This window comes from Myripristis murdjan, chromosome 22 (assembly GCF_902150065.1).
Source record: "Myripristis murdjan chromosome 22, fMyrMur1.1, whole genome shotgun sequence".
Classification (NCBI taxonomy): Eukaryota; Metazoa; Chordata; class Actinopteri; order Holocentriformes; family Holocentridae; genus Myripristis; species Myripristis murdjan.
The window spans coordinates 29,064,771-29,200,688 of record NC_044001.1 but is presented as its reverse complement, the minus strand read 5'-3'; the positions used below and the strand labels follow the sequence as shown (position 1 = coordinate 29,200,688).

At 39.8% G+C, this 135,918-nt stretch overlaps 2 protein-coding genes across 2 annotated transcripts; both read right to left on the bottom strand.

Annotated features, from left to right (window-relative positions):
- Nucleotides 1–16,301: 16,301 nt before the first annotated feature.
- Nucleotides 16,302–75,672, bottom strand: syne3 (spectrin repeat containing, nuclear envelope family member 3). The gene is made up of 18 exons (XM_030044520.1): nt 75,581–75,672; nt 70,199–70,356; nt 68,295–68,467; nt 65,666–65,975; nt 62,173–62,328; nt 60,915–61,274; nt 56,244–56,380; nt 49,515–49,689; nt 45,144–45,326; nt 43,053–43,196; nt 42,816–42,950; nt 36,730–36,891; nt 33,981–34,153; nt 31,832–32,447; nt 30,168–30,311; nt 27,850–28,035; nt 26,979–27,029; nt 16,302–21,069 (listed from the first exon to the last, which is right to left on the bottom strand). Exons 2-18 carry the CDS (start codon nt 70,340–70,342, stop codon nt 20,887–20,889), a joined length of 3,432 nt encoding a protein of 1,143 aa, XP_029900380.1. The 5' UTR covers nt 70,343–70,356; nt 75,581–75,672; the 3' UTR covers nt 16,302–20,886.
- Nucleotides 75,673–89,281: 13,609 nt separating this feature from the next.
- gabrr2a (gamma-aminobutyric acid type A receptor subunit rho2a) lies at nt 89,282–133,729 on the bottom strand. Its single transcript, XM_030044947.1, has 9 exons — nt 133,474–133,729; nt 131,583–131,689; nt 115,035–115,102; nt 111,997–112,220; nt 98,247–98,329; nt 96,435–96,575; nt 93,833–93,985; nt 91,018–91,226; nt 89,282–89,776 (listed from the first exon to the last, which is right to left on the bottom strand). Exons 1-9 carry the CDS (start codon nt 133,593–133,595, stop codon nt 89,441–89,443), a joined length of 1,443 nt encoding a protein of 480 aa, XP_029900807.1. The 5' UTR covers nt 133,596–133,729; the 3' UTR covers nt 89,282–89,440.
- Between the last annotated feature and the right edge of the window lie 2,189 nt (nt 133,730–135,918).

Genomic DNA, 135,918 nt, shown 5'->3' with positions numbered 1-135,918 from the left:
GCCTGGAGTTAGTGCTCTACGTCGCCCCCTGGAGGTAGAAACACATTCTTGTAGGTGGAACATTCCCCTATGTTGCCTTCATATGTATATATTTTATGAGTGATTAATATAAAATAGAGCTGCAGGTGTTTGTTCTGGTGTTAAGCTGTTTCATTTTTTTTTTTTATTTAAGTGTTGCAAAATGTGCCATATATAATATAATATAGCCAAGCGCACCTTTCAGTGGTGTAACATATACTGTATGTAGACTGATGGATATTTTGAGAAGCCAAAGAAAGAAAGAGGCTGTCATTACAGCATTTGGTGTATTACAGCTTTTCTAACCATTATATAAATAAGTTCTTATCCATGAAGATCCTTTTGCTGTGGGCCATTTTGTATAAATTGGAGGACAGCTTGTTTCTTCTTGGACAAACTCTAGTTTACCTGGATTCTTCAGTGAGGACTGGAAACCACATGTCTCGACTAGAGTGTGGACATGGTTTGGATAAAAATTAAGAAATTATGTTCAGGTTCAGGTCGGGTTCAGTCACATCTGCGTCTTTTTAGTGAAACTCTAGTGTAAAATAAATAAAAATGATGGACCTGCTGTCTCTTCTGGGCAACTTCCTGTATCGTGCCGCTGAAGGCAACATGTAGGCTATTTCAGGCGGTAAATGTAACCTAGAGATGGAGGACAAGTAAATCTCAGGCTCAGGTCACATTTGGACAAATATCTGTGGCCTGATCCACAGTCCAGTCTGGACCCTTCATGGATCTCTGAGTGGTCTTCCTCTTCAGTGGATGTACAAATAAGGCTAATTTAGTAAGTAATAGTCAGTAGAAACGTGTCAAAATATGGGACAAGCCAACAGTGCAGCTATATGTGAGCAAAAATAGAAGCTGGCGAGCACATCTCTGATGTAACTGCATCACACTCACGCATAATAACTCATGGTTTTAGAAGTTCTCATTAACTGTCATTTTTTCATTGCCTTGACCTCTAATCTAATCACATACTGCTTTTTTCCCAGCTGACCCTGCGGCTGTGTGTAAGTCTGTAATTGCTTGTGGAGAATGTAAAGAATGCCACAGAAGAGCGGAAGCCACATCCAGAGCTCTCAGTCTCATTAGGCGTGTTGGAGGGTTGAGGGCCAGAGCGAGCACAGTGCTGGTTAAGAGGCAGGTGACCAGAGTTTTGGGAGCAAATCCAGGGACATTTGTGATTTGCTGACAACTGTTAAAAACAGCAGACATATTCACTAATCTGATGCAGATGCAGTTTCCCTGATCTGACGTTTAAATATACAGTACAGGCCAAAAGTTTGGACACACCTTCTCATTCAATGCGTTTTCTTTATTTTCATGACTATTTACATTGTAGATTCTCACTGAAGGCATCAAAACTATGAATGAACACATGTGGAGTTATGTACTTAACAAAAAAAGGTGAAATAACTGAAAACATGTTTTATATTCTAGTTTCTTCAAAATAGCCACCCTTTGCTCTGATTACTGCTTTGCACACTCTTGGCATTCTCTCGATGAGCTTCAAGAGGTAGTCACCTGAAATGGTTTTCACTTCACAGGTGTGCCTTATCAGGGTTAATTAGTGGAATTTCTTGCTTTATCAATGGGGTTGGGACCATCAGTTGTGTTGTGCAGAAGTCAGGTTACTACACAGCCGACAGCCCTATTGGACAACTGTTAAAATTCATATTATGGCAAGAACCAATCAGCTAACTAAAGAAGAACGAGTGGCCATCATTACTTTAAGAAATGAAGGTCACATTTGATTTGAATTGTTGTTGCGCTGCAGCTGCAGTGTAAACTAGCAGGAGCAGTAAGGACTTCCGTGCCATCAGCTGGTTACTAACTATCAGCATGTTATCTGCACCCGGACATCTTATCTGGATAAGGAAAAGGACATGCCAATGCAAGACTGTGATGTACACAACTAAGTGGTGACAGATGTGTCACCACCTCAGGTGTTCATGGCATCATTTCGGGTAGAACCGTCTCCTCAGTGGGTAAATATGTTATCACTGTGGTAAGAGACGTCACAGTGAGTGGAAATACGATGATCGCAGTGGCAGAAATGTCATAGAGAGGAGAGAGGGACGAGCCCTTCAAAGTACAATTCTAAATGCTCAAGGAAAAGTAGTTCCAAGTGCAATAACAGCTGCTGTGTTAGTTTTTACTGTCCTCTCCCCACCTATTTGTCTGCTTTGCCAAAAATATGATCCAATTGCAGAGAGCCAGAATCGATATGAATACCAGGTGTATATGAAACTTGCCCCTCCTGCAACCATAAAAACTCGTCCAAATGAATTCAGCAGAATTTAAGGCAATTAAGAGGTGGAATTTGATTTTGCTGAAATGACGTAATGCAGCTGTTTTTGAGATTTCATAACTGTTTCTTGTTCCTTTGGACATAAAGGCACACAAAATACAGAGACGGAGAGGAGGCGGAATGAAACACAAGGATGAACTGTCAATCCACTGAATCATAAGCACTAATTTGAGAGAGAAAGGCAGCGAGTGGACGAGCAAGGTAGAGGGGCAATCTGTATCTTCCTCATCTGTGTGTGAGTCATGCAACAGTGTGGAGGCGTCTGTTTTCTGCAGCTCAGCTGTCGCCGCCTCTTCCCAAGAACGTTTCCATGGGAAGCAGAGATGAGGTTAGTGTTTTTTTTTCTGTCTGAGAAACATGAGGCTCGCAGGACAGAGGTTCAAGAAATCAAAGCTCAAAAGAAAAAAAAAAAGAGCTCCCAGTCTTTGCCTGCGGGGCGTTTAGCCGATCAGTAGCCGCCAGATGACACATGGCAGGGTTGTCTATATTTAACTGTATCTGGGTCTGAGTCCAGGCGCACTCGCTTATTTTCTGTTTCAGTTTCTCTCAGAACTGGAGAAGTCAAGTCGACTGCTGGATGTGTGTGCTGGAGATGAAGCCATTCAGATTATGATTATAGTGAGGAAAAACTCTTCCATATTCAACCAAAACAAAGTCATACACATGTGATCCTTTACTGCCTGTCTCACTGCACCGTCAGGCTGACACTGAGTGGGTTTGCTCACAGTCACTTGATTTCTTTCAAAAACATGAGAAAAAAGCTCCTGAGCAAATTAGCAAGAAATTTGTCAAAAATCACAAGAGCATTATCAAAAAATTAGCAATCAAAAACAGTAACAATATACAAGAAAATGACAAAATAGCAAAAATTAAATATATAAAGCAAAAAAAAAACTACAAGAAGATCATGATAAGAATTAACTATTTTTTTAAAAAAAAAAGACAAGAAAATGACTAGATTTTTTTTTTTTTAAAAATGTATTTACTACACAATTAGCAAAGAATAACAATAAAACTAACAAATCAAATAATCTGAAAATTACTCAAAAACAAAACTGTATAATAATGACCAAAACAATAATTGTAATATTAATGTTGTTATTATTATTATAAACTTGCCACATACATTTGAGTTTCTGTGGGTGGCGTTATTTTCTTTGTCTGTTCAGCTATGATCCTAACTACTCTGTGTTTTTTTTATTCTACCGAAAATTATCAGAAAATTACAAAGACCAAAAACATTAAAAATACAAAAGAAATCCAATTAACACAACTAATAATAGATATTTAAGTAAATAAATAACAAGAGGACTGCCAGCAGAAAGCCGCCGCGGGCTGTTGGTTCCACACCGTTAAAGTGGTATTCCCTGTGATCCTTCTTTGTTTTAGTTTTCCTTTTTTTTCTTCGTATTTGGTGCTCGGTGCTCAGCTAGAATACATGAAATAAGATGAACGAAAGTGTTTGTTTATCTTTCATAATTTACATCTTTCCTGTCATATAATGCAACATTATCAAGAGGTGACATTAGCTAGGAAGTGGCTGGATGCTAACGTCAGCTGTTGTCTCTTGGTAGCTAACAGGTGATCAAATCTGTTGTTCGTGGTGAAGCCATGACGTTTTGTCAGATTCCCTCCGTTTATAACAGACACAACCTGCAACACAACAGTCCAACATGATTAGAGAATTTAAGCTTCCCACCCTGAGTGTGATGTCAGAATATGGTCTATTAGTAACACTGTTTTCCCACAATGCATTGTCTTGACTACTAACAGGCAACACTAAGTGAAACGTTCATAAAAAAATAAAATAAATAAAGTGAAACATTAAATCATAGTTGATGGTTGAGATACATGTGTTTTGGTATTTGTGCTCTCGATGTTTTTGAAATTTGAGGTGAGAAGGAAGCAGGTGGGATACAGCAACATTTACTGACATGTTGCAGCTTTTCCTGTTAGTAAAAACAGTGCAGTGTGCAGTGTTCACTGCTCAGTGTTCACTGCTCAGTGTTCACTGCTCAGTGTTCACTGCTCAGTGTTCAGTGTGCAGTGTGCAGTGTTTAGTGTGCAGTGTGCGGTGTTTAGTGTTTAGTGTGCAGTGTTTAGTGTGCAGTGTGCAGTGTGCAGTGTTTAGTATTTAGTGTGCAATGTTTAGTGTGCAGTGTGCGGTGTTTAGTGTTTAGTGTGCAGTGTGCAGTGTTTAGTGTGCAGTGTGCGGTGTTTAGTGTTTAGTGTGCAGTGTGCAGTGTTTAGTGTGCGGTGTGCGGTGTTTAGTGTGCAGTGTGCGGTGTTTAGTGTTTAGTGTGCAGTATGCAGTGTGCAGTGTTTAGTGTTTAGTGTGCAGTGCTCAGTGTGCAGTGTTTAGTGTGCAGTGCTCAGTGTGCAGTGTTTAGTGTGCAGTGTGCGATGTTTAGTGTTTAGTGTGCAGTGTGCAGTGTACAGTGTACAGTGTGCAGTGTGCAGTGTTCAGTGTGCAGTGTTTAGTGTTTAGTGTGCGGTGTTTAGTGTTTAGTGTGCAGTGTGCAGTGTTTAGTGTTTAGTGTGCGGTGTTTAGTGTGCAGTGTGCAGTGTTTAGTGTACAGTGTTTAGTGTGCAGTGTGTGGTGTTTAGTGTTTAGTGTGCAGTGTTTAGTGTGCAGTGTGCGGTGTTTAGTGTTTAGTGTGCAGTGTGCGGTGTTTAGTGTTTAGTGTGCAGTGTTTAGTGTTTAGTGTGCGGTGTTTAGTGTGCAGTGTGTGGTGTTTAGTGTTTAGTGTGCAGTGTTTAGTGTGCAGTGTGCGGTGTTTAGTGTTTAGTGTGCAGTGTGCGGTGTTTAGTGTTTAGTGTGCAGTATGCAGTGTGCAGTGTTTAGTGTTTAGTGTGCAGTGTTTAGTGTGCAGTGCTCAGTGTGCAGTGTTTAGTGTGCAGTGTGCGATGTTTAGTGTTTAGTGTTTAGTGTGCAGTGTGCATTGTGCGGTGTTTAGTGTTTAGTGTGCAGTGTTTAGTGTGCAGTATGCAGTGTTTAGTGTTTAGTGTTTAGTGTGTGGTGTGCAGTGTTCAGTCTGCAGCGTTCAGTGTGCAGTGTTTAGTGTGCAGTGCTCAGTGTGCAGTGTTTAGTGTGTAGTGTACAGTGTTTAGTGTGCAGTGTGCAGTGTTTAATGTGCAGTGTTCAGTCTACAGTGATCAGTGTGTAGTGTTTAGTGTTCAGTGCTCAGTGCTCAGTGTGCAGTGTTCAGTGCTGCATGTCGCACAGCAGATGAAAACACCTTCATGAGCTAGGCTGAATCACTACTGATGATGAACATTAGCAAAAAAGGACATTTATGTTTTATGAAAACGTCATGGTAAAGATGAATAAACTAGTGCAGGAAGCCACAAACTAGCAGCTCGCGGACAGAAATAGGTTCACTCAGCACACAACAAGCCGTCCTCACACCCCCACCTACACACACTCAAACACACACCATCACACACACACACACAAATTCCTACCCTTCCTATCACAGTCACAGAGACCATCTCCCCGTCCATCTGTTGTGTGATTGCCTGGATACAGAAGTCTGAAGTCAGCCAGCAGCAACAAACTCTCCACACACACACACACACACACACACACACACACACACACACACACACACACACACACACACACACACACACAGCCCTCAGTGAGTCTTCCAGCTATCACCATGCACTCAGATCCACACAGTTAAAGGAAAGGCAAATCCACACTTAACTGCACAAACATAAAGCTCATTCAGTTTGCCTTGTCATGCAGACAGTGCAGCTTCAGTGCGTATTAATGTATGGCAGAGAGGGGCTCCATCTGAACTGAACAATAGTAACAACATGTGTGGGCATATAGAGAGAAGGATAAAACATAACATTTTTTTTTTTGTTTTTAAATGACAATATTAAGTTGTTATTATTGTAGCATTTTTCTGGAACAACTTCATATAAAACCCTAGCAAAGAGAAAATGTGATCTTTAAAAAAATGTGATCATTAAAAAAGAGCCAATGGAATTAAATGAAATAATGGACAAAAATAATAAAAGGGCAATTAAAATTCAGTCATATGAGACTGTGATGTAAAGCGTGACTCCTGGGGCGCTCTGGTATCTCACTGGATAAGAGTGTGTGCCATGTGTTAAGGCTGAGTCCTGATCGCAGCGTCCTGGGTTTGAATCTGACCTCAGGCCATTTGCTGCATGTCATCCCTCTCTCTCCCCTGGCTTTCCTGTCTCTTTATACTGTGACTGTCAAATAAAGCAGAAACGCCAAAAAAAAAAAAAAAAAAAGAAAAAGAAAAAAATCTTTGAAAAAAAAAAGCATTACACCTGAGCCCTCTGACCTCTTGTCGTCTTCTCCTCATTTCATTGCGTATGCAGACGAGCTGATTTCTTGAGGCAGTTCATTTCACTTTAAAATAAGCATCTGCTCAGCTGGGACCCAAAAATTGTGAGACCTGGGTTTTAATTAGATAAAAAAAACAATGGGGTTTGTTCACAAAATGTGCTCGAGCCACACAGTGCAGTCTGCTGGGAATCAAAGCCGTAAAAAGTTCTCATTCATTATACAAGAACCAGAACATTCAATGTTCAAAAATCCCCCAGTTTTAAGTCCTCATTACTAAACATCAAACTCAAAATAACTAATAAATAAATCTGGCCTGAACATCAGATTAACTCTTTTTATTTTTCAGTCGTTCCAGTTGCAGCCTCATATTTTAATGGAGGAAACAGAGTTTGTCTGCAGCGCCGAGCTTTACAGTTGGAATATCTTCACTATATTATTTTAGGCTTTTGCATAATTAAATTAATTATTATACACAATTGTTTCATTATCATTGACAGTACAAACACTTATTCATGTGTTTGGGACATCTCAGTGACTTGTTCATGTCCCCTGCCTAAGGACCAAGTCATGGTGGTGTAGGGTTATGGTCACTCATTTTAGTTCCTTCATGACTAATTGGCCAATCAGAGCCAAGTTCTGCTGACACTCTTAGTTTGTAAAACGTTCCATTGGCACCGATTAATCGGCCAAACTGATTAATTGGTCGACCTGTACTATATACATATTCTATGCTAAAGTATTAACATGGAGCACTGAAGCTAACAATCACAGCAGACCTGTTAATGTGTATACATTGCACATTTACACATGCAATTTTGCTATATTAACATTATAGTTTATATTTAGCCTATACTGTATAGTTAACATGGCATTGAAATCGTGGTGTATTATTGTAATGTGCACTAATTTTTAGCTACTGGCCATAATTTTCCCCATATTTCCCACTCACACACTCTACAAACATGTTGTATTGAGAAGCTGCATATATGACCTATCATTTATCATTATCATTTTGTCTGCAGTTATACTTTATTTAGTCAGCAAAGTTATCTGATCTTGATAATTGCTCTGTCACATTCATTCATTTTCCCCGTTGAAAGTGTGTAATGTGTGTAACACCCATTTGCTATTGTTTTTATATTGTTTTAAAGCCATAAGAGTCCCTCAGTGAGATCTAATCTAACGTTGTCTCACACAGCCTTGGGAGTAGCTGCAGATGTCACTGGAGGCTGAAGCTCTCCTCCAGTGTCTCAGTACACTGGAAGCAGGATCACTGTCATTACAGTCACCATAAACCATAACCCCCTGAGGGCTGTAACCTGAGACATGGGAGTCACTGTATGTGTGTGTGTGTGTGTGTGAGTGAGTGAGTGAGAGAGAGAGAGAGAGAGAGAGAGAGAGAGAGAGAGCAAGAGAGAACAGAGGGGGCGGAGGTGGAGGTTCATGTCAGTGTTGGGCAGTTCTATGGCAGCTCAAACTGCCAAACTGCTCGCTTATAAATCAGCCAAGTTTTTCGAGTTTAGAGATTTATGATTTATTTATGATATTTATGGTGTTAGGGTTTATTAAAGTCACAGTATTCATTGAGATAGCAAAAATCTAAATATACAAAATCAGTATTTGCTGTATGCTATGCTATTTGCTGCCCCTACCCCTACATTTATATTTCAGTCAGTAAAATTAATAAAACTTTTGCCTTTTTTTTTTTAAACATTCTAGTGGGAAGCTGAAAGACTTTGATCCAATTTGTGGAACGAAAAAAAAAAAAAAACTAAATTAAATTAGGCTAGATTAGATTAAAAATAGAAGCTAAAATTGCCACTACCAAGACCAACAGTCATATTTCGGTAATGACATAATGGATTTAGCTGTGACAAAACACAACGTTCATGTCTCCCAAGACAGCGAACAAAAACAGTGGACTGTGGTGGTTTGTGAATGTGATGAGTTTGTGTAGGCCGAGTGCAAACACAGACACATGCTGCTGATATGAAACACACAGGGAGAGCTCTTTATGAAGAAAAGATATGTGAGGACGGGGACAACACACTGTTCCAAACATCAAACATGAGGAGTGAGAGATTGGGAGAGCTGCTCTGCCTCCAGCATAAAGAAAAAGTCATGGTGAAAGAAAACTTGAAAACAACCTGGTGCTCCTCCAGGATGAAGGAAGACACAAGACAACAGGAATGAGCATCAGGCGGCCGTGTGGCTGAGGTCCATGATGTGAGCAGCCAATCATATTATACACTTGAACAATAGATTATGAATCAAGACACTATTGCTATCATGCGACTGCCATTACCACTCTCACACCACTATACTATTATTATTATTATTATTATTATTATTATCATCATCACACCATTATTAGTTAAATTTAACATATTGTCACCATAGTATTGTATGCCATTTATTATTCCATTCTACACTATGTTAACACATTAACACAAGAAAAAAGGGAAGGGAAAAGAAGAGGGGAAAAAAAGTATTTACACACACACACACACACCCACACACTCCCTCTCTCTCTCTCACACACACACACTCACACACACACCCCTTTATGCTACTACTGTTTTACGTTTTGGTCTTGTCTGTATTTGTATTGTATTTGTACTCACCATCACTGTTCATTGTTTTGTTTTGTTGTAAATAAATATAATTTAAAAAAATAAAAAAATAATAAAATAATAAAAAAAGATCTGAGCCACTCTGACTGGGAGGCAAGAAAACATCCTTTATTCAACAAGGAATACAGAGCAGTGTGTCTCGCTGACATCGTCTGCCTCACACTGTCAAAAGCACGCAGACACGCAAAATTTCACTGCTTCTTCCATTATGGACTCCATCCACCCATCACAAGGCAGTGTGACAGTCATTTTTATTGTCTTATATATAAAATATGTTTGAAAATAGGTCAAAATGAGGTGATGATATTCCTGGGGAAAACTGAACCGAGTTTACGTAAAATATCATACTTTCTGAGTCCAAAATCTATCTATTAAAGGAAAGGACAACTAAAGTCATTTTTTTGGGTGATGATTTTCATATTAACTTCAAGTCAATTTGCCAGCAACATATTTTCAATCTATCGATCTAAAAAGATATATATCTATTTATCATTTTTTAAAAATAAGATACACGAGGATAAAAATACAGTGACACATGGAGGAGCTCCAGATGAACCCAGATCTGCCTGCATCAGCTGTCATTTTTAATAAAACACAAAACTGCATCCGCATGAACCTGCTTGCATAATGTTGGGTGGAATGAAGTATCTGGGAAAATGAGCTGATTTTGCACCAAATACTCTTCTGTTTGGTACTTTATACTGTTATTATTTTGATCTTCTCAGTCTGCATGATGAGTCGATGTTTGAGGAGAAGAGAATTCAGTTTTTTTATTTTTGCAAAACCAAATTTGAGCCGGTTTCAGTAGAATCAGCGTGTTGAAGAAGCAACATCAAGCGTTTCCTCTTACGAGCTCGGCTGCTTACTTCCCACTGGCAGAAGCTGAACTACATCAACACTGCAAAAAGTCAAAATCTTACCAAGATTATTTGTCTTATTTCAAGTAAAAATGTCTTATTTCTAGTCAAAATATCTCATTACACTTAAAATAAGACATGATCAGATCAGAAATAACTTGTCTTTGGACAATTTTCACTTGTTTCATGTGAAAATCTACTTGAAACAAGAAACAAATTTTGCCAATGAAACAAGCAAATTTTTACTTGTTCACTTGTGTCACAAATAAATTTTTACTTGTTCACTTGTGTCACAAGTAAAAATTTGCTTGTTTCATTGGCAAAATTTGTTTCTTGTTTCAAGCTAATTTTCACTTATTTCAAGTAGATTTTCACTTGAAACAAGTGAAAATTGTCTAAAAACAAGTTATTTCTGATCTGATCATGTCTTATTTTAAGTGTAATGAGATATTTTGACTAGAAATAAGACATTTTTACTTGAAATAAGACAAATAATCTTGGTAAGATTTTGACTTTTTGCAGTGAAGCCTTCAGATACATGAAGTTTGTTAGCTAAAGTCACTTAAAGACAGAGTAAAAGCCCCGTCATCAGTACTAGGTTTGTGAGGATGGGTACAGCTTTGTGTACGCAGAACGATATTCAAACTCAAAGTCCCTATTACCAGGCTTAGAGCAGGAGCTGCAGTCTCCTGGAGCACATCCCTCCCCACTGCTGCCCACCCAGGCTCTGCTGCTATATCGAGCAGATCGCTTCCATTTCCACCTGTCAGAGCATTAGAACAAATTCGAGCAGCATAATACAATCAGAGCTGCTTGCGTACAGGCTGCCTTATTATCCCACTGAATGCCAGCTTTTTCCCCCTTGTTTACTTTGCAGTCAGTGGACAACTGGATGAATCTGGTTAGTCTAATTGGTTACATGATGGCGGGACAGTTCCGCTAGGTAACGAGTTATCTGTTTCCGGTCTTTTGATGGATTGGAGCCTCTCCTCGAGCTGCTTATTAAGCGTGAGTTTTATGGGCCGTTTTATGGCAGTGATCCATGTGCTGTCCAACCTTTCTTTCCACTACAAAACATGAGAGGCCATAACAGGAAGCAACAGTCTGATTTCCACTATGTGGCCCAATGGGGCTTAGCTGACATTTATTCCTTGTTTTGTGTAGCTCAGTTCTCCTTGGAAGATGAGATTCAGTTTTTAGGAACTTGCTTAGACAAGAAACCATGAATCAGCTAATTTTTACTGCTTTGGATCACATGTTATGAGCATATTGAGTTTGGCCTGGCGAGCCCCTCTTTGGTCCTCTTGGACAAGTGGATTTAATGAACAATGAGGGCAATGAAGAAAATATGATTACAAATTACTGGGAAGAAATCGTGAAAGGGATAGGTCACCTATTTTGAAAAATGTAATATTATTTCCCTTCCCCCCTGCTGTTGTGTAGGACAGTGGTGGCTCTATCTTCCTCTCATTGTTACTGAGTGCTGGATACTGGCTGGATGCTCCAAATGCTAACTGTTAGCCTCCTGCCACTGAGGTGGACTTCCCCCCAGCTAACACTGTTAAAAATAACCGACTTAATAGCAGGAAAAATACAGTTATAAACAGTAATTTCAGCAAAATTATTGTCTGTGTGCAGTTGGTAGTCATATGTGCATTTTAGTTTTGAAAAACAACACTACACTGATGTCAAACCTCATTGGAGTGGATTAAGATTAAGAATACCAAATGTTCCTACATGAATCTGTCTGTCTGCAAGTGACGCCCATGATTGAAATGCACAAAATCTCGGTAGATGTTGAGGCAACTGTATTTGGTTAGCTGACTGTACACACACAGGCTAAGTTGTAATCCCATCTAGTTAGCTGTCTGGTGTATGTGTTTGCATGAATATACCTGCAGATGTGTAGGAATGTCACGGGACAGAATATGCAGTTTATTCAGCAGCAGTATTCATCACCAGCATATGACAGGAAAGGCAGGGGAGACGGGATGACACGCAGCAAAGGACCTGGGCTGCATTCAAACCCAGGCCACTGTGGCTTAGCCTTAGTATTATATGGTACGCGCTCTACCAGGTGAACTACTTTGTTTACTTGTACTTAGGCAAGCTAGTTAGGTAGCCAGGGGGGCTGAAGCTGAGCCAAGCCAAACAGAAGTCATTAAAAACAGTGATAACACAGTCAAGACTGAAAGGTTCCTATTAAACTACGGTCTCAGGAGCCAGTAGAGGATGCAGTGGGATTGGGACAAGATGCTCCCCACTGGCTCCCAGGACTGGACCCCACACAGCGCCTGCTGATGGGCTCTACTTTCCTGCAGGGAGGTGAACAGCAGAAAGACAGTTAGGTGGCTACAGTGATCAGACTGACAGACGGTGCACAGTGTGGCCTCTCGATCATGCTTGATCTGGTGGAATTTCATGCTGGTGCAGGTACACGCGAATAGGTAGAAACTGTCCAGTTTCAGTGATTCAAGCAGCTGCAGCGAGGGATCCAGCCTGAGCCCGGCTTGCCGGGTCTTGTTAAGGTCTGAGCGTCTCTGCAGAAAAATAGATGTGAGTGAAAGTCAGTGTGGGAAAGCAGGGGATTACAGCTTTTAAGGGGATTTAGTGATCGCACTGCATTGTGCCACCACCGGTAAATCAAGCTGAGATGCGGGATGTGAGGGCACGTGGAGACCATGACGGATGGCCCATCTGGTGATTGTGTGTGTGGGCGTGCTTGTGTGTTCACACATGAACATACATATAGAAATAAATCTGTGAATATCAACAGATGATGCATTATAAATAACAAGGCTTGATTCTTGCTAAAAAAAGATGCCACTCTTCTATAATTCACGAGGTATTACTTAAGCCCGAATAGCAAATCACATACGCAGCTCATTCAGAAAGAGCTGCGCGTCTCCTTTCAGCCGGCGTTTTCTCACCACATGGACAGTATATGAGCGCTGAAGCTGCCATCATAGCAGTTTCTCTTGTTATTCAATAGATGTGGTGGATCACCTTACTTTGTAGAGCTGCTGATAATTATCATGACATTTAATGGAGGGCTTTTGAGTCCAAAAATAGTCAAAATGCTGTTTCAGAGAATAAACGTATTTTAGAAACACTGATTGCTGGTGTAAAATGAGCGCACACAAAAAGGGATGGGCATTTAACACTGGAACCTGAGCAACTTTACTTGAATTCTTTCAAAAACATTATATATTTAACATTAAATAATATTAAAGAAGATGACAAATAGGGCATAACAAAAATACTCCAAAAAAGCTAAATAAAGTAAGTAAATAAATTTAAAAAATCCAAGAAAATTCACAGTAAATATACCAGGAAATCCAGTGGTTATTTTTTGTTCATAGGTGAAATAAAACCTGTCAAAATAAAAGACCAATTGATTATGGGGTACTAGGTTTCAAAGAGTTTTTTTTTTTTTTATATATAATTTTTTTTTTTTTTTTTTTTTTTTAGAGATTTGTGGGATGACATGTCCTCACACTCCCAGGCTGCTTTGAAACACAACAAACTGAGCCACCAAAAATACACCAGAAGTCAGAATTTAATTATTTTCACAAATCACGTAGGAGTACAAACACTGCTGATGAGAAAATCTGAAAGTGAAGTCCTTGAGATCCCGTGTTTTCATTTTTGGTGCTGAAATCTCATTACCTCAGTGTTTCTGCAGGGCACTTCCCAGGGATCGCCTGCCAGTCTTCATTTTCTTTGGATTTTTAGTTGAAGAAGCTTGACTTTCTGTAGGTGGCGCTCTTTTCTTTAATGGCCCAGAAACTGGAAGCTATGACTGTTTATGCTAACTACCCCGTTCTTCTGATCATTCCAAACAAACTGGAAACAGAACAGTGTCACTTCCTGCACCCCCCAGAGGCCTGAGCTGAAATTGCACTCATACTAATTTGAACTTGTGGAAACCAAATAAAAATTTTAATTCATTCATCAATCAATTTTGTTTATATATACCTGGGTTTAGCTGTTCTGTGTTACGATTGGTTGACTGAAACTGAATGTAGTTGTTAACCACGATCAATGCGTGCAAAGGTCAAGTGGTAGTGTTATGGGTTGTGGGCCCATGTATATCTCTAACAACATATGATCTATTCAAATATCAGAACAAATTTGTATTTGGGATGTTGAAGGACCCTGGTTATGTTATGTAATATTGGATGCCATTGGTGGAAATTTTATCCTATTTATTTATTTACTTGTTGCCTCTCTCTTGTTTTTCTTTCTCCCTTCTGTTACCTGACTCATGTTTTTATTATTGGACAGTATTTATTTATTTATGCTTTCCCTTATTTTTGTGTTGACGTTATTGCTAATAGTGTTGTAATGTACAGAGGACAATATTTTTTTTTGTATGTGTTTGTTGCTGAAACTGAAAAATTATATACACTGAAAATGTATATACAATGTATATACACTGGCCCTCTTTGCTCTTGTACATGGCAAACATTTGCAAGTGTTTCATTTAGTTGTGTATCATGTGGGTACTCTGACGACATGTTTGTTTGTATAGGTGGACCAGTGGGTCTACCTATGGGGGTATGTGTACCCCTAGAGGTACGTTGGAGTACTGCAAAGGGCACGTGCGCTTTTCTGAAAATGTTAATTTTAAAAAATATGTGTATCTGCATATTTCCTAAAATAATGTAAGTAAATGTAAGTTTGATAAACTACATTTTGTGTTTCCTGAAGCTGTCAAATGTGTGTGTGTGTGTGGTTTAAATCTGCTCAACTGTTCACCAAAATCATAAACTCCTTATCAGCAAACGCAAAAGCTTCATGAGGCGGTTAAGGATATCTGATAGAACACTACGGGCCAACAGAGAATCAAAATGGACATTTCTTTCAGTGAAAATGCTGTGGATTGATTGAGAGCAGAAGCTGCTCTGTGTTACTGACAGGCTTTGGCAGAGAGGTGAGCTGGTATTTTTATTCCCAGTTGGCAGATTCTCTGCTCCAGATTGCAGCACAGCTTGGTGTGTTTGGCTGGTAGGATGTGGTAGGACGAGAGTGGGAGGCTGCTGAGAGAAGATATGGAAGTGCAAACACTCCCAAACCACGGACACATGCAAGGGGACGCGTCCGTGTCGATTACATCAGTGGTCTTCAAGGTCCAGGGCTCCTTGAGGGGCTTCCAGGGGTCCTCGGCAAAATGAGGACTTGTATCATTTCACTGTAATTTAATTCACTAGAAATTGTTTGCATGCAGAAAACGGATGAGGGATCTGTTTAACATTTTCTGTGGTAATTGTCTTGTCGGTTAAATTTAAATAATTATTTTTGAAAGGCATGAAGTGAATTCCCTAATTTTCTTGTATTTTATTTATCTCTTTAATTATTTTACAAAATGGATGGTAATTATATGGTACTTATATTGTACCTAGATTTAAATACATCAGTGGTGAACTTTGTGTACTAAAATATAAATATATCTTTGTAATAATTATAGTTTTCTTGTAATTTTTAACTTTGTTTTCCCCTAGATCTCTGGTAATTTAATCTTTGCTCATTTTTTTTTTTTTTAAATTTTCTAGAAAATGTTTTTGTATGTTTTTTCTTTAACAAATTTTATTGCAATTGTATGGTAATGTTCTTGCACTTAAATTTAAATAGATCAATGTTAAATTTCCTTAAATTTAAATATATCACCAGAGAAACTGTATAGATTTTTTTTTTTTTACCAATTTTCCCACAAATTTGATTTTTTTTTTTTTTTGTGGCTCTAATTTTCTTGTATTTTATTTTTGTATTGCTAATTTTCGTGGTCATTATTTTTTCTTTTTGTGATTGTAGTTACTTTATTAGTTTTGTGATTTGTAATTTTCATACTGTTTCTATTTGCTGCTCCAGATTCAGACGTGGGACAAAAAAAGAAATCCCAAAATCGCTCTAGGTTTTCAAATTGAACTTTTTTTAAAAAAATTACCTGGAAAAGAAGAGAGAGCACATTCACTCCTCTGACCCAGTTAACTCCTTATCTTCATCTGCTTGTGTATCAAGGAGGTGGAAACTCACAAGACCACATGCTATCACTCCCTCCCATCTTTTCAGGGAAAACATGAATCATGTATACAGTCATGAAGATCAGTCACTCTTTAACATCCTGGAGATAAAACTCAGGCACCATGTGTTTATACTGCATATTTATTTCCAGTATCAACAGAATAAAAAATAGGATTTCATATATGGGTTAAATACAAGCTCTCTTGAATCATGTGAAGCATCATTCCTTTGTTTCAAGACAGCAATAAAAAAAAAGAAAGAATGATTTTACATTTTACAAAAAGCAGTCCACTGTTGCTCTTCATGTGTGTGCGTTAAATATTCAATACCATCTGCCAAGCCGACACTGGCAATCAGGATTTATTTGCATAACAAGTTCACCAACTCTATTAAAGCAACTGTTGTCCATTGTGAATGTTATTCTTCTGTATGGATGATTATCCACACACTGGAGAGAGGGATTCTAATTTCATCCTTCAAAAGGAACCAGTTCTGCTCATATGATTCCAGTCACTGACCATTTTGCATAAGGTATGTGTGAACAGACATTGCATAGCCTTGTCTAAAGGGACACATGCAGAATAATAACAGACTAGAGCAGTGCAATAAGCATAGGTGCCGTATAATTACTGGTACAATATACAATGCAGCATTGGTTCCATTACAGGAGCATGACTACACCTTAACTTGATGTAACTGTGTAACTGTGACTATGTAACCGTTATGCAGTGCATTCTTCCTACGGGGTTTAGAAAAGCTAGATACTGAATAAATACGCCTGGTTATGGCATAGAGTACAGCTGATTAACTCGATTATACTGTGATATAAATAAGAGCTCCAAGGCCATTATTACATGTACATCTTCATTACTGTGTTGTGTATGTGGTGTGCACATCTATTTAAAGGTGCTACATGTTGCACTCTTACCCATCAATATATCATTATCAAATTAACAGTGATGTCTTGGTATAATTACTGAAAACAAATGAGACCGTGGTGATGAATGACAGCCTCTATGTCACACAAGGGGAAATACTAATGCAAGTGTTTCTCCAAATTAAAGGGATAGTTCACCCATTTTGAAAAACTTTATATCTATTATTGTTTTCTGCTATAACACAATCCAGCAGGCTTCCCTTCAAATCCCATCCAGGTGCTCAAAATGCAGTGTAGAGGCTGCTAGAGGCCAACAGTTCTCTCATTTGTTTAAGGTAATTATACTTAAAATCTCATTAACATGATTAAATGATGTTAAAAAGCTACACCTTTACATTCCCAACAGAATGTGCATTTCTTCAGCAAAAAAAAAAAAAAAAAAATCAGAAAAACGAGAACAAGCTGTCACTTCTGCTCTGTTCCCCACCACCCGCCTGTGATTCCACAACCAAAGTGATCAAGTTGAACTTACAATTAAATTCCTAACATACCAGACTATTTGTGGAGTTACTACAAACAAAGAGTCACTCTCTGAGAATTAACTTCATTTGGTCATGATTGCCATAGCAACACGTGAAGCCAAGAAACAAAAAAGCCAGGGCCAGAAAGAAGGGAGAGAGTGTTGTGTGGGTGTGTGTTTGTGAGTGAATGTGTGTTGGCAGTGCTGATGGAGCAGCTGGAGAGAGAACACAGGATAACATTATGAAATTTCAGTTTACAAAAAGATACCAGAGCAGAAGCGTTTTCCATTTTTATAACTCAGACATAAAAAAAGAGACTCAATTTGGCTTCAGCAGTGCATTGTGGTCCAAGAAAATGTAAGGTGCAAAGGTGGAGCGCTTTTCTTTGTTTTCACTGGTGGTTTAGGCCACGTGAAAGACTTATCATTATGCTCAGCCTGCAATTTATAAAGTCGGCTGAGCAGCTGAAATGACACGGTTGTGCGGAACAAAAAAAAAGGACCCACAGAAAAAAGTCGAGCATAAAGAAAATATAAACTGGTGACCACCTTGACCCGTGTGCAAACAACCGTTTAAAGTCCCCATGAAATGACCTCACGTCTTCCTCCTGTAAACCAGAGGACCTCAAATGGTGACATCATCCTGCATGACTGGGTGCAAATTTCAACCAATAAAAACTTCATAAATCTTCTCTCATCCACCTAATCCCTCCAAATGAAATTGTGCTTCTCCTGCAAACTGATATCCTGTTGGTTTCCACTTGTGAATGATCCTCCCCTGCACCATGTCCCACCCAAACTTCCTGTTTCAGCAGAGACTGCATCAAATCAAGAAAGTAAAAGTCCATTTCATGGGGTCTTTAAGAATTTGCCAGATAAAATGATTGATAAAATTTAAAAAATTTAAAGAATTAAAATAATCTAAATGAAATCTTTTGCCTTAGTTGACACATGGATGGATCAGTGAGGGACATTAACCCTTCCATTTTCTTGTCAACAGAAACAGAGCAGTTGGCATAGACACCGTACAAACAGGTATTATGTGCAAGATTAAAACAAAAATTGAACTATGTTTACCTCACATGCAAGGACAAAAGAATGAATAAAAAAGCATTCTGTAGACTATAAGGTAAACCAAAAATGAAGATTTTTGGTACGTCAAAGTACATTCTGCAAATATAAGCAAAGCGGAGCATCGGCTCATCCTTCTCAGCCATCACTCAGAGTGGGGAATTTGGTTTCCATGAGCTACTGTGTCAAAGTATTTGAGTAGGGAAGAGAGTGGGAGGGAGGACAGCTCCATCAGCAGGCTGCCCACACTCACTCACACACACACACACACACACACACACACACACACACACACACACACACACACACACACACACACACACACACACACTAGATGCTAGTGGAGTGTGAAGCAGTGATAACACTTTACTGCAAGTGCACAGCAATGCATTTCAACCAGATTAAGCCCACTAGAGCCCACAGATAAACTTTTCTTAGATAACACTCATCTCAAAATTTTTTCAATTTAACATCATAGCATTAAAGAAACACATGCCCAGTGGTTATATGCTCTGATTAAAATGGCCATGCATTGAGCTTATAATGCTGCAGTTAAGTGTTAGCGCAGCAGTCAGCCACCACTACAAGCTACAGTGTCAACAAGTCCATTCACCTCCTATGGGACTTAGTGTGGGTGTGCTTTCTATGTGCAGCAGCCACTGACCCCTCCATCAGCATGACGCTAAAACATGAGGAGAATGACTTTGGTTCAGAGGTGTTAAAGCCGTCAGACGTGTAATAGCTACATGGTGATGTGTGCTCTTTAGATCAGGGATTTGTAGTCCGCAGCCTGCTGTGCATCACGGGCATGTGTCTGATATACAGTACCGGATTTGGAAGCTGCAAAGGAATGTGGGAACTGAAGTTCAGTATTGCTGAGGTGTGACTGCGTAGTCCGGTGTCCTACATAGACGGTGCCCCATCATGGTGGAGCTTGGCGTGAAAATAACACTGGGGGTGCGTTTGGAAATGGACTCTGCTGTGGAATCAGGGAGCTCCCCTCGGGCAGGGCACATGATTATTTTGAAATGTACAAATGAGAAATCTGTTAGCCAGAGTATCAAGTTAGCAAACAGAAATATTGTTGTGATATAGATATGTGATATAGGTAGCTAAACAGCTAGATTTACTCTAGCTGGTTAGCTACCTATAGCCCTGGTATTAGTTTATTTGGATATTTTGAAATTGCTTACACAAACATGATTGATATGCCCTTGTTAATGCAAGTTGCTGCGTGTTGAATAATGCTATTTAGATTGCTAAATAACCCAGCTGCTGCATTTCACCATAATGTCATCCATTATGGGGAACATGAGGATCTGTTGCTCAACAGGCGGGGTGGGCAGTGTGGCTCTGAGTGCACAGGGCTCAGCATTTCCCAAGGGATGAGAATTTCAGGCAAAAATGCTATTCGAGATTTTAACGGGAATTATTTGACAATTTTTTGACCAGGTACTTGATGGGATATCCCTGAGCGCCACGCCTCTGCTCCTGAGTGTGAGGTAGGCACGAGTGGGTGTGTTTTTGTTTCCTTATATTTTTATCAGAGGTAACGCTGACAAAAGTTTGATAAGCATTCTTCAACAGCCATGTGGAGTAGTAGGTTTGAGGTTTCCTCAAAACATCGTAAAAAATTAGCAAATGCTTTACTGCCCTGTCCAGAGGTGAGCCCAACTGAACACAAGCTCTTGCATTACTACCAGGTGCTGGTAAAAACAAGGGAACATGTGTTATTTTTTTATCTGTCAGGGAAGACAATAGTCGCATAAACTATTGGATTTTTTTTTTTTTTTTTCACAATTTTGTGACTATTCAAAAATTTGAAAATTATGACCCAGCCCTATTCTCAATGAGAGAGCTGAGGGGGCGCACTGATATTACCAGAGTGAATTTTCAAATGCACCCTGGATCAGAGGCACTGACAGCAGGATGTATTTTTAAAATGAGATTTGTAGCTCAGTTTAGGTGGTAGTGGTGTGAGTGAGATGTTGAGGTTGTAGGGGAAAGTGGAATCTGAAGCCCAAGGGTGTATAAGAGTCCAAGTTGTGCTGTCCAGTCAAGGTTTCTGCACATGGTGGTCCGTCATAACAAGACAAGGTTAAAGAGCAGGGAAAATGGGGGACTGAAGACATGAGACCAAGTCATTCAGGCGACATCTCCAACGTTACCGACAGCTCCGCTGCAGCAGCCTCACCTTCTGCACAAAGTGAGGTGTGAAGTTCAGAGGCCCACATGAAGCTTCCTATGTGGGCGGTGGTCCGTCATAGCGGAGCATGATGTTGAAGGAGCGGGCAAAGTTGTTGGACAGGGAGCAGCTGTTGCCCTCGTCCATGAAAGGCAGCAGGAAGGCCAGCAGGAGCAGAGCGAGGAAGAGGAGCCAGAGAGGAAGGGCACATCGGCACACGCGCTGCAGCAACCCGGGCTTCTGTTGCAACGACACCAATACATGCTGTTAGCACACCACAAGTTACCACTCCTAGATGTTCCCAGATCCACATATGTCTTCTTCATGTAAGGTGCAAAAATAGTATATTAATAGTAATAGTCTTTTGTTTTTGTATACACCAGAATGGACAAAATGAATGAGAATGAATGAATGAATTTAGACAGCGGGTTTCTGCATCCTACAAACAGACTGCAAGTACTCTGCAATGAGTTCTTTAATAATAAGTAATAATAAGTAATATTCCAAGAAAAAACTTGATTTGTGAGAAAAAAACAAAACAAAACAAAAAACATAAGAAAATCATTTTGCTTCTACTCCACGATTCAGTCAGAAGGAAATCCTGGTGGTTTGAGCCCAGAATCACAATATCATCAGCAGCATCTGGACTTTGAAGAGACATTGCTGTGACTTGGGCTGATTCAGAAGAAAACAATATTGTGATTCTGGGCTTAAATCGCCAGGATTTCCTTGTTCCTAAATCCCATTGCAAAGTAGAATTTGATGAGGTGATCAGCTGCAGGCCTGAGACACGGCGAGCAGCAGCGTCAGCGGTGTGTGGGGGTTGTTCCCCCTCAAAAACAGTGCAGAGAAATATATAAAAATGCTAAAGAATGAACCTGCATGTGATTTTAGTGGAGGCAGGCATAAAAACATAAAAAAAAACTTCAATATGTATAGGGAAATATGAGCAATCACACCATAAAAGCAAAAACAGCACACCCACACAGTGAGAAACATCACAGAACACAAGCTGAGTGAACTGAAGCTCGCAGACTCTTGCCTGTTTCACTCAGCACACACTCGCTTGGACTCTTGTCATACAATGAATCAGATCTGCCACCCACATCCATCTTTAACCTTGTCACTGTATTGGGCAGGCACTTTAGAAATCTGAATTCATTGTCAAACGGTACCTGACAAATACAGGAATAAAAAAACAACGGGGCAATAATGCCTCATGACGCCCTGTGATACCTTATATTAACTTCTGACAACATACTATAGCATGTCATGTCTCATCATGGCTTATGTCGCCCCATGACCTTTTTAATGGCCAACAGTGCCTTAAAGGGACAGTTCACTCATTTTGAAACCCTAGCTCTTACATAGGACAGCAGTAGTTTCTTATTTGAGATTTGTTCTTAGCTAATAACAGAATCTACGCACACTCAAGAGCACTCTTAAGCACATTTGAATGCTGACAAGTTTGTGCAAAATAACTGTTTTCTTCAATTCTACAGTTGTACAATATGATAAGATTTAAATTACAATCAAATTTATATAATTTACAATATTTTTAACAATTATTTTCAAATAAAAATCAGTGTCAGAACTATAATTTTTTTTTTCTTTTTTCCCCATGATTGTGTGTGCACACAGCCCTGCTGTCTCGCCCTATTATAGAGACTGGCGGGGTGTTTACCTAGGCTAATTAGGGCCAATTGGAAGGCACAAAAAGTTTAAGAAAGGAAGTGGGATTCATCAATATGAGAACACAGGTGAGAAAAATTCAGCAGTTTAAGAACTTGTCATGAATCCTGCGTAGACTTTTCTTAGGATCTTTCTTCGGAAGAAATTTGAGAACAAACTTAGGAAGATATTGGTGAATGATGCCCATTGTTACTGAGTGCTGGATACTGGCTGGCTGCTCCAAATGCTAACTGTTAATCTCCTGCCATCTTAATCCAAGACAGCACCAATACATCCTGCGTAACAGCTACAGGGGAAGTGAAATAACACATTTTTTCAAAATGAATAAATTATCCATTTAAGATTCCCTAAAATGTGTTGTGATGCTGTATGATGCCTTTAAACACCTGGTGCCTTGAACACAACTTACACCAAAATTACAGTAATTTAGATTTTTTTTTTTTTTTTAAATGCTTTGATTTTGATCATCTTGTGACAGCAGCAAAACTCTTCCTGGTGCTGAGCTACATGTAAATGAACTGTGCAAAGTCAGGTGTTTCTAGGGACTCAGATAAAGTCGAAATGTAATCAAAGCTATGGGCACAAAGTCTGATCATTTCTGCAGAGCCTATGAGAGCAGCAGAGGCCTTGGAGCATGGCAGCTTAACACTTGCTAGGGGTGCAAAGATTCATTGATTCAAACAGCTTGAATCAGGCCACAGCTGGAAAAGAACTGCAGCTGAATCGATGCAGGCTTCTGTGTGAGAAAACCCTGAAATGACAGGTGTATCTTCTCTTTATTATAATGGGTGAGGAAGTTGTGTACTCAATGTAGATTTATTTTAACATTTGTCTCTGCCAGTGTTGTCAGTGCAGTCTTGAACTCTTGAGGCCAGTTAAATAAAGCATTATAGGTCTTCAGTCCAGTTTAAGAGGTTTCCTGGTGCACTGATTTTCCAGCTTTAAGCTGAAGTTGATGAAACCTACAGAGACTTTGTTAATAACTGGGTTCAGTTAATACACCAATCGCATGATGGCACTCTGTTGTGTGTTATTCATTAATGCCAATCACTTACTATTTATAGACATTTTAGTGACCAGCCACAGCACAGACACTCAATCCAGCGGTGAAACGGAGGGATTATTTTGAGATCTAATCCATGTGATTACAATAAAGCCTCTGTATGAAGTGAAATGCTGAACATACTGAACACAGTTCAAATTGAAAAAAGCACTGCTAATACAATGAGATGAAATCCCTGAGAAAATACAAGTCTGTTGGGTCTGCTGAGGAAAGTGAAAGGGAGAAGAAGGGAAAGAGAGAGGCACACAGAGAGTGTGTTTGACTAAGTGTGTGTCCTCAGGTTAATGATAGATGGAAGAGGAAGTGAAACCAGCTAATCATACCTCAGGGAAGCAAACACTAGTAGGGCAAAGGTATGTGTGTGTTAGTATAAGTGCTGACTGTTTTATTTGACTTTCTCCCTTAACTTATTGTGAATGTGTACATACTATTGGGAGATAAATAAAATTGTATTAAACTTTAAAATGAAACTAATAATAATTAGAATTGCAATAACATTCATAGTAATACTGGCAAAATCTTAGTTATCATCTTAGTTATCAGTAGTAATAAATTGTGTTAGACTAAGAATAATACTGCTGAGTGCTGGTAATTCCCAGCCTTATCTTAAATCAACACTCGCCCTCTGCTAAGCTTGCTGAATGTCATTTTGTTGACCAGATGCTGCAGGATTAAAACTTTTCAACATGTTCAAGAAGAACCCAAAAAGGAACAAAAAACACCAAAGAAATAACACAAACCAAATTTCAATGGGGATGCCAAAACTGATCTTGCTCACTAGTCACAGTCAAAGGATGAACAGGTTTGTCAGACCCAGAACACACTGTGTTTTAACTGTAAGCAGTGACAGGGGTGCTCATACTTTAGAAGTGATGCCATGTCTGGCAGCAGGCTGCGTGATGAACAATCCAGCAGGCAGCTTCATTTATTTAGCCTTCAGCACAAACTTCCATGATTTTCTTATAAGAAAAACACTGGAGGCAGATCACCTGTCTCATTCACAGGAGTTTGACAAGGGAACAAGCTTAGCACAGGACAGAGTAGATGAAAGACCAAAAAATGCACTGATGGTCTAAGATCCATTTTGGTTTCCAAGGTAATACTGTATTAACTTGTTAAGAATATCCTAGCAGTTGCTAATTTGGGGCTCTGGGCTATCTAATGTTTGAGTCCAAACTACACTGTTAAAAAGAGCTCAAATTAAATGTCTTAATGCATTGAAAAAATGAGATTAAATGATTCCAGATCCATACTAGGAAAGGAGGAGAAACTAGGAGGCATTTTTTGTAGTTGCATAAAGTCAAATTTCAGACTTTATCTAATGCTACCTAGAGTAGAATTTTAGACCAGTGTTAACAACTAGCTACTGAATGTTGTGAAATTATAGATGGGAATTAAAGGAGAGGAAAGGGGAAACCAGGAACTTGTTAAGAGACAAGTCAAACTCTGTTCAGTAAAGTAGACAGGATGCATATTGTACTACTAACGTTCTGTATTAATCTAAGAATGGACGCACGGCCCAAAGAAATCTGTTATCATTATGTAATTAACAAAATTCAACCTCTAATAAATGAATTTTAGACATTTTAATACTTAAAGCTTTAAATGCAGATTATTTAAAGTAAAACTGGGTTGGCTGTGGCAGAGTGTTGGGTTGTATAGTTACCTGCACATGACATGAGTCCACATAGTGGTGAAATATCCTCATTGGTTGCTTGGTGCTCCCCTGGGCTGCTAATCTAGAATACTGTATGTCTCTACTTTCACTTCCACAGCACAGCAAACACCTCCTAAGATATCACTTTTAGTGCATAACATAACACAAACAAAGCAGATTATGTGGTTATAAAAAAAAGCAAGTCCCAGTACCAATTTTTGAGTGTGGTTACAGTTACTTGTGAAAGTACTGTCAGCTTGTTTCATCCTGGTGCAAGGCTACTTGGCCAACGTTTCCTGCAGACACTATGTGCTGCATCTACTTTCCAGTTCAAATAGGAAAATGACAAGAAAGGAGTTGTTTAATTTCCCCAAAAAATGGGAACCAGGACTTGTTGTTTTTTATATTGGCAAAATCTGCTTTGTTCGCATTTGTTTATGCACTGAAAGTGCTGATTTGCTATGTAATTGAATGGAGAGGTAGAAATCCAGTATTGTGGATAAGCAGCCCAGGGGAGCACGGAGCAACTAATGAGGACATTTAACCACCATGTGGACTTGCAGCAGTTTTTCAAGCACCTATGTGATTCCTGAAAATGGACTACAGTCTTATTTTATCTGAAAACAAAAGCTGACAACAACAAGCAGGAGCAGAAACCACAATCTCTGAAGACCCAAAATAAATAAATAAATAAATAAATAAATGACCATGAATGTCTGGAGTGCGGCTGAGGGGTCAACAGGGTAAGGTGGGAGCATACTGCATTCTTTAATGTTCTCACCACCCACTGGCTGCTCAAGGCATGGCGGTTAGGCTTGGTGGGGTGAGGGGCTTGGTATGCTTGACTTGCTGGCAGCCCTGGTGGTCATGTCAAGTGTTTGGCTCCCTAAAGCCCAAAGACCTCTGGGAAATTTCAGTATGTGACTTGACACAGAACAGCAATTGGTGGACAAATCAAAGGCATGACATTTTAAAGTTTAAAGTAAGAATCAGTGACATTCTGTAACTCCTTCACTGTGATTCCAGCTTTTTCCGGCTTTTTTGGGTGAGAGCGCAGAGTGACGATTCATGATGTTTTCCACTGCATAAACTTTAAGTTACATCCAACCAGTTTGGTATGAACAAAAGCAAACAAACTTGTGTACTTCTGCAAAAGCAGGTTGCACATGATTTAATCTAGGTATCCACACTGGATAATGAGAGTGTAATTGTGCGATGCTTTGAAAATGCACCACTTCCCTAAAATTAGAGGCTGCAGATGGAACAACACACCAGTCCTGCTGTCTTCAAATGGCTGTAGGGATTTAATCAACCATAAGTGAACACTGTAATACATCCTACAGGCAGCTGTGGAGGACAGATACCGGTCAGAAGCTGCTCTCAATTAACCTGAGGTACACCACAGTGGGCCGGCAAATTGCACACTGCCACTAATATGCATAAAAACACGCCCAGTTGCACTATTCCACCCTGCTCTGTGCTGGCGAGCTCACTTTAGAGTAGACCACATCTGCTTAGCACCAGTATAAGACTAGTGTTGGCAACTAGCATAGAAAAAACAGCTTGTTATCACTGTTGGTCAAATACCTCAAAGTGGTAAGACATTTTAAGGGTGCTAAGGTATTCTGCAGAAGAGATGTGAGTCGTTTAATTTATATATAAACCACCATTTTTAAAAATGAACTATCTATGGTGTATTACCATGAAACAATTTGTGCCACTGACAGTTACATTTACCTTTTGCACATGTTTTACTTTGGCAGACTCTTCTTTTGGGGCTGTGACACCCTGCAGACAGAAAAAAAAAAATACCAGTCAATATACGACCATATGAAACTACATATGGTATAATGTTAAACTGTAATAGATAATCAGTCCTGACAGTGACCACAAACACTAACATGGTGTTTACTGAAGCAGGCAGTCCATGGAACATTTTAGGATAATACACAAATCACACTGAAGCCTAAAATTGACTGATCACACATTATAGGTCATTTTTAACAGTAATTTCTATTTAATGTATTTCCAAATTGTGCTTCATCAAACCTAGAAAATACCCCGGCATTTTAAATAAACTGGTCATGAAGAGAAGTGCTGCAAAGTTTTGTGACATGGCAACTCTTTCTTGCCACTGTGCTCTGTCAAGATTTTCCCCTAACATTGATATTACACTGCCACCTGATGGTGAAAGGAGAAAATTGCATAAACACCGTGGGTCACCCCATGATAAAAGGTAAGTTACGTTACAGTGCTTACTAAAGGTATAACACTTGCACAAAGAAGCAATTATGGACATTAAAAAAAAGCATTTTAGACTTAAATGTTATACTTGGCACCAATGTCCTAACTGTGTGAGTGGATTACATTGTTATTATAAGACAGTTATATTTGATAAACAACACCGTTGGAAACCTTGGTGTGAGGGATGCTGTTACTATTTTTGCTAAAACCTTTGATAAATGCACGTGTACTCCAATGGATTTGAGTCACATTTGCACTTTTGAACAAAACTAGGTTACTAATTCTCCATATACTAAACATGGGTCTTTTGAACTCTAACAAGATTAATAGTCCATTGTCTCTGCTGGCATCTGGCTATACTCACCTTGACACTGAGTCTGGCCCTGAGGTCTCCCATATCCTTCAGCTTGGACTTGTAGAGCATCCATCGGTAGCGCAGCTCTTCCAGACCCACATCCTCTACTGGGCCAGACCCAGCCTCACCGCCCTGGCTTTCCTGGAGCAAGAGCTGGAACTGCTCCTGCCCCCAACCCACTCCAGCCCTAAGAGACTAGAAAAGAGCACAGCAGAGGGATTCATCTATTATATTCCAAGGAATCTTATGCATTTGTCCAGACATTTTCAGTCTAAATTACAGGAACAGGAGCAACGTAAGACATTAAACAAATGTTTCTATTCTAATGAAATAATCGGAAAATATGGTGGTCCTATAACAAAAAAAGTATTTTGCATTGACAAAATACATTTTGTATGATTGTATAAATGGGCTATACTGTGTCAGATGTGTACATCACAGTACAGCCCATTACGTTCATTGTTCTTAATAATTTTCTTATTAACAAGAATACCTTCTGACATTTCCATCACAAGCAGCACATGTTTTGTTCACTTTATCTGAGTTTATTACCTTACGTAACAGATCAGCATCCATTTTAACCTTTCAAAATCTTGGTACAACAAAATAGACCTGGATCTTGTCCAACAACATATCACACTAATGAACTGCTATAAATCAATTCAGTCATGTAAATTTAACTAATTACTGCTGGTCGACAAAATTAATTTGAAACATGCTAAATGAGCTGGAGAGCTTGTACTTAAAAAAAAAAAATATTTGCAGATTTTATTAAATTGTGGGAACATCTAATGAATTTGTTAGCTGGAAACATCTAATGAATTTGTTAGCTATAAAAAGGGACTGACCCAACAGGTTTTGTGAAAGAACACTTGGAATAACATTCAGTGACAATGTGCTAACATTACACACTTGCTAACAATACTGCTGCAGCCAAAAGATAAAGCAGGAATTCTTCAAAGAAACAGTCCTTAATGGTTTATATCTGTAAAAATGTGCATTGCATACATTGTTCATCCCCAGGAAAACAAATGCAAATCCTACAATCCTCTGTGTGTTGACTCAGCTTAATTCTTCAGGCAAGTTTGGCAAGTTGCTCATGTCACTCTCACCCAGACACATTAATCTTAACCACTAAGGCACACTATCTACTTGCCAGCTGACTAATGGGTTCATTTGTAGCAAGGTTTAGTTGGTATGCATGCATAAAGTGTTCCTGATAGGTTTGGTTCCAGTGTTTACAACTGGGGCTTCATATTCATGCATGAGCACTGTATAATGTAAGAACATAAAATGCAATACACTCGAACTACATGTTATACTAAGTAATATTTCAGATTCTTACCCATGTATTTATATTCACTGATAAATGTGAGTGTAATACATTCACCAGCTTTGGTCAGTTAAATCGGGAGCTTCCACAGGAGTGCTCTGCTCCAAAATGAATGGAGTATATACAGACTGGAAACCTTGAGAAGCAAAACGAACCTGAAAAATTGTTATGAATGATGCAAAATACACATTTGTTTGAATTTCACTTTGAACGTGCTTTTCAGTTTTTTCAGTCACCTTGGCTTCCAAAATGCCTGAGCTACATCTTCAACCTATAGGGTGATACAATGGCAGTGCTATGGCAGAAAAAAATCCACCATTTTGGAGGCGAGTCGACTGAAAAGCGCACTGAAAGTGAAACTACAACAAATGTGTGTTGCTGTTCATCCTTCAAAACAATTTTTCATCTGTGTCACCTCAAATTTTTTTTTTTTTTAATCTATAACTAATTCATTCATTTTGAAGCAAAACACTCTGGAAGGAGTTAATGGATCAAACTTGGTGGACGTCTTACAGTCACATAGAGCACCAAATACCAATATAAGGGTAATAATCTGAACTTCACTTTAGGTTAAGATGTCAGTCCTTGTATCAAAAACATTTTGCATCCTCAACCAAAGGAGTCCCACAAAAGAATATGCAAAACCTACATGTTACATTATGGTTTAGGCTACCTTAGATAGTAACTGGGGAACTTCAAATTAATAATCTTCTAGCTAGTAATATGCTTCCACAAACAATTTTAATTGTGGGGAAATGTGACATAGAAAAAAATCAAGCTTCCCATTCAGCTGCAGTAAAAACAAGCAGTAGCAGGAGCAGTTACTTATGGATCATCAGCTGGTCTATAAAGGTTACTACAAGTATTTCAGATATGGCAGATCAACAAGAACCTGATGACCACTTGACATTAGCTGTGTCAGGTGGTGTCATTCTACAGCTATAGACTGGGTGTTTAAAACATTATCAATGGGGATCCTGGGGTGAGAACTCACCTTCACTGTGTCCCGCTGGACCTTGAGGTCTTCAGTGCTGAGCGTTGCTCCTTTGGTACTGAGGATCCCCGAGAGGAGTTCATTCTGACTATGGAGCCATGCTTCAAACTCCCTCCTCCGGGTCTCATACTGCCCTGCGTTCACCTGCAGGACCGCCCCCCACACACATACACACACACGCACACACACACACGCACGCACACACACACACACACACACACACACACACACACACACACACACACACAAAATTAGAAAACAAAGCAAGAAATCACTTAATATTTTTTTTTTTTTTATAACTGTTAAAATCTGTGATTAGGAATACAATGCTGTGAGGGTCCTGGAGCCCTATATCCACTTTCAACCAAGAGTCTTAAATGTAATTCCAGCTGTCCAACAAGTGATGGCAACCTGCTCACACAAAGACAGAGGTGTAGTCAAGCATAAGCATGTATAGGTGGCATACTAACTTTCTAATCTATTGAGAATTTCCCTATATTCATTATACATTGTGTAAACCTATAAAATTACCAAATAAATGTCAAACTCATTTTAATTTATGAACTAGAAGCACTCATTCATATGTTGATTTTCTCCATCTGCTTAATCCTTTTCAGGGTCAGAGGAGACTAAAGCGTATTTCTGAGGAAAGGCAGGGAAACACCTTGGATAGGTTGCCACATTCATATCTATGAAAAATATTCAATCTCCAGTTCAACTGACTGTCAAGTCTTTTGACTGTGGGAGGAATGTGGAACAAACATTTTCACAGACAGGGCCAGGAATTGAACATCCAATCTGCTGTCAGACAGTGCTAACACTGAGACACTGAACCAGAAAAAACACAAAATAACAGTCTGCACTGAAAATCTGCACTTCAATCACATCTTGATTACTCAATTTCAAATCCCCGGTGGTGGTGAAAAAAGGCAAAATTATAAATATTGTGTCATTGTCGAAAATATATATACTTTTTAAAGATTATTTTTTTTGCATTTCTGCTTCATTTGACAGTCACAGTATAAAGAGACAGGAAAAGCAGTGGAGAGAGGGGGGATGACATGCAGCAAGGGGCCTGAGGTCAGATTCGAACGCAGGATGCTGCAATCAGGACTCAGTCTTAACACGCTCTTATCTGGTGAGCTACCAGGGCGCCCCCACTGTCCAGATATTTATGGACCTAACTGTATGTATGATCAACAAGCTTGTCAGCCAAGAACATTTGACTAACCCTTTCATGGTCATTGCCTGTCAACAGTTCAGTTAGATCTCTGTGTCCTCTTGCTTCCCCATCGCCTTGATTTCACTTTAATAACAGTAGCTTCACAAGACAAGTGAAAAATAAGAAGTACTGCCATTCAAACTTTCCACTGCCATTCACAACTTTCCACAAACTTTCCAACCATCTCAAAATGATGGCTGGAAAAGATTTGCATCCATCTAGCTGATGATTATCAAATAGATAGCTATACTTACTAACCAACAAATCATGCATTAGTATGAAAGGCAATACATCAGCAGCAAAAAATACATGACTTTACATCTGCAAAATGATACAATCAGAGCCTCTCACTGTGCTCAGAATCTGTTGGAATAGAGCAAACCCTCACCCAAGCTGCTTGCAGTGTGAAAGCACTGTTAGAGGGAATACTGAATCATGATACCGTTTTATGTGGTGATGATGGTGCTGCTGACTGCTGCTTGGCTGGATCCCTTCTGAACAACATGAAGGCACCTCCTCCTTGGCCTAGGGTTTCTCCTGCTTCCTCTCTGCCTTCTCCGGAGTTCATTCCGCTACCCTCACCATAGTAGACCTTTACTGTTGCCCCCCGACTCTGTCCAGTCAAGTTGCTGCTGTCTTCACCTGTTGGCCTCCCATTTTTAGAGCTTCCATCAGCTCTGGAGTCTTTAGAAACCCCTGTGGAGCTCTGGCCTTTCTGGCTAATTCGGCTGTGAATATGCCCTGTCCAAGCTGAGAAGTCTACTTCTTCAATGGGATGTCCACTTTCTTCAGCTGTTTTCGACTGGCTGAGGCTATGACTTTCGTCTTCTCCAACCAGTCTGAGATGTCCTCCAGCATGGCCCTGAATCCACCCAGCTTGGCCATAACTCATCCTCTCCCCAGTGTCAACCATCAGCCTCCCTTCCTCTTCTGCTCCCCTGTCCTGGCTGTCTTCCTCCCCAAGGCCGAGATCTGCTGTTAGGGCTGCATTGTCTCCTGTCAGGCCTCTAAGTCTCCACAGGTCAGAATCTGGCTCCTCTGGAGAGGTATTCAGCAGCCTTGGAGACAAAGACAGAGATGAACTTTTGAGACGTTTCTGTGATGTATCATCTGATCACCACTGAGTCTTAGGCTGATGTTAGACAGGAAACTTTTTCATGCAACTTGGCTGTCTGCTGTCTGCAGAGTTTCAGGTTGGTTGCACTCTTTAGTTTTGTTTACTGTTGAGCTGAATCTCATGGGCAGGACCTTCGCTAAAAATGACACGCCTCTATCGGCCAATCTCAGTTGGAGTGACAGCTTGGCAAACATCTACTGTTATAATGTAATAGTATTATCACCAGGTGTATGAATCACAACAGCTACTTGATCTTTGGTGCCCACGTGGGCATTTGTGCCAAATTTGAAGAAATTCCCTCAAGGCAGTCCTGAGATTAGAATATTAGAATGGGACGAATGGATAATGCCTCAGGCCGCGACTTAAAAGGCATAAAAAACAGGTTAATAATAAAAAAGAGGTTCGATATTATTGGTCTCATTAATCTCACTGGTTGCTGCACCCAGTTTTGACTGCATTTGAAAGATTTAGTTAAGCAGTTTAGTGGAATGGACTTAATGTAATTCGCAATTCAGAAATGCGACTAATGCCGGCCTTACAACTTTTCGAGCGTTTTCACTGTTGCAGACAAATTCCCAGTATTGGCATAATATCACAAGAGTTTTGCTGGAGTTTGGGCATACTCCCGTCATCTTAATCGTCTAGTGTAAGGTGGTCATAAAACTCAGTTCGACTCAGTCTTTTTCTGGTCTTGACATTCCAATAAAGTCGAATACATTTAATGTTATCAGAAGTCTTTAGTCTCGACTCATAGTAATAGTTGAGTTCAATGACGCTAACATTGTCAACAACCAGTAGGTGCACTCTCTCAAACACCAAACAGGAAGCAGCAAACTGGGTAGATAGTAGGCTAAACATGGTGGGGACCCCGGGTGTGAACAAGTCTTGTGTGTGTTCAAGTGTGTGCATAACATTGCTGAAGGCTCTTGCCATCGTCTGGCTGTCCTGTTATGCAGCTACATCCGTAACAACCAGGACTGTTTTTTGGACTCTATACCTTCACACACCAGTAGTCAAGGTAACCCAGACAGGCAGACAGACGCTCTCTCTCTCTCACACACACACACACACACACACACACACACACACACACACACACACACACGCTCAGATCCTATAATATTCCTATAATCTTCGTCAGACAATCTCAAAAGGAATCTAGTTGTAGTCTTGCAAATGACAAATTGTCTTTAGATTTGAGAGGGTGTCAGACTTTAGTCTTTTCAAAGTCTTATCACAGTCTTCTTGTGCATGGTAGGGATAAGTTGCAAAAAAAGTTTCACATGTAACATCAATGGGATGTACTACAACCAAAATGAAAGCACTAAGCAACAGAGAAGCAACATTCTATTCTTGAGTAGCTTCTTAGGGTCATCAGCTGGTTTCACACAACAAACTGGGGCAGCAATAACCTACAACACGCCAGACACCCTTGTTAAAGAAATAATCTTTCACTATTACTCTTTCTCAGTACCTGTAGAGGTTAATACTGAGGTTGTTTAGGGCCAACCAGGACTCCTCAAGGCGCTTCAAGTCTCGGACGATATGGACCTGTCCCTCCTCTGAAGTCCTCTTCAAAACCCGCTGACCCAGGGCCTCCGTCTGCTGCAGCTGAAGTTCCTTCTCTGGAAACTCCCCTAGTGCCCTCTGTAAAGCAGGGGCAGCAATGGTAAGCATTTATACACTGTGGCCAGACATTGGTAACCACATGCCATTGGCCGTTTTACTCAAACCAATCACTACACCATGTCAAATCACTGAGTAGTTCCCCTCTTTGTCTGGCTGAAGATGAGGTAAACAATGAAATCCACTGGTTCAGTGTTTGGTTGGAATGAAAACCTGCATACTCAAGGGAGGTGATCACGCATGATTGAGAATAACTGCTCTTGGGCCATGGTTAGCCAAGAGTCTGCAGTTTGTCATTCCAACCAGAGATACAGAATTAAGTGGTGAACCTGTCTGCATTTTGTCAAGGAGATTTTTGCAGTTAAAACTGCACTTGCTAACTTTGCGTGTTTCACAGTATGAAGACTGAATTTGATTTCCCAGAGATCAAATAATATTATGCCAGTAAACTGGACACAACATACTCCAAACTGCGTTTATGAACCCAACCAGTCTTACTTTATACCACAAAATACCAAAGGGGTGAGAGAAGAGAAAAAGATCCAATATTAGTAAGTCCAGCATTCTTGGCCAAAGCGCTCACTGTATAAGACAGATATGCATTTTGCTGTTATGTTTCGTTTACCATTTTCTGAGTGTGAAAAAGTATGCATACCCTGCACCAGTAATTTGGGCAAGTACAGTAAATATAATGCAACTCAATAAGCTGGGAAGGTGAGCATTGTCTGTTGCAGCTCTACTTCATATACACTGGTAATACTGTGTATTTTTTTTTTAACTAAAATACAGCAATCTAGCCTTGCATAATCAGAAATATTTATGCACACCAGTATACACATCGAGTATGTCTTAGATTCATTGACATTGTTTAAAGCTAATTAAATGCAGAGGTGAATCTCAGCCCACGATGGTAAATGATTAGATGAGCGGATAGGTCTGCATGATAAAGAACATTTGAAGTATACAGGCTTCTGGCTCCCCTTGGTACAATCATTAAAATTCATGACTGGGGGCAATCATTAAGGTTAGTGTGAGCTGTTATCAGTTCTTGAACGGTGCCAGTTGATAAAGCCAAACCATCACAATGATGTCACAGATGATTATGCATTGCAAGAGTGGGGAATTTTGTAAAATATTTATTGATAAGTTTTATATCTTGGTCCCCTGACAGCTGCAGTCCAGGACTAATAACAGAACAAAAAAGTTTGTAATTCCTGTGGACTCTCTTCTTTATGTATTCTCTTTGCTTTGGCCTTCAGTGAAATCAATAAAGCCAAACATGCTGATTACAGAGAGAAATGTACTAACTCCTGTCATGTGGGAATCAGTATGCTTCGACTTTCTACCTTTCTAGTGATCTATATTAATCTGTCTGATTTGGGCAAAATGTCAGAGAGACTTAACTTTGTGGGTTTGATTTTTGTTAAGTGAAAGAAGGCTTAATTCTCTAATCCATTTTTCTGGCCATGCAAATAAGATTCATTTATATGTGCATAATGTGCCCTGGGAAAAATACTGACAAACTCAACTAGAAACTGAAGAATATTTCAATTTACATTTAAATATCCTTGACATTAGGCTGGGCAAATCCCAGACTAAATATTGTCTGGGATTTTGGATATCTTTTTCCCCCCCTCCATTGTACCTGTGTAATGAAGCAGAAATGCTTCATTACACAGGTACAATAGAGAAAGACAACAAAGACAGGGTAGAGAAAGAGGATGACATGCAGCAAAGGACCCAACTTAGAATTTAACCCGGGCCATTGTAACAACAAATTTAGCCTTAGTGGTAAGTGCTCTACCGGCTAAGCAACCAGGGCACCCCTGGATTTTGAATATCTTAATACCGTGATGTGGCATATGTGTTGGATGGAACTGCCTGAACTTGTTAGAGTTTTCTATTATTTGCCTTTACCTGCTTAGTTATCATATCTACAGTATTAATGATTATCAAAGATGTCTTATGTGTAAGTATCTTATAAAAACACCAATAGTCCTCCCCACACTATTGTCACAAAATTGATATCAATGTATTTGGTAGGGCTGTGAGGTCAAGGATTTTTTCTTACCACCGTGAAAAAGCAACATATCATGAACAACCATATTTCCGTAACTGACATATGGGTCCCTGATCTCACCTCTTAACATGGTGGTCTGTGTCCTGTGTCTCTACAAACTTCCATTCCGGAAATATAAAATTTTGGCAATTTCTCATATTGCAAATTGACTTTTGTCTCACTTCAGATGTCAAAAGAAGTCCTAAACCACAAATGATGACTTTAGAGGACATCAGGCTATGTTGTCATGATTCTACTGGACCATCAAACATGGTCTAATTCAAGGATGTGTATAAATGTGTGCTATGACTCCAATACCGGTATATAACAAGCGAAGCCACTAAATGTAATGAACTTTAAGAATTCTTGTCTCTAAACCCAAGTCCTACATTGACTTTAATCTTAACTCTTAATATAATGCAATCCCTCTGCAGAATTGAGGACCGACCATGCAACTGCACACATGCCTCTGCCTTTACATGGTTCTAGACACACCACACCAAACATGCAATGATGCACACACAACCACCATGCAGACCTCAGCCTCGTGCTGGCGGTTGTCAATGCTCCATTCTCCTGAGGGAATGCGGAAGGACTCCAGCTTCTGCTTCATGATCATCAGCCACTTCTCCACATTCAGCAAGCTGTCATGGAAGCTCTCATGCTCAGCAATGCTCTCCTCACTTTCATTCGCCTTCACCTGCAAAAAAACAGAAAAGAACTGACTTTGATACCTCTTAAATGATGTTTCTGACCATGTAGGTGGATTGTGGATATGGACTGATTACTTTTTTTTTTTGATATTCAGTTTTTATTCATTTTTCATAATAATAATAACAAACAAACAAGACATATCAAACAAGACAAAGACAAAGGGAAACCGGGGGATGTAAGCAGCAGTTAAAAGGATGATAGTCGAGTATACAAAAAGTCACAGAAAGGGGGGCATGGAACCCCGGCTACCCACGGTCACTCACCTACACCCTCCACCGGCAGGGGTGAGCCTGGGCCGGTAGATGTTCAGTTCCTGTACCCAGACCCACCCCTGCCGTCTAGGCATCGGCAGTGAGAGGGCAGCCAGGCGCACGCGCACACCCAGATGGCGTAATGTTCAAGTCAAGAGGCCTCTCACAAAGTCCCAGGGGCCTTGTAAGGCGGAAGGCCTTTCCCTATAGTCCAGAGAAAGGGCAGCCTGTTCCATGGCGAGGATGTCCATGAAGTCATTTCGCCAGTTCTCTATATTGAAACAGTTCTGCTTGCGTTCCTTCCAGTTAATAAGGATAGTCCTTTTAGCCACCATGAATGCGAGTGAGAGGATGTAATGTATTGTTCTTGTTGCTTGTATCCTATCCATCTCAACTCCAAGCAGGCAGGAAATTGGACAAAGTTCGATTTCAATGTTCAGCACAGAAGTGAGTTCATTTACAATGTCAGACCAGAACTTTTTGACAGCAGGGCAATTCCATAACATGTGCATGAGAGTGCCTTCCGAATCACAACCATGCCAGCACATAGTAGATACAGACGGATCAATCTTATTCATTGTTCCCGGAGTCAGGTAGGCCCTATGAATTGTTTTTAACTGAATTAATTTATATCTAACACATTTTGAAATGGTTGTACTGTTTCTAAGTGCTGTCTTCCATTGTGCTTCGGAGATAGGCAGACCCATGTCACGTTCCCATTGGCATTTGGTTTGAAAAGTCATACAAGGGTTCGCTGCAGAGAGAAGCTTATACAAAGTAGACACAATGCCTTTTCTTTTTGTGGCTGCTATTAGTTTGTTCTCCATTTCTCTGTGTGTCCCTAGTTCTATACCTCTAGACAATAATGATTTAATGATGGAGTAAATTTGATTATAAGTTAAGAAGTTTACATCAGTCAACCCATATTGTATTTTGATGTTATTGAAAGTTATAATTTCCCCATTATCTACAATTTGTCCCAACTGATTTAGGTTATGCTGTTGCCACGTCTTGTCCTTGAGAGTTTTACCACCTGCTGTAAACAAAGGATTATGCCATAGTGGACAAGAGGGTAGAGAGTATCCACTGATAGACAGGCACTTATGTAAAATAGTCACTATTTCACATGAGAACTTCAATAGTGGGTTATTAAGTCTAGATTTGGAAGGGTTGTACCATAAATTTGAAAGAGTTAAATCCCTACTGTGCTTTGATATCAATTGTTCTTCTAACCATTCACAGCTGCCGACCTCTCTGTTTCTATTATATGCCCACTGCAAGGGGTATCGTGCATTGTATGCAATATAATACTGATAAATATCTGGTAACCCTATTCCACCACTGGGCCGTGGGTTCTTTAGCTTTTTCTGACTAATCCTGGGTTTCTTATAATTCCAAAGAAATCCAGAAAATATTTTGTTGATTTCCTTAAACCAGCTAGGGGGGAACTTAAGAGGGATAGAGGACATCAAAAAGGTCAGCCTGGGTAACAAGTTCATCTTGATCACTTCCGACCTGCCCCACAGAGATAGTGGCAACACAGCCCATCTCTTGGTGTCATCCCTTATGGTCTTCAGTAAGTCTGGGGCATTTATTTCAACCAATTTATCAATAGGGGCCTGGATCTTGATTCCCAGGTATTTCATTCCTTTTGGTTTCCAGCTAAAGGGGGCAGAACCTAGGTGAGATTGAAAAGTTAAGTTGTTAAGGGGGATGGCTTCACTTTTATTGTAATTGACTCTATAACCCGAAAATTTACCAAAATTATCTATAAGGTTTAATACCTGTGGGATAGAGTAGTTTGGTTTCGATAACGTCAATAAAATGTCATCCGCAAAAAGGTTGGCCTTGTATTCATAATCACAGATTGTAATGCCATATATCTCCTTATGTGCTCTTATTGCACATGCTAAAGGTTCAAGTGCCAAGATGAAAATTAAGGGGCTCACATTACAGCCTTGGCGAGTGGAGCGATGGAGTTCAAAGGGATTGGACTTGATACCATTTGTTCTTACAGTGGCAGTTGGTTTATGGTACAGTGCCCTGATCCAGTTCATAATCACTGGGCCAAAACCGTACTTGGGAAGTACATAGAACAGGTATTTCCATTCCACTCGGTCAAAGGCCTTCTCAGCATCCAACGACACTGCTATCGCCGGATGCTGAGAGGTCTCCACCTCGCAAATGACCTGAATCAGCCTCCTCATGTTATTAGAGGCATAGCGGCCCTTTATAAACCCAGCCTGGTCAACGTGAACCAGAGAGGGAATGACCTTTTCAATTCTCATAGCGAGGACCTTGGCAAATATTTTATAGTCCGTGTTAAGGATGCTCAGTGGCCTATAATTGCCCATTTGGAGGTTGTCTTTGCCTGGCTTTGGTATCAAAGATATAGATGCTTGCCGCATGGTTAAAGGCATAGATTGCTTCGATACAATGTCATTAAATAACAGTGTCAAGAGGGGTGTAAGAGTGCCATGGAAGCACTTAAAGAATTCACTGCTATAGCCATCATCTCCACAACACTTTCCAGTAGGTAATGATTTAATAGCCTGTTGAATTTCATTTTCCAAAATTGGATTATCTAGTGAGTCTTTTTCATCACTGGATAGGGTTGGGAGTTGAATATCTTTGAGAAAGTGCTCCATTTCCTCTTCACCCACAGAACATTCTGTTTGGTATAATGCGCTGTAGAATTTAGTAAATGCTTGATTAACTTCCAGCTGATCACTAACAAGGGAGCCATTTACATTGTATATGCTTGATATTGCCTGCCGATTTTGTTGCTGTTTGAGTCTGAGTGCGAGCATCTTGCCAGCCTTATCTCCTGACTCATAATATTTACGACGGAGCTGGTATAAAGCGAATGCATTTTCCTCATGTAAGATTGCTTTAAGTTCTGTTTTAATTACATCAAGTGATTTTTTTAACACTGCATTAGTGGGGTTTGACATATGCTTAGATTCAAGGTCTTTCAGTTCATTAATTAGACTCTGCTTCTTAGCCATTTTCTCTTTTTTCTTAGCTGATGCATAACCTATGATCCAACCCCTACAGGATGCCTTATAGGCCTCCCACACAATTTGAACAGATTCAACAGATGTTAGGTTAATACTGATAAATTCTCGCGTTCTTTCCTCAATCAGAGATACAAAGTGATGTTCTTTCAGTAGAGAATTGTTAAATCTCCATTGCTTCATTTTGTTATTAGTTACATTTAGAACAAAAAGAGTGGACAGAGGAGCATGGTCTGAGATGATAATGGGGTGAATCTTGCAATCAATTACATTGCTGACCAAACATTGTGAAAATAAAATATAATCTATCCTTGAGTATGAAGAATGTGCAGATGAATAAAATGTGTATTCACGTGTGTGAGGGTTGACCATGCGCCATACATCTGTTAATGCAAGAGAGTCTTGTATTTCCTTGAGTGCTCTAGACAAGGTTCCATCTGAGGGAAGAGGACGTCCAGACCTATCCACAACAGCATTACTAACTAAATTAAGATCCCCTCCCATGAGAATGGGATAATCTGCAAATTCAGCTAGTATAAGATTCAGTTTAGACAAAAAAACGCTTTGTCCCATGTTAGGAGCATAGATGTTTGCCAAAACACATTTTTCATTTTGCAACAAACAAAACAGAATTAAGTATCTACCATCCTTATCAGCTATTTGTTTTATTAACTGAAATGACATTCTCTTAGAAATCAAAGTCGACACTCCTCTGGAGGCGCCATTGCCTGGGGCCGAAAAGACCTGGCCCACCCATCCTTGTCTCAGTTTAGCCGATTCCAATAAATTTATGTGGGTCTCTTGGATCATCGCCAGATCACATGACAAAGATTTCAAATGGGATAAGATGCTATGTCTTTTAGCTTTATTGGAAATGCCATTTACGTTCCAGCTAATCAGTTGAACACTACCCGTTAAAATATCTGTGTGCTTTGGTTAACACATCACTACTGCTGCTATATAAAGGGGTAGAAGGGGAAAACACACAAACACCACAGATGCCAAAAGGCAAAAAACAAAAAAGAAAAAAGGCAATGGATACAAACTCCATCACCAGACCGTGAGCATAACAAGAGGGCATTACTGTGCCAGCCCACTCCACTCAAACCTCAAAATTAAATGGTTACTTGCGGGGATAAAGAGTCTGCAAGCACCAGCTTTCAGTTGTAATATTCTGTGTTATGATGTTATCAGTTTACCCAACCCTTCATTTATTCCCCGCCCTTTATCCCTTTTAAGCAGGGAATTGGGGGAGAATATATACCAGTGTAAGTTGTCCATAGACAACAGAAAAAAAAAAAAAAAAAAGGAAGGGGGCTTACTATAAGCGCTGGTGCAGTTGTCAGGCCTCGCTGGTCATTACATAATTGGCCTAGAACCAGTCCTCGAAAGCTTTAGGAAGTTTCTTCTTTAGATCTTCAATAGCCTCCGATGCGTTCTTGTATATGGTTGTCTCCCCCTGGATAGTGACAATGAAGCGCGCAGGAGGCAGGATACCATAACGCACAGACTTATCCGTTTTGAGAGCCTTTCTGATGTTGTCATACTCCTTACGTTTTTTCCTAATCTCCTTTGGTAAATCCTGTTGTACCCAGAATGGTTTCCCTTTCCAGGAGAGCTGCTTTTTCTTGGACACTGACTGTATGATCCTCTGTTTGTCGTCCAGCTTCAGCATGCGTACGATGTAAGGGCGGGGAGGTTCACCTGGCTCCGGGAGGGGTCGTGGGGTGCGCCGTGCGCTCTCAACTTCAGGAGCCGGTTCGCCATCTTTGAGATCCAGAATGTAACTCATAATGCCATCCAGCATACCGGCAGTTGATTCCATACCCTCGGGCAGGCCCATGAAGAGCAGATTTTTCTTCCGAATCTCCGTCTCCATATTGTCCATTCGTGTGCGTAAAACGGCCATTTCCTTGGTCAGGGCTTTCAAATGATCGCTGTCGGCTTTGGTGTCAGTCTCGAGGTTTCCAATTCTGGTTTCGGCGTTCGAGATTCGACTGGTCAAAGCTTTTGTGTTTTTCTTCAGATCGTTAATTGAGTTGGTTACTTCAGTCATTTTAGTATTAAACAAACTTTTGAGGCTTGCAAACTCCGTCAGCAGGTGCTTTGCCCATGCAGGTGTCTCTTCGTCGCTCATGGCTTGATTGATTGCAGCACGCCGCTGATTAGTTTTCGCTATAGATCTTGTTTCACGAGAAAGTTCAGTTTTAGACATGCAACCAGATCTTATGGCTATACTTTTATCCTCTCGAATCTCGAACTTAAGATGGTTAAATGACCATTAAATTGCAGATTAGATCATTTTGAGGAGAGCGGTGTGTAGGAGCGTTCAGCACGCCATCCTCTCAGTCACGTGACCTGTTTGGTCCATTTCTGATATCAGTGTCACATGTGCAATTTTCCATATGGATATGGACTGATTACTGAATAATCATGGTATTTCATTGTAGACATTGTGCAGCAAAGTCTGGGTGGTCCCTTGTCCTTTTATATGTGCTAAATGAACAAATGACCTTGACACAAGTGAGTGTTCCATCGACAGTAGGGCGTGGCACATCACAAAACAGCTCATAACTACTAAATAGATACACATGTCATTTTACCCAAAATGCTGGAGCATTCCTTTAAGTGTCTTGTCTTACCCTGACTGCCTTGTAAAGGAGTTTCCAGTCAGCAAACAGCCTCTCAAACTGAGTTCTGTTAGTGGGACTGGATGAGACCAGGGTCTCCAGTGCTGTAATATGGGCTTCACAGTCCTCCAGGTCCTTCTGGATCACCTGAAGGAACACAAACCCAGATAACAGACCAAAATCCTGATACCCAGTAAACACTGATAAGGTTTCAGTTCAATTCAATTCAACTTCATTGTCTAAACCCACCCTGAGCTGGTCCAACTGACTCTTCTTTGCAAGGATGTCAGGCAGGAGAGCATCGACAGCAACAAATCTGTCTCGAAGGACTGTCAGCTTGGAGCGGATTGACTCGTAGGCATCTCCAAAGTCCTTGGTTCTTGAGATTAAGCCCTAAGGGTGAGAAGAACAATTTCCTCTAGTTTGTCCAAAAAATTGGCTTTTAAATAAGGACAGTATATTTTCAAATCAGTGCAGGTCCTTTTTTTTGCCAACTCATTGTCACAGAAATCAGGTGTGTACTGAAAGTTGATACCAGTGTTGTCTCACATATATTAGTGTTGTAAACTTAATCAGTAAGCATCTTGATGAGCAAAAAACTTACGCTCCGGTTTTATTTGTTGATTTAAGATCAGCTTTGGATTCCATCCTTGCCTTCTTGTCCATAAGTTAAACGATATGAGTGTCAATCCTTTTATCATCAAATGGTTTTACCCTCTTTTAACAAACAGACCTCAACAAATAAAGGCAAACAACTCTTTCTCTGTGGTTAAATATTGTAGCACAGGGGTACCTCAAGGGTGTGTGTGCTCCTGCTCTTTTCACAGCCTACACAAACGGCTGCAAAAGTAGTCATAATAACAACTATGTTACAAAATTCTCAGATGACACTATCATACTAAGTCTGCTTAAGGCTGATGACTGTCCATTGGCTTGTTACAGTAAGAGAGCCAACTTCCTCAGTTGGCTCTCTTACTGTAACAGTCGAACACTGAGGCTTGGTGCAAGAGCAGCCACCTTATCTTAAATATCACAACACTGAGGCTTGGTGCAAGAGCAGCCACCTTATCTTAAATATCACAAAACCAAAAGAAATGATCTTTGACCCCAAGGCGGTGAGAGATCATGATCCGGTGATCATAGAAAACCATGTCATTGAGCAGGTAAACTCATATAAGTACCAAGGCATCTACATAGAAAATTCTCTTAAGTGGAATGATCACATTGATTATCTATGCAGAAAACTGGGCCAAAGACTTCACTTTCTTAATAGGCTCCGGCTTTTGGTGTGAGCCCAAAGATTATGGAGACATTCTTCACTGTGCTTGGTAGTCTCATAAGATATGGTATGGGCATGTGGTTTGACTGCTTTTTATTCTTTGACAGCGTTTTTTTTTTTTTTTGTTTGTTTGTTTGTTTTGTTCTTTTTTAAATTGTATGCTTCCAATGTGCTTGTTCTTGGGCCATGCTCTGTCTTAACCTTATTGTTTTTTTATGTTATTACCATTGTGGTACTGCAACTGTGGCTGCGTCCAGCACTTTTTAGACTAAAACAAATTTCCCCTTAGGGACAGTAAAGTTAATAGAGCACTCAAAGTCCAAGTCTTTTGCCCAAAACACAGTTCCCATTCTCTCCAACCTGAGAACACCAAGAAATTTATTATTATGAAATTTCATATGATGAAACATGTAAAACCTAATATACAAGTGTTCTTGCTTTGCATTTTTAAGGTTTGTTTGCTATACCTTTGTTTGTGGGATAAAATACAGCATGGAGAACTGTTTCTGAGCTGTTCTAAATACATTTTAACAAGAAATTCAACCTCTTGAGTTAATGTCGATTTCCCCTGCTCGCATTCTTACCTATACAGTGGTATTTGATGCTCTATGAGAGTACAATACATCCACCAAGATTGGTCAGTTAACTCTTTTTTGAGTGGCAACACAAAGGTAATTTTTTGCTGTACAACAACACCTTTGTCAATGAAACATTATCAGAGCACTTTCAAGCATTCAGCTTCTGAAATGGTGAAACTACTTCCTGTCCAACTTTTTTTTTCTTTTTTCTTTTTTTTTTTTTTTAATGAGCAAAATCGTGTCATTTTCTGGTCTGTACCCACTTCATTTGTTTTGGTGCAATACCCTCCCAATGAAGCTCTCGTTCTCATTACAGAGAAGGAGTTCACAAAACCAAACCTGGAGAATTTGTCACACCTGTATGGTTAAATTCGTAAGAATCCAAGCAGTCTTTTTAAATGGATTATATTCAAATATTACAAGAAAGTTCAAATCAATGACGATGACATTTTAGGGCCATCCTTCCTTTGCTGTTCCTCCCACCTGTAGCCTGCTCTTCCTCTGCAGCAGCTGGGAGTGCAGCAGCTCCCGGTTCCTGATAGCGGCGCTCAGGTCCCCCATCAGGCCATCAGTCCTCTCAGGGTCGAACACTGAGGCAAGCAGATCCCCCTTCACCTGAAGCAGGCTGAGACGCTCCTGCAGCTGAACGCTACGCTTCAGCAACCGCTACCATGGAAGAGAAAGGTGGGTTAATGGTGCTGGGAATACATTCTGTACAATTATCGCTGGTGTGCTACATTGTCTATCCCAGTTGTGAGTATCCTGCAATAGAAATTGGAGAACAAATCATTGGAAAGCAAATCAGAGATGATGAAAAGAGAATGTTTGCCAAGAAGGCCCCCAGAAATCAAGTACAATGACAGTAAAAGTTTGGGAAAAGAGAAAAAGAAAAAGTCTAAATGATGGAATGTAATGGGGGATGCAAGGAGCCAACGGCACCCCACATTGTAGATAAATTTGTCATTTTCAAGGTTTTGTAGCCAGAAGGATATAACTGGCATTTTGGGCAAAAATGTGATCTATGTATCAAGTAAAAGCTCTTGAGGCATCCTGTAATTGTCACACGAACAGTACCACAGGGAAAAAATGTGTTTTTTACTCATTTATTCAAACTTCAGGATAAACTTAGCTGAATGTGAACTACTGTTCACATTCTATTACTTATTGCCTCAGTGAGAGGGATGAGCCTGGAATGAGGCACACAAAGCCTTCACGTAAGGTTTTATGGGAAAGAATGTCAGTCTCAAATTGTTTTTTACACAGCCTGTCTGCATATTCATTGGATCAGTTTCATGTGGTTGAGAGAAGAGAAGCCACTTTCACAGAGTCATGTCATGACCAAATACATGGTTATGACAGCATGACAGTTCTTAGTGCTCAGTGCATGATGATAACAAAAATAATTCCATGTGTGTTGTCTAGTGCTTGCACACTCAGGTGCACCTTTATAGTATATAGCACATTGGGCCAGATGGAGCAATATGTCTTAAATTTCTCTTATTTTTTAAGAGATTCACTAAATATTCTTAGCTTTCCAAAAACTGTCCACGGTGACAAATATAGGAGGACTGGACATTTAATGAAGCCCTGACAACAACAGAGTTGCAGTTCTATTCTACAAATCCTCTAAAACTAATTTATGCATATAGCTATTTTTTTTTTTTCATACAAGCTTTTTAGGCTATTATCTTAATGAACACTCAAACATCTGCATTAAAACAATTTTACTTTATTACTCTGATCCTTACAATTACTATACAACATAAAATAATCATTCACATTATGTAATGCATTTTTTATGTTCGTCAGTGTAAAAAAAATATGTTTCCTTGTGTCGGGCAAACAATTTGTGGACTGTTTTTTTCTCATCCTGTTACTTGTCTTGGTGAGCTTGCTCTCAACCACATGTAAAATTTTCTCTTACGTAAGAAAAAAGGAAGAATAACAAAACTTTGGTGAATTCCAGAAATGAATGGTTCCAAACAAAATTAGAAAAAATTGGTGGATAAGAACAAAACTGAAAAAAATGTCCCCTCCATTTTTTCAGAAGGCAGTTTTGGTCCCCTGCAGTTTTTACTGTCCAAAAACAATGTTGCCGTTGTCCATGAGAATAATACATGCCCACTCTCGTTGTCATCACAGTTCCCACTTCAGGTGCTGATTATCTTTGGTTACAGCAGGAACCAATTTTTTGAGGTTCCACACCAATTTATGTTTGGTTGAATTGCTAAGAACACTTCAAAACTGGTTCTGCTCTGGCGTATGTATGTCATTTCCAGCATCACTGCTTATGCCAATCGCATTGCTGTTAGCAATTTTGGAAACTTCATTGGAGGATAACAAATGAATACTTACAATCAAATCAAAAGAAAGGTGGTGATCATAATCCAGGAAGGCCGGATGACAAAGTTGTTCTCAGTGGGACAACTGGCAACTTTTCTACAGTGGGGATGGACTGGCCTGTTTTTAACCATTTGTCTTTTTTTCAGTGAACATACACGTCTGACAGCGATGCTAGCTAGGTTAACTGTTAAAAACACAAACTGTACGACTGTATGATGTTTAGACTGTCATGAGCAGAGTCTGCTATCATTCTGATATATTTTTCACTCTCACCCAGCAGAGAGTACAGCAGCTCAATTCTGGCAAGGAGTGACTTCCCTACAATGCTTCTCATACGAACCGCGTAGGAAAAACAATCACTATGATTACAAATGACATTTTCAAAAAATTGCTGCATACTCCTGGGGGAAGGCATACCACATTTGGGGAATAGATGGCCTAGAAAGTGATAGGGATAGACAATAAGAACCACACAGGAAAGTTGTAGTAGTGAATGTGAAAAAAACAAAAAAAAAAAACAAAACACACACACACACAAAATGGTAGAACTGAGTGTTAGTAAGAATGATCTAAAGCTCATATTCCTTTGCATTTACAGTATGTGAAACCCTCATTTTACCCCACCCATAATGTCATGAATTTCCATTTCTGCCTGTTTTATAGGCATTAGCTTGATGAAGGCGCCTTTCTCTGAGAAAGTGTTCTTCTGTTTGACGTCTACTGGCAGTAACAGCATGGGATGGCTTCCATTTCCTATGCTCCAAAGAGTATGGTAAATAGATTATGATTTGATTTCCTCAGCTTATTTAATTACTGTACCTCGCAACCTTCTGAAAATAGGGCACGTCTTCTCTTATGATCCCAGCCAAGGCAAGCCATGGACTCCATAACATGATTCATTAACAACACAGTCATACCAAGCATGTTTGGAGTGGTTTATTTGAACTCTGGAGCATTCTACTCCTTTAGTACTGTGTGTCGTTTTGAAATCAATTGAACCCAAGAGGTGTAAATTAGAAATTGCTGTACTCGTGTCCTGAATTTCATCCAATCTCATCTGGTCACCCTACCTACACTACTACCAAAATCTCTAACCTGTCAGGATGACTGGTTACCTAAACCTGCTTCAATCAATAAACTACTTGTGAGTCCATGTGATATTTGGCTAGAAGCCCTGGCAATGAGAACCTAAGCTAACCAAATACAAATATGCAACAAAGTAAATTTCTCTCACCATGATCAAGCAGGCATTACATGTCCTGTGCACAGCCATGTATTCCTTTTATAGTGCTGGTGACAGCAGGAACAGTGACCATAAATAACAAATAAACACAAAAAAAGTTTTCAGACAAGTGCCCTTAGGCTTTCATTCTTTCAATTTTGATTCAGTTTATTTATTTTGTTTGTTTTTTTTATTTGCAATTAAGGCATCCTGGCCAAATTATGTATTTAATATTTGCAGGGCGGAGCTAGGGAGCAAATCAGAAGTGTATGCAAAATGCATTGTTTGCTCAGGATGTCTTCCTTGCCAAAAAATAAATACATAAAATAAAAAAAATGAAAAAATAAAATAAAAATGGAAAGAATTAAAGACTATGTGCATCTGTCTGAAAACATTTTTGTGTGCAGTGATTTGTGAATTAGGAACGCCCCATCACTATGGTTTGGAAAACAAAGTCAAATACAAGTGTAATTTAACGTGACAGTACACATTTCAGATGAAGTACCACAGACCATGAAGGACGAAAGGCACCAACACCAACAGATCAGGCTCAAAGGTCCATGATTATCTTATTGTCTGCTGTGGGGCAAGACTGCTTTGCATCAGGGACTCAGCTGCCTTGTTTGGTCCTACAGCATACCAATCGACCTGACTGAGCTTTTGGAACCCTCCCGCATATGAAATCCACTTTGTCTTGAAATTTCTCCAAATACATTAAAATAGCCTGCATGAAAAAGAAGAATGCTTTGGATTCAATTTTTCAATTCTCAGTGTCTCTAGTAGGGATGCAACGATTAGTCACCATTGTCGACAAAAATCTATTACAAAACTAGTTGCCAACACATTTAATTGTTGCTAATTAGTTGGTTGCATCATCGCGCGTTTTTCATGCTATGCACTGACCTGACATTGTTTTCTGGAGCTGATTCCTGAGGGGTGAGCCATATTGCATCATTACTATCTCTGATAAGTTACGCAAACAGTGACTGGGAAGCAACAGGTAAACAAAAAATGTAGCAAAATGGTGGCGGCAGCAGTTTAAATCAAGACATTTTTGAATGAAAAAGTCACATGTATTGTCTTTATTGTCAGTTAGCACATGCTTAAAAGAACATTCAAATAAATCTAAAGGCTTGATAACTAAATAGGAGTCACTTAGTAATTGTGCAATTAATTATCCAGTTAGTCGACTAATCGGTTTAATAATCGATGACTAATTGACTATCAAAATAGTCATTAGTTGAAGCCCTAGTCTCTAGATGTTTTAACAGTGAGTGTGTGTGTTTTACCTCTATGCTCTGGACCAACATGGCAATGTGGGAGAAGTCTGTGACATCAGCAGAAGCTTCCAGAACTTGGGAGACATTGTGGCTCCACTGTGCGAACACCAGCAGCGGGTCCTGCAGGATTTTCCTGAGCCCCGACTCCGACTCTGAACACAGCCGCACCGCTCGGCACTTCACACTGCAACATCAGTTGACAAGGAATTTGTTTTTAAGATGATCTTTTAAGAACATTATTCTAACACATGAACAAATTCACAGAAAAAAATCTTACAGTGCCTCCAAGGTGCATGAGTCAGAAAAAACAAAAAACAAAAACAAAGTAATAAATCAGTTCAGATCCATTTCTTTATTGCCCTCTATAGAAGAATTCTGCTGCTCTTGGAGAGCCACTGACAAAGATGATGTGGATGGTTATTTCCAACTAGGCGCCTTATTTTCCTTTCTCCATCATAATGATTGACTGCGTTCATAATTTTGTCACTTCACAGTAGACTTTTTCATACATCCAGTTTGCAGAGAGAGCTGTTCTCCCATACACGCCCAGAGGGCAAAAGCATTCCCAATGCTTCAAAGTCTAAATTATCCAGTTTTGAATATCCTGGCTTTTTAACTGCTAATAAGGCCCCTCTTTTATGTATTTTAGTGTATACACCCCCAAAACAAAACAATATTGAAGAAAACATGTTCTTGTTACTATCTTGCCTGTCTATAGCAGAGTACTCATGCTTTTTGATTTTAATATCCAGCCATCCTTAACATTTTGCTTACTGACTCTCCCAACATAATTCATTCTTTTAAAAAGGTGTCACTTACGGTGATTTAGATCTCTCAATTGGTTTTACTCCTAATGATATGATTTTAGAGGATGTCTGTGTCTCTGGGCAGTCTTTTCACTGTTTCATTTTCTGCCCCCCATTTCAAAGTCATCTTGTATCCTCAACTCCCCCGAAGGTGATTTTAGACACTATAACTCCCTTTAAAGACAGAGAGGCTTAACGTAAAGCCCTGCCATGACGAAATGAGCACATACCAGCCCTAAGGAGAGAGTGGAGCAAAGCCAAACACAACTGAGAAACCAATAAATCATAAATCTATCTACATATCAGACCATTTAAGTACTGTTTTTTATTGGTTGTATTTCATTAACACAGGCTTTTTAAAGTGCTTGTCTGTCAACCATTATAACCATTAATACAGACACTGTCATAAGTACCGTGCATTACTCAAAAGAATAACTGTAATGACATTTTACTCCATTTTAAACAGTAACTTGTTACATTGCTCCATTACTCAGATATTAAGTAACTTATTCAATTATGTAATCTGTTACCCTAAATACTGAACATAGCTAATGAAAATGATTAAACTATAAATGGGCAGATCAAGAAAAAAGACAACAGGAAATCAAGGGACATAAAATCCAACTGTATTTCATAAAAGTAGGCAGGAACTATATTCTGCTCCTGAAAAATGACATCCCCTTGACACAATTGCAAATTAAAATTGGTACCTTGTACCTATTTTACCTTGAGTACTTTGTAATATTTAAAGGACCGTACCAGTGATTTTGCATGCTTAGCGTAATATCTACAAAATGTAAATACTTCATGTTTCTGCTAATCTTTTCCCAAAGCAAGCAGTCGTATTTTACAGCTCTGATACATTTTCCTACATTTTATTCAGCTGTTGGTTTTCATTCATTTCACTATGGTATGAAAATCAGAGACTTAAAACTTTCTTCACACCAGTATTCCATCACCGTAATAAAGTCGTCCATATTAGTTTTCCTAAAAGAAGCAGCACTAGTGTGTTTTGATGAATTGAAATTGGGTGTAATACTCTACCAGAAACAGTGTCTGTGGAAACATTTGCTTTCCACAGCAAATTATCTGTTCCATGGTTTATGAAGGGTGACAACTTTGTGAGCAAAAGAAGCAGAACATTATAAGTTGGGTGTTTCAACCAAAAATTCAAATTTTAAAATGGAGCCATTTTGATTATATGTTGCAAAATCTTTAGTACCCTGCATGATTTGCCAACTGTTTTTTTGCAATGTGGGAATGTGTACATTCAAAATCACAACTATGATCCTTTAAACATCATCTGTTTGAAATGATTTATTTTTAAGCTAAAACGTCTGTCGTCAGGTTTGCCACTTCAGTTTTACACTAAAGTCACACTAGAGTCGCTCAGCTTTTTTTCACTGAAAAAAAAAAGACCTAATTTCATTTACAGTGAAGATGTGATTTTATAAACACATCATATTGTAAAGAATTGCTCATATCCTGGTTAGGGTCTTATTTGAGATAAGATGTGTTTAGTAGTGAAAGATAAATAGGAGCACATTTAATTAAAGCAACACATAGGGAACAGACCTGCATCTATTGGATAATATATGGTGTGTGTCTGTGTGTATTACAGTTAGGCAATGTATGCAATTGAATATATAGGGTTATACTGGCATTTCATTGTAAAAAAAATAAAATAATAATAAATAATAAAAGTATCATAGACATTAATAATATTACACTGGTTGTCTATTTGATGGGTAAGGTGAGGATTTACATTTTCTCTAAAACGTCAGCAACAATACCCCACTCTGTACTTGGTTGGGTGGAGTGTTGTGTTGTGTAGTTCTCTGGGTGTGATATGAGTCCACATGGTGGTGAAGTCTCCTCATTAGCTGCTCTGTGCTCTCCTGGGCTGCTAATCCACAATACTGGATTTCAATGTCTCCATTCACTTTCATGATGTGACAAAACAGTTCCCCCACTAACACACTTAACAAGTTTCAGTATCCATTTTTATGAGGAAGTTAAAGTGCTTTGTTGATATTATTTTCTTATTTGAACTGGTTAGTAGACCCGGCAGGTAGTGTCTACAAGAAACGTCCACACAGCAACCTTGCACCAGGAAGAAATTACCTGAGTATTTTTACAAATAATTGTAATTACACACAAAAAAGGGGCACAGGGACTTTTTTTTTTTACATTAACATAGGCTGTTGTGTTTGTATTTGTTTATGTGGTAAAAGTGTTGTTCCCTGACCTGTTTTGCTGCTTTGAATGGAGAGACACAAATACGGTTTTCTGGATTCAGGTAACCTCTCGGGTAACTATACAACCCAACACTCTATCAAAGTTCAAATTTTGCTTTAAATATGCTGATGGTGAAAGAGTCCTGCATCTAACCTAAAAATGACTTTGAGTCAAACAAAAAGTTACCAGCAGGAGTTCAAACCTATGATGATGATTAATTTTGCTAATTATTAAGCTATGTTCTATATAATTTTATATTACCTAATAAAATTTTGTCAACTGTATTACTTTATGAGGCCTACATTTTTCCCACTAATGATCTCTGTATAAAATGGATGTGTCTGGTGAAACGGAGTGGCATTTAACAGGAGAAGAGAATGCTGAACTCCAAAATATTTTTTGCAATGCATTTTGGCAGTGATGAGCCCATGAAAAAGGAGACAGAACACACACACATAAGTGACAGTAGCAGCTGATGCAACAGGGGTTGTGAGCTTCTGGAGAAGGGACTTGAACAAAGGAAAAATTTATATTCGAAAGAAATGTCCCCGAACTTGTTGACATGCGGTGGATGCGGCTTAGTGTGCGTTGTGCATCTCTTAGCCGACACAGACCTGCCAATCTCTTGCCCCCATCTTCCTGCTCCTCGTCCTCCTCTGAGTCACGTAGCCGTGCCGTTGTCCTGGGCAGCGATGTTGTGATAACAGCTACATAATGTGTTGTCAGCTCTGACAGCTCTCATGTTCCGAGACCATATAATAACAACTGGCAAGCCTTAATCTGATGCAAGTAATTCTTTTGTGCTTAATAATGGCAATTATCACAAGCAACCACAAATTCAGTCCCCTCCCCCCCTTTTTGAGAGGAGCAAAATCCCATTCAATGTGTTTTCAGTTGATCAAAATTCCCTTCAATGTTCTTCTGTTGGTAAATTAAACTGCACTCACAGGTGTACCTAGCTGGCACTTAATTGACAGCATATGGCAAAATGAGAAAAGGAATAAAATATTGTGCTTCCCACCTGTTTAGCTGTGTTGCCTCATCCTTACAGTTATACCCTATTGTAAAGGGGACTGGCATTCCAACAGTATAACTCACAAATCCAATTGGTCTTATCACAGGGGAGAAATGATGTGATGTGACATGTTTAACCATGTTGGTCATACCAATCGATTGGTAATCCTTACAACTTGTTTCCCATTGAAAAGGGGACTAATCAGGCTTTCTAACTTCCCACACAATTACCGGTGTCACTCATTCCAGAAATGCAGGATCCTTACAAGTATCTCATTGGAAAGAGGACGAATGAGGCTTTACAACGGTATAAAGGCTGAATTATGCTTCCGCGTAGGAAGAGCGTACGGAGGTTGTGCGACTACCTCATGAAGCTCATCGAGAGAATGCCAAGAGTGTGCAAAGCAGTAATCAGAGCAAAGGGTGGCTATTTTGAAGAAACTAGAATATAAAACATGTTTTCAGTTATTTCACCTTTTTTTGTTAAGTACATAACTCCACGTGTTCATTCATAGTTTTGATGCCTTCAGTGAGAATCTACAATGTAAATAGTCATGAAAATAAAGAAAACGCATTGAATGAGAAGGTGTGTCCAAACTTTTGGCCTGTACTGTACATATATATACATATCTATCTATTTATCTATATATCTATATCTATCTATATCTATCTATATAGATAGATAGATATAGATATATAGATAGATAAATATTGTAGCATCAGGCTGTAACAAAACTGAAAAAAAAGAAAAAAAGTGAAGGGGGTCTGAATACTTTCTGAATGTACTGCTCTTTTTGACCATATTTCGGGGGACACTACAGTTGGAGCTAACGTTAACGTTTCAGAAAGGGAGCCTGTGAGCGTGTGTGTGGGCGCGCGTGCATGTGCGTGCGCACATGCACCCACTAGAATAAACTAGACTACACCACTGATCACAACCCTATTATCCTTACAACAAATCAGAAAATCTGTGATGGAGTGGCAACCCATCCAGGGTGTTTCCCTGCCTCCCAGTGAGGGCTGAGATAGACTCTTATTAGAATAAGCAGCTTGCAAATGGAAAAGGATAAATCAGAATACAATGTGCAGCTATATTTAGCTTACAAACATAATTACATATAAATATTTTTATTTCTCAACTTATTTTTATTTACTCTTTATTTTTATTGTCCTTTGACTTGAATTATGTATTGTTGTGTATTGTACTGTGTCTATGCTGTCAACAGTAATGTCCTGTAATATACAATGTGGAAAAAAGCTATTTTAAAAAAACATATAAACAAACATAGCCAGAGTTAAATCTAGTTTTACATGCTGCTTTGGGAAATGCACAGTGGCGATGAAGGAACCTTTGCAGAACCACAAATAAAGCAAAGCACTCCAAGATTAGCTGCAGTCAAGACACACAGACAGACACACAGGACCAATCACATGATCCAGGCTACGGATGGTGCAGATCATGACATTGGGATAGCAAAGAGGAGGTGTTGGTCAAATGTTTGTTAGTGGAGCAGTATAACCCAAGCCAATCCTGAATGCACTGTTATTTTGGACTAATTTCTCTTTAATATTCTTTTAATATTTTAATACTCTACTGTTACAGTTCTGCTCACAGAACTGTAACAATCCTGAAATGAATGTATTTTGAAACAATTTAACAGCACAATAAAATGAGTAAAATGTCAAGGCAGAGAAAGACTTTTTATAACGACTGTACACATCTACTAAAACTGGCTCATCCACACACACAATAGGAATACTTTTGTATTTAAAATGCAAGTATTTAAAATGCAGCCACTTTAGAACTGTCCATGACCTTTTTGGGGCACAGCTGTGTGTTACAAGATTTGTGTGTGTGTGTGTGTGTGTGTGTGCGTGTGTGTGTGTGTGTGTGTGTGTGTGTGTGTGTGTGCGTCATCATCCAGCATTTTCTTTTAAAATGAAGCCTAATGCTGCCTCTATTCTGTCTGATGTAATCACAGATATATTCTCTCACACAACAAAACTAGGGCTTATTGAGGAAAAACAACTAAGTAAAATAAAAAAAGACACTTTGAAAATGAAAATTATTTTTTAAGGCCATATATACTAAGACATAAAATTCCCAAACCATCAAAAATGGCCAACTGGTTTAATGGCAGTGGAACTTTGCAACTCACCAGTTTCTGGTTAGCACATAATGGCCATCATGGCTTAATGGCTTATGAACTGATGAAGCCACTTGGATAGGGGGTGAAATGTCTTGTAGGTCTAAGTCCAGATGACCTGATTCAATTTCCTTGAGACATAAAATGCCCAGTTAATGCCGGCTTGAAAAAAAGAGCTCTTTATTGCAACTTTTTTTCTTGTCACTTTAACAGACAGTGCCTGGTTGATCATGGAAAGACTCCTATTATTCATGAGTTATTATTTATTCGTGAGTTATTATTTATTATTTATTTTGACTCCTATTATTCATGAGTTATTATTTATTTATTTGACTTGATTCCATCTGAATCAAGTCGGGATTCAGATGGACTTCCCAAAAAACAAACAAACAAAAAAAAAAATAACAGTGGAACTATTTTCTTGTATGGTCTATGCTCTCTGTGCTAGTCCTTAGTTACAACAGTGGCTGGCAGGTGTCTGAAAAATCCCCCCTGGTGCTTTCTACTGAGTTAAATGGCTTCCTGTTGCTCACCTCTGATGCTCTTTGACAACGGCCAGAACGTCATCAGAAAGATGGCGGGAATCCTCCGAAAATCGGAAAAGTTCTTTGAGCTGAGCCTTGAGGTCTTCCACCTGGGACTCTTTGGCTGACAGGGTATTCCTCACACCCTGTGACACACAAACATAGAATACAAGAAGAAGAAGCTCAAGGTAAAACATTAGCAAATCAAATCTCCTTTTAAGGGATAGTTCACCCATTTTGAAAAGTCTGATATTATTTCACTTCCCCCAGCTATTATGTGGGACAGCAGCGGTGCTCTCTTCCTCTCATTGTTACTGAGTGCTGGATACTGGTTGGATGCTCCAAATGCTAACTATTAGCCTCCGGCCATTGAGGTGAATTTCCCTCCAGCTAACATTCTTACAAATTACTGCTTGAGATAGCACCACCACTGTGCTACGTAACAGCTACTGGGAAAGTGAAATAACATCAAATTTTTCAAAATGGTTTAACTATCCCTTTAAATGTACTACTTCAGTGAAGTGGAGCTAATTCATCAATGGAAAGTCAAAAAAGGCAAAATATTGCTGCCATCATTTAATGTTTGTGTGATTGAAGTGCCCTCGGGTCCTTGAAAACTTGATAAAACCTAATTGCAGAATTTCAAAATGACACCAGCGCCAGATTGGAAAATACCCATTCTTCATTCCATTCCTGAAAAACACTATATGTGTTTTGCATGACAACATGTTCCTAGTCAGCCCCATTGGTTTGACACTGGGGCTCTCATTTAGTAAGCAAGAAATTAAGAAATTAGATGGAAGATGCTGTATCACACGTAAACCTGACATACACACATCCAGCAAAGCTCAAACACTAAATGAGTTTGACACTGAGAGATATGCAATTTTCTACTTATCTACTGACTTGAACCTTCTAATGGCTTCTTTCCAGCAGTTGAAATGTACTCTCATGAATTACTAAATGGGCTTATCGAATCACAGAGCACGCAACAGTATTTTCTTTAAGATTAGGGGCTTCAAAGGCGCACACATCCTATAATCGTTTGATATATCTTGGCATTCCATTTCAAGTGAGTTCTGGACTGGAATCAGTCAAATACTAGTCCTAACAGAGAATTGCAACCGCAGTACAGATATACAAAAGCTGTTTACACTCCATTTCTCATGTCTTACACAATGGTGAGAACACATTCTGCTAATGAAATATGGCCACACTCAGGTGACAATCCACCTGGACTGTAGCAGCTGACAGACAGATCACTTCACCAGCTCATTTCACCGTCTTATCGCACCCCAAACAAGCGGTCACACAGATCCACAGCTACACTTCTTATCACACTGTCTGACAGTCTGCCGCATCTTTGCCCCATCTTTAACCATTTGAAACCTGCGCAAATTACCTTGATTTCTTTTAAAAACACGGAAAAAGGTGATTGAAAAAAAGAAAAACAAAACAAAACAAACAACAACAAAAAAAAAAAAAACTGAAACATTTGTACAAAATTAGCACAAAAAAATTACAAGAAACATACCAGATCTGTAGAAAAAAAACTGCCATAAAATTAAAGGGAAAAAAAAGAAGTAATGAGAAGTAATGTTGAAAAATTAAAACAAAGAAAATTCTATTTATGATTAATAAAATAATATAATTTAATGTCAGATGATGATGCTGGATCAGTGTCAGATGTCTCAAATATTTATAATTATAAATGTATATTTTAAAATTAAACCACAAGAAAATTACCATAAAATTACAATACAATTATCCCAAAAATGTGTTTCAATATTTCACAGAATTGTGTTCAATAAAACCCCACTCATGGGCTCCAGGGGGTTAACAGGAGCCCATGTCTATGGTGGCAAATCTGTTTACAAGTTTTTACACATCTCTGTATGGCTGTGCGGGTGGATGGTGGAAGGTTATCCATTCACAGCAAGCAATAACTTGCGAGACATAAAACTTTATGCATGTGGTATATGTGACAGTCTGCAGTGCCCAGATTGAAAATAATGATCTTATTGTGGCTCAACCACACCTCTTGCAGGAATTCAGTCACTCTGTCAAAGTGATCCTTGAGGCAGTCTCACTGCCAAGGCTCCAACACTGCTGTGTATGTATTGCTTGTAAATTTTAATGTGATGGACAAAAAAAAAAAAAAAATCAGTCAAAAGTCATGTTGGCAAGTGATGTTCACCTCTATCAGCCTTCAGAGGGACTAGAGGATGAGTGATATTCATGAGAGGAGGGGCGGGCGAGAGACAACTGCAAATGAAGTGTCTGTTTTGGAAAATGAAAACATGAAAAAAGCTAAAACAAAATGAAAGCATTCACCTGCCACAAACAAAGAAAGGATAAGGACAAAAAGCAGGAATTAGAAAAGGAAAAAAAAGAGGAACAATGGGAGGCAAGAGCACAAAGATATATTGTTATGTTGGAAATGAAGGGAGTTCGAAAGCAGTGTTGTGGTAGAATAGCAAAAGGATGAAGAAGCAAAAGAACATACAAAAGGCAGCGACGGAATGGAGCAAACCCGTGTCAAACAACCACAAACCACTGTTTTGTGGTTGTGTTTGATGGCAGCACCTAGCTTAAGTGTCATATCTTACATTGTGGACTATTAGTGAACTACAAGCCTGGATAAAACGACAACTCAGATGCCACAGATTGGCACGATTCATGGAATTTGCTGTGTTAAGATGTGATAATAAACTAGGCAAATGTAGGGACTCAAAAGCATAAGAGAACTCCCTACTTGCTGCAGAAGTACTTCTCTTAAACTAGTCATCTTTTAAATCTCACAAACCTTAACCTCAGGATGACAGTTTCAAGGCCACTTCATATGTATCTGAAGGGAGACTTGTGTTATTAGTGCTCCAAGTTACTGCTGTCACGGTTAGAAACAAAAACACCCTGAGACACGTTAACACTGTGGAAAACACTTTTTTGTTTGTTCAAAATCAGCAAGTCTGACAGGCTGATACCATTGATTTTTAAGGGGCTAACAATATTTATTATTCAAAAGGAATAGTGATCATGCATGCATCCCAGTGTTCGCAAACTAGCTGGCCAGCTAGCTATATTTTCTCGGCCAGTACACCCACCTTTGACTGAAAGCATAAAGTTCACACAGCTTCTCCTGGGACTGCTGAAAGACATTCTGGGAAACGCAGGCTATCAATAAGTCAACTAGAAATAGCCCAGACAGGTTGAGTGGTAGCAGCAGATACACAAAAAAAACAGACAAAATATCTCCTTGAGTGCATTGCTGTCACAAAATTAATCATATCTGCCCAATATAGAGTATCCACGCGTGGGTTTTCCCTTAAAAAGGAAAGTTCACCCATTATGAAAAAATGATCCATCCATCCATCCATCTTCTGCCGCTTATCCGGGGCCGGGTCGCAGGGGCAGCAGTCTGAGCAGAGACACCCAGACTTCCCTCTCCCCAGACACTTCCGCCAGCTCCTCGGGAGGAACCACAAGGCGTTCCCAGGCCAGCCGAGTGACATAGTCCCTCCAGCGTGTCCTGGGTCTTCCCCTGGGCCTGGACCTCCCCAGGGAGGCGTCCAGGGGGCATCCGAAACAGATGCCCGAGCCACCTCAACTGGTTCCTCTCGATGCGGAGGAGCAGCGGCTCTACTCCGAGCTCCTCCCGAGTGACCGAGCTCCTCGCCCTATCTCTAAGGGAGCGCCCGGCCACCCTGCGGAGGAAACTCATTTCAGCCGCTTGTATCCACGATCGTGTCCTTTCGGTCATTACCCAAAGCTCATGACCATAGGTGAGGGTAGGAACGCAGATTGACTGGTAAATCGAGAGCTTCGCCTTTCGGCTCAGCTCCTTCTTCACCACGACGGACTGGTACACTGACCGCATCACTGCGGAAGCTGCACCAATCCGCCTGCCAATCTCACGCTGCATCCTTCCCTCACTCGTGAACAAGACCCCGAGATACTTGAACTCCTCCACTTGAGGCAGGACTTCTCCACCAACCCGGAGAGGGCATGCCACCTTTTTACTTGATATTATTTCTAACTGCCCAAGCTGTTAAGTAGGACAATATTAGTGCTATCTTCCTCTCATTATTACTGAGTACTGGATAAAAGCTGGATGCTTAAAATGCTAACTGTTAGTCTCCTGCAAATGAAGTGGACCTCCCCCCAGCTAACTTTATGAAGTGTAACTGCCTTAATCCACTCAAATTGTTAAATACATAAAGTTTGAGTTTGATTATGTATAGCATTTGTTTTTTTACAGGCTGACTGTTTTAAAAAAAATCAACTGTAACTATAGTTAGTGCTGTTGTCTCACAGCAAGACGGCCCTGGCTACAATTCCCAGCCGGCTGGCCAGGGACCCAGCACTTTGTGCTAACGCTAGCACAAACTAGCATTTTAGTTTCAGTTTGTGTTGAAAAAGGAGGTTGCACTTCAATGAGTCCACTTCATTTGCAGGAGACTAACAGTTAGCATTTGGAGCATCCAGCCAGTATCCAAGGAGTCCCAGGTGGAAAACTTGAAGGCTCAGCTCAAACTTTTCTGATCCTCCGAGGACTCCCGTCATCTTTCTGATCCCATTCTGATCCTATTTCAAAATGGGTGTAGTGTTCCTTTAAACAAAGAGTGACCTTAATGTGGAATTTTAACACGAACAATATAAATGTTTTTTTCAGAAACCCACCGTGTATTTCCTCCACTGGCCCACCATTTGCTCCTCAGTGTGGTCGGCCCTGTCTCCAGCCTCGCGTCCCTCCTCCAGCTCGTGGTTCAGCCCCTGCAGCAGTCCCCTGAGGCGACCAATGTCTTCCCCCAGTTGGTGGCACCTGGCCACGTATTGGCTGTGGGAGTCCACGCTGGAGCGGAGGCTCTCCCCGACCTCACACAGGTTCTGCCTCAGCCTCTGCCAGCCCAGCCTCAGCTCCTCGGCCTCCTCCACTACCACCTCCGCTCCTGCTGGGGAGGTATTGGCCCGCACTGCCTCCGCCACACCCTCAATGTGCTGCAGGGTTTTCTCCTCACTGGCTACACTGTCATCCAAGCCCTGGCAGGAAGGAGGCAGGAGATGCTATACATTATTGCATGCCAAATGAGACTGCAAATCTGCGGTTACAAGAAATTCATGTGGGCCGACAGGGAGCTAAAGCAATAATGAAAATTGAAAGGGATGGTCGACCCATTTTCAAAAATTTTATATTATTTCCCTTCCCTCCTAGCTGTTCTGTAGGACAGTAGTGGTGTTATCTTCCTCTAATTGTTACTGAGTGCTGGATACTGGCTAGACGCTCCAAACACAAACTGTTAGCCTCCTGCAGTTGAGGTGGTTCCCCACAAGCGTTCTTGAAAATAATCGCCTCCATCAGAAGTTATCCAGCACTCAGTAACACTGAGAGGAACACTGGTGACACTCAGGTCTTTCTCACCATGAATGTGCAGTGGGAAATACTTAACCATTTGAAACCTACACAAATTGAATTGGTTTCCCTCAAATATACAAGGATAAAAAATGTAAACAAATAACAAGAAAATTGGAAATTAAAATGTTCAGTGTTTAAAAATAACATACTACATCATAAAAGCTTCATTTAAGCAGACATACCTGTGTCCTACGTTATTGGCTAGCCACTAAAATCTTTTTGCAGTCAGCTTAGATTTTAATTGCTCAAATACGTTATTATTTCATGGTGCCATAGCAGCACTACCCCAAAGGGATTATTAAAGCTCCTTCTTATTTGAGATGGACCTGTTGAAGACAAAACAATATGTATTGCAAGTTGCATTGCTGAGATTATTTGTTTTAACTGCAAATATCTTTTCCTACCAGTTGCACAGCTGAAAATGATGAAGACACATTTAATATGGATTTCGATATGGAGATTATGACTATAGCACTGTCAAATATCGGAAACCCAAATCAGTTTTTAGCTGACAGTGACTCTCACCTGCAAGGCTTTGAGTCTGTTCTCGGCTGTATCCTCCCTCTCCACCAGATCAGCAAGTTCCTTTGTCTTTGACAGCAGCCAGGACTGGAACTTCTGAACACAGCCTTGGTACATCTGGTGCTCCTCAGCATTCTTCTGAAGCAGCAACAGACGCTCCTGCCACAGCATGAGACAAAACCCCATGGTAACTTTAGCATCCGATTGCTCGAAATGAATGAAAATGTTTCAGTGTGCATCACAAACTTAACATTTGGATACTGGAGTCAGTCCCCTGAATGTGAATGAGAGTTTCTCTTTTTGTTGTCTCCGCTGAAATTCTTTGCTGTCTGTTAGTTCAAGCACAAGCCTCTTGAGAGTGTGTTGAAATTTTCAGACAAGAGCATAGAGACTACAGAATAATAACCACTGCAGAACATCTCAAGATCAAACAGAGCCAATTCACAGGTGGGAGACTTTTCCAGGGAAAATAATTTTATTCCTTGTATAACAGTATTTAAGTCATAACTTTCCCATTTGGAATCAACAGCACAGCTTTGCCAGCAGTTTCTGCATAATACAGGCAAAGACAAATGACTGATGTGGCTTGTTTTAATCCGCCTGACATTACAAAGAGCATGGAAAGGGAGGAGGAAGAGCAACTTCATTATGTGACTAGTGGCAGAGAAAAGCAGCTTATTTGTTGATGTTGACTGGACAAAATAGTAACTCTGCTCGATGAGTAAATGACTTCCTTCTGGAGTTTGGTAAACAGCTTATTCTGTTTTCTCCCTCTGCAGAGTCTGGATCTGATTATAGATGCACCGAAGAAATATCAGCACGGTTTTCATTAACCTCAAACTCACATACAGTTCAGTAGCTGTGGGATTTTCTCAACATCGACAAAGAGGAAAGACTAAGAACTTGCTGTGCTAACCTCCAAACAAAACAATAAGGCAGAGCTGAGGTTAAATGTAAATCAGGGCCTCACTGACTTGTTTGAGCACGCTCACATATAAACACACTTTGATTGGATACCTCACTCGAAAATGAATGCAATGCAAATCACAAACACTAACACACATATGCATGCATATACCCATCCACCCACACACGCATCATCTCTTCAGTGAAAACATTTAAGACCTTGTCGCCATTATAACACCTTTCCTCCACTTCCATTCCTTACAAACAGGGCAAAAAGAAAAATTCCACTCCACTTGGTGAACAATGGAGGAAGAAAATTCAGTTGCAGTCAACATGTTCAGGATAACAAAGGCTTCATGAAGGTCGGGGGAAGCTGAAACATGCTGATTTTATAGGCAAGCTTTCTTCATTGTTTAACAAAAATAGCTGAATTAAGCTGAACAACTTCTTGTGTCAGTTTTTGAAAATCCCTAATCTGTTTTACTTTTTACTTTACAAGCAAGTTCTATCTTTTTAATGATTTTCTTGCAGATTTGTTTCATTTGGAAGTTGATGCCAGAGATCAATACAATAGCTGGAAGAGAGTGAGGATGAAATGCAATGAAGGTCCCAGACTGGATTCAAACATGATCAAAGAGAGAATTAGTAGCCTCTAAATCAAGCCAGAGGTATTGCTACTATTTTTCAGCCCTGTTGTTTCACTGTTGCAAATAGGATGCTGCAGTTTTAAACAAAGGTTTTGATAACTGTAGTTGGAAGTGATTTTTTTCACTGGCCTTTCAGTCACTCATCTGTTTCCTGGAAAATAAAGCAGAGTTATGGAGCCTTCCATTCAACTTGGAACTGGGATAAATCCAACTTCCTACATGGAATAGTGTTAAGGAACACCAGTTAAGTTGGATTTCAAATTCAGAATTTATTAGTCGAGGAGAAGATCTGAAAGCTCAGAGTTTGCCAAAATACCAGGAATTGCCACCAGGAATTTAATTTCCAGGTTTGCCATCAGGAATTTGCCCTCAAACAGTGGACAAAGTTAAAAATACAAAAGATAAACTCAGGCAAGTTCCATGGTACCCAAGTTCACGAGTTATGACCAATCACCTGGACACATGTGTATTCAACTTCAAAACATTGTCCCTGGTTCATCATCTCAACAATGCCATATGTAACTCACAGGATCCATTTCAATCCGCTTACAAACAAGGTCGCAGTACAGAGGATGCAGTTGTCACACTGGTACACCTCAGCTCTAAACATCTTGACAAACCAAATTCATATGCTAGAGGTCTCTTCATAGATTTTTCATCCGCTTTCAACACAATAAGACCGGACTTACTTCTCACTAAAATGATTCAGTTACACATAAATCCTTTTGTTATCCGGTTTTATCACACATTTCTCACTGACAGAACTCAGTATGTAAAGATAAACATGACACTCTCCTCTCCCATCAGGACCAGAGTCGGTGCACCCCAGGGGTGCATTAGCTCACCTGTACTGTTTATTCTTTACACGACAGACTGTAAAGCCTGTGAGTCAAACCAGTTTCTTCTGAAATACTCAGATGATTCTACTCTAATATCTCTGATGTCTGACAGTAATGACCGAGACAGTATCAATGTAGCGTTGATCGGTTGGTGGGGTGGTGTGATAAAAGCCATCTGATTATCAACACTGATAAGACTGAGGAAATCATTTTTGGTTCTGCCCCTGGTGATATGACACCGCCGGTGTCTATCCATGGTACTGACGTTAAACAAGTTCCGTCGTACAAATATCTGGGGGTGATGATAGACACCACTCTATCATGGTCCTCACATATTGAGTACATTTGTAAGAGGATCCAGCAGCATATTTACTCCCTACGAAGACTTAGATCGTTCGGTGCTAGCAGTCAGATCTTGTTTCTCTTTTATACTTCTGTCGTCCAAACTGTGTTGTTGTACTGTAGCACGGCCTGGTTTAACAGCCTATCAATAACCCATAAAAACAAACTGTATAGCCAAATTAAGATCTGTGCTAAAATTACTGGTAGGCCTGTTGAGGCTGTGCTACATTCTTTCAAAGAAGCCCACACTAAGAGCATGCTTAGACTGGCAAACAGTATCTCTTCGGACCCTTTACATGTTTTAAATGGAGAATATCAACTGTTGCCATCCATGAGGCGGTTCAGAGTCCCTAAATTTAAGAAAAACAGACTAAACTCTTTTGTATATCAGTCTGTCCTGCTTTTAAACCAACATCGATGATTCAGAGGAGATGTTTGGTGTTTTGCTCTTTCTGCTCCTTGTGTCCTGTCCTGTCCATCGTTCTGTCTTGTAATGTACTGCAATGTTTTGTCTGTAACCAGTTTTGACCTGTTTGTATTGTATTGTGAACGCTGATGTCATGGAGGCAAAACAAATTTCAGTGTAAGCTGACAATAAAGTTGTATCGTATCGTATCGTATGTTTCCCGTTCTCTCCTGCCTAGTTCATTGGATTAATATTATACTGTACATTTTTATGTATTCTTTGTGTGTTTTAACTTAGTTGAAAGCGCAATAAGGCCATAAAACCAGACATGTTCTTCTTTACAGTATTCTCCTCACCTCAGCCCTTTCCCGGACGTCACTGTAGGCCTCCTGAAGTCTCTCCTGGACTTGGGGATCCACGCTAGGGTCCTGAGTGCGGTTGTGCAAGGCAGCGGCCTCATCCAGCAGCCTCTCCAGCAGCGCTGCCTGGCCATGGATGTCACTCACTACCACCCTTTGCTGGTCCACTTGCCACAGCTTTTCCTTCACCCCCAGCTGCAGCTCCACACGGGCATCCAGGCTGCGCTGCTGCCGAGTCAGCCATAGCTCAAACTCCTCATAGGCCTTCAGGTACTCACTCCAGTGTAGCCACACCCACTCAATGCGACTGAGGCACAAGGGGGGACCATGAGAAAGAGTTAGAGTTAGTCAGATATGGGACACTGTGCCACCTGAAGTATTTCTATAATATTCCTTGTAATTCAGTAGAGTCACTGGCATTGGAAAGGCACTTCCCAGATCATGCAACCACTGAAAGAAACAATGTTGGGCTGTCTGCCACAGCTAACCCGCTGCCTTACTGCATGTCGGAGGAATGCAAATGAAGATTCGTCTTGATTTTGATGACACCATTACAATTCATCTTGTGCCAGCCTTGGGGAACAATGTCAATTTAAGTGTGCCTTGTGACTACTTAGTCATGTACAGTGAGATGATCTAAATTTTGTTTTATTTCAGTATTACTTTAAATGACAATGCTTCCATTTGAATCAGATGGTGCAGTGTCAGACCATAAAAAATAGTCCAGGTTTGAAAAAAAAAAAAAAGGATCCGTTAACCTACAAGTAATGTTCCTCTTTTCAACTTCCCCTTTCAGCACAGTTTTGTCCTGGCCTGTTAGTAATAATATGATTTCTGGAGTGGAGAGAAAAGGCATTTTGTTGCAAGATACTTTCAGCCTAAACTTTTTTGTGCACAGTTGTGCACGCATGTATGATCAAGAACCTCTTGTGATTTAAAATTGTTGGAAGTCTTGTCCCTATTCTGTTCCCTCTCTTCATTCACTGTGTAGCTTACTCGACCACAGCTGCTCTCTCCTTCTCTTTCTCGTCACATAATACTGGGCCCAAAATATCAGTCCAATATATTTTTTTTAATCCTATTGTGGCAGTGTTTGCTCAGAACACGGGGGGGAAAAATCCAGGGTGGGCATTGCATTTTTTGGGCTTGTTTATCATACACACTGTTGATAAACACACAGTTTTCATATATTAATTTGTGCTCTTTTTGATATGCAGTTTCTGTGGAAAGCTATAGGTCCTCTGGCAAAAAGCCAGAAACGACTTGTGAGCCAAAGGTTCCAGACCACTGATATAATATGTGTAATAAACTGAAACAGATACAGAGAAAACAAGAAACTCGGGTTTGGGAGATTGAGAGGTATATTTTCTACACTATATTATATATGAATCATACAATAATTTAATTTGATTTAATTTGAAAAGCATTTGATGATACAAGTGGCTTCTAAGTCTCTCCCAAGTTTTGCTCAGGAGGGGAGATACAGCTTGCGGAGATCTTCACTCTACTGAGTGCACTCTTCTAATTTGACCTACATTTCACTTGTATTTGAAAGCTGAAATTGGAATTTGTCAGCTTTACCATTACAATGAGCAAATCTTATATCATTATTGCAGCAGCTATCATTAGACACCACAGGATCTTGGCTGACCAAGCGAGTTCAAAATAACTGCACCTAACTTAGAAGGTGAGCTTGCTAAATAAGTTAAAATTTGCTTTAAAAAAAATTAGTTGGCAACTTCCAGTTTATTTTAGTCTTGAATATTGCTTCAGCTAGTTTTAAATTATACAGTACATTTTACCTAAAAGTGACAGTTTGGCTGGAGGATCTATTACAGTTGTATGGAGCAGCAAGTACGACTAGGTGGATAAAAAATTACACTACTGATTGAAATAGAAACCACTGAGGAATTAAAGAGGACACAGAGCTAGCTGGTATTAGCTAGCACTAGTCAGCTAACATGGCTAGTATTAGCATAGTGGAAACAAGACAGTGATGGAAAGACAGGCCAAATACTTGACTTGACTGGGGAGAAACCTTAATTACATTTCAACTCAAAAGGCCCATACTGTAACCTCAATATGCTGAAAACGAAACCATGTGATGCCTTCTGTGATTGTTTCTCTGCTACTTGTATCTTAAATATCCGTCTCAACATATTCATATCGGATACACATTACATCCCAGGAAAAATATAGATTATCACCCGAAAACAAAACTAATTTGAAAAACGGTTTGGAACTAAGCTTGAGGATTGTGGTGTTAATGCAGCGATAATTGCCCTTATAGCTTGCTTATCAGGGGTGTGTCAATAAATAAATTCCTCTACATCTGTAGTCATTTACTCCCACAGCAATAGGAACCCCAAACTCATTCCATTGCATAATTTTTTCTTCCCCTTTGTTTTGCAACATAGCTAGATATACTGCAATTTGTTAATGTTTCAGTGTTTGGTGTGGTTGAAAACAAACTTCCACCCTGTTGAACAGTAAAGTTGGATTGGATTAAGCTGAACTGAATCAGGGAATTTCCACAGTCCTACTCTACATGAGGTAGCACATGTGCCTCAAACTACATCATTCTCTTCAACCCTCTTCAAGTGATTTGAAGTTAACGTTATGGTACCTGTGACAGTGGATGATGTAGGTGCAGGTCTCCTCCCATAGTGCCTTGAGCTCTTTGAGTTTAGAGTGGGTTTGATTCTTTAACTCTTCATCTCCACTCTGCAGAAGGACCTCTGCAGCCACCAGCACAACGTCCATCTTCACACGCCCCTCGTGCTCAGACTCATGGATTTTCTATGGGCCATTTATCACAGTACAGGAGGTAAGGCATTATATTTTTTAGTCCACATAAAACTGTATGAGCACGAACATGAACACTCACACATACAAAAAAGGGTGTGTGCCGAAAATAAATGTGCTACTTGTATTTGCATAGCATTTTCAAAATCAAATAAATCACTGTGACATTAATGCAGCAGATTTCCTGCCAATTCTGACTCAGTGGTGCTCAATATAAAATGCAGTGCAGAAGCTGCCAAACGTCTGGGTAATGGCTTCATTTGCTTATAGAACTTCTCCTCCTGTCTAAAAGTAAATGCACTGATGATTTATTGACGTAAAAATGCTACATGGAGCACTTTTAAGATTTAAGACATCAGTAGTGTCATTATTCCCCGAAAAAGGCTGAGAAAAGAGGAATCTTAGTTCCCTTTCACGACACCCTGACGCTACTTTGCATGCCCAAAAAAATGCTCTACTCCAGTTCTTCCTGATAGCCTACTTGTTATTCATACATCTGAAGTGTTTTGAGTGTTCCAGTCTTCTGATTGTTGACTATATGATGCCGATTTGCCTTAATTTTTTTTTTCTATTATCATTTGATATATCCTGTTACTTTAACAGGACATAATGTGAGTCCACATGGTGGTGAAATATTTTCATTAGTTGCTCTGTACATCCCTGGGCTGCTGACCCATAATACTCTCTCTATTCACTTCCATAACTCCTAAAATGACAGTTGTAGCACATAAACAGACAGAAACAAAGCAGATTATAACAACTTACAAAACAAGTCATGGTACGCATTTTTGAAGAAATTCGTCAGCTCTTTTCATGTTATTTTCCTATTTGACTTGGAAAGTAGATCTGGCAGATAGTGCCTGCAGGAAGCTTCTGCAAAGTAGCCTTGCACCAGGAAGGAACAACCAGACAGCACTTTTACAAATACTTGTAATTACACACACAAAAAAAGGGTATTGGGCCTTGTATTTTTCAGGCATATTCTACTTTGTTCATATGTGTTTATGTTCTAAAAGTGATATTTTGGGAGCTTTTTTTTTGCTATGGAAGAGAATGGAGATATAGAAATACAGGATTATGGGTTAGTAGCACAGTTATCCCTCACACTCTATCAAAGGTCAATTTTACTTGAATCTGTGATCTCAACATTTCCCTCAACAAGGCATTTGCAGCTTTCAAGAAAACAAATCCAAGCCATTTTAAGACCTTTTTAAGGCCTTTTTAAGGATAACTGGAACTGGATAAAAATAAATTTAACTAACCAAAACTAAAGCATTCCCAATTGAACATAGTTAATGAAACTCTGAGGAGAGCACTATAGGAAAAAGAACACCAAGAAATGTAAGTTTAACATGTTTGTCACATTGTATTAACCCTGTTCTATATCAATTGAAGCATGGTCATGCATGATCATGAGCCAATACTACAGCCAGTCCCATTCATATCTTTTGGTCAAACACACTGAGCTGCATGAGAAACAAACATAATTAAAAAATCAATCTGCATAACATATTGGCAAAAAGTAAAGCCTCTAATTAATGTATGTATAACATTTTGATGCATTTGAATAGCTTCAGTGTATATAACTAACTGTATACACTTTTAAAGGATCCACAGATCCCCTGCTCAAAGTGCAGCTGTCTCCACTACATGGAGTCTTGTGACATGGTGCTTTAGTGTGAGCAGAGGTCAGAGGTGAGGGGTCAAACAAGAAAAGGGCCTTACCTCTGTCTCCCTAAGCCGAGCCTCCAGGGCGTCCCGGGGCCCCTGGGTGTTGTCATTGGCCCTCAGCTTCTCTTGGATGGCCTGCATCCAGGACAGGGCTGCCTCCAGGCTCTCCCTGAACTCCTGCTGCTCCTGCTGTGTCATGAGGACGGCCAGGCCTGAAGGAGGAAGGCAGTGGCTCTCAATTGCAGTCTACAGTTTGTTCTTTTAACTCAGGGCTTTGCAAACTTTATCATGTACGGGACCCAAAAGTTGACTTTCAATAAGCCAAGGACCGCCATGAGTGGTTTAGTCCTCTCAGGTCATTTATAAGTCCCTAAAAAATAATCTAGTTCATCAATACTACATACTAATACTAATATATACATAATGCTACAAGTGTTTTTCCATGAAAAAAACAACAATCTTGACGAGCAAAATTGAGCAGATGTATGAATATGCAAATCCTCCCCACCTCTCTAGTGACAACCTATGAGCAGATACAAGTCAGTATAGTAAAGGTCACACATTTTAAGGGACATAAAAAGAAGAAAAATTCTGAGTAATGTTCCAGTAATCTTTTTACTAATTTGTAAATCAGTTTTTTTCCCCCATGTTTCTGGTGGAAATCAAATGGTTTTGCTCAGGTTTCAAAGGGTTAAACTGCTTCAATGTTGTACTCGAACACTGACAAATCAAGGTGAGGTTAAACCAGAAAGAAGAACATGTTGCAATGATCCCACTTACATCTTTTTTTCACCAATTTCTAGTGATTTAAATTGCAGTGAAATTAAACTATTCTTTACTTTGCTGAGGACCCCCTGGAAGACTCTTAAGTGCCTCTTAAGTCCCCAGAACCCACGTTGGAAATCACTGTTCTAAGCCATTAGCGCACCAGCTGATACCACTGATTAGTGCCTCTTCTGTGGCTGAATGAATGTTAATCAGTGAAATCAGTCTCTTTAGTGTTTTGGTGAACTGAAAACTTGAATGAGCCTTGATGGCTCATGGCTGAGAACCACAAGACCAGAAGCTGGTAATGAAACTTAGGCAAAAATGTAGGCTACCACTAATTGAAGTGAGGACCTAAAGCTGCATTAGAGAACTTTCCATGCCCGCAGCCCCAAATGGCAGCAAGAGGTAACTATCTGAACCTTAAATACCCATTAATATGTAAGCTGAGGTCACTAAACTAACCTTGTGTTCCACTTTGCAGTTTACACTGATTAGACGGCTGGATTTTTGCATAAAGTGGCTCAGTGCTGCTTTGCATAGATTTCAGATATCCTGTTGATGCTCTTATAAACCGAGTGACTTGCAAAGTGTAAAACAGAAAAAGCCCAGTTCCTAGATGACTGGCATTTACAAGAAACCATTAATAACAACGGTAACAGTGAGAGCAAGAGCACCCCGATAGGTACTGTATAACAAATGTGCTACAAGAGAGCGGATTTGAAACCGAGACTTCAAAACCTATTGACTCCCCATCTGCTGCAATGCAAACTGCGCTGCAGGCTTCGGAGTTTGCCTCCAATTAACGCTCACGCAGATGGCTCCAACTTCACTGACTTTTCCATCTTTTTAGATTTCCTTGTGTGAGAGGGTGTGCCAGAGACCTGTGCAGAGAGAGACAAGTTCTATTTATGTTGCTCCAATTCCTACTGGAGGCTGCTAGAGGCTATGGCTTGTACAATACACCTTTAAAACTTTGCACAGAACTGTCGAACTAATGTTCCATAAGAATCATAATTACATAATTCTTTAAGAAATAGTTCACCTATTTTGAAAATTTGATATGAAATTTGTTTCCCTTCCCTCCCAGCTGTTGTGTAGGACAGTAGTGGTGCTATCTTCCTCTCATTGTTACTGAGTGCTGGATACTGGCTGGATGCTCCAAATGCTAACTGTTAGCCAAATTCACAAATTCTGAAAATAAGACAAATATGATTACAGAGTGAACACAGACCATAGTTTTGTTCAAATTACTGTTTATGACTGTATTTTTCCTTTTATCAGGAAAACTTCTGACAGAAACAGAACTTCTGACAGAACTTCTGTTTCAAATCACATCGACAATGTCGCCTCTGTGTTCATCTGTACTTCATTAGTGCAGAATTAATAAAATACTGACTCTGCTACCCAGTGTTTCAGCAATTAGTTCTTGTGTAGGCAGACTCTGCAAAGCAGAATTATATAAAGTCACACCAGTGTTGGACACTATGGGGTAGATACAGCCACACTTTAATGCAGGAGTATACATTAACCTTATCAGTTAGTACTTGGAGCATCCAGCCAGTATCCAACAATGATAGGAAGATAGCACCACCACACAGAACAGCTAGAGGGAAAGTGAAATATCATCATATTTTTCAAAATGGAATGAACTATCCGTTTAATTTTTGACTGCGACACTATTCAGAATTTAAAACAAAATCTTTGGTTCAGATCTGAAGATAGTGAAAGGGTATGATTATTATCATGCTTTTCTACAGGGATGACAATGTGTAGCAGGTTGCATATTTTTGTCCAAACCCGAGCCGAGCCAGACAGCATAGTAACCACACCCACCAGACTTTCTTTTTTTCTGTTCTAACCCGACCCAAGCCCGAGATTTTACTTGTCCTCCATTGCTTGCATGAGTTACATTTACCACCTGAAATAGCCAACATGTTGCCTTCAGAGTCATCACGTAAACTCCAGCACTATACAGGAAGTAGCACAGAACAGACAGGAGGTCCATTATTTTTTATTTATTTTACACTAGCAATTCAGTTAAATAATTACAATGTGACTGAACTCACCTTGGACCCAAACATAATTTAAAAATTATAGTCAAAACCTGGCCAAGCCACTGGGACCCAGGCTCGGGTCCAGTAGCCATACTCTAACAGGGATACACAGATACCAATACTGCTCACACAGACATAATTCATGGATTGGGTATCAGCCTGATGTTAATGACCCACATACTGATATATAACAGACACACACACACATTGCTGCCTGTAGTATCACTATAATATTTCTGTCATTAATCTACCACTACCGCCTCCACCCCAGTCTGTTAGCCAGGCTGTAACTAGTGAACACATAGCACTTCTTCTTCTTCCTCTTTGGTAGTGTTTTTCCACATGCATTGTGCTGATTATGGTATAGCACCACAGTGGTCTGTGCTAGTATTGCAGTCAAATTAGAGAGTTCTATTGTACTGGTCAGTATTATGAGCAAAATCTACCTACTAGTAGTTGATAATGCATTGCTGTGCATTTAATTTGTTCAAGTTTCTTAAAACATTAAAGGAGTTGCCATAGCAACTGGAACTAGCACTGTCTGTATGTGTAACTTACAATTCAAATAGGTTGCTTTAGAATACAAAAGCATTTTTGTATATTTTAGCTCTTTTAATAATTAGTTTGGTGTGGTTTACTACAACCTCATGTCACCTTGCACATAACACCAACCACAACAAGAGCAAAAATAATAATAATAATCAAGAAAAATGAGCTCTAACATGACACTGGTACTTTGGTACCCAAAATCCAGGTACATGAATCAGATCACAATGAAAAACTGTATCAGTGCATCCCTACTTTTGAACCGCTCTTAAGCATAAATGAACCCTGGATAGGAGACACTGGAACACACTTTCCAGATTACACCATCTGTCTTATCCACTTCTTTTCTCTGTATTTGGTGAAAATAATTCTTGCACACCGTAGCCTTTCCACACATGGTGTATCTGTCTGCAACAGGGTGGTAATGAAGTAAAATCCCGAGACTTTTCAGTGATTTTCCATTACAAAGTCAAAGCATGACATGTACTAAAAACTGCTGTTTTCGTCCTTCCTGCTTGGCGAGTGCAGCTTTAAGCCTGTTTCCACTCCAGTCAGGCTTGAAAACGACACGATGCATCAAATGTGAGGAGTTGGAGAATACATTCTGCTGTACTCCTGTGAAGTGTGCAAAATTTCCTGTCTGGAATAGATATCCCATATAAACTGCAGATATTATATTCATACTGACAAATGAAAAAGCAACAGCCTCTTCTTACTCTTTTTATATGATTTCTTTGACTATTTTAAGGGATTATGTTCATGTTTACTGTTTCATAAGTAGTATATTTTTTGCCTACTTTTAAAAGAGCATATTAAACTTTTTCTGCTGTCTGCTTTTGTTCACTCCCTCTGCACATGTGCTCATCACCGTATTTGAGCTGCTCCCTTTCTAGTTCTGGGCATTCCTGTATTTACGACAGGTATGCAATTTTTTTCTAGAAAGTGAATGTGCCCCAGGAGGAGCAGCTGGGGAGGGGGAGAGAGAACAAGACAGACCAAGTCAACAGTCGCAATAAAATGCAAGGGAGGAGTCTTGGCACTGCAAGAGCACAAAGGGGCACCACATCATTTCTTGTAGTGAAAACAAACCCAAGGCCGAGTGGGACATTTTTATGGATGACTCATTTCTCCCCACCACAAAACCCTTGCACCCAAAATCCTGTTGTTCAGCCAGCAGAAACTTCAGGCACAATGTGAAGACATGAACATAATTTGATGATTTGATTTTTGCAGTTCTCTTCCCCTCTATTCATCCCGCTATTTACACTATATATTTTGTATACTGTGTAACCATTATTCATGTTTACTTTTTCTTCCTCTGTCACTATTTCACTAACTTTCCTGCAATCTCATTCTCTGTTCCCTCTTATTTAAATACTGTTCTATTTCCCTGCATAAAATGTAATTCACAGCATATTTACTATGGAAAAGACTTTGATAATAACATAGGTTTACAAAAAAAAAAAAAAAAAAAAAAAAAAAAAAAAAAAAACAGCTCTCCAGGCTCACTCTAACATTGTCTTTATTCGTGTCTAAAATTGCTTGATAATGTAGTTTCAAAGAGCAGAGGGGCAGAAACCATTCTGGCGCTATGTATTCATAAAAACTCAAACTTTACTTTTTAGTTCAAATGTGGCAACCACTTCAGCCCATCCTCCCCTCTGTTTGACAGCTCGGATAGTAAACTCGTATTAATCCACTTCATTCACACATTTCACTTGTTTGCTATCAGGACTTACTGTACTGTTTAGAATGCAAGCAGCTAATGATAATTTAGTCTAATTTAGCAAAATAATTTCAGTCCGGTAATAACGAGCAATAGGCTATGCTAATTTTAGATATTTGCGACGACTACAAGCGAGCCGGTTTAAGCTAATCTGCACGACAAAAACACACAAGAAGCCGATATGGAGAAGTCGTATAGTAAGTTAGCCAGCAATGACAGGGCTAATGTAGAGACTGTATACATGAAGGGCTACAGGAAGTTTACGTGGATATTATCACTAAGCTAGCCGAACAGCAGACTTGTCGCTCAGTCACGTCGCTATCAGAACAGTTCAACACTTACGGATATGTGTTCATCTGTTGAAAGCAGAAGCTTGTGTGCACTGTGTGCCGCCTGGCTGCGGACAGCAAAGTTAAGGCAGGCAGGAAGTACAGCCGAGGCCGGAGACTGACATGCTGCGTTCACGTACGCCTCGTAAACCCTGCTTCTCATTTCGGATTTAATGCAAATGTGTTATTGAAATGCTTTTGGAGTAAAATTTGAATCCGGAGTGCTCGCCAGAAATCACACATGAAAGTTTGCATGGGTGAACATTCAAACTTTAAGTCAGGTCATTTTCATTCATATGGCGCATTTTAAAACAACAGTTGTCCCAAAGAGCGTTGCAATCGTGAAAGTAATAATGGAGTAGTAATACATAAAAGCCATGACTAAAATGTAAAAGATCCTGAAAAAGAAAGAAATTTAAAATCATGTATGAAAATAAGAAATTTAGAAGTTGAGAGGAAATTAATGAAACTAAAAAAAAAAATTAAACCATCAACACATTCAAACTTAGTAAGAGGACATTAGAGATAAATTAAGAATTGATAAAAAAAAAAAAAAAAAAAAAAAAAAAAAAACACTGAGCAACTTCAGACTGAACTAAATTTGATTTAAAAGTTTAAAAGTGTCAGTTTAAAGCTGTGGCCAGTGTTACATAGGGTGAGGAGTCAAAATAGAAATTTACAGCAATTCTAATGTATAACTGAATCTACATCATAACGTATAGTAAAATATGTCACGTTTACATTCAATTGTTGGTATGGCTGTCATACTCACCGCTCCTTGATAGTTACATTTCAGCAACTCGTGTGTTGCTAAAACTGTCGCTCATTTTGGGGCCGTGTACAACTTGTGTGTTGCAATTTGTCCCACAGCACTTGAAGGCGTCAGCAGACCAGATTGAACCAGAAGGAGCGACCAAACCGCAGCAGCTGCGTGCCGGGATCGTCTGACGTCACACATTCAAACTGAGAGGCGCGTCTGGTAAGCTTTGTTCTGATTGGTCGACGAACTGGAGTCGCGTTCCTTAATCGGGAATGAGGGAACAGAGCGGCTCCTCCACTCTCACTGCTGCCAGAAACGGAATCAGGCTTATGTCCTACAGTTAAGACTGTTAATGTTTGAGTTTCAATGTAAGGTACAACAATATACAAGTGTTGTCGATGTCATCACAAGTGTTGTCAATTAATATTAATAATTAAAATGAATGTCAGTGCTGCACGATATGGACAAAATGTCATACCTTGACATTTATGCTAAATATATTGATGGCAATAGGTATAGTATTAATATGCATTCACACTTATTTGAAATATAATGTGTAGCAACAGTGACAATTAAGCATTCTTCAAAAAACAAAACAAAACAGCATATAATGCCAACTGGATGAAAGCATATAATATCACCTGAAGTGTTTTATTGATCAGAACAGACCAATCAGTGTCTCAGGCTAATCCTAACCCTAAATTTGATATTGCCTATATCGTGCCTTTATAATATAAATATCGTCCATGTTCATATCTACATATAATAATGATATATTGTTCAGCCCTAATTAATACTGCAGTCTGTGCATGCAGTTTAGCAACAGTGTGGAAAATAGTCTATATCCCTAAACCAGCTTTTGTTAATCATAGCCAGTTAGTGTTTTAGTGATCTGAGACCAATTCGCTGGTTATGATTTTTTTTTTTCTCAAAGATACAAAAATATTTGAGGACAAGGCAAAGATGTCTTTTGTTGAAACACTGGAATTGTTATTACAGCTTTCACTTCACTATCCAAAGATGAAAATTGCCTTCCCCTTCTTTCTAGTCACGCCATTCCCATCTGCTCTTATCTATGAAAATCATAATTGTGTGAACCCACCGCCCTAACAGACACACTTATTCAAATCACCTCATGACCTGCAGCCAAACTACAGAGGCTCATGTTGTTAAGCCAGAAACTAAACTATTATGTATAGTCTTTGGTTTTGACCTGCTGTACTTTTTTTTTTTTCGATATTCCAAACTAACAAAACTCATGCTGAATTTTATTTCTATGAGAGGGACAGTTTAGTAATAGATGACCTCAATAGTTTTTGCTCTTTCCTAAGTGTTGGACACAAGCTGGGATCATGTGGTCATTGATTCAGATCTTCAGATCAGAAAAAGACGGACACCCAAAAAATGATTGAGCATCTCAACATCTAATATTAATTTTATTCTAAACAACATTGCCTGAAATCACAATATTAAACATTCAAAATGACAATATAAATTATATGATTGGCTATTATTACACTGTCATTACACACTATTATCATTACTACTGCTACTGCTAGTATTACCACTACTATTATTATCATTTTTCGCATTTTAAGATATGAAGAAAAGTATAAATGTACATGTGGGGTTGTAGTAGAAACATGTACATTCTTTGAAAACCACACACCCAAAGGACTTACAACAGGTACAAGACACAAACATTATTAGTAGTAGTATTATTTTTATTGGCAATTAACAGCTTTGAGTTCGCAATATAACAAAACACTTGAATCAAATCAAGGCTAAAAAACCACCTCACCCATTACCATCTGAGCATGTGACTCAGTAGGAGGGAAATTCCTCTCCCTGTGCTCTTCACGCTCGCCTTGAATGAGAATGTGCTCTTTGTCAGCTTGTCTGTCTAAATGTTGCATCTGCGGGTTAGAATTAGCACAAGGGTCTAGTGTTCTGCAAATATTATCCACCACTTGATAGACACTTCCATCCGATAACAATCTCTCTATAATGTTTCCTCTTAACTTAATACATTTCAAATGAGATCAGAGAGACAGCTGAAGATTTTACATAATATACTTTATGTACCACACAATAGTATCAGGGTCTTCTGACATTGAAAATAAGTCTATCTTCCCCAGTAATGCACTTGCATCACCTTTAAATGTACTGTATGGTTGGTTCACATTCTGTTCAGTTGTGGGATAATATAGAAGAATTTATATTAGTAACTTGAAGGCACTCAGTGGAGCACACGATATTTTCAAGATATGCCAACCTTAACACAAAGGTTCAACAGACGACAAACAAAATGGACCAAAACACCACCCCTGACAGCTCTGTTGTCAGCAGTAAATATAGCCATTGTTGAAGTGTCCCATGTCTGTCCTGACACTGTTGAGCTCTGAGAGCAGCAAGGAGTACAGGACTACAAGCCTTCTGTCTGGAGTTAAGTAGACACAGCTGAAATCAATCAGCCTGAATCACTGCTCCTATAAGTATCAGAGGAAATCATTTCTCTGTTTGCTCTACTACCAACAGGATCTCTGCCTCCTTATGTCTGTCAGAATCCCACCACTTGTGGCAGTGCAGCGCCTTTACTGTGGAACCTGCTGCCTCACTCTCTCAACATCTCAGTATCTCTATGTCTGATGTCCCTGGACTCAAGCCCTCTCACCAATTAGGTTATGCCAATCAGCCATAAAGGCTATTTTTACCATGTCCTGCAACATCGAGCTGACCTGTCAAACACAAAACCTGTCACTCCCAAAGGCACCAGCATCAGGGCAGGGCTGGTATCCCAAACCAAACTCCTATTGGGTGGCAGCACACTCAAAAGGAACAATCACACCCAATCAATAAACCAGCAAGAATGGCAACTGATCGCAGGGCTGCACACTTAGCTGTTAGTAAAGATTACAACTTATAGGATCTAATGATTTAAACAAGGGCTGGTTAAGTGTTCAAACTGAGTTGATGTGACTCAAAAAAAAAAAAAAAAAAGAATTAGCCGTTAATTTACAGATGTCTCTTTTACATTGTAAGTCTGTAGGAAATTGGCTTTTCAGGCTCCTGTGCATCATGTGATGAACCAAGAAGTTGTAATAACACAGTTTGTAATAACACAGGCTTCAAAGGCTGGCGCACATCCTGGGAGCTTGGTTGCCTATGCAGAGGTTCTAAATTACCCAAATTCTTTACACAGCTTCTACCAATGAGAGAGCTGTTTCCGTGGCAGGTGTGTGACAGTCTATCAGAAGTTTTTCGTTTGTTGATGCTAGCATGATTTTCAGTCTGATTAAAGGAACATCAGCAGTGGAAATGGTTAGGAATGAGTAGTTTGAATATTTTTTTGCTCTCATAGAATATGACATGTACAGTTTTGTACCTTGACTTTTTTTTTTTTTTGAGTCAGAATCAATTTAAATAATTTCAAGATCCACTTTGGAGCCAAGAAAGCCAAAACCAAAAAGTCAATTCGAGAGGTGAATGGGGAATTTATTTGCAGAACCTGGCCAAAGAAAACCAGCTCTATTGGACCCCCAACATGTGATTTAAATGGGCTCTAAGGGCCCATGAACATGCACTTCCAAAGTTACAGACTGCAGTTCCAGCGCTGGGCCCCACCTCTCTCAGGTGTCTGGCTAACTTCTGCTCAAGACCCAGCAAAGGCCCAAGTTCTGTTGCAGGAGATTTGCTCCCTGCTGGAAAGAAGGGCCATTGTCAGGGTAGACCCACGGATACAATTTCCATCTTGCAGAATGGAAACTTTCCGGAGTCTCCAGTTGAGAGGCTGATCGGTGAAGCAGCAGCAGATGCAGCTCCTTTAGCAAGTTGCAGAGTACATCCAGGAGATCAGAGTATCTCATAACATGCACAACAAGCTAAACAGCATTGTTTTCTGTGAACTGAGGAAAAGTCGAGCTCTGAAGCAGCTGAAACCTTATAAATGTCACGACTGGTTAACACTATAATGTCTCTTGTTCCCTGTCTGCCCAATGAAAGAGCCCTTGTCCTGCTTTTTTCAATAAAGACATAGAACAGTGCATGTGATAGTCCTTGGACTCATGATCTTGACTAATGTTCGAGTTCAAAACAATGAAGACATAGAGTATATTGATAGACCTTGGACTCATGAAAGCATTTTTGAATAAGTTGGCATAGCAATATCAAAACAAAATGTAACAAGCAAACAAAAAAACACACTATGATTGTTCAGAAAGTCCTGGTTATGAGGCTTCTGTAACTAGGAGTGGAGCTCAATACTCAAGATCCAGCCCACTATGCTACCAAACAAAGACAGCTGGCCTTGAATTTAGGATGTTGCAGATGGCAGAAATTCTCAGTGTGTCCCTATCTCAGGCCAAATGATATGTAATGTGAATTTGGCTTGTATGGTTGTTACCGAATCTTGACTCTCAACGCATTTGCATGGTTGGGTAGAGCTGCCCTCAAGCAAAGACCTTCTTTGTCAACTAAAGGGCAGGTTCCCACACAGGGATGAAATCTAGTCCCAGACCAAAATTCCCTTATGAACTGGACCAGCTCTTCACTTTCAAAGTCATAGGTAAAAAAAGTTCTAGATTTATCCGAATCTTGATTTACATGATCTGATTTATGGTTCAAAGAGTAGTCCTGAACTAACAGACAGTTTACATCAAACCTCAAGGCAGCAGTTTTACCTTTAGATTACTGCTGTTTGTCCGAGGTAAAACAGAGTCAATCGTCTCTCTTCCAAGCCCACACAGTTCTGGGCTTTTCTTGATCCAGTCCAGGTTTTATGAGTGTCATTGGGTTTTGAAAATAAAATAATAATCGACAACTGTTTTATAAATCCATTATCATTTTGATACTCTCAATCACCGACTGATACCGTACAATAGTAACTCAACCTATAACCAGTTCATGAAAACTTTACCTTTTTCTATTATCTCCTGGAAAACCATCCTGCATAAGGGATGTGTTTTATGTTATATATATATTAATGGAAGCCACAACAGTGGGTCGTCTCTAATAAATGTGAGACAGTAGAAGTAAGAGACAAGAGTCTGCACTCAGAGGCTTTACTATTGCGTAGAGCTTCACTTACACTGAGTTCACTGAGTGTAGGCAGATCTGGGACCATGATGATGAAATGCAATTGAAGTCTTTCAGTAAGGATTTGAAATGACAAAAGTTTCATTTGTATGTCATTTCATTCAGCACTATTGAAATAGTATTTTCATAGCAGTTTTAACATCAGAGTCTATGGCGCTTCCGTGTATAATCCCCTACAGGATGTCAGTTAACCAAACATGGCAGCTACGTGAATGAGGCAAATTGTCCTTGTTGTATCTTTTGACTGTTGACAGGAAAATGTAATCAACTCTTCCTTCACTCAGAACCAAGTTACATAAACTGCACCACCTCACTGGCAGAGGTAATAATCATTAACTTTGCAGGCTGCATCAGCAGTTAGGAAGGAATAAAACAGAACCCACAGTAAGTTATAAAGATAACTATGGTAACTGTTCTCCATCTACATGTCACCCCTGGGACAGCTCTTATATAGACATTGTCTCAGATTTCAATTTTATGCAGTTGATACACAGCTGTATTTATCCCTAGACCCAAATAACCTAACAAGATTGACACGACCCATCACCATGTTTTCAGGATCTGCAAAACTGGATGTCACAAAATTTTCTGCAACTGAATACTGATAAATCAGAGTTACTTTTAATTGGATCTGATGACACAACAGCAAGCTGAGATTGCATTGTATTGTGTATTGTGCAGTCCTGGTTTTATTATATCTAAAATTAAAAAAAAGTCTCTCTCTCTCTCTCTCTCTCTCTCTCTCTCTCTCTCTCTCTCTCTATGTGTGTGTGTATATATATATATATATATATATATATACTGCAGCCAGACTTATCACAATGTTTGTAATGTCTTAGTCTGCACTAGGAGGAAGGTGGGGTGGTAGGTAGGTCAAACAACGGGCTCTCACCAAGGCGACCTGAGTTTGAGTCCAGTGCAAAGTAACAGTGGTGTTTGTTTGTTGCAAATGTTATGCTACGTTACTTTACCGGAAGCAAATGTTTTTTATGCCTAAACCTAACCTTTCCCAAACCTTAACCAAGAAGGTTTTGTGGCTTAAGGTTATGGAACTGACTAAAATTCCACGTAATATGAGATACAAGATATGTTGACTAGAAATGTTGATACGTCAGAAACAAACATAAACAATGTATGCATATATGTATCTATACATACATACATATTTATTTATTTATTTATTTATTTACATATAGTATTAAGAAAGTATAACTGAGCTGTGTGTGCTGTTCCCTTCCATGGGTTTGAGCTCGTCTCCTCCAGCACACAGCTAACCAGGCTGGGTCCTGCAGCCGGCGGGCCCCCTCCCAGGGTGTGGGTCCTGCAGCCGGCGGGCCCCCTCCCAGGGTGTGGGTCCTGCAGCCGGCGGGCCCCCTCCCAGGGTGTGGGTCCTGCAGCCGGGGGGCCCCCTCCCAGCGTGTGGGTCCTGCAGCCGGCGGGCCCCCTCCCAGGGTGTGGGGGCTGCTGCAGTCAGGCCCAGCCACAGGTCACACCAAGCTTCAGACCACGTTCACCAAGACACTTTGTTTGTACGACCCCGCCCTTCCTGCTGTCGTCTGCGTCCCTGCCCCTCCTGGGGGGCGTGGGGATGGCGCCTGCCGGGCTGCTGGGTCCCTCTGTCCCCCTCATCCTACCCATTTTTGTTTTGTTTTGCTGTTTGTTTTCACTGTCTGTTATTTATCTTTTTATCTATTGTCATCTTGTTCTGTCCTGATGATATTGATTGTTACCCCCTCCACTCTACCTCTCAACTTCATATTTTGTGTTGTTTTACACTTGCATTGTTGTCTCTTTATTGCACAATACAAAAAGAAAAGAAACAAACATAATCTGCGACAAAATGCGTTTCCTAAGAATGCAGTTTTGTTGTCTGGGAATGTAATTTTTAGGAGACAGGGCTGCTTCACAAGCTCCCTCTCAAATTTAGAATCTATGTTTTAGTGCACTTTGAAAGCACTTCACGGACTTGTTCCACAGTTTATTACTGAGTGTGTATCTCCTTTTAATCCCCTCACAGCCTGTGATCCTCAAACACACATCTGTGTGTTGTTCCACAGAGCAGAACAGAAGGTGACAGAGCTTCCTCAGGTGCTGCACCGAGGCTGTGGAACAACTTAACAACCCACCTGAAGAGATAAAACATGCTGACACAGCCTCCTTCTTTAAAGCTCTTAAAAACACACTTTTTAGGATGGCCCTTTGTTCAGCGGCTGTTTTCTGTAACCTCTTGTATATGTGAATTTTTATGTTTTTCAATCTGTTTATTTGTTTTTAACTGTTATACTTTATCTGTTATTTTTTAAAACTTTTTCTGTGAAGTAGTTTGCAACTTGGTTTTGACAACTGCTCTATAAAGTTATTATATCTATTACTGTTATTATGGTTCTGTGAATTCCTGGATGATGGTCTGTGATTTTGCTTAGTAATAAATTAATAGTCAGACTGTCTGAGCGAGAGGATTCTGGGAGGCAGAATATGAGGAGATATGTGACTTTGGAATATGGAAAACATGTTACCCACACAGTCACCTCAGCATGACTTTTTTTGTTATTAAAAGGTTAGGTTAGATTTTCTGAAGTGGGTTTGTGTGAGGTACTCATCCATGGACAGTACATCAACAGCAATTTTTGGTTTAAACACCCAGTTTACAATGTTCTGCTTCTGTAGCTAACTCTGCCATTGTCGTTCATGAACAGAAATAATAATTTGCTGTGTAAAACGTTTCCCCAGGGACTATTTTCAGGCAGAGGATCTGTTTGACCACAGCCTATTTCAAGTCCTCAAAACACAACAGTGCTGCGGCTTTTAGGAAAACTAATGTGGAGGACTTTATTACAGTGATGGAATACTGGAGTGAAGAAAGTTTGAAGTCTCTGAAAGTTCATTTTCATATTGCAGTGGAATGAATGGAAACAAATAACTAAAAAGCAGGAAAAATGACATCAGTTCTAAAATATGACTGCCTGCTTTGGGAAAAGATTAGAAGTAACATGAGGCGTATGCATTTTGTAAATATTACAATAAACATGCAAAACCAGTGGTATGTTCCTCCAAGAAGTTTTAATACTGATTTCTGGAATTCCAGAGGCAACTTTTGGAGAGTGCGGCCATGTGGAGGTTTTGAGTTGTACTGTTTTATATATTGAGCAGTAACTGTTGCATTCCCTCTATGGTCACTCAGTGTATCCTTGCATCCTTCCCTCAAGGTTAATCAAAGTCTGATCAATAATGTCTTAAATAATATGCAAGACAAAGGGACAGAAGATTGAATAGACACCCCCCAGCAACTTCTCCTAATTTGCATGCTTCATGTCTCCAAGGACTTTGCAAAGACAAGTCGGCTCAGATCGAACTTGACAATTGATTGTGAAATCAAAATGATGTGGTTAAGTATGCAACAAAATAAAACACAGGGACACAAAACACAAGGCACAAAGCTTGTTGGAAAAGTTCTTAAACACGAGCGCTTTCTTTGGGGAACGATGAGCAGAAACTTGAATTCCTAAGCATCGTAGGGCTCTTTCACAGCTACCTAGTTTGGCCTGGCCTTTCAGACTTTTCAGTTTGATCCAAACTAAAATTACAAATGTGAACATTGCAGCCCAGACAACGGTCCAGCTGAATTTTGGTCCAATGAAAAGAGGTTGATCAAACTGCACCATGGTTCAGTGTGTTTCTAATGTAAAAACATTTCTTGTATGGTTCGGATTTTTGGACCAATTACAGGAAGTCCAGGACAGAACCACATAATTGAGTTATGTTCTGACGATGTTACAAAAAGTCAACTGCAAAAAACTGATGTAAATGCCAACACTTTCCTGGTAATATTTGGAGAGGATGAGAGAGAGGATATGAGAGGACAGGACAGCAGTGCTGAGATGCTGGTACTAATGCCATAATATTATTATAGTGGTATCAAAATGAATTTGGCCATTCCTTTCCATAAATTCAAACAGCAATAGAAGGCTACCCAATGAACTGACAACACATCAACGTCAGACGCACAGCCATCTACCATCCAATCAATGTCAAGTCTAGGGAGTCATGTAAAGTTCTTTAGTGTGCTCACAGAATTTATGTGAAACTAAAACTAACCAGATCAAATGTACCTTGGTTTGGAAATTGTTTCATATTCTTCGTAGTTGAAATTTCAGCGTTGGCAATTTGTGCATGTATCCCTCCTCTGGAAAGCAGGGATGGTGATTTGCCACTGGTGGTGATGGTGGGTTCCTGTTGCAACTGGCTTGCCCACAAAAGCAGCTCTGTGTGGAAGGTATGCACAGTCTATAGATAAAAGTATATTCCTCATCGCCTGTTTGTGTCTGCAGGTTGACGTCCATGGCACTGAGATGCTGTGAAGTCCTCTGTTATGTCATACATTAAATCAGCAGCACATTTCATTACCTTTTATCCTCAAGCTTAGTAACAGCTTTTACCCTCTGGCTCTGAAACCGGTGACTTCTTACCACCTTTCATATCATTTGTGCAGTTCTCTTTCTCCTGTTTTGTAAGCCATGCTTTTAGACCCTGGGTTAAAAATAACTAAACACATGCTGGATAAATATTAGACAGAACACATGCTGAGCTTTTTCAGCCCAGGCTCATTAGGTAAAAGCATTTAACTTGAACTATTTTGGTAATATTTATTCATTTTTTTTTTCTACTGCACATACAGCGAGGCGGGCAGCTGAGAATGCACATTTATATGCAAGCTCGATCAGTGTTTGTGTGCTGGTCCCATGGCCAGGCTGAGCAGATCTCCATAAATCATCAGTCAAATCATTCATTTTGTCATTCAGTTTTCATTATTCTTGTAAAGCTGACTGAAGGTTTCTGCAGGTCGCAAACAGTATATTCAAATGTTAGTCTTCAAGGGATGTCACCGTTCAGATCCGATCAGTTAAATTTCCAGGTGTCCCAGATAGCACGCGAGCTTTCCATTTGAACCTCAGTAAAAACCTTGTAGACCTTCATTTGGAATAAACATGAGGACTGAGAGCAAAACCAGGGCTTGGTTCCTGTAGCTCAAATGAGTTTGTATGGCATTTAAAGGGTGAAGTCTTTCTAAATCAAAGGCACATTTAATTTGGAATTGTTTTATTTAATGTCCCTAATAAATACATTGTCACATTCTTTGATGTCAGTAGCAACTCATGTATGCTTACAGTGATAGGCCTACAGAGAGTGAGAGAAAGAAAAAAAAAAAAAAAGAAAAGTCAACCACAGGCTTCACGTTAAATGAAACAGAAACAGCTTCCAAACTAAGGTGAACGCTTCTCCCTTCCACAAGACAAATTTGCATACTGTGACTGTACATACAAATACAGCTTTACAGCAGATAGAAACAGTCAACGAAATATTAATATCAGATTCCCATATGACTGAGATAAACACCTGATTGCCAACAAATATATCAAGAAGATCAGGGGCTGTGGAGGTACGATAGGTTTCATCAAATGTAGCTGCATCTGTGCAAATGATCAATCCTGCAGCTTGGGTAACTTGGAAACGGCCACACTAAATTATAAAATCACGTTTTAAAGTTTATAAATAACTGCATGGCTACAGTACATTCTTTTACACAACCTGTATGTTTCAAATGTCATTTAATCATATGCATCAGTGAAATCAATAGAAAAAAAAAACTTAGATGAGCTTGCTGGTCATAAAATTATACATGCCCTTGACTTCAAATTATTTGCTACTTCACACATGTGTTACTTTAAAGAAATAGTATGGTATATTACACAATAAAGGAATAATTTGCCTCATTAAAGGGACATTTCACCCGTTTTGAAAAAAAAAAAATCATCTTATTTCACTTCCCCCCTAGCTGTTATGTAGGACAGTAGTGACGTAGTCTTCCTCACCTTTAATGTATCTATTAAAGGAATACACCAAGTAATGAAGATAAATTGGATTTGAAATTTTAGGGTCCCCCCTGTCCCAAAATAATTAGGTTCTTAGCTCTAATATTTACTGACTGGAATAACTTTGATATAGTTTCCCCTTTTTCTCCAACATTGAAACTTTATTCTTTGATGAAAGCTTGCACGGACTTACTGGGAGGTCTAACCCGTCAAAGTCATCTTGTGTACTGAGCGGAGCCTGATACTGTAGATCCCAGTCGCATATACCTGTTTAAATCAACAAACTATGTCTAAGCAATAGCCAAATGCATTTTACAAAATCCATTTGCTGTGAAAACTAAAACTTTTTTATTTCTTTGTTTTTTTTTTTGTTGTTTGTTTGTTTTTTTGCAGGTTCTCGTCTTTGGTTTTATTGCATTTTTTTCGACCATGTTTGGCGAAGTGCTCTTGATTTCACATGGCAGATGCTTCACTTATACATGTCCGGGGGGGAAACCTGTGGTACAAAGTTGCGTACTGTACAAAACAGCCTTTGCCTGGGAAAGGACCACAGTTTCCACGGTGCTTCATGCCACAGTGCTGTTTTCCACTGATCATCTGGTTTTCCTTGATTAAAAATGGTGCAGTTTGTGCGCCCAACTCTAAACACCACTCAAGTTTTATTCTGTACTAATACTTTAATCATCATCCTTGAAGAAGGACTTGGGGCTGTTATGGAATCTGTTGGGGTCAAATCAGCATTGAGGAGCGAGCAACCATGGAATGAGCGTGATACCTGTGTAGAGCCGTTCTGCTCGTATGATTTATTGAGAGTTGGAGAGGCTTATGGGTATTGTCCTAGATGTCTCACAATTAAAAAGCTCATTTTTCCAACACAGAGGTTCAAACATTCACAGTCACTAAGATAGCAATCACAAAAAGAAGCCTTGCGTCGCCTCATGTAAGATCATAAGTCTAACTGACAGATTGACTGATATTTGATAGATACAGATTGACTGTAACCAACAATCAAATTAAGTTGGACAGGTGGCAATGTGAGGAAAACTATAGAAATATCTATGTATGAATATATATGCAACCAGAGCACTGGCAGTGTCCACAATTAGTCAGAACAGAAAGAGGCATCAATCAAATTGCTCACAGTGTGATTGCATGATAAGTGTACCCTTTTCTATTCAGTACAAGTGTTACAAGTCGACTACACACTAACTTAAAGGACCACACCAGTGATTTTGAATGTTTGGCCTGTTTACTGAAGTTTCCCCACATTTTAAACTGCAACAAAACCTTTTTACAAATCATGTGGGGGTATTTCACAGCATACAGTCAAAATCCCTTGATTTAAAATTAGAATTTTTGGTTGAAGCACCCACCTTACAATGTTCTGCTTCTGCAGCTAACAAAGTCATGGAACTGATAATTAGCTGCAAATGTTTCCCTGGAGACTATTCTGCGGCGGAGAGACTGCCAATTTCAATTTCAGTGATGGAATACCGGTGTGAAGAACGTTCATTTTCATATCATAGTGAAATGCATGGAATCCAATGGTTGCATAAAAGGCAGGAAAAATGAGTTCTGCTTTGTTTGGGAAAAGATCAGCAGAAATGTACGGTAAACACGCACAATCACTGGTATGGTCCTTTAAATGCAAAGCTAACATCTGTGTTCAGCAGTTACCAGCCAAAGCCAATGTCATCTAACAGATTTTAGGAATGACACTCATGAGGACAAAGAGCGTTTCAACGGCAATTCATATGATTTTGCAGGCAAGTTGACCAAACTGAATAAGACTGAGAGAGGAATTCAGCAGCGGTGATTATTAAATGCATTCCGACTGAAAACTTTCTTTATTTTACCTTTAGAGAGTTTGAACAATGTTAAAGCAATGAACATTTTAAGAGCTGCAGTAGGGGAAAAAAGAAATCAGCAGCTCACAGCAGTGCCTTTGCACAAGATCTGCAGATTGAAAGAACATCTTTTCAAGCTCTTATATTCTCCAAGGCCTTGAACCTAATTATCTATCAGCACCAGACATTTATCAGCTCTCTCTAAAATGTACAGTAGATGTCCAAAGGTGTAACATTTGAATGCAGCATTCATATTGTCTGTATTATTCTCTCTGGCCTTGGCTCTGATTTAGGAGTCCCTCTCAGCAGTAGACAGACCAGTAGATTAGATTGAAGAAGATGTACGAACCAGGGAAAATCATCCGGGAGTATTTATCAATGGCATGCGTATTCTGAATGATGTTTAGAGCACGTAGGCTCTTCTTTTTCTTAGTGGCGGTGGACTCGCTGCTTACTGACAGATGCACCACCATGTGCTCAGGTTTCTCTGGAACTCCATGCATCTCCTCCTGCTCCTCCTCAGGCACCATGGGCTCTTCGGTGTAGCCGGCCAGGCTGTTGGTGTCAGCCTCGCTGTAGGTGCCATCCAGCATGGTCATGGTTCGAGTCTGGGAAATGCCGCAGGTACAGGGGAGTGACTGGGATGGGGAGTGTGGGTTGGATTGGGAGTGGGACAGATAATCATAGGTTTTACATTGAGCATTGCGAAGGACTAAAGTTTGCAGGGCACTAGATATGTTGGACAGCTATCCTATTAACTGAGGAGAATGTAGACATCGAAAGCATACATGTGTCACTGTGCACATGGTCACTCAAATCCCTTATGGCTTCAGCTGGCTAATTGCAAATTGAATATTACAAATCTGTACCACCAAATCATCATTTTGATGTTTCAAACTCAGTTTCAATTCATTTTCACTGATTTGCTTGATAACATCAATATGATTTATGTGTACTGAATCATAAATGTAATGAGGTTTTTTGTTCAGTAGAACATTGACCATATTCAAGCACTGACTCATTGGGTGTGACTGATTGTAGCAGCCCTCCCATTCAAATGCACATGCAGTCATACATAAAATGTAAGCAACATTCAACAGCTCAAGCTTCAAGCTAAAGAAAATGAAATTCCAGTACCACACAAATTGACTGGAAGCCAATTATTCCTGGAACAATCAGTTATACCGGATTTCTCGCCGACTCAAGGCAAAAAGTTGTACATTGTAGCCTCAAACACAGACAAACACACGCTGCTGTGTTTTCTGCTTCTCTTGTGTGAGATCTTATCCACACAAAATCATTGCAGTCTCACTAGTCCCATAGACTTTGCTCAAGTTTTACTTGATACTTTGTCTGTTATTAACAGAGGGAGACATAATTTTGTTTCTGAACCTTGTTTCTTGGATCTTGCACCTGGTAAGCCTCAGACCTCCAACAGTGAACATCAGTGTCTACCAGAAAGATTCTGAGAGGGAACCAAGGATGTAAAGGATAAAGTGAAAATGGCAAGGTGTCACTCACACAGGTACCTGAGCCACTCAATCAATAAAGGTTTTCTATGGCCCTCCAATATTTCCAGAAAATATGACTTGTTTTCGCTTCAACACACTGTACAATTTTGTTTTGTAAGCCTGTCCGTTTGGTTTACTTTCTGATTACAGTTTCTGATTTTTAATACTCATTTTATACTCCCATATATTTTTACAATATGATCTCTCACTGGAAAGTTTGACATTTGGATTAGACACTGTTTGCAAGGGATCCAATCTAAAAACCTAATTTCTTGACATTCCTGGAAGCCAGTTTTGCCTGTTGTGAACACCTCACCAGAAAAGGTCATGCGTGGGGGTGAACTTGTTAGTCTAGTCACAGTAGTTACCTGTGATCTTGCACGCTCTCTCATCTTGCGCTCTCGGCGGTCCTGGACAGTGGATAGGTAGTTGACTGCAGCATACTCCAACACCGACAAGAAGACAAACACAAAGCTGACCCATAGGTAAATGTCCACGGCTTTGATATAGGACACCCTGGGCATGGAGGCGTTCACACCAGTGATGATGGTGGACATTGTCAGCACTGTGGTGATGCCTGAGCAAAAGACAAAACAACAAGTTCAAATGTAATGTAAGGAAGTCTGAAATCACAACCCACTTAGAGTCTGTGAGTCTTTACCCGTTAACACAACATCAAACTGCACTTAGTTGGTTTAACTGGGGGTGGTTTAACCGGTGAACTCAATTACTTACTTACTTATCCTCTTCGTCCCATTTTGGGCATAAGGCTGCAACTCAATGATGGACCTTTATTGTTCTGGTGACGGTTCTGCCCAAACCCGGGACAATTCTAATATTAGTAAATAAATCATTCATTGTTATTTTTTCTCTGACGGTCGTGGCTACAGACTGCATGAGCAGCTAATCTAGCTGATACGACAGGAGCCAATCATCAATAGCCAAGTCAATCATATCGATTGTTTACCTTCCAGCACCAGAGGTAGTGGAGGAAAGGAGATGATGAAGCTTGCTCCAAAATGAGAAAAGTAGAGAGTGAAAACCAAACTTTTAAAGATGAATGGATGGACCAATACATGTTCATTCTGCCTGCATCCACTTCTAAACCATTGTGTCTCATATGTTGTGAAACTGTGGCGTTAAAAGTGGCAACATTAAGCGTCACTATGAGACCAAACACGGGTCGTTTGAGGAAATGTACCCGCAGAAGTCCACAGCGAGGACAAGTAAGATTATCGAACTGAGCACAGTATGACAGGTCTACCCGTGGCCTCACGCATGCAATTACAGGCCAGCAACATGCAAATGAGTATTCCCTAAAGATTGCGTGGATTTTGGCGTGATTTTATTTACATCAGGGTACACTATTTAAACATTATAAGATTCGGACTTTTGCTGGGAGGAAATTTTAGTAACTGGACCTCTTTGAATTTTAATTGAATACCCCTGATCTACAGCAACAGCAGGACTCCATCAATGTTCCCTGAGGTGAAGCAGGCGTCCCTGTGAGGAGAGTTGATGCGTGTTGGTGCCCCCTATGTAGGCGCATGTTATTTTCTTGATAATGAGCCTCAAATAACAGAGAAAACTGCAGCACTGACTTCAGAGCTGCTTTTTGTTGCTCAGTCACTTTCTACTGCCTCAAGATAACTAGCAAGGACACTTGCGTCACGCTTGGTGCCCCTTTGCACCGGATGTAAGATACGGCCCTAAATCTTTTATAAAAACATTTTTGCAATCTGATGAAGCTTGGTGTTTAAAAGCCTGGTAAAATCAGACTATAGCCTCGTTACTAAGAAAGGTTTTAGCATGACACTGTCTTCTATGATTGTGTATGAAAAGGGTTTAAAAATAAAGCTGTGTGCTGTATTCAGTCTTTAAATTTTTCGGTATTTGCTTTCACTATTAAGCTATATAAACTATATGGTATTTTTGTAATAGTGCATCTTACTGAATTTTGAATCAGAATTATGCCTACAGTAACCTATGAATAGAATGAATAGCTAGTATTAACTTGACAAGAACTGCAGCTCTTCCTGGAAGATTTCATAAACACAGACATGAATTACATTGTGAGTTAAACTCAACCTTTTTTTCAAGAGCTTATGAGCTATCGAGTGAGACTGCTCACTTCCTTCCCATCTTTGTTGACAGTTGCACATGTGCAGTGCCGACCTGTCAGGACTTAAAACTCCTGACCGAGGTACAGTACAGCCACTAGATGGTGCTGAAGTGTCATAATATTCATACGGTACCTTTAAGTTGTAGCTTATGTCTACACTGGATCTATTCACTTGGTGCAACCATTAAAATTCTTTGGGCTTTACCATTTATTGATTTAAGGTGCACCTTGCAAAATTGCAAGGGTTGATTGAAATGAGAACCCCTTATAATCAACTGACAAAATGTGGAATAAGCATGAAATCTGTGGTTATATGTGGTTGAGTATGACACACACACACACACACACACACACACACACATATCTATCTATCTATCTATCTATCTATTTTTTTTCTTTAAAGTTAATTTAATTCATGTGACTATTTTTTCTGTCAGCTGAGTCAAATGGCTCCTCACTTCAATCCATCCTCAGCGGCTTTGCATTGTACTCCTTTAACAGCTTATGTTCAAACTAGCTTAAGTTTCAGCTTCATTTGGAGTGGTGCAGTAGCTGCTGAGCTATGCATCTTTACTATTTAAACTGCTCTTTAGCTTCAGTTTAGGTATTTACAAATATAAAAGATAAAACACAAAGGAGAAAGCAAAAAGCTACAAACTGTGAAGTGGAGATTAAGAAACCTCAAAGAGGCTTCCAAATCCATCCCGTCTTACAAAAATTTAAAAAAAAAAAGAAGACAATCCAGACAACAGACACTCAACTACACTTAATGACAGAAACAAGACAATAAAAAAGCTCAGCAAGTTGGAAAACAAATCTAACAGCAACAAAACCCGTACATGACAGGCACTGAAATACCCCCAGTGCAGAAAATGAATTCAAAGGAGCAGCAAGTGTTGTATTGAGTGGGTGGTTTGTGTGTGTTTATGTGTGTTCCCAATGGGGGGAGCTGTGTAAAAAGCTATGTCACAACCACCTTCCATCATTTCACCCAGACAGATTTTCCTCAGGCATGCAGATTTGCTTCAAAGGACATTTGGCATGAGTGTTTTTTTTTTTACCCAGAGAGACTCGGGCCGGCACAGCCCTGCGGTCGATCCAGAACGACACCCATGACAGCATCACCATGAGGGTGGCGGGGAAGTAGGTCTGCAGCAGAAAGAAGAAGATGTGGCGTCGCAGCGTGAAGTTGATGTACAGACGGTTGTACCAGCCTGAAAACAACAGAGCAAGAATCTCAGATGTTGAAAGATCCGCCAATGCATCGACTGCCTGCACAAAACATCCCACTGTGCTCTGCTAAGGACTCAGTTTTGTTTCCTACATTTATGAAACTGGCTTATAATAACTATTGGTGTAATAACCCCCCATTAACATAACGAACCATCATTTTAATAACATTTTGTAGCTAATAGGTTGATAACCCTGTTAACTGTAAATTAAAAAAAAAAATCCCGTGAATGTTATAAATATTAGCCACCATTAAAGAAAAAGGTCACCCAAAAACAACTCCACATACCATAATGAATGTGTTTTGAAGCCAAACAATTACACTGTGTCGCCAAAAATCCAACATTTACCGTAATATCTTAATATCTCTCTGGCTAAAGTGCCCTCTAAAGTGCCAAAAACAAGACGAAGTATCCCATTGTCTGCCCTCCACATAGAGAAAAAAAAAAGACTGAATGTCCTCAAGGGTGCCCCTTCATTAAATGAATGAATGAATGAATGAATGAATGAATGAATAAATAAAAAGTATAATGAAGTCGGTGCTCCTCTCATGGAGAATTGCCCCTCCAGTGGATAAACTGTGCTGCAGCGCTGTAAAGGCTGTCCCTACATGTGTGAGAATGTTGGTTTCTAAATGGATGAGCCTCCAGTGGAGAAAATGTGCTGTGCTGCTGCAGGACAGGAGCCCTGACAATGGGAGAAATGTGAGGTTCCCTTGGTGTCTTTCTGATGAAGAAAACTCAGAAGGTGCCCTCTTAAATGCCCTTCCAAACACCAGGAAGTGTGTGTGTATATTTTTTTTGCCCCTGCCCTTTAAACAGCCTAGGTCCACCACTGTTCAAGTACTTGAACACATAAAATGAACCCTGGCTATTTTTTCCTTTTAAGACCTGGTTCACTTGACTGTTGGTACAAATCAGCCCTCAAGTTGCTGCAGTTTGGCTTATGTGTGGCAGGGTTTCACTCTCTGCCTCTACCTGTTAGAAAAAAAAAAAATGCCAGCTACATCTTAACTCTGATGTTTATTACACTCCTTTGGAGTTTACATCAAAGGTCAGTGGGAGAGGGTTTTCATTTTGAACATCTTGTCCAATTTCATGTTGCCAGTGGTTTCATAATAACAATCATGAGAAGACGTCCTTGCCTTCCACGGCCTTTACAGACAGGTGGCTCAACTTGGGGATCTGTCTTCTCTTTACTTGCAGCAGAAATGAAGCCAGTATGTGTGGAGTCTTATTGAGCTCATGTAGAGTTTGGTTGGACCAACATATAATAATAAATGGGTTAACATGAACTCAATGACACACAAGAAATTTGTAGTGTTCTAATTCTGTTTAAATTATGGGAGATGGGGTAATTCTTGCAACTCATGTTGTTTTTTGTAAAATGTAACATTGTGGAATATTGTCATAGTTTTTGTAGTATGATTCACTTTTGATAAAAAAAAAAAATGCTGAAACAGTGGTCAACCCCCACCCCCATTCATATCTTATAATGAATGTCACATCTTAGCTCATGCAGAATTCAACTTTCCCATTTGTATTTAGACCTGTTAGTTGTTTTTCATGGGTTGACAATTTACCTGAGGCATAAACAGATATAAATATTCTCCTCTTTATTCTGCTTTTCAGCACAAAATCATCCTCACCAATAGTCACAAAAAGACACTTTTCTTTCAGGGCCTATTTTATTATCTTATCTAAATACATGCTGACTTGTACTTGAGACTATCATATTTGGGGATACATAGTGAGGATGAGCAGATGAAGGCAGCAAGACTCTTCCAGCAGATCTGTGTATGTCGACTAAAGATGTGCTACTGGAGGAAAATCTAGTTAATGATGTAAATACTGAACTTTTGTACTCACAGTCCAATCATTTGTCTTCAGCAAACTTGCTTTAACTTCCTTTTTTTTCTTTTTTGTTTTAACCTTTTTTGGAACTCTAAGCAAAATCTGGGGCTCAGGTTGGGTTCAGACACAAAAAGAAAGAGAGTGCCTGTCGGGTTCAGGGCGGGTACAGACAAAAAAAATGCTGTGTGATCCGTTCTCCAGTTTGGATTTGTTTCTGTTTCTGCATTGCTGCATTGCTGATTGTAGCTTTCTGCAGAAAGCTACAATCAGCAATACTGGAGGCAGGCAATCAGCCTGTTCCTATCAGGCATGTTTTGAATGGACCCTGTACTTATATATTTAAAATGAAAAGAAAATTTAAGTAAAATTGCATAGAAATTGGAAAAAAAATACAAGAAGATAACTAAAAACAAAAATTACTAAAATTACCAGAAACTTTAAAAATAAATAAATAAGTGAAAAATATAAAATATATAAATATAAATAAATAAATGACTTTCAAACACTAAACTGTATTGCAGCTCAGCATTATGCAATATTACACAGTTTGACTGAGTCAGTGAGTTTCTTGTGCGTGTACCTGTACTGCTGTAGAAGGCCAGCCGAGACGTGGTGTGGAACTTCTGGATGAGGAACTGGGACAAGGAAATGCGATCATCAGTACTCAGGGATTCATCCCCACTCTTCCAGTACAGCATCAGGTCTTCATCCGTGTAGGCATCTGGAAGCAATCAGCCAGCCAAACAAAACCATGAAATCATTCATCTGCCAAAAAGGTCAAAAATAAATGAGCAGCCACTAACCACTGATTAACATAGACAGTGAGTTAATAATGGTGGGTGCATCCTATATGACAGGGTCAGAAGTTAACCGACGCTCAGAGCAAAAACACCTCTCAAAGTAACTGAAATGTCCTTGAAATTAAAAATGCCCCTTATTATCCATTCTGTTCACCTTTTGTCCATTGAGTTGTCAAATAATTGTGAAGGAGACTGCTGTTTACAGCGGGCCACCACAGATGATTTGTGGAGCCGAGGATTAGCTGATTCTTTCCAGTGTGTGGTCTGTGTGAAAAATGGAGCATTTTTTTTTTTTGATCAGAAAGAAAACGATTATGTACCCTGAGGAAATAGAAAATGTTGGCACCACGCAGCCAGCAGCAAAAAATATGCCACACCCATGCAAAACAAACAAACTTAACAGTGTGGGAGGAGGATGGAGTGACTGGGCACAGAAAGGAGAAAATGTTTCCAGAAGTGTGAGGGAAGAAAAAACAGATGCGCGTGTTTCAAATTCAAAGTTGATTTGCAAACATGAATTGAAAATGCTGTACTTCGCAGTGCGACAAAATTGCTCTATGCAGAAAAGGAGCAAGATGCCCCTAAAGTCAGATCATGGAGACAAAAAAATGCTATATGAATTCTTCAAGGGATAGTCTGCCCATTTTGACAACTTCAGCCTCCCCCCAAGTGGATGCTGGGTGGAGGTGGGAGGGAAAACTAAGCAGCAGGCAGCAGCGTGGAGAAGCAGAGGGGGAATAAGCACACTGTGCTGGTTTAAATAGACCGCCTTATCGGGATGAAGCATTTACTGTAATGTCATGAGCAGGTGTAGCTCATGTGAGGGCAAAGCTACTCGAGCTCACTGCCCCCAGCTAACATTCTGAAAAATAAACACCTTAATCCAAAACTAAAATACACACATCATTACTGAGTCAGTTTTGCTCAAATTCCTGTTTAAAACTAATAACACCCTGAAAAGATTTGTTGCCCTGACAAAGAAAAGAGCGCCACCTACAGAAATCCAAACTTCATCAACTGAAAATCCAAGGAAAAAGACATCCCAGTTCCACCCACACTGTCTGACTGACACACTGTTTAATCCTTCCAAACTATTACAACTTTCTCTCTTGATGCACTGCTTCATTTTTCACCCTGACCTTGAAAAAAAAAGTGACTGGACCAATATTCAAGATGATATTCTAGCTTCCGGTGAATATAGATATAAAATTTCAAAGGGTGAGTCAGTCTCTGAAGTCTCTAGGCTAATTACCATATATGAATTTACAGAGTAACGGGTAGGTTTGGTTTCCTGGGCTATAAAATATAAGAAATAAAAAATAACATGAATGTTAAAGTTTATTATTATTATCATTATTATTATTATTATTATTATTATTATCATTGAGTTTTTTTTTGTTTTTTTTTTTTTAGATATCTTGTTGTGTCTTTTCATCCTAAACTGGGGCATCTGAGAGAGATCTTCCTCTGCATGGATATTTTCGGACTCATCTTTCCTGTTCATTTGTTGTGGAGTGGCTATCTGGGACATATGGGTTCATCGGAGCTCATTTGCCACCACAGTTGAGTTGTGTGTGAGAGTGTGTACTCACAGCTCTCTAGCTCCAGGGAGCAGGTCTGGGAGTCCAGAGGAAAGCGGCTGAAGTCCATGTTACAGGCTGCTGTCACGGTCACCCTGTTCAACAACAATGACAATATCATGTAGCCAATGATGCAGGCTGCTCTCACTTATGCACCCTTCCAAATTAAACCAAATACCCACTGGCTGCAGTGAAATGTCCCCCTGCAGTTTGTTTGCTTTTTTCACAATTATAATAGAAAAAAGCAAACCAAGACTAGCAAAGAAGCTTGATTATTGTGATTATTGGAAAGGTAGCCAATATAGTTTTCCTTGTAAACACATTTGCTTTTGTTTACATTCAAAAATTTCTCACCACAGCACATTGGGTCTCATTTATCAGAGCAGAAAGGAGTGTCAGGAAAAACGTAAGACCTCCTCCACATGCCATTTCAGTCACACCTCTTCAAAATGAGCGGTGATATCATTGCAAATTGATAAATCTGCACCAGCCGACAACCTGTTCCTTATGTGACGTGTCCTGATTTGTGTCACTTGCATGTTATTTTCATTTTATTTACATAAAACACACCCTAAATGATGCAGCCATGTGATGATTCATAGCCGGTAAAAAGAAGGAAGCAGCATCAGCATTCAGCAGATGATCTGGGTGCTGTTTCTCATGGGCTGCCGCAGCAGTAGAAGACAATATTAACAACTTCTGCCAAAAAGGCTACACAGCATGTGAAAACTCTGACCAGACTGCAATTAAGATATGCCACTATGAAAGACCATGTACACTCACACACACACCACAGATCCACAGACAGCAGCCATTTTTACATGAAATATGTAAACATGTGTTATTAATGACATAATTAAGGTTCTGCTCCATTTAGGTCTAGCCAGTATAATCATCAAGTAAAATACTATAATTCACTGCCATTAATATGGGGTAATGTTGCTATTACAGTAGTGAAATATTTATTTTATAATGGCAGAAATGACACATACACTCACATTCATTTCCTGTAGACCTACCCTAACCACAACCATAACAACTGCATGCCTAATCCTAACCTTAACCGTAATCCTAACCTTAACCATAATCCTAACCTTAAGCAGCAGCTTTTTCCAAATGGAAACAGCATTTGTCCCTGATTTTTTGTCCCCCAGTTACTGGGGACAGCTGGTGTGTGACAAACTAAATTATTTTATCAACATAGAAAAAAAAATGAAAAACACATTAGTATACATTATTGTTGTTGTTGTTGTTGTTGTTGTTGTTCTGTCTGTTAACAGGATATCTCAAAATGTTATGAATGGATTTGCATAAATCTCTGTGGAAAGGTTAGTCACGGGCCAAGAAAGAGCCGATTACACTGATTAACCAAAATGACCAAACCTGATCAAAACCGGTCAAAATGAGATGTGGCAGGTGGTAGTGGGTGTGGCCTATCACCAAACACTGCATAATGGATTCAGCTAACATGGCAAGACTCTGGGGAAAGGTTGGTCATGGGGCAAGGAAGAGCTGACTGACTGGATACAAGGCAGTGCGGTGGTGGGCATGGTCTGCCACAAAAAGGCGAGTAACTCCAGCAACAGAAATGCTCCCTAAATCAACCAGAAACAAATAACTTTTAATGCCTGAATATACCAAACAAGAACACTACCTTCAGTTAAATGCATGAAAAGTAACAACTGATTAAAGTTTAATTTGGTCATTTATGTGATGTGGAAATGGCATTGAGAAATGCAGTGTTTGCAGAGGTATGTACTTGACAGAGTGATGTCTTTGTAGTTATTATTATTATCATTATTATTATTGTTGTTATTGACAGCAGGCCTTGTATTGCTTAACTGAGAGAATTAATACTTATTTCCCAATCAAGCATTTTCCTGGCTTGTTGGAAGGTGAAACACCCTCTGACCAAATGGGAGTTTGATCTCGCGGAAATGCCAAAGATAAATCCTAATCTTGTCAGTGAAATGGACGCCCAATCGATTTACACTCACATTTGATCTTACACCACTGATAAATGAGGCCTGCTGTGTGTGTCCCTGAGGCCTCAGAAACATGTTGAATGAATGAATTAATATGAAAGTTACATTGTTGACCTCAGCATGCATAACATGTCAAAGCCAGGCTTATGGTGTACTTGAAGAACATGTATACAATACAGGGAGCTCGTTTTCCTAGTGTGCACTATAGCGCCACTAGTGGTCATAAACTAAATTGGCTACCTTTACACGTAGAGAAATTGCAGAATATCATTAGTCAACACAATGTTATACAAAGTTTTCTCAGCAGGATGTCAACATTTGTCTCTGTATTCTCATAAGCCCTGGTGCTTTTGGAGGCATAAAGCTGCTGTGGCTGGTGCAGGGTATTTTCTCCTGCTGCACACTGTACCGCTGTTCCTCTAGAGAAGGACATACTTGAATTCTCTGTGCAGTTATTTGCTCGAGTTTCCATGCCATTGTTCTCACCTGGCTAAATAAACCGAACAAACAGAGGAAACTCTCCAGATTTCAAATGAACCACTGCAAACATGTTGGGGGTGAATCACAAAGTAAGGGGCTGGATTTCAGTAAATCTCCTCATCCTGCTGCTTTTTAATTCATTTATTTTTTTCATAAGCCCACCGTGTCCCCAACGAATCACCTTGTTTCTCATATCCCCTCTCCCACATGTTCCTGCTCAGCTTCCTGATTTACTTTTACTCTCTTCAGAAAAAATCCTTCTTTGCTTGGCTCTTCATTTATCGCTTGCAGTTGTACTTGTATCTGACAAGAGCACTGTCAGTGCATTATGAGTCCCTGGCTGCTTTTAGTGTTGGTCATCTAGGGGTTTATTCTAAGGCACTGATTAAGTTTATTCTGCAGTTGCATTTACTTTAAGTCACTCTACATAAGGGTATGAGAAATTAAATATAAAGTGCAAATATTCATGAGCTGGACTGGCCTGCAGGTCTGCATGTCCTGTGCTGATTTCCTCATTAAAGCATGACTCATTATGAATTATGTGAATGAGGAAAGTTTAGATGACATAGATTTGGACATGTTTAGTCACGCTTAACCATTTGAAATCTGAGAACCTTCGCTTGATTTCTTTCAAAAACAAGACAAATGGGTAAGGAGGCAATTACCAAATCAAAAAAAGTAAGCACTTTGCCAAAAAAAACCAAAGCCAAAAAAACAAACAAACAAACAAACAAAAAAAAAAAAACAAACAAGAAAATTAGCACTTGTTTTAATTATTAAAATGATAGATTTAAACGTCATATCAGTGAGGCTGGATCATGTCATATTTCTTGTGTTTAAACAGTTGTGAATGCTTGATTTCTTTCAAAAATGTAAGAAATAAGCAATGAGAAAATGATCAATTAATGACCTGAAAAGTGAAGCAAGGAATTAGTGAAAACTTGTGATTAAAATAACCACAAAATGAACTCAAAATGATTAAATATTAAATAAAATCAGCAAATTAGCAAAGAAATTACCTGAAAATGAGCAAAATGTTACCAAAAAATAAGCAAAAATTACAGGTAAACTATTATTTATTATGAGGCATTGATTATTCTAAATTATTACATTTATTTATTAAATTACAAGAACATTGCCATAAAATTACCAGTCCAAAAAAGTTAAATTACAAAAACAAACAAACAAACAAACAAAAACAATTCCCCACAAATTTAAAATTAAAAATAAAGTGAATTTTGTTAAGGGGGCACATGACTTTCAAAATAAAAGACCAGTTCCAAAGGGTTAACTATAGAGCAACAAACACTGACAGAATGCAAAATTCCTGTTGATTCTCCGTTTTGTGGAAGCTTTGAGAATCACCAGGAGTGGTGGGCATTGTGCAACACCCCAAAACTATTTAATCTGGCAAGTATTAAGTTATTACTTGATTTTGAAAGATTTTAACATGAAGGGCACATTCTCATCCTTATCCTACTCTGTGTTGTTTGTTGCTGGTTGGGTTATGGATAGGACTGTAACAGACTACAGCACATCTTGTTTCCCCCCTACTAGATAGTCCTACATTATTTACTGCTCCCTGTCCTCTCTGTTTTGATGTCCTGCCTTTAACCTGATTGGTTGGGCCTTCACCGCTGGCTGCCAGCAGCTGAGCATCAGTATGCAGAACCTGCCCCACACATGTGGCAATCAACCCTTGGGGCTCCCACTCTTTTAACACATCATTTTCCAGGATTTTTCAAATACATATTCAGTGACGTCTGTCAGCTGTTGCTCATCGAAAGTCACCTCAGAATGATTCAATATGAGTGTCCAAATCAAAAATCAAATTAAAATGTGTGAAACTCATGTCTCAAATTCCAGGTTATTTGTGCACTGTGTGGTATATTGTTCAGAAAATGTATACAGGACATTAAAACTGTGCAACCATGTTGATAATGCCATGTTCATCAAATTGTTGATTTTGCATGTTTTTGACCTGTTTGTTCTTCCACACACCTGTGACACTGCAGAACACCACAACATGACAGCTGGACATGAGTGGCAGCTGAAACGGGACATCCCAACATGATAACAATGTTATCTCAGCCAAAATGTACAGTGTTCCAGGATGTCACTGATATTTCCAGGTCATTTTATTGGTTTTCAAGGAAAAAACAAATTTTCCATGACTGGAAAAACTATTCTATAAATTTCCAGGTTTTCCAAGTTTTCAAAACAAATCAAGGATATGTGAAACTAAACTGAGTGGGAAATGCCATCAAGAGTCCACTGCATCATTCCTTTGTTCTTGCATTTTGTATCTACAAACCCTCCCTGAATCCTCTGAGATGACAAATAGTTTCATCAGATGAAATCAAAAATAACCACACAACTGATATTTAGCTGAGGAGAAATCTAGAATCATGATTTTATTCATACATGTTCATTACTGACATGCAAATCCAACTAGACAAAACTAATATTTACATGTATAGTTTGGTTGAAATATGTAAAACTATTTCAAAAGTCAAACATCAAAATATAAGCAGGTTGATTTGTGATTACATAATATACAACAATAACAGTCTCATACAGTCATATTCTTTGATTCCAGCCAATCAGCCTGTATTGCCCCCTTTCCACCAAAAAGAACCTGGTGCTAGTTCGATGCTGGTGCTTAACAGGTTCCAACAAAGAACCGGTTTGCTTTTCCACCAGCCAAGAGCCAACCAGAGCCAAGTCAGAGCCACGTCATTACGTCAGCGGAAAACATGATGACGCTCGCTCAGAATCACAATAACCAACATGGGCGACAAATGGACAAGCCATCGTAGCGATGCAAATACTGCTCGTGTCTTTACAAGCCTACATTGCGATCCAGAGGCGAAAAACGCATTTATCGCTGGCTACCCGTCGTATATACCCGACGTTTATAGCGTTCGCTGTTCCCGTTTGGGTCTGTAACCCCGCCCACCAATGACGTGGTGGGTCGCGTCATCGGTTCTTTCTCTGGCTCCCATTTAGCCCCTGCTCCAAGTTGGTGCTTGCCTGGAACCGATTTGGAACCAGTTTGGCCCGTGCTTGGTCGGTGGAAAAACAAAGAACTGGTGCTAAGTCAGGCACTGGCTCCGAACCAGCCCTGGAACCTCTTTGGTGGAAAAGGGGTATATTGCCCCTTTTCCACCAAAAAACACCTGGTGCTAGTTCGGAGCTGGTGCTAGAGCCAGTGCTTAAGTGGTGGCAACAAAGAACCGGTTTGCTTTTCCACCGGCCAAGAGCCAAGTGGAGCCAAGTCAGAGCCACGTCATTACGTCATTGTAAAACGTGATCACGTGGGTGTGCGAGACGCTCGCTTGGAATCACAACAAACATGGACGACCCACCATAGCGATGCAAATACTGCTTATGTGTTTACAAGCCCACATTGCGGTCCAGCGGCGAAAAATGCAATTATTGCCGGCTACCCGTTGTATTCGTGGTCGGAGCGAACGGTGAGTATGTTTAGCTTTACGTTTATAGCATTCGCTGCTCCCATTTGAGTCTGTAAGTCCGCCCACCAATGACGCGGTGGGCCGCGTCATCGGTTCTTTCTCTGGCTCCTGCTTAGCCCCTGCTTGGAGTCGGTGCTTGCCTAGCACCAGTTTGGAACCAGTTTGGCCCTGCTTGGGCGGTTGAAAACCAAAAAACTGGTGCTAAGTCAGGCACGGCTCCGAAGCAGCCCTGGTGGAAAAGGGGTATATGAGGCCTTCTGCAGCTCTGGGATGGAGCTGGACTCCTTGGTCTCCTTCAGCTCTGGATCTTGTTATTGGAACACCGTCTCTACCTGAGAGGAACGGCAGAGAAGGCCCAGTCAGTATGTTTGTAGCTCCATCTTGACAAAGCAAGACATTTAGTGTACAACAATGTAAGGCTGAAACCAGAACCTGGAAAAAACCTTTTGTCGTGTTTTGAAACAAAATACATGCTCAGACATTATTTTTCCTGTGCGACAGTCAAAGTTTGCATAAGCATCACACACAATTCAGAACAGTAAGGTTAGTTGGGGTAACCTGAACCAGAGACAGCATGCTGCTAACACCTGGTGGGGGCGCTAACAGACAAAGGACAGCCAGTCAACTGAATTCCTGTGGAAATGGGCCGACTTGGTTTATAAACAAAAACCAGCAAGTTGAAAAGTCTGCTTACACAGCCACACATCGAGCAACTTAGCAATTCACGCTAAGCCTAACAGGAACAATATCATACAGGCTGAGCATAGCATGCTTCCTGATGTCTGGCTGTGTTATGTTGTTAACTCACTATCTCATGGAAACTGAATCAGGTCAACTGGACTTAGTTATATGTCTAGAAGATGTTTCACCCCTTATCCAAGTGGCTTCATCAGTTCTGTCAACTCACTAATTTTTCTTTATGACCAAAAGCTAGCAAGTGGACAACTTTGCTAAAACAGTCAAACATAAAGCAGCTGCAACAACACAAGACACAGTAAGCCAGCTAATATCACCTACCAGTCCAGCAGCAGGGATGCAGCTCGGTATCTGTCCTGCAGCCTCTGACTTCCAGGGGTGTGCATCTTCCCCCTCCTGAAGATTCGATTTGATTAAGATTCAGCTGTCTGCGATTCGATCCGATCCGATTATCCGACGCATCTCGATGCAACACATCCTACATTTTCCATATTAGGCCAGAACATTTTTGGAGATATCAAAGCAAAATGGTAAAGGCTGCAACAGCCAAAAAGCCTGTTTTAGTCAGCAGATGATTCGTTAAATGATTGTTTATTTACTGCTTCAGTCGAAGACATTCCTGTTGTATTCTGTATTAATTTATTCTTAAAAATAAATTCTTCAGTGCAAAATTATTCAAATGAACCATTCAAGTGCAACATTCAGTGCAACATGAGTCGACTCTGAAAATAAAGAGGAGTCAGTCACAGGACTTTAAAATCCTTACAAAAGGTCAAGTCGACAGGATTTTTCACAGTGAGAGTGAATGAGTGAGTGAGTGTGAGTGAGTGAGTGAGTGTGTGAGTGAGTGAGTGCAAATGGCAAACGTTTTGTCAAGCGCTCTCTTTCCTTCAACTTCATGAAATCCGAAGTGTTTCCATATGTCCGCTATTAGGGTATTTTAGCGTTTCTAATCGTCCGATGGACGACGCTGCTGGTATCTGGCTCAGCCATCGCCATTCCCCAACTGACTGACTGACCATGTCATGACGTGTCAAAATCAGGTTGTTCTGATGGCGCACGCGCATGCACGCGCATGCACCATTTCAACGCGTGCATGAAATGTATATAATATTATATCTTATAAAAAATATAATATGTCTAATATATAATGGGGAAAAATCAGCTGCCGTTTACTTTATTTATTTATTTAATAAAAAATCGATTCTCTGGCGTCACAGCATCAATGCTGCATCATCCAGTAAAGAATCTCAATGCATCCAAGGATCGATTATTTTCGGCAGGTCTACTGACTTCATGAAGCTCTCACCAGCAACTACAAGCCAGTCCAACATTTACTCCAGTTCTGTCTCTGGCTCGGTAACGCTCTCTTTTTCTCTTCCTTGCATCCTCCATCAGTGTTTTCTTCAGGTTTCTTAGGCTCTGCCATGATTTCTATACTGAGGACAGCTAGCGGGCTAGCTGGACACAGCTGGTGAGGTGGTGCCGTAAAGCGTTAGGTCCTGTCTCCGGCCCGGCAGTGCAGGACCAGACTTTCAGGGCGCAGAGCGGTCATGACAGAGGCACCATGTTGCTCATTACATGTCAGTGTAGCTTTAATATGATGCTGAGGCTATTATTTTAGGCCAACAGTGTTACAGGCTGTTGCTTTAATTAAGGCTTACCATGTGAACCTCCCTTAGTTGTCACAGCCAGGATGAGCTGGACATAACCACTAACATATATTTTTAATGCTTCTAAAGGCAGCAGCTTTGCTATTTCTCCTGGCCCTGTGTCTGCACACTCCCACTCTGGTGAGTCAAACAGTTTTTTGCCGTCAACTCGTTGTACCGCCCCTTTCATTCACCATGCCCATGTAGATCTTGATGTTGAATTGTCCTTGCCTTACAAAACAAATTTACATTGGAATGGGTAATTAATGGTTTTTATTGCTGACTGTTTTCAATGCCTCATAATTGGCAGTGGCACGTCTACACCAAACATACTCAGTTTTATTAGCTGCGGATGCAGCTGCGTCTGTTTATTCTGCAATGGCACGTCTGTGAAAAGACTCCTGATCCACTCATGCTTTGGATTCAGGACGGCTATTTCTCTGCATCTGTCTGACTTTGGATGGCTGGATCAATTAGGTTAGACACACATTTTTAAGCACTAAAAAGTGAACATGTAAACAATATTAATTTGAATGTATTCACATACTGACAGCCTTGTATTTTAAGTTTAGCACGGCTGGGTTGTGCTAGGGTGTTTCTGTGTGTTGCATCACTCAGAAAGACGTTCAACATCAACATTCCAAAGTAAACACTTTCATTATGTTATTTTTTATTGTAATCAGGCAGACTGACTGCCTTTATTTTGAGATGTTATTCATTCTTTAAAATGCATGTTATTGTATCAAAAGCAAATACAGCCCCAACTACCTAAATACCCAGCAGCCACTACTGAATGCCACCTGCTGATATATTATTTGTATAGGTGGAGACACAGCAGGGGCGTAAAAATGGAAAGCAAACATAAACATGATAGAAGAGATACGATTGAGTTAGTAATATGTAGGGTTGAGCCGGATATTTGGCTGAAACGAGTATCTGGTACGGATAAAGCACTTTTACCAAGTATGAGTATGATCCGAGTAATATGAGTCAATATCCGTGCTCGTGATGAATGAAAATCCTCATTGGGTAGCTGACTGTGTCTACGTTGTGTGATAGGCCAGTCACACACAGTGACCCTCCCCTACACATACACAACACAGTGACCCTCCCCTACGCCGTGTGCCCCTCTCACACACACACACACACACACACACACACACACACACAGGGACAACCTCAGCTGTCACTCACTCAGGTGTGACAGCTCACGTCATGTCTCTCTTCAGTAGCGGTCAGGTTTTTTCAGCTCGCTCTTCCCTCGGTCTGTAATCACTGATAGTCAGTAGAGTTTCTGCTAAACTTGGTTGGTAAGAGATGCACTGCTTTTGAGCAGAGTTAGGGTTAGGGGTTAGGGCTGAATACGACTCGCATCGCATCTCTCACTGCCGACATACCGCTTTTTTTTTTCTTTTTTTTTTTTTTTTCTTTAACCATCTGCTCGCTCTTACCGGCTGGTTTTTGATATAAAGTCAGTTTGAAAACTTTGCTTGTACCTGACGCGGTACAGAGCCACACTCTGAACACAAACACACATTAGCTGAACACACAAAGGACTTTATTATTTGTATTTTATTTTGGCTGTATGCACTGAGAGTCTGACACTTTCTCACTGTACTTCATAAAAAATAAATATAGCTAGTAGTAGTATAAATATTAATAATTTAGCTATAAATATATAAATATTCATGTTCTGTGTTTATAAAAAAAATTGTTCTGTAAATAGTTCATTTACTATTATGATCAAAAAATTGATCTGAAGCTATATTCTGAGGCTGTTCTGTGAATAGTTTTCCAATAAACAAGAAATATAGCAACTTCTGATCAATTCGTATCAATTTCAGGCTTAAAATAACATGCTGTTTAAGCACCGCCCACTTCCGGTTTCAGCCCCGCCCACTCCGCGTACGGATATGGATATAGATAATGTAGATGGTTAAACAGATACAAATACAGATAGTGGTGTACTCGCTCATCCCTAGTAATATGCAACAGTGATGAAACTGGCAGGAGAAGGGAGTGTATACTGCAAGTGGTTGATACATAGTATGAGACATAATACTCACATACTAGAACTCTGTCACGCTTTCTTTGGATAGTCCCCTATAGATATTCAACAGAGTGTCAGTTCATATAGAAGTTAAATATCAACAACACTGTGTTTGCTAAATTAAAAAAAAAAAAAAAAAAAAAACATTTTGGCCTAGGTGACATTGTTGCAGCATGTCCTCTGAACCCATGCGACCACACTGGTCATTTGTTCTTACCCTCTGATACGACCAATAGGAGTGTTTCCTAGATTAGCACCTCCACCAGCTGCAGGAGTTATACCACAAGCCATGGCGTCAAAACGGTCACAGTTTGGTTTAGGGACCAAGAATACCTGATACCTAAACAATACATGGTGACAATAATAAACATGCAGAAATGAACACTGGACTCGCTTCATGCATCGAATTGAACTCTGGTCTCTGGGTTGAAGGACCTGTGTGGGGTGGCCCTTTCACTGCCCCAGTCACCGCCCAACATGAAAGTTGTTGCTGGGTCATCACCTCACTTCACGATACATCACATTGTTGTTATAGACACAACCAGTAGAGGTCACTTTACTTAACCGTAGGTTTTGATAAACTGCGTGATGACCTCTGGAGTGTTTTTTTGGTAAGATAGTCACAATTACCGCTGGATGCTCACTGTGTCATTATGAAACCACTAGAGTTCTGGGTAAGACATGCCAACGGGGTTAAGGTTAGGGTTCTGATTGGGTGAGGATTTAAGTCATGCCTGGTTTAGCAAAAGGGCAATGGACCAACACAACGCTGGTAGGCACATCTTGCCTCTGGTGGGATTCATAATAATACTTTATAGACATGATTTTGAAATAGAATTTATGGCTTACTGATATTCTACTCAGCTCATGTTGATATTTAACTTCTATATTAGTTGACGTGACTTTTGATTGTCTATCAGGGACTATCCAAAGGAAGTGTTACCTAGATCTCTTTAATCCTGACACGTCTTGTGTTTCACTGGCTGTAGCCTGAGCAGCAGCAATATGTGCTGAGTCATGCACATGACTGATTGTTATCCCATCAGATAAAGTCTGCTGTGCCTCAGTATTGGCTTCTGGATTCAGGCCAAATCTATCTGAGACACTGAGGAAGCAGGACACAGTGTCTGACCATAACACCAAGCAACATCTTGCCATGGAAAGGGATGTGGTTCAGATTATGGATTAAGATTTTCAAACAACATACAATTTAATACTTACTACTCAAGGTAAGGAATTAAATGTAACTCTTCTCCTAGCTATAATTGATAATGTTTTGAAACATTAAATGAATGAAATGAAAACTGATGCCATTTTTAAGCTTCAAAAACCATCCCACAGATTTTCCATGTTTAGCGTAATATTTACAAAATGTAGAAAGTTCATGTTTCGGCTAATCTTTTCATACAGCAGGCAGTCGCTCTGATATCGCTCTGATATTTTAGAGCTCTGATATAATTCTTCCTCCCTTTTATCAAGCCATTGACTTCCATTCATTTCACTACTATATGAAAATGAACTTTCAGAGACTTCTTTCTTCACACCAGTATTCCATCACTGTAATATAATCGTCCACATTAGTTTTCCAAAAAGCAGCAGCACTGTTGTGTTTAGATGACTTGAAACTGGATGGAGATTAAATGTCCATGACCATGTTTGTGCCCGAAAAATTAAAACTATTCAGCACATTCATTACGTTCAGTCCCGAGTTTCTGGTCAGGTCTCAGCATAAAGCATTTAGAGCATGACAAAGCACTAAAACTCTCATGGAAATCATGCTTATGGAATGTGTATAGGGATGGCAGCATTTGTTAATCCCAAAGCTGAATTAGTCCTCTTATCAAACCCAAAATTTCACTGCCAGTTTTACAGACTGTTTATGTAGCTGTAGGAAGGATCCTCCATCATTCTGGCAGGGGATGGCACTGACTACACGACATCTGATAATTAATGAAAAGCCAATATTGGCCCAAAGTGTTGGCAAACTGATGTAGTGCCCTGAGCCAAAACTGAATATAGGTGTTCTGTCAAGAGGGAGGATCTGAACAGTCTGGCTGTGTGACTCTTTTCCTGTTTACTGGTCCTGAGAGTATTGATCTTTGATTCAAACGCCATTGAGAAAAATAGAGAAAGACAAGTAGCATGAACAAGGATAATATCATATTTTTTTTATTATTATTGTTGGATTTATGTGCCTGGCCCTGTATGTCATGTCATAGAAATTATGTTTTGTTTTGTTAGGTTTTGTTCTTGTGTCTTGTCTCGTGACTTCCTGTTTTATTTTGAAATCCCACTCTCCTCTTGTGTCAGGTCACTTGCCCTTCCCCTTGTGTGTTTCCCACTAGTCTGATTGTCTGCCACGCCCTGATTGTTTCCACCTGTTCCCCCCAAGAGTGATTTTCTGTTGTTACTTTGTATTGTGAATTTTAGTTGATACTTTATTATTAAAGGACTATATATTGAAACTCTCGTCTGGAGTTGTGCGATTGGATTCAATCTTGGCAGTAAAAGTTGTGACACTGTATGTAGTAACTTTAAAGCTTTTGGTTGACTTGATCACACTGACATTCGACAGGTGAATCATTCTGTGACTGGCCTTAGTCCACTAAGCTGGCCATTTGAAGTGGACACTTTTGAAACACATTTAACATTAATTGTTTCTTTGTCTTGTAATCCTGGTGAAGGCTTTCTGCTAAAATGCATTATTTTTCTGCACCAAGAAAGATGTTTCATTTATTTATTTATTTATTTTGTTTTGTTTTGTTTTTTACCTGAATCCATCAGTCTCCATCAACAACCGAATTTGCTTCTGTCTTTTTCTAGGTCATACACATCAAACTATTGATTGCCCAATTTCACAAAATGACGCAGGTAACAGCTGTGGACAACAGCAGAAGTCTTCCCAACTGTGCATACCTCTGCCAACACTATGCAGTTCTCAACATCTGCCATTTCCACATCAGTTGACCAAATTAAACTTATCACTTCTTACTTGTCATCCTTCCAAGATAACGAAGGTAATGTTTTTCGTTGAATATGTTTAAACATTTAAGCTTGATGTGTGAGTGTGGTTGATTTAGGGAGTATTTCTATCGCTGGACTTATAGGCCCCGCCCACTGTCATTGTCCCATTTTGATCAGTCAGCATGAAAAGTTAATCAGCTCTTTCCTGCCCCATAACTAACCTTTCCACTAAGTTTTGTGCAAATCCATTCATAACTTTGAGATCATTCTGACAAACACACACAGACAGAATGGGGTGAAAACAGAACCCCCATTGAATACTGTTGGTGGAGGTAAATATTTGATGGATTTGAATGAAAACAACAGCTGTGTAAAGTGGACTGCTGAATGACAGTTATCTCAGTGCTGTTATTCCCAAGTTCCTAAAAAAAACAAGTCAGAGCTTGAAAAGAGTCAAACCTCAGACTGTAGAGGACGTGTCCGTCAGGAAAGACGCGCAGCATGATGTTGTCGGTGGTGGTGTCATGGATGAAGGACCTCTTGGAATGGACGAAGAAGACATCAGGAACCCAGATCTTCTTCACCAAACGCCCGTCAAATGTCATACTCTTGTTGGTGCTGCTGGTGAAGGTGAGGCGCTCGTCCTTCCAGTAATGCCTCAGGTACAGAGTCATGGTGAAGTCCTGTTGGGATTCAAGCACTATGTCACCACAAAGACCACACACTGGAGACGATTTGAATTCAAAAAGCTATAGATTCATATTCAGATGTTCATCGCTATATAAAATAATGAGGTTCTAGTCTGTAAAGGTTTTAGGCTCAAGTAATTACTATAATTTGTTTTGATTTCTCTCTATAAATCATTGTGCACGGTAAGAGTAGATAGATAAATATATCCATCATATGTTTAGATGAAATATGTATCCCCATAGAGAAACTGGGCTGTTTCAGTAGTTAAATAAACAATCAAAGAAACATCAATACATATATAAATAGATAAATAAAATACATCAGGGAAATACACATATAGCAGAAAACATAATATAGGTAAAAAGGGACAAGTAGACGGTAAGAGTGAAATGTCTGGGACACAGTGTAGATTACCTAAAAACTTTATATGCAGCTAAAATAAATAAATGAATAAATAAACACATAAATAATCAAAACCGATAAGAAAACAGTAATAGATAGACAAGCAAATCTGAATAAATAAATAAGAGAAATAAATAAATACACAAATAAATCAGAGCAACAGTTAGCATGATGCACACAGCTATGAGCTGATCAAAAACAACATCTCAAAATGCAACAAAATCAAAAAAGCCTGTATAAGTGACAACTGTAACTGTATCCACGTGTTCAAACATGACGAACAAGTCACCCAGAAGTCCATTTATTTACCACAGAGCTGAGCAACTGGGGAAACTGAAGATGTGTTTATGGTCAATAAGCTTGTCAGCTATGAACCACTGGGCACAGATGAGCCTGGGTCCTCAGCCATCAACAGCAAAGCATTTGCAGCAATAGGCTCATTTTTTCACAGCAGCCATTCTGACACACACAAAAACAAAAACAAAAACAAAAACAGGGTAATCACAGGCATTACTAATGACATTAATTAAGGTTCTGTTTCGTTTAGGTCTAACAGAGCCAGGGTCCTGCTACTGTTAATGCTGCCTTATTGGAAAGACTCTGCTTCACTGCAGTGCAATGGAATCTTAACTAATGTCATTAGCAACACCTGTGTTTACTCTGCTACTCATGTAAAAATGTCTGCTGTGGAAAAGGCTGCATTTGTCATCTTTGTTGCAGTACCAACACTTGCAGTCTTGCAGCCTTGACTGCACGTTCAAGTGCCATCGATAAGTGTGGAAGACTGTCCCATTTCTGAAGCTGCCCGAGTGCAGGTGCACTATAACCACACTTAGTGAGAGCCCTTAAGGGGGAGGCACATCATGTTTGATTGATTCATCTGGAAAAAAAAAATCACAGCAATGAATATGGGCCTAGTATTATATAGAACTGGATGGTGGAAGACTGCTATAATTAGAGTTTCAACCATGTTTGATTTTCAGCCCAGGGGCTACCATGACACTGAAGACTCCTATTGGTCATATGTGCGATAAGTCTCTGAACAAAAGTTCACCAAGGTTGACTGTCTGTCTCCACAGACTGATAAGAATACTTTTTCCCACCCTTGCATGCATTTGAATTGAAATGAAAGGAATAGGAATAGAAAGTGTGACTGTCCCTTGTTTGGAATGGTAAAGGGCTAAGTGTATCCCACAATTCATCAGGAAATTGTACACCTAAAGGACAATCAAGGTGCCATGCAAGATATAAATAGAAGTTATATTAGGTTACTGTAGTCCCTATTATGTTTGCCATGTTTGTTCAAATTATTGTCTTATTGATTTAAATCTATATTAATGAATTTATTTGATTGTATGATTTTGACCAACTCTGTCCTTCTAACATTTGAATCATATTCTTGGGTCATGAAACACCAATGATTGCAGTAACTGCTGTGCCAACTGGAAACACATGTCCCGATATGTGTTGTCAAAACCTCCAAACACTTGCAGTCTTCACATCTCCTTACACTCTTGAGCTTCTGGAAACACGTCACTCAAGTGGCCACTTGACTAAGTACACAGACTGTTCACACCTGGCACTAAATTGTTTCTTGCGTGATGGGATCAAGTGGCCAGCTCTAAGGACAGGTGTGAATGCAGCCAGGATGAATTGGGACCCAGTTGCTCAGATCACATTCAAACACTACACTAAGACAAATGCATTAAAATGGCAGTAAATTATTCTTTATAATCTTATGGCCATGGATGAGCACTTAATATTTCATCTGTTAATTTCCAGTTGTCAGTCACTGCCACAATTACACCACAGAATAAAAACTTCAATATAGTGGGTGCAACAATAAAAAAGAAAAAAAAGTGTGAAATTCTGATGGGACTTAATCTGTATAAATTAATGATCTGTACTCCTTCGTACTGTGTTCTGTTTTTAGTGTTTTTATTGTTTATTTTATATTTGACTTTGTATCAACCCATCATCTCTTGACAAGCTGGAGGCGGTTTCCATCTCTTTTATCGCTCAAGTTGAGCATTGCTCCACACAATACACAAACACTGATACTCAGATCCAGACATTTTGCCCTCCACATGGACTGCTGACCTGCATGAAACCACTCAGACTACAAACTGAAACTGAAACTACAAATGGAAACCAGAACGCTTCCCATACCAAAATCTTGTCCCTTGGGAGAGAGAGAGAGAGAGAGAGAGACAGGGAGAGAGAGAGCAAGATAGAGGGAGAATTTGTTAATTTTTTTTTCCTATTAAATTTACTCCAACAACCTGATTTCCCTACAGAAATCAGTCAAGTATCTTTCCTCTTCAGTGCTGGTCATGCATGAGTTGGAATGTTCTCTCCCAGTGTTGTAGGTCAGTCTGCACAAAGCCACTGTACGTTCTTCTTACCATGTCAACTTCAGAGATGCTGTCCAAGCTCTCCACCTGTACATCCACTCCAACAGGAATTGCGGGGCCTGGAGAAGAAAAGTACATTAAGAACAAAGGATCTGAAACTACACCACAATATGGCAGCAGAAAGCACAGAGCGGGTGGGAGGCTAAGAAACATTCAGAGCTTTCTTCCAGCTGCATCCAGCTAGTATCCAGCACTCAGTAGAGGACGCTGAACATTTTGATATGTAACATGGTGCAGGTTTGGTTAAAACTTTGGGAGAAAACACAGAAAGAAAGAGATGTTTAAAGCGAGTATCTGCTGGAAAAGCCTGTCTTGGACTTGGCAGAGGTAAAATCTTGAGGTTAGATTGCTGCGACCCTGGCTTGGTTAGATTCAGCAGAAAATGCTAAAAATGTACATATAAAACATGCATGTTAGTTTAAAACTGCAGTAACAAACACATTGAGCAGCCTATCACTGAATTTCACCGTCTCCAGTGCTGAACACAAACCTCGTCTCATTTAGCAACAACAACTAGGGTGGGCGACTTTAATCAATGGAAAGAAGTATAGGCAGGAAAGAGGGTGTGTTCTATTGATTTCTTCAGCAATCAACAGCACACACCCAAGTGAATTGCATATACCAAACATGCCTGCATTCAATAGAAAAATGAGGGGGCACTAGTTTAAACTGTCAGTTCCACCAGGTCTTCCTGGAGTGAGGTTCTCAGTCACTTGTTCTGAATTTATTCAGCAAACAACAGAATGAAACAAGTTAATGATATCTATTTATTTCCATGTTTTTAAAGGAATCTGGCCAAATTTATCAGGACTGTGAGCCAGCTTTTCAGTGGAATCCAGGGATTGGCATTAGTCTCATTTAAGCAGTGTTGGAACAAGGGATCACCCCATATTATGCAAGCGCAGAGGAAGTGGAACAAGTGACCCAAAAACAGCTGCTCGATGTGAATTCTGTTTCGTAGAGGGATTATTTTAATGGGAAAGAGGAAATTCCAGAGACACTTATAGTACTGATGACAAAAGATTAATCCCTTAAATGCTGATTTTCCCTGAAATTTCCCCTAAAGTAGCTTCTAAGTTAGGGAAAGCATTTTTTCCCCATACTGTAGGACAACTGTAGGACATCATGCATATTTGCTAGCGGCAGTGCTTTATTGCGGCTACATAACACTTACATTGAATGAAATATTCATAACCAAGCTGCCATTGTTTTATGGCTGCAGCATTACATCAAACTGAAAATACACATGTCTTAAGCATCATTTTATACATGTATTTCTCTAAAATTCAGGGCATATTTGGTGTCTTTGGAAACTTTGGGATCTCCACTAGAATTTCAAATAAAGTTGTGTGGGTTTAACACAGCTTGACTGCGCAGTGATGACAAACCCACCTGTGGGTGCAGCAGAGTTGAGGAGGTTTTAAAATAAATAAATACGAATAAGTTTCTTCAGTTTTACCAGTGAGCATTTGTTCTCAGCAGTGCAAGAGTTGCTGGAGGGCTGCTTTCCTGTTGCTTTCTGCCCAAACCATCTTGTTGCATCTTGTTGTGGCAGGATGCCAACGTAACGGGACAAACGCAACACACAGCACTCAAACCACAGTGAGGCTGCCCAGGCTGACACATCTTGCATGTAACATAACATCGCGTCAGTTTGTTTCTGGTTGGCTCTTTTAACCACGCTGCTTAATAGTAGCAACATTTCCAGGCGTTTTCAGTGTGAAAATCTTGTCTCCTAAACAAGTGTTTTTCAAAGTGAATATCATTTTAATTATAAGTAAATATCATTTGAATCATTATAAATATAGTTTTCCAGCCATATCTATATCTATATCTATCTATCTATATATCTATCTATCTATATCTATATCTATATCTATATCTATATCTATATATAGATATAGATATATATATATAGATATATATACACACTCATGTTCTATTTATTTATTTATTTATGGTCATGCTCAGGCAATTTTACTGATGTGCTTGTTTTACTTTTTATTGTTTTTCTGGTTTTACAATCACTTTTTCCCATGTTTTTGAAAGCAATCAATCACCCACAGAAATCAATCACTTTAGATGGGGGTCCAGGGCTTAATGACAGTCAGCTTGGGCTCCAGATCATGAGGAAGTTAAAACCATTAAATATCCAGTACTACACCCTGGACAGGATGCTTTTTTTCATCCCATTGCTTTGCAATCAACAACATCTGCCTACAGGGGGCGCCATTATTCCATTTACTATGTCTAGATGACTGAATTCTGTATGGAGTCATGTCTCTGGCATTTTTGACCTCACCTATGGCCTCTACGTAAAGATAACTGCATTACATGACCCTATCACATGTAACCATTCAGCCTAGCGGAGCATACAGTAACACACAGTACACAGATAATGCCAGACTGGAGGGAAGATTTGCAGGCGATTTGAACCACTTTGCATCACTTATCTATACAGTCTGTAATCCAAAGAGATTAGCAGAGACACTAAATGCTAGATTAGAGTCACCGGTCCCCAAAGCCATTGAGATGAGGGGCTGTGGAGGGATCTCTGTGTTTGGGATTACTCTTCACTTACTGGAACAATGGCATCAAGTGTATCACTGTTCTTAGCACATGGGGCACAAGAGGTTTTCATCTAAATAACTAGGCAAGAACAACTGTGAGGAACAGCTGTTACAAAAATAAGGAAATGCAAGGAAAAGCAAGTAACAACTGTTATATGTAACTGCAAAAACAGTTTTGTAACAAAGGTAACTAACTGTAAGCAATAACTGTGACATAAGTCAAAATGATTAATAACTTCAGTAACAACTGAGTGGGACTGCAAGTGTGCTTGTAAACTGTACACTTCAGGTACAGTAAACTGTGTGACTAAAAATGAAGCAACTATAGGTCATAACTACATGTAAAGAACTAATAGACTAACTGGAAGTAACTTTAGCAACTGGAAGTAACTTTAACTCTTTGAAACCTAACTTGATCACTGAGGGAAACATGGGGAAAAAGGTGATGAGCAAATTAACAAGAAACGACCCGAACATTTACAAGAAATTAGTAAGAAGTCACAAGAAAACTTCCAAAAAATGACCAAATTACAAAACAATTAGTAAAGAAAAAAACACTAGAGAGGTTGGCAAAACAACTCGAAAATAAGTCTATCATTAAAAATAATATTTTAAAAAATTGCAGTAAAATATTAATTATTATATTAGAAATTTGAATTGAAATTACATTAAATTACAAATAATAATAACAAAATTATCAGTCTATATCAATATCTATCTATCTATATAACAATATATCTATCGATATTTATATATATTTATTTGTGCATATATCACAAGATAAATAAAGACGAATAAATATTGAAAACAAAAAGAAAGAAAAAGTGAATTCTATTACAAGGGTGAAATAAACCCTGACCCTAACCCCGAGCCTGGCCATGGGTTCCTGGGTTTCCACGTGCTGCTAACTGAAAGTTACAGCTGTAACTGACTGACAACCCGAAGGAAATCTAAATAGCTACAAGTAACAAATGATGGTACGTAATTCATATCAACTACATGTTCAGAATCTAAATTTGCCATCCATACAGTGTACTAGATTAGTTGTATTTGTTTATGTAACCCAACAGTTGTTCATATTTTAATGTACTTTATTGCTGTTGTTTGTTTTTGATTAGTTTTTTACATATTAGATTATCATTGGTGTTATGTATATTGTAAACCGTGAGTGGAACTATGAAGTTGTGTTCAAATGGTGCTCAACAGCAGCTGGATTTTCAAAAGACTGCTGTCCTTTGATGCAGCTCCACTTAATGGAGATTTTTTTTTTTTTTTTTTTGTTCTTTGAGTTTCGATCAAAGTAGCTTGTCTTAGATTAGATATCAAAGTCGCGCTCGAAACTGAGATGTATGCCTATTAACTCTTCACTGAAAGTAATTACTGCTTAAGTGCTCGCTGACACGGCTGTAATTTCCAATTTTTGTTTGTGGCAGCAGATGAAAACTTAGCAAAATAAATGGTCTGGGTAATTGGGTAATTGGAATTTTGGTTCAAACATGCTGGGAACCCTCCTACCAAATATGATAGTTAGATTTTGTGATCTGATTAGAATGATAAGTGACTCGGGTTGGCTGGTCGGTGCACTGAAAGAAAACATGGACGGTAGACCCTGGATAGTTTGAAGGATTTGACATGCAGACTGCTGATTGGTGAACTGATTTAGTGTGAGACCCCTTTAGTTCTTGGTGTGAAATCAGTGCAGATACCAGATATCAGTGTTCAGGCTGCATAGTTTTGTCTGAACACGACCCGAGAGGGAAGCACAGTAGACGAGCCTGACCTGAACCTGACAGACATTCTTTTTTTTTTTTCTTTTTTCTTTTTTTTTGAGCCCGACTTGAGCCCCAGATTTTACTTGTCCTCCATCGCTAGGTTACATTTACCACCTGAAACAGCCTACGTGTTGCCTTCAGTGTCATCACATAAACTCCAGCACTGTGCAAGAAGTTGCCCAGAACAGATAGTAAGTCCATCATTTCTATTTATCTTACACTGGAGTTTCACTAACATGGCGCCAACATGAGCAAACTCGACCTGAACCCGGATATAATTTCTAAATTTCTGCCCGAACCCAGCCCAACCCATTTCTCCAAAACACCTGATCTCTGTTTTTACAGTACTTTGACAGCTGATCCCCCAACACACACAAAACTACTGCAGCTATTACTACTACTAACTTAAATTACTTATTGCTTTTGGCTCTTTTCATTTTCCCCTCTTTCTTTACTTATCTTCCAATTTTTTTTCCCCAGCATGCCTTGTTTGATGGATCATGGCATGTTTAATTCATACTACCTTTACTGTCTTGTTTGTTGCTATAACCCACTGTTATGTCTATTGTCCCAACAATAATAATAAATAAATGAATGCATCCAAGTACTTAGATATTGAATGCGAGTTTTTTCTGTCATGGCCAAATAGGAGCTTGAATATGACTGATCTTTAGACTGAAGTTTTTGAAGATTTTTATTTTAGTGTTTAGTGAATTTAAGTATGTTGTTGGTCAACAAAAAAACAATACACATTATTTCACCAGGTATAAAGAGTGAAGCAACTCTAAAGAGACTGAAGAAAGGAAGAGTAGTAGAAGGCTACAGCGTGTCAACATTTCATTTAAAAAAAAGGTTCATTTCATGACACAAGAAGGTGCTCATTGGACTTACGGGGAGATATTTCCAAGAGAAAGTTCAAAAATTCAAAGGCAGCTCTTCTTGTTCATTAAAAAGCCTTTATTAAAGGTGGCTTAGCCTACATGATTTAAAAAAGAAGTTTCAACATGTGCATTACATGTTGAACTTTCTCTAAAGAGACTGGTTTGGAAAAGCTCATTTGGATAGAAAAACTCCAGCTAACACTGTACAGTTCCACAAATTTGTGAATCTTCATACCTGATGGCATTACAAGTTTGGGTCTTACTTCAGAGTTTTCTGATTTCAGGAAAGAATTGTTCACATCTTTAAAAGTTGAGTGGTCCAAAACTATGGGAATAACATACAATTGTTCCTATAGTTCCATAATCAGTGTTTTTACTGTGGGCTATTTTATGCTCCCCTTCTCTTTTCCTCTGGTGCTATCTGAAATAGTTATTAATATTTCAAATTGAGTGTCAACAAAAAGTAAAATTGTAAGCATTGTAAGTAAAATTGTGACTGTCAAAAAAAATCTGATTGTAACAATTCCCAGTGTAATCTACTCAATAAGTACTTCACGTCAAATATGAGCAGGTGACCTAACCAATATGTCCACCTGAAGATTTAAAGGTACATTATGCAAAGTGTGCTGAGATTCAGCTGGAGTGAGGTCTGGTTAGACTCATGACAAAAACCATGGGCTAATGTTAGGGTCAACATGGTTTTCATTGTTGGCCAACTTGCTGATAAATTATGTGCTTCTCTCATCCCTCCCTTATTTCACCCTCTGAAATTCTGCGTAGTGCACCTTTACTTTTCATATGGGGTCCTGACAGTCTCTGTGAAACTGACTCAGTCACCTGGGGCAGAAAATCATGGCTTTTTGAGGGTTCTGTCGCTGTCACCGTGCAGCTCACACCAACAACAAAGGAGCAGATGAAATTTAACGCACAACGTTAATTAAAATCAGCCGCTGCTTGCTGCTGAAGTTATTTAAAAATGATTGGAAGCCATTGGCTAAAGCCACTGCCAGACTAATGCTGATGTTGGCAAACTACCGATTAGCTGTGGTCCAGGGCCTGTCAGCCTAGCTGGGCGAACAGGCTCAGTTTCATACTGACACCAAGAACAGCTACACGCCTCCACCTTGATTGTTGTCAGTTGCTAACTCTGTTGCCCTTAGCTTGTCTGTGGCTAGGCTATGTTAGCGTTAGCCTGCTAGCCTGCTTCTCAATGGAAAGAGCATTTTCAGGGGATATACACTACTGTTTACATGAACCACATGAGGAAACACTTCTGTTGTCATATTTTGTGTTGTCTGAATTTCTAGCTAGTTTTTTAAATGCTGCACGTGTTGTCAAATTGATGATGTTTTTTGTCTATTTGTGTTTTCTTCAGCTCATATAAATATAGGGAGTCTGAGAAATTGTTGTCATTTCCCTGCGTCCTGACTGAAGAACAACTGAAAAGCATTAATTTTCACCTTTCCTATCATATCTTGTAACGCTATCAAACAGTAACGTTTGCTGGCTTGAATGCTAACGTTAGCATTTCCATGACATGAGAGGAATTTCAACGCAAAAAAAGTTTTAAGGGCAGCGGGCTTCGTCAGTTTGGACAAGAGGTGTAAATTCAGCACTCTGGGGCATTTGAGGGGCACTGCAGTTGCTTCTTCTATGCTAAAACTGTGTCAAAGTTTCCATATAGCAAGATAGCAAGAAAGACAGAACCTTGAATTAAAAGTGGAATTCTTTTTGGAGCTCCTTTAAACTGCTCACACAGGACACAAAAGGGATGCACATTTACTATGCAGCATAGCCCGCTTCACCTATAATGCACAATTTTTGTAACAACTACTCACCGTTTGCTGCCTTCAGCTACTTGAAAGGCTGCATTGTAAACTCGGATTCCAAAAATGCTCCGATTAACTCTGAGCCAGTGAAAAAAAAGAGGATCCATGCTTTTACCACAGCAACAAGCTGTCAAAAGTTTGGTTTGAAAAGCTCATGCTCATCATGAAGTATAATCCATGTCTCCACTATTCATTTGTATGCTCATTACTTCCCAAACACAGACCACTTCAGGAAAATCCCCTCATGTCCACCCATGTGGTATGCAGCATGAGCGTGAGCTTTTGAAATTGAATTTTTGATAGCATTTTGCAGCAAAATTGCAAAATTATTTTTTTTTCATTGGATCAGAGATGGCTGACGTTTTTGAAAAAAAGAAAAAAAAAAAAGTTCTTACGTACTGTAGTGTTGCCAGTTACCAGTCAGGACACTGGCCGAGAAAAATCATAAATAGCGTAAACGTGACCAATGCAGGCTTATCTATTAACAAGGTGAGGAAAATGGACAATCTGAGATTCATCCCTTAAGTGGAAAATACAGCTCTCAGAATTGTTTCTACAAGGACAAAAAAAAAAAAAAAAAAAGTTATCTTTGGAATGTTTTTGCCTCTACTGTTGCAGTACAATGTAAGTACAGCCCTTTTTTGATGGGTTATTTCTCAGCCATGTAGGGAATTGTCCTCAGGGAGGGCAGCTGGAGTTGAGCTAAAAAGCCCAGCTGTGACTCGCACACGTGAGCTCACTATATGACCACTGCACTTATCCTTGTAAGTGTAATGGGCTTACCCCCTTGCCTGAACTTACCCCTTCAGGCAAGGGGGTAAGCCCAGAATAAAAATTTCTATTTATCCCTTTGCAGATTTTCAGCTTTATCTCTATGTATTTATCATAGCACATGCCCATATGCACCATTATACTTGTCAATACTGTCTGTATCTCATAGAAGGGCGCCACTCATCCCCCTGAATCCTACACTTGATGATGCAAGCAGGGGCCTCGCAGCAGCAACAAAGACTCGTTTCAGTCCCAAGACTTCTCATCACTCTCTTCACTATATAAGACTGTGAGACCCTGAAACCAGGAGCACTAAAGCTGTGGCTTTTCTTGCAGTGAAGAGTCTGCCAAAGGGATACGGACATTATTGACAAGTGTCAGGGCATATATAAACATGCCATATGATGACGAGTAAATAGAGATCAGCTTGAGAATCAGTTGGAAAAGTGGCTCTATAATTGCCAAGATCAGATTTTATCAAGAACCACTGACTTTTGTGGTTAATGTTTTTCTCTGCAAAGGAGCCAAATCGATTGTGTGTGGTTTGGGTTTGAGTGAGACTGTAGCAGTGATGTAGCCTGGACCCAGCCCTCGTGAACCATCACGCCCAGAGATGGACACAAATACATCAAAATGATCTTGTTACAAATTACAAATACCTGCTCATCAAATGTATCAAAATAAAAGACCAAATACTGGCATGAGAATAGTTTTATTACTTGTATTTAATTAAGATACAAGTAATTTGAAACTACAAAAATACATTATATACAAACTGATACGATCACATTTAGGCATTTAGTAGCCTCAATATGGGTCTGTAATAAGCAACCCTTGACTGACAGAGTGAACAGCCTATTGAAATGCAACTGAGGCAACTGAGCAGTGCTAAAAATTGTGGTCATAAGTGTGCCAGACCACCTCTGAGTATCGTCTGAGCGACTGGATCTCAGTGTGTCCTCAATGCGTCTTGGATGCATTCACACCTGTCCTTAGAGCTGTCCGCTTCAGGTCAAATATAGCAAGACCCATTTTAATCCCAGGTGTGAACACTGATTGGCAATGTCAGAGCCAATCAGATGCAGAGTAGGATGCAGGTGGGGAAAAAAATTACTCTTCCTGGATCTGAAAGGACATCATGTCACAATTCACGTACATTTAGCCAAAGATTATGATTTGGTGGTTTTTTTTTTTTTTTTTTTTCCCTATAGTTCAAACCTGGGGATAAGAATGTGTCTTACTTGTGAATAAAATTAAAATATTTTGTTACAAATTACATCTTCTTTCTGTCTAGCAAATTACAAATCACAAATACGCATCACATGCACATATTTGAATTACGTGGCAACTCCTGAGGTCTGGAACTGCTCGAATTCCCAGGGGTAGATTTCACCGGAATCTGTGCAAGACGCCTGATTGACGGGTCACCAAAATCTCTAATACGTTCTCTTCTTAGAGGTAAAGACACATGGTAACAGCCACTAAGAATCGTGATGTTACTCACAGCAAGCTAAATCTGGTGAGTTCCTCTGTTCTAGAGAAATGTTACAGCACTGATAACTTGGTGACTTGCTGATTGTAGCAGGGTTATTTTTGCCCCGTTGGCAGAGGGATGACCTTGTTGGTCTGTCCATCCATCCATATGTCCATTCAGATCTTTAAGCCAAGGCAACATGTCTTAAAATCTATTGCGGCATAACGTTCATGATGCCCAGAGGATTAACTCATAACCTTTGCTGTAGCACCACCCTCAGGCCAAAATGTCAACTTGTACACAAGATATCATGACAACTCATTAGTGGACTGGCTTGATATTCAGTGAGTGCATTCTCTCTAAAAGAAAATTTCTTATGATACTGGTGACCTCATGAGTTTTCCTGTAGTGACACTTTTTGGCCAAAGTGCCAGATTTGAAATGCATGCAATGTCCAAATGCATGGAACATCCAAACATACTCCCAAAACACCATGAAAACCATTGGGAAAAGGAAAACTAGTTCACTTTTCACACCAACTGGCCAAAGCAGCGTGATTAACTTTTAGTATAAATCCTACATGTGGAACTAGCATACCTCGGCAACCACATGGTGTTGGGTGCTTTCTAATTTGTTAATGACTAGGGGCAAGTTAGCTAGTGTTAACGTTAAAAGCTAATGTTAGGCAATGTGTAAGTAGGCGAACTTGCGAATATAGATTTATGCACAATATATTATAATCCCTGATCATGGACCCAGATACACACAAGGCAAAGCATTACCCATGTTGCCAGCTTGGTGATTTACTCGGTGGCTTGATTCCTCAAAAGTGACCAGCAACAAAAACTTTTTCTGATCTTTGGGTGAGTGCACATTGTAACATTCATTATAGCCTATCACAAATGAGGATTGTGTTTACATTTTTATACAGTACAGGCAGATAAAGCAAAAGATGTGTTTATAAAAATGGAATTTAGGTTTATGATAAAAAAAAAAAGCTATATGAATATGTTAATGTGTCTGTTAATATGTCAGCTAGTTTCACAGTTAATAATTTCCTTCCCTCAGTGCCTGAGGAAAGTGTGAATATAGCTCTTGTAAATATATAGTTAGTTCATCACTGTGGACTTGATTTCTGTAATTGGCTATTCTTTATTCACATTTCATCTCTCCCAAAACTAACCATTGCTCTCTCACGCAATGTCATTTATATGCAGATTAGTTCAGTATGCAAATTAGAGGCTAACAAATTTCTAACAGCTAAGTGGTTAGCCACCCATGATGTCCCGTCACACATTTTCAAGTTCTCGTGATTGTTACACCTCTTATTACTTTTGGATGACAAAAGTTACAAAATAACACAAAAGCACAAATTAAAAATAAGTGTGTGTTCAGTGTGTGGGATTGTTTTAATTATTTGTTGTCATCCTTGAACATTTACTACAGATCAGCCGGAGAAATAAGCATGGCTAGCTATAATTATGTTTACTTCTCAGGAGCAAGGTAGAATGATTCTAGTCACTAATTATAATAGGTAATTATTTAGTGTTGGAAAGAAGCAGCAGAATTAAGTGCACCCAGTCCAATTTAAGAGAGAGAGACGGACAAAAACAGTTTAAAACACCAGCTTAAATCACAGACTGTGAGATCAAGCGATAATTACGTGAAATCGCCATGTTTCACATAATCATCCCTGCATTTCCTCCGAGGGAAGATGAGTTCAAATATGAATTCCATATTTGGGCAAAGGTATTTGCGCTCACCGTTACGTCAGACCTCTGAAGTCTATTAGTGTGATAACAGCACAGTCTATTCTGCTGATGTAATGGCTGGGGAGGCTGTCGTTAATATTCTCCTTAGTAACGAGATTTCATGGCAAAATGATTTGTTTTGAATAAAATTGACTTTGACTTTGATCACCTTGAATGGATCTAAAACTGTTAGATCCACCCAAGCTCCAAATCCCCTGCGTTTGAGGCTGTTAATTTCCCACCCTGTATTACTTAAGCAAGCAAAACTACATGTCACTTTCAGATTTGCTCTAGTTAAGAATCTCATAATGCTGAACAACAGGTGCTTCATAAATATATCCTCACTGTAACTTTCTAAAAACTGGTGATTGAATGTACTTTTGCAGCCCGTGCTGAACCTATTCTTCTTTCTGTGTGTTCTACAGTTTGGACAAAGTGTCATTTGCGGAGTAACAGCTGTCTGGTGGCGTAACAGATTGGTGCCTGTGCTAATCTAAGCTGTAAACAGGAGGTACCTCTGCCAGCTTAATCTGGTCATCAGTGCTGGAGGGGGGGCTTGCCATGCAGCTAGGCAAAGCTAGCCTATGCTAAACTAACAAAGGCATGCAAGCTAAATTACGCTAGGCTTAGCTAGCTGCTAAAGCTACTCCAGTCACCACAAATTAAGCCGGCATCTCCAGATGGCAGCTGGCCGCGACTAACCCATCCATCAGTGAGCACTGCTTAAAGCTTTAGCAAAAAAATTAAAAAAGAAATAAAAAAAAGAAAAAGAAAAAAGAAAAAGAAAACAGAAAAAAAAAGAAACAAAAACTGTGATGATTACTCTAACATTCCCCCGAGCTAAAGTTCCCTCCCAGATGACACACACTCACTGAGGATAGCATGTCACTTCAGTGCTTGGGGATAAAGCCAGCAACAAGCTACTGCTGATCATGACATTTCATAAGCTGTGCCACATTTCCTGCCAATAACAAATATTTCCCTGTGCGCACCATGGAGAGCTACAGTGCAGCATTTCATTTGGTTATAAATGATAAAGCAGCAGCAAGCCAAAGTCAATGGATTATTTCAGTCTTCCCTTTGATGTAGTGAGCTCGATACAATCTAGTAATTGAATCGCCACAGTCTCAACATCAAACTAATGGCAGCAACAGTCACAGGCGTGATGTGTTTGGTGGATATCATGCCACGTTATTTTAAGACTTGCGGAGGCTGATAGTCAGTGGCTTCATTTACAATGTGTTTCCAAGAGCCTCTAAACGGAATGTAACAACACCCATACCATTATGTCCATTTTGAGCAATGCACAAGAATTAATGACCCCTGAACAATGCCATCTAAAAATTCCTCTCGAGTCTCTTAAGCCCACGTTTCATGGCTTTCCTGTAATTGCAGCCTTCATTATGTTAACAAAGCGCACCTTGACAACACCTCGCCAAAACTGTTTAAGCATGTCAAGCATGGACATGTTGAAGTATGCAAATATAAATGTATGTAACTGTTTAAATCTTGATGGTAAATCAATCTCAGTGGGCAACAAGAGAGGATTGGTGGTGGTAGCTGGGCTGGTCCCAGTGGTAATACTGTGGATGTAGTGGGAAACTGTATCAGTGTGAGGTGGAGCCCTGACAGTTTTCTTTTCTTTTCTTTTCTTTTTTTTCTTTTTTTTTTTTTTTAAATCCCTTAAAATGAGTGTACTGAGTGCTGGATACTGGCTGGATGCACCAAATGCTAACTGTTAGCCTCCTGCCACATTCTTAATCCACTTAAACTGTTAAATAAACACAGTTTGAGTTTGATGATGTATAGCAGATTTTTACAGCTCTAAACGGCATAATAAATGCTAACCATTAAAAAAAAAAAAAAAAAAAAAAAAAAAAAAGGGGGGTCCTCAGTGCAGAAGTTACCGGAGCTTTCTCGATGGGGTTTTTTTTTTCATGATGTTAGCTGGGGGGAAGTCCATCTCAATGGCAGCAGGCTAACAGTTAGCATTTGGAGCATCCAGCCAGTATCCAGCACTCAGTAACAATGAGAGGAAGAGAGCACCACTACTGTCCTACAGAACAGCTGGGGGAGTGAAATAATATCAAATTTCAAAATGGGTGAATTATCTCTTTAAGCTTTCTTTGGCAGGTGCATCCTGTTTCCTGTCAGTATCAAGAGGTTTTTATGTCTCTGAATTATGTGTCAGATTTAGGCTACTGCAAATATTATCTACAATGATGCGCTCCAGTGCCCATGGGCTTATATCTACAGTGTCACAGTATTCATCAGAGGGTCAGCTATAGTGTGTCGGCTCTGTATTTTCCCCTTTATTGGATTTCTCTCAACCCAACTAAGACAGATTTTTCGTAGAAGTAATTTCACCGAATTCAGTGTTGTGCCCATAAGGTTACGCCGCTGCTTTAAGAGTGGAAGATGTATTAAAGTAATAGGTTGCATGAAACAACCCCACCTCTGACTTTGTGACCTCCAGTAAATCCGCAACACTGCTAAGCCATCACATTTTCTGAAAAGCACACGGCGGCTTCGGTGTACAGTCAACAGATCATAACAGCGCTCACTCCATACATCAAATGATCTGGCCGATGGGCTTTCTCTCTCTTTCCCTTCTGCAAGGATTAGCAACAAGCTTAATGTGTTATTTTACTGAGGATTAATAGCAATAATACAGTCCACACGTTAGCCACTCTCACTCCCCTGTCAGATGAAAGACCTGCAGTGTTTAACTCTGACAAGGATCATTTGAATAGGTGTTACGGAGAGTGTCACCACAATAATATGCGTCTTCACAAACCAGCCATGTAGGACATAATGTAACATTTTGTATTTCAAAGAGGAGACAAGAGATTATGTTGTGTTTCTTTGTATCATTTGTTGGAGATGCTCTTTGGTGTCAGGGTGAAGAGGAAAGGTAGGCATTCCAAGGCACTCCTCAAGCAAAAAATGTTAAAAGCTTTTATTTTATAGCTTGTTCAAAATAATGTTAAATGTTTACCATTGTTCTAATGTTCTTTTAAGCTTGCCTTTAATTAAAGGCCACATCATTTTTACCACCTTTACATAACATTTTAACTTTCCACTCTTCTAATATGCAAAGCATTGTGAGGCATAAGAGAGACTCCACAGCCGTGTGCATATTCAAATCCCTCCAGCCTAGTCCTGCTGAGAAACTTCCTGCACGTAAGAGAGTAGAGTATGAGCCTCTCTATACTAATGCGGTTAGAGCCATGTATCCTCTACTGGGACTTGGTGATTGTACCAAGACTATTTTTTCCCCCACTGGCAGACAGGAACCAAGGATGGCCTTGTTGGTCTGTCCATCCATCCATATGTCCATTCAGCTCTTTAAGCCAAGGCAACATGTCTTAAAATCTATTGGTTGGATATGAAATTTGGTGAGCACATTCATGATGTCCAGAGGATTAACTCATAACCTTTCCTGTAGCACCACCCTCAGGCCAACATTTCCACCATATCATGAAAACTCATTAGTGGATTGGCTTGATATTCAGTGAGTGCATTCTCTCTAAAAGATTTCTTGTGATATTGGTGACCTCATGACCTTTCCTTTGGAGCCACCTTTTGGTCAAAGTGCCAGATTTGATGTCTCAAAATCTATTTTTGCATGAAATTTGGTGAGCTCTGTCATGCTCCACAGAGCACACAGTCTGTCAATTTTGATGACCCTTTCTCTAGTGCCACCCTTAGGCCACAATGTTGAATTGATTTTTTTAAGTATACCAAGTAGACACATTCATGCACATGATGTGATGTTACTGACAGCAGGTTAAATTTATTTCCTCTGTATTTCCTCTGTTCCTGAGAAATATTAAGGCACCAAGACATTAAAAGATGAACAATTAACCAGTGTAAAAGTTGCTATTGCAGTGATGTCTGAAAAGGCACTCAGTTACTATGATTGGTTAAATGCTGACCTGTGGCTATTGGCCATTGGTGGAACAAGCACTGACTTCAGTAAGTCATCTTTGATAGAGACATGGACAGAACCCACTGAATTATAGTGCGATTCATGTGGTCTGGAAACCAGGCTGTGCAAATCTTTGATTTACACTGAGACTTGGAATCCTTTGAGACCAAGAGTCTTTTGCAACCAAGAAACCTCTGCTCAGAGAACCTCTTCATAGAAAGCGTCACCTTAAACCAAATGTACATACCCCATTATGTCACAAGTTGCCTGCTCCCATCATGCACCACCAGTGTACCAGTGACCAGTGAGAAAACCTGTGCTTCTTAGTCACATTTCCACCATGACCTGCTGCCCATGCTTTGCCTTTCCGCAGAGTAACAGTCCTAACAGAGGAGAGGCAACCCCCTACCCGGTAAGATGCTTTCATAATATGCTTCCAACAAGATACAACTTCAGAAGAACATCAGTCAGCCATTATACTCTATGGATGTGGGTGTATCTTAGTACACTATCTAAACATCATTAAAAAAGTTCAGCTGTGCGCAGATCCTACAAGTTTCAGTCGATTGCTCAACAGGGAAACATGCTTTTAAGCAGACCAACAAAAACCTTGCCTTGAGCTACTTTCCCTGTGAACTCTTCCAGTGATAAAGCTCCACTCTCGTTGGATTTCAACCGTGCATTGAAAAGAGGTTGAAGTGCACAGCTTGAACACAGGAATATGAAATGTCTTGTGAACTGCGGTATTTTTTTAATCGCACACAGAGGGATGACTCCGATCAGCTTGTTTAAAAAGTATCAAACTTGGGGAACAACTTCTTGCCGCCTTGTGCAACCATTGCAGCAGGAAATCATTCAAAAAATATTTCCTAGCCTTTGTCTCTTGGAGATTAGAGACATTGCTGGGCTGAAAAAAAGCACTCTTTCGTATGATTCAAGATAACACAAACATATCCTTCAATCCTGTCACAACCTGCACACATATAACACGCTAGGTGGTGGTTTGAGAAGCATTCCCCTTTGATTCCAAGATAGGGTTGGAAATACTAAATTGGTTTTGCATCGAAGTGCCCTTCATATCATAGGTTTAGGACATTCATCAGATGTGAGGCGAGAGCTCAAACTGCTGACATCAGTTTGAGCATGGGGTGGTGGGGGGTGGCTGCACTTCAACACCCTCAACTGCTCTGGAACTGAATCCTTCTCTCTTTCCCGCATTCCTTTCTTCGTTCAGCATTTGTTTGAAGTTACATATTATCACATCTGACATAACTCTAAGTTTGACTTCTCAAATAAGCGAGTAGCAGGGATGTAAAATTACATTATTAAATCTCACGGAGTCTATGGTACAAGCATTCATATGAGAGAAAAACGTGTAAAATCCTGGGGGGGATGGAAAAAAAAATCTGCAAAATGACCCATCAGACGCGAGATGCTCAGACTGGTTTTGACATTGCCTGAGGGAGAACAACATCCAAGCCCGTCTGCCTGCTTGCATGCACATGTGTGAATGATGATGCAAGAAAAGAAAAAAAAAGCGGAGGAAATATCCACACCCACCTCCAAATGCTGGCCTCATGGTGAAATCATGATCATCTACTTTGAGAAGATGCTCTGTCTTGGGTTTGCGAGACTTGGTCACGTCCGGAGGCTTCTTTGTCAAGGAGCTAAGAGGGAAGACAGCGCACACCGTCACAAAGCAGTCCATCAAAACAATACGTCTTGAAGAGATGAAAGGAGATGCACCTAAGCTGAAAATTGCTGCTTCTGCACTGTCTGATAACTGAAAACATAAAGTGCATAGCCTGACTGCTTGTACTGTGTAAGTGCTACTCCTGCTGTTTCGAATAAGGTTTGCTTCTGAATTTGCAAGAGTTCCTTTGAAGCATCCAAGTAGTCTGCATATAACAGAATGTGTCAGGGACTTCAGCATAGCAAGACAAGTTTTAATTCTCTTCGGCTGAATGTCACATTTAGATTTCAGAAACACTACTTAGATTATACCTCATGCCAGGTGAATAATGATTCCATTGATCTGACAGAAATTTCCACTGTTGGGGAATTTACTTCAAAAAAGGTAGTCAAATAAAGTTACTCATTACTTTCTATGAATTGTAATCACATTACCACACTAATTACTCTCTCTAAAAAGTAATGAGATTACTGATTAAACTGTGTCACTTTCTAAAACCCAGATCAGCCCTTATCAGAGGGAGAATACAAGACTGGACACCAAATCATATGAGTACTGAATTAGGAGCAATTTCGCTTATTAAACCATAATAAATAAGATGTAAAAATCTGATCCTAGACCAGCGGACAGGAGGCAGACTAGGCCAACACCTCAGCTGACATGGTATCTGTCAAAATGTCCAGTTCTCAGGTAACAGAAGTCATGAGAATTCTATTAGTGCAGTAACTGTAATGTGACAACGAAATTAAAACGTGATCCCTCACTTTATCTCGTAATTTAATTGCAGTAATCTGAGTAAAAGTTATCTAATTATGCCAAACACTGGAAACTAATCGTTGCAGCATGCAGGGTAAAGGACACACAAAGCTGTGCTCTCAGGAATTTTGTGAGCAATGTGCATATGTGTAAATCAGAAGCTCTGAACATGGACATGGGGCTCCTTAAATGTATGTGAATGTAATGCTGTGCTGTGCTGTGACACAATGGTGTGTGTGTGTGTGTGTGTGTGTGTGTGTGTGTGGTGAGAGCGACTGCGGGTTGTGGAGGGGATAGCTGCATTAAATCACCTCTCATGCACTCAACATGGCCCAGACCCGTGGCTTTAAGGCACGTCTGGACAGACAGCTGTAGGGTTTCTCCCCCAGCAACTTCACATAAGATAATACCAAGATGAAACTTTACTGGTGCCTATGGACAAACTAGATAAGGTCTGCTCTCCTTTTATTATGCATTTCTCCCAATGTTCATTTCAATTTGCTGAAATCAGTGATTTTCATGCCATAGACTCCCAACCAGAGCTCCTAAGCAACATTTGATCAGATTGTGTCCCAGCTCAGGACCCATGTGGAACATTTTACTTTGTACAGCCTAACTGTCACTGCCACTGTAAAATGAACAGCAGTTAAGTGTGAAACCTGTGATAACAACAGCACATTCTCTGATTGGGGTCATTTCTACTTTCTAATTCAATTCATTTTGCTGGGGGCATCATGACACCCCTTCAAAGACCACTGGAAGAACTGCTGGGACTGTCGGATCTGGGTCACGGGTCCGCCTCCCTCCACCACACCACCACCAGCAGCAGCATCACAACGAGCATCTCAAATTTGGGTAACGATAGTGACGATGATTATCATGATTAAATTATGTAATGTCGGTTCAAGGTCCAACTAAGCATCCGCAATCTGACATTTTGTCACCACTTATAATTTTATGTAATTTAATGTTATTTCTTTCCCCTGACATTCTCTGACTTACGTTCCGTGCTTTTGGGTCTCCACGGTGCCGGTCCATCTCCGCACACGGTGGCCGTGCTTACGGCACTCCCCGGTAACGACCAGACACAGAAGCAAAATCAGTGGTTTGATCAAATAAGGCATCGTGAGCGCACTATTCCACAGGTGAGTCCCTTGAAAGCCCCTTTCAGTCCATTCCCACCAGGTCTCACACGGCAGCGCATCTTTCTCTCAGCGGAGGGATGCGTCCTCGGTCATGGCATCAGGCGATCTGCCGGGGCTGCAGATGGAAACTCTCCGATCCTACACTCTGTCTGCACTTCTCACTGCTGAGAGAGAGAGAGAGAGAGAGAGAGAGAGAGAGAGAGAGAGAGAGAGAGAGAGAGAGAGAGAGAGAGAGTCCTCAACATCTGTACCCTACATGGTCCGAAAAAACGGGATTATTTGCAACCTCCTGTGACACAACACTCAGAGAGGTAGATTATTCCTCCCTCCAGTAAATAAAAACCTCGGCAAGGGCGTTGTGTTTCATTTCAACTCAGGGGGGGCACATCCACTGAATACTATCATGGGCGGCACATCACGCAATGTGCATACTAGTTGCTAAAATGCAAATGTGGTTTTCCTCAGTACAAACAAAAGGTTGAAATATGCACGAGAGTCTGCAGGTGAACGGAAAAGCGAGGATGAATATTGATCGGGTCCCAAACAGTGAGACGGTGACCTGATGCATGGGCGTAGGTTCCAGGGGGGACAAGGCAAGCAGGTGATCACATGCCATACATGGAAAAAATAAATGAATACATGAACAAATGAATCAGTAATTAATAAAAAATAAAGATATAAGATCAGTCAATCTGCATGTCACCATTTGATTCATGATGAATCAACAACAATATAAAATATTAAAAAGAAGATCCAGAATGTAAACAGCTCATCTTTTGAACTTTGACCTTTGAATACAGGTGATGTGAAGTATCCCACCTATATCCAGTAGTCGAGTTGTAAAAAAAAAAAAAAAAAAATCAGGGCGGATGGTCAGTTTTTTTCATTTGATGAAAAGTTAGGATAGCAGTTTTACAGGGGGGACGATTTTGACCCTTTTTATTTCAGGGGGGATGCCATCCACCCTCATCCCCTCTCAACTTGAGTACTGCCTATATCTACTATCTATCTACACACACACACACACACACACACACACACACACACATGCGTGGTGTGTAGTCTACTATTATCAATTTTTTAAACAGTTTGAGAAATAACAAGAAAGATGAGCAGTTTTTTAATTTGTGATTTACATTTATATTTTTATTTTTTCCCTTAATAAACAGGGTGTCCTTGGAAAAGAGAGCCTGCTGTCAAGGCCTTCCCTTTTTAAAAAAAGCTTAGATGCTGATGAGAAGCTTCAGTCTGCGGGTGCACCAGCCTGAGCTTTAGGAGTCACAAGCATCTCCCTTGCAGGAGGAGTGGGGGCAGAGTGCCTCTGTGTCCCCTGGGCCTCGTCCCCTTGGATCAGGGGAGGAAGCATCCATGAATATGACACATGACACTTCAAGTAGTGGATGAAATGCTTTTGCAGGGTTGACATGACTTTCAATAATGAGTGACTTTTGTATAAAAATGCTTTGTTAGACCTAAACTGTGCTTCAAAAATGCAGAGTGAAAACAGCCAATAAGGCTTTGAGGCAGAATTAATTGTTCATCTCCCTGTCTTGCCTCATCTACACCTCTGCCTCTCCTGATGGACATTTAGGTAGACACTGCAGTACAACACACACCTGATGCGCTCTGTTTAGAAATACACACTGTAGAGTTGAAGACAAAAAATGAGCCTATGTGAGCCGATATCAAAGTCTTGCACTGTTTTCACATTCAGGCACCATACTTAAGACAGGACTAAAGACATGTTCTCCTCTTCTCTGGCTGCTAAAAGCCTTGCCAGAAGGAGCACAGCCCAGTGGCTGAGCTGTCCTTGTCCAACCCCCCTAACACACACACACACACTCACACACACACTCATACACACACACGGACACGCACACAGATGGCAGCATGGCAGACACTCCACCTCCAGCCCTGGGTGATGCAGATGTTCTTTAACTTTGATGACCCACCAGCACCCGCTCATGCCCACTCCCACTCCCTCAGCACCCACTCCCTCAGCCGCACTCGCTCTCTAACCTCGGAGAAATAAAGCTTATCCTGGATTTCACTGCAATTTGCCGGGCGCAGCTCCCCCTCAGCCAGCCGCCGCATGATCTGGCCCCTTGCCAGTGCTGCCACGGGATGGGATGTATTATGTAAAAATTTCGGGCTGACAACCCATATTAAAATGGAATAAAACCCTGCTGGTTAATTTGCCAGCAGCGTGTCCAGTGAATTGTAGCTGAACAAGCAATGAATTCCTGGAGGTTTGCAGGTGCTACTCCAGTGTTTCCTTTGTAATATATGAATGTGTTGCTTT

Bases quoted from the DNA above. Each gene is read 5' to 3' on its own strand.
- syne3 (XM_030044520.1), bottom strand. From the start codon at position 70,342: ATGACACAGCAGGAGCAGCAGGAGTTCAGGGAGAGCCTGGAGGCAGCC. The intron at 61,275-62,172 runs GTGAGAGTCACT...CCTTCCTGCCAG, and splicing joins ACAGACTCAAAGCCTTGCAG to GGCTTGGATGACAGTGTAGC. The intron at 32,448-33,980 runs GTACTGAGAAAG...TTTGTCTCCAAG, and splicing joins CTCAGTATTAACCTCTACAG to GCTGCTGAATACCTCTCCAG.
- gabrr2a (XM_030044947.1), bottom strand. From the start codon at position 133,595: ATGCCTTATTTGATCAAACCACTGATTTTGCTTCTGTGTCTGGTCGTT. The intron at 96,576-98,246 runs GTGAGTACACAC...GATTGCTTCCAG, and splicing joins CTCCCTGGAGCTAGAGAGCT to ATGCCTACACGGATGAAGAC. The intron at 93,986-96,434 runs GTACACGCACAA...TGTTGTTTTCAG, and splicing joins GGCCTTCTACAGCAGTACAG to GCTGGTACAACCGTCTGTAC.